Source organism: Carica papaya, chromosome 9 (assembly GCF_054855325.1).
Source record: "Carica papaya isolate Zhongbai chromosome 9, ASM5485532v1, whole genome shotgun sequence".
In the NCBI taxonomy this organism is placed as follows: Eukaryota; Viridiplantae; Streptophyta; class Magnoliopsida; order Brassicales; family Caricaceae; genus Carica; species Carica papaya.
Genome location: NC_142317.1, coordinates 3,369,252 through 3,512,531, shown reverse-complemented (window position 1 = coordinate 3,512,531; position 143,280 = coordinate 3,369,252). Strand labels below are relative to the sequence as shown.

Genomic DNA, 143,280 nt, shown 5'->3' with positions numbered 1-143,280 from the left:
AAAGTCTAATAAATGATAAAACGGTATTTTATGAATTCACAGATATGTATAATTAATTAAGGTTGCTAATAGAGCCCGAATCTGATATATTTTTCGGTCAGTTCCTGTTTGATTTATTTTACAGTCTAAATGCAGTGTAGTATCTGATTTGTTTATTCTGTGGCTTTGTATGCATGATTCACTGTTTAATTTATTATGGTTTAATTATTGTGAACCCGATATTATGTTTGCCTTGTTTGGTGTTCGTTACTGGTTTACGTATTCATGTTTGATTGGGTAATTAAGACTAAGAAAAAATAGGAATGGGATTGAGTTGATAAATGGATAGGTTAGCAGCCTCACTAGACATCCTGGGAGATGGTAGATGGTAGATGGATTGGGTCCATATGGGACCCTACCGGGAACGTTGTCTCTCATACCGGACGGGGTATGGAGACTTTATTATTTTAGCGCCCATACCGGACGGGGTATGGGGACGATCCTAGAATTAAGTTGTGAAAATGAATGGTTCACGTGTGGTAGGAACCCCTATGGATCCCCATAGATACTGGTAGGCTGGTAAAAGAGGAAATTTGTTGCTTGATGATTGAAATATTAAAAGTATGGCATGTGTTATGTTACAGAGTGCGTATGATTTTATAATATTATAATGTTATTGTTTTTATAAGTCGTTTTCATGAATCTCACCGAGATAAGTGGACAGTAAAGGGTTTTATTATTGATAAATGAAATTGTTAGAAATTATGCTCCATTGATCGATTTTGTTTTCTACCAACCTTTACTTCTGTGACAGTGAGATAGTGTGACATCCTTACTAGGATAGTGTAGCTCATTCCTTACTTAACTATTTCAGATCAGGAGGACTTAGTTCCCGAGCCCGTTCTGCAGGAAGACGGCGAGTAGATGCCTAAAGATTTTATAGTTTTCTTTATAGTAGTCATTTCTAGTATTTACTTTAGTTAGCTTATTCTTTCATACATTTAATACGTTTTAGTTATTGTGTAAGAGATATTAATCGTAATATTTTATTTTGCTTCCGCACTTAGAATTTTTATATATATATTTCCTTTTAATTTCCAAGGCCGTTACATCCAATGTCGGTGGGTATGGACGTTAACACAACATTTTCAACTAGTGGAACATATAAATATTAATTATGCAACAAAACTATACTTTAATACACATTCGTTGTGACTGGATAATTATTTGTTTATACATAATTGAGGCATCTAAATTAATTTATAAATCTAAAATAGAAACTAACAAGGTTTTCTTCGTCATTTTCTTTTTATCTTTGACTTCCTCTAACTTGGATGAGGTAAATTGGGGTGAGCTTCACGAGCTCAGTAAGAAATATAATATGTAAAATATGTAAAATATAATAATATTTATGTAAAATATGTAAAATATAATAATATTTATAATCAAGAAAAATGTCAAACAAAACATCTCAATTAAAATACATAACAAAACAAATCATCACACGAAATATATTCTAATCCTCACTCTTTTAACCTAATTCTTATTCTCCTTTTAAATCATACTCACACTTAAAATATCACAATACACTCGGACTGTCACATCTAAAGTTTCTTCGCGCAATGTCATTTATATCGCTGTCGAGGAGAGGCGAAATAGATCCCCCCATCTCATGGATAACACACACATAAAATTTTACATTGGCCACAGCAGTTACATTTGCTAGGTGACTCACTCATAAACACCAATCCACGTTTGGAATAGGTTTCAAATTCTATCCATGTACAGGTTCACCATACCCGCTAAACTTCAGCCACATACGTACCCTCTCCTCTTCAATTCAAACTAAGTGTGTAGGTATTCAGGGTCCTTACACTCTACGTTCTTTCCAAATCTCTCTCATTTCCAATTCATTCATTTCCGACTTAAGATCTTAATTTTTATGCATAATTAAACACAAATACATACATAAAATACACGATATCATCACACACATCATAACCATACATTTCAAACCATTTTCTGAATCATCATGTACCAGATCACACAGTAAGCACATGATATTCAGATTTCTAGTGTAACTGTACGAGATCACACAGCAAGTATAATGGGTCGTACATCTATACTAGCTCACACAGTAAGTACAGTGTAGCCAAATTCTACACATACACATACTACTTATACATTTTACATGCACACATGGTACACATATTAGTACACACACATATTATAATACAGACATGTATCTTCACTACATGTCTCAAACAGAATATATATTTATACTCACACATATACAATTTCTACATATACATACGCACATGTTCATACTTAAACGTGTAAACACAATCAAACACAATATACCATATATATATATATATATATATATATTTATTCATACATTTGTTCTTATCAACTCTATTCTTATCAATTTATATCTCATTCATTATATATATTTATATATATACACACATATGTGTAACAACGTTGATATATATACTCTATAGAAATACACACAAATACAAATTAGATATACTAATTATACTCATATTATATCACACATACATTTAAACATTCACACACAATGCACTATAAATATACATGTTTATATAAACATATAATTTATGTCTCCATACAGAATACACACAATTCTTACCTATAGTGTGATCAAGAAAGTTTTGGAAATCCTTTCTATCTGGATCTATGGTCTTTTCAGAAATTCGAATACTTTTTGGATAGTTTTCTTCGTTTATAATAGAAAACATATAGACTAAATTATGAATAATTTTAAAAACTATATTACGCGAAATTAAGAACGGATTTCACCTTCGCATACGTGGTCTCGATCACTAACGCCACCACACGCCATCACACGCATGTCATCGAAAATGTCAAGCGTTTATGATCAAATCAGCATGCGTTGTCGCATGCAACGCACCAACATATTTGGTCGCCACCCTTTCATTTTTCTTCCTTAATTATTTTTTTTTTCTTCTCTCTTTTTTTTCTTTTTTTTTCTCCCTTTTTTTCCTTTTCTTTTTTTTTCATTTTCTTTTTTTTTCTTTTTTTTTTTATTTTCTTCTTCCTTTTTCCTTCCTTCTTTTTCTTCCTCCTTTCACGTAGCTTCTTCTCTCTTTTTTTTCTTCCTTTATCCTTTTCTTTTATTTTTTTTCCTTTTTTTTTCTTCTCTTCTTCTTCTTTTTCTTTCTTTTATTTTCTTTTTCTTCTCTCTCTCTCTCTCTTCTTTTCCTTCTTCTTCTCTTCTTTTTTTTCCTTTCTTTTTCTCTTTTTCTTCTTCTTTTCCTTTTCTTCTTCCTCTTCTTCCTGCGACGTCTCCCCTTTCGTCGCATCCCACCTTTGCGACTGCCACTCACTCCTCCTCCTCACACAACGAAGGCTCCTCCCCTCACTCTGTCCTCTCGGTCCCAATGTCGTTTGGCCCTCTCTCTTCTCTATCTATTTTTTCTTCTTTCTTCCTTTTTTTCTATTATTTTCTTACATATATATACATATACATATATATATTTGCCGCTTAAGTCTTCCACATCTTTTTTTTCTTTTATAATTAATTATGTATATTATTTCTTTTTATTATTTCTTTTTTTTATTATAATTAATTATTTATTTTATTATTATTAGTATTTTTTTCTTTTCTACGCAGCTAATACCCAGCTAAATATTATAATATTAACTTGTAAGTGGTACCCTGTAACAGTAATAAAATACAGACAGTAGAAACACATCAAACAATAAACTTTCTTTTAGACATATCTAAAGTTCACATGTTATACTGAATAACTCTCATGTATTCATTCGCATAAAAATAGAGTACAATAATGTTAAATATTAACTTTTTTTGAGTCGATTAACATTCATATAAATTATACTCATACAACTGTTTACATTATGAAATAAATAAATTATCTACAAGAGATGTTATTTTGGTGACATGTTGTGTAAATTAATTTATTTTAATATGTATATGCACATACTAATATTAAAATTCAAAATTAAAATCAAATTTAAACTGAATTTGAAAGAAAATTAACCAAAAAATGACCAAAAATATATTTTATAAAAAAAGTGGTGTCAAAAACTGATAATTGACCGGTCAAAGTCAGCATTGACCGTACTGATCAACTATTGACTGTTGATTGTTGACTGTTGACCAATTAACCGTTGACGGGATCGGGTCAACACTCGTTGGGTTCGGGCCAGTTGGCCCAGCCCAAACAGGCTTGGGTTTTGGCCCAGCCATATGGGCCTCTCCCTTTTTCTTCTTTTTTTTTCTTTTATTCTATCCTTGTGGACCAAGCCCACATAACTTGATTTTAAAATATAAAATTAAAAAACCCAACAAGCCCAAAACCCTTTTTTTTTTTCTTTTCTCTCCTTCTTCCTCATGCAGCCTGCAATGACTGCTTTTTTGCTTAATTGCTACAGTAATGATTGGAATTTTCAGCCGTTACGCAACGAAATTCGGTAGTCATTTCAGCTGTCGAACGGTTGCCTAACTGCTAGACTTTCTTCCTCATACAGTGGCGGTTGGCCGCTGCTCTTCCTTTTTGTTTTTCTGCCTCATATATATATATATATATATATATATATATATATATATATACACATATATAATACTTAAGTTCTGGATATATATACTTATATATAATACCTAATTTCTGTATATATATATATAGATATATAGATATATTTCTAAATTTTCTGCATATATATATTTTTCTGATATTGATGTATATATATGTCCCATACTTATATATATACATATATACATACATATTTCTGCATATATATATATATATATTTAACTGAACAAAAATAAAATCCAAATTTTAAAATTCTGAATTTAAAATCTAAAATTATATAACAACAAAAAACCTTTCTTAAAATTGTAATACTAGAAATGACTTTGATATTAATCGTTCGAATAAAAGTTTTTTTCAAATATGTAAATGTATAAAAATTAAACATACATTCTCGTATTGAATTAAAAAGAAATATAAACAGAAACGTACCTGAATTCATCGTAAAAAATTTGTTCGCATTCGGCGATAGTAACTTTCGAATCAACATGCCGCCTTAAAATTAGTTTTTTCTGGAGACAGAATTTTAAAAAAATAAAACGAAAACTTTGTAATTCAGGGACCATAAACTCCTTTTATATCGACAAAATTTTATAATTTCTATTTTGTTCATTGTAAAATAATAATATTACAAAAATAATATCCGCAGATTATAAGTTCATACTTAAACCCGATTCATTAAAATTCAATATTGTTTAATAACATTTGATCACTATTAAACGAATTCATTAAAATAGTAGTCTGATACGCATATTCAAGTCCATATTAAGCCCACACGTTAGAAAAATCCAACGGCTTGATCAAGGAAATTACATCGCCTTATCTCGCAGAGTACTGGGTTGTCGGACTACATTAAAATATATCGTCTTGCATCTCCCAAGCTTAAATATTGTAGAGGTTGATACACTGCAAGTACAAAGAGCATTAACAATAGAAAATGAAAATGGTCCTAAATTTGGGCTCATTGTCGATGTTCTTCGCTCGGACATTTCAGTAAAATAGGTTAGGAGATGTTATAACAAAGTGGCCCATTGTATTGCGAAAGCATTACGAGAATATTCGGATTTTCATGTTTGGGAGATTTTTTTCTGAAATATTGTTGTAATACTTTTTATAATATGAATAAATGAAGTAGTTATTTTAAAAAATAAAACAATAAAGATACCATGGCCCAACATTGTCCATTACCTTAGGCATGGGTGGCAGACCACAGGAGTTAATCATAGATATATATATATTTAAAAAAGGTATAAATAATAACAAACTATTACAATTTTAAACAAGTACACATTATATTTAGCACAAGGATCATAATTTCTAAATTCTTGACTTGTATAATCTAAATATACCACACGAACCAATCAATCTGTAATTTAAATTAGTTCCTCTTATTATGCATACTCAATTTATATGTTATATATTGTGCGTGTGTGTGTGTGTGTGTGTGTCCACGGTTGTAGTGACTAAAAAAAAATTGGAGGAAACAACGCCATTTTAAAGAGCGGAAAAAACGATGTCGTTTTCGAAGAGAAAAAACGATGTCGTTTTCGAAGAGAAAAAACGACGTCGTTTTGAGTAAGCTGGTAGAATATAAATAGAGGTTGGGAAAGGGAAGAAAAGGGGGAGGAGAAGAAAAGGGAAAAAAAAAAAGAGGAAAAGAGAGAAGCAAAGAAGGAAGAGAGCGTGAAGGAGGAAAGAAGAGGGGAAAGAAGGTTCCAAAAAGAGAGAGAGGGGAGTCAGAGCGGGGAGGAGCGAGAAGGGAGAGAGAAGAAGGCCGCGGACAGTGACGGTGATATCGGCATAAGGAAGAAAGATAGAAATGGGAGGTACGGTAAAAATTTCGGTTGCGTAGGTGTTGTGTGAGTTGTAAAATTGTTTGCAAGTTGCGAAGTCCGTATGTGGCGTGACGGAGCTGAGAGGAGGAGGTAGGCGGTGGAGTGTATGATTGAATGGCAAAAACGTTCGCGGAGGAGACCGTGGGAAGGGAGAGGATGGCGACGTTGGGGTATACGGGAAATCTGTGGGAGAGAGTGTAGGTTGTGCGAGGAGAGTGTGAGCACAAAGGGAAGGCCACTGAGAGGAAGAGTGAGTGAGGAATTTGGCATGTGTGGGGGATCCGAGATGACGAGGAGAGTTGTGTGCGTGAGCGGAGGTGCGGACGGAGTCGCCAGCGGAAGGAGAAGTCTTCGGTGAGTGTCCAGTGGGAGGGATGAGTGTAGTGATGGTGATGGTGTGAGTCAGGAGGCTTCGAACAACCCCTGGGGAGGCAGAAGAATAAGGGAAGCGGGGCATGAGGGCTGTGAGAGATAGGAGAGTTCCGGACTGTGTGATGGAGGGAACTATGATATAGGAACCGAGGTGTATGATGAGATTCAGATGAGGGAAGAGGCGTATTATAACAGTAGAGATAGGTAAGTTTGGAGGGGGCGGAGAGTGTAGTTGCTTGAGATTGGGATGGCACAGGAGGGGATTGTAGAGTGTGGTTTAGGATGGGAGAGTATGGACGTGTCAGTAGTTGTGTAGTGTGAGTGTGTGGAGGGGAATAGATTGGCATAACTGCTGTAAATTTAGAGGTTAGCGAGGGAACCTTGCCGATGTATGCGTGCAATGGTATTTGTGTGTGTGTGTGGCCTAATAAGGTCGAAAGGTAGATGAGTGAGTATGGGTCGCCGATGTTGGTGACGTGAGATAATTGTACCTGTGTGTGTGTATAGCCTAATAAGGTCGAGAGGTAGAGGAGTGAGTACGAGTCGCCGATGTTGGTGACGTGAGATAATGGTACTCGTGTGTGTGTGTGTGGCCTAATAAGGTCGAGAGGTAGATGAGTGAGTACGAGTCGCCGATGTTGGTGACGTGAGATAATTGTACTTGTGTGTGTGTGTGTGTGACCTAATAAGGTCGAGAGGTAGAGGAATGAGTATGAGTCGCCAATGTTGGTGATGTGAGATAATGGTACTTGTATGTGTGTGTGGCCTAATAAGATCGAGAGGTAAAAGAGTGAGTATTGATCGCCAATGTTGGTGACGTGAGGTACTGGATTTGTTGTTGTTGTGTGTGCTATTGATAACTAGAATTGTTCTTTTGGGATAGGATATTGATGGCTAGTTGTAGGGAGGTTCTACAGTATGACTTGGATTGTGTAGGAGAAATACATATAAACATTACTGAATTTCTTGTCACTGCATACTATACCTGCAACTTGATTTTTATTGTATTGAATTATGTGAACTCACTTTTTATCATTAACAGATGAAGTAGGGATGGAGCCGGAATCTGAATTGCTGGTTACGGAGCCTAGTCTTTAGCGCCATAGGGCACGAGTTTTCTTTGTGGCGGGTTGTAGTCTGTAAAAGTTTGTCTTAATATGGATACTGATTACTGGAGATGTATGATATGGTTTTGCCATATGATGTATATATAGAATTGTAAGTACATTAGGTTTGAATAATGAACTGTGAACAAGTTTCTTTTATGTGTGATTAAATTGGCATGGGATTATTTTATCTTACACCGTTGGGAAAAAAAAAAAGGGGCATTACAACGGTTATGCATTTGGATTCATATATCTGTATAAAATGGTCTCAATATATATTATCCACCGGGTCTACATAAAAACTAAGTACGTTGAATAAATTAAATCTAAATTGCTTAATTCCGTATTTAAACATATGGTATAATAAATTCTGCCAAATAGTATGTGCTATCCTAATTATCTATATATACATTTATGTATATTCAATTACTTAATTTTAAAATTTGAAAAAATTTATATTTATTATAATGTGTATTGGGTCCCGCACGAGTGCCTGAACTTGACTACATCCAACTTGGGCTATAAAAAAATTGTACATTTATTAATTTTACACTTCTAATGTGGCCCAGTGCAACCTAAAACGGACCGGACCATCAAACTGTGACTGACAATTTTTACACCAAATTTAACACAAATATTTAAATTAAATAACTTTCAAATTTTAATAAATTATAAAATAAAATTTTATTATTAAATATTATAAAAATTAAAAAAATTTATTATATAATATTAAAATCATAAATATTTTGATATATATTGTTCGAAGAAAAATCTTTTAATATATAATGATATATAGTCAAATTATATTTAATTAATTAATAAACATAAACCTGGGCATGGGCTTCTCTTTGCAGTCCAGATACGTAAAGTTGCAAACTTATATTGTATTAAAATTGAAACAAGTAATGCAACATAACCCAATTATATTAGTAAGTAAATTAAAATCATTAATTATTATTATTATTAATTATTTACAAAATTTAATTTTATACATAACTTAGACAATTCCATATTTTTATATGAAGTTAATCGATTCGAACTCTACTCTCAATCTAATATATGTGTATATGTGTATGTATATACAGATATATATATATATATATATGCACTGGGATTCAGGATTTGAAATGGAGACAATTAAGTAGTATAAAAATATGATGGATTCATAATTACCCAACAGAAGACATCGGACGAAGAAGATATATATAATATGAATTAAGAAGAAGATATATATGATATGAATTAAACCTAACCTAACTTAACTTGAAACCCATTAGTGTATATATATATATATATATATATATAATATTTGATTAACATGAAATGACTTGATAAGGAACAACGATTTGATAAGTGCCTGTCCAGATCTAGTCTTAATCTCTACATGAAAATTAATCCCTACTTGTAATTTTAGAATCATGTTTAATCATTTGGCAGTTGAAATTAGAAAATCAAATCCTACAAATTTGAAATTTATACTTGCTTGTGTTTATATCTTTTTACAAATGGGTAATAGTAGTATTTTAAGATTTATAAATGTTATAGTTAAAAAAATTATATATTTTATAAAATATACATATATATATATATATATGTATGTATGTATGTATGTACAGTTATTGGTTGTATAAAATAAATGATGATTAATTAAGCCATGCAAAAACATATATGTATTGTTTTTTTAGGTCATGGGAGATGAAGACTAGGTGGGCAAGTGTGCTATCTAAATGGGTGTCAATATTAGAATATGATTGAACTAATTTTATTTCCACCTACTTGTTTGTCTCTCGCATATTTACTTCTTTGTTTCTAAATGCTTCATCATGATAATCATATATCTATATATATATCTTCCTCTTGGTTTTTTGCTCTTAGTTATATATACATATACATATGGGCTATGTGTGTGTGTATATATATATATATATATGCATGTGAAATGTCCAGTGTATAGTGGCATTGAGTGGACACGTACAGGTTTAATCATATATAATGGACACATGCATTTTCAAAACGACAACAACTATGCTACACCAACTTTACTTCCAAAAGCAAAACGACTATCATTTTTGTGACTCTCAAGAAGATATACATATATATATATATAACACTCGTGATGTGTAGGAGATCAACAAGCTGTACTCTATATATATAAGTGTATATAACTGGATTATAAATTAATTAATGTGCTATCATAAAAATGTGACACTAAATCCTATAGATTCTCAATTTTATTTTAAAAAATTAGTAATATTAGTTTATTAAATGTGTTTGAGAAAAATATATAATTGAGAAGAAATAGGAAGTGATTAGAAAGTTAAACAGTAAAAATTAGCATTAAATAAAAGTAATTAGGCAACATAATTAATACAAATGGATGCACGCCTGCCTATCTATGAAAGTAGTCATAATTGTAAGCCTGAAAAGCTTTGTTTAGTGGGATACGAACCGTGTCATATGCCAAAACTAAAAAATTTATTTTAAATAATTAATTAAAAGGTTTAACTTTCCTAAAACGACGCCGTATTTCTTGTTTTTTTCTTTTTTGAAAGTGAAATTCGTGTTCTTAAGTATATTTTTACTATTAATAATTAAAAGATATTCTAGGGAAGAATGCAAAGAGGGCCAATTGATTATTAATTTTTAATTTCCCAGTTGTTTATTTGTCGTTTTGAGCGTAAAGGAGCTGCGTTTTTATTTTACTATTATTTAAAATTTCTGTGTTGTTAATTTGTCGTTTTGAGTGGTAAGGAGCTGCGTTTTTAATTAAATAAAACAGATGGATTAGAAAACTAATATACTTTTCACGTGCAATGCTAGACATTCTCTTATCTTATATTATAAGGAGACAAATGAGAGCATATCGAACGTGTAAGGCTGGCGAAGAGAAATTTCAATGACAAACAAATGCCAAACTTCATTTTGATTATCGATAAAATATAAAAAAAAATTAAAATATGTTATAAATATGTTATGATTTTAAAAAATTATGACTTGTTTGATTTTATATCTCATTATTATATTACGTGCGTGTATATATAATATATACTTTTCTAAAAATAAAATTCTACTATTTGTATCATTTAGTCATAGAAAAGAACAGTTGATATATATTTTTGTGGTTTCATTTAAATTATTTTTATTTCAATTTTATATTTAAAATTTTCATATTGTACCAAACATAAGTGCGAATAATATATTGACATCCACATAAATATGCATTTTAACGAGAGCAACATGTCTGTTTTAATAAATTTCGATCTTTTTTTTCTTTAGGGCTTGTCATTTGATCATCCCTTACAACATGTTTGTTTTAATAATTTATGTAATTTAGAAAGAAAAAAAAACTATAATTAAGATTAATTATCTTATTTGTTTTTACAATGTAATTAACCATGTAATCTAATTTATAATGTAATGATGATCATAATTTATAACCTCTAAATTGTTGTAATTTCATTACACTATATAACTTGAGTTAACACCCTTATTTCATTGTGCACGTCTTTTGGAAAGGAAAATATTATGGCTCCAAGAACACCCATCAAATAAATATATATTTTTGCATGAATAATATAATATATATATATATATATATATTTAGTAAATGATGGATAAATAAAAATAAAAGTAATACTAAGTACCCCATGCATGTTAAATCTTTTTTAATATTAGATCGTATTTTATTTTTATGGGCAGTTGTAAGTATTTATTTTTAAAATTGTTTTTTGAATATATATATATATATATATATATGGGTGTATAAATGCATGAGAAGGAGGAGTGGGGAGAGAGGAACAGACATGACAAAGCCACGAAGCATTGTCGAGTGAAGGGCAGACCCAGCAACAGGTAGTGGGAGACATTTTTGAAAACGTTAGCCACCAACCTCTCAATAAACACGTCTTTTTTAATTATCTTCATATATATATATATATATATATATTTTAATATAGTTCCTCAAATATATCCACATACATAAAAAAAATGGTATTAACCCATTATGGATTTGCTTCTTCCATACAAGTGCGTGTACATAAACAATATTATATATATGTACACATAATATTCCCCGGGTAAAAAATATTGTTATATATATATATATATATATATATATATGTATGTATATGGGTATGTGTGTGTAAAAATTAATATATATGAACAAAAAAGATTACTTGGGAAATGGAGTTCAAAGTTCATCACCAACCTCTATATATATATATATATATATATATATATATATATATGTATGTATGCATGTAGAGCACTCTGAACTGGGATTTAATTATAAATTTATTTGGAATCCAAACATTAAAAATAATTACTTACAAAAAAAAAAAAAGGCATATAATTAGGGTTTCTTTTTTAGCTTCCCATGCTTTGCATCTGCACTGCATCAGATTACGGAAAAGTTTTCCCCCCCTAATTTATAGCTTTACCACATATCATTATTTATCAGTTATATTGGAATTTGATAATATATTATATACATATATTGTTAAGAAATTATATTATAATTAATAAGTAGGTGAATTTTCACTTAAAAATTACTGTTTATTTATCGTTAATTATATTCGGACTAACTCTATATATATATATATATATGCATAGATATTTAGTTTCTCACTTAATCACAATTTTATATATATATATATATATAATGAGAAAGTGGGAATCATTCACCAAAATATTTATAAAAATTCGTACGTTGCTGACGAACTATATGATTAATTTCCTTAATTTTAGGACAATTACATGTACAAACACATAATTAATATAATTATATATGTTTTACGAATGCCATGTCCGGTGTAACATAACACATCAAAAATCCATGCAACGTTGACAGTTGACAAATAAAATAAAAATAATATATATGTACATATATATATATTCATGTCGTTTGTCCTTTTCCCTTCTCATGCACTCTCTCATACGGCTTAATTTGATAGATTAGATATTTAGCAAATAAATTGACTAATTACTGCTGATCATAATGACACTCCGGAATAATACATGCAATAAGATACAACTTATTGTTATAATATTCCTTTAATTAATCAATACCTAACTCAATATTATATTATTTAAGTATGTATTAATTAATTTCCGTAAGATTTAATTTAATTGGGTCTTTTAACTATTCAACTTGAGCTAATTAATTAAGGGCAGGGCCAATATCTTGTTTGTACAATAGAGATTGGCCGAACCCATATATATGTTTATATAATTGCCGAGGAATTTTATGTTGGGGATTTTAGAAATCATATAATAAAATTAATTAATTATTATAATTGTATAACAAAAATTGAAATATTTATTAACGAGTATATATTATCATCCAAAATATTCTATTTATCATTCATTCGATGACATAACAATTTGTTGCTTTTTTAATTACTCCTACACGCCCGTAATCTCACTCGACCTAATTAATTAAAATGTATTAATCCTCAATTAACGTTAATATAATTGGTTTATTTGATAAACATTTAGAATGTTGGAATCAATTATTCTTTTAAAAAAAAAATGTTGTGAAATTTTAATTTTGTAAAGATAGAGTTGAGTTTAATAAATAAATAAAGATATCCTTTTATTGTATGTATTATATGTATCTACTATGTGTATCTAGAGCTATAGGTATACTTGGGAAAATTATTACTCAAAAGAATGTTTGTACAACAAGGGATTTGTTTATGTTGATTTTAATGTCTTTTTTCGTAAAAAATGTATATATAAACAAATTAATATATGTATATGTATATATATATATAAATATGCCATTCAAGTCGATATTAAGCCGTTGTAATTGGATTTATATAGGGTAGTAGTTTTTTTTTTTTAATAACATTGGGTAGTAGCTATAAATTACAAGAATCTTCTTTCAAAAATTTCATCATTTTGTTCTTGATATATATATATATAGCTCGCCGTACACATACATATACATATCTTTCCTTTCACTATTTAAGCACCACGCTTGATTTGCATATTTTGTAGCTCCATTATTTGAGTTTGTACGTGTATATATAATCTTGAATTACACTATATATATATAATTTCCATTCATCATTAATTTTGATGAGAAAATTAAAGAATATTCCAATTACGTAGGCAACTTTATTTTAAACTCGCACCTAAGGAGAAAAAGTCAATAGATTTGTTCTTTACGTGACTAAAATTAGGGTATAATTGAAATAAAATTATAAGAAATTTTATGATGTTTATTTACAAATTCGTATTTAATTTAATTACGAGACGATATATGTTTTATTAAAAATAATAATAAAGTTGTTTTCATATAAAAGTTCATATGAAATTAAATTGATACTATTAGAATATCAATCAAATTTGAAAAAAAAAATTAAATATAAGTTAAAAATTTTATATGAAATCAACTTTTATCATTTGAAGGATAATTTTTTTATGATCTTCTAATTGAATTATAAATTCTAAACAAATCATAAGTTTTTATTAACCAAAAGTTAAATGTACGAATAAATTTTAAAAAGTATTGCAAATATCGACAATCAAACTTTATACGAATATGTATTATTCTATATCATTTATGGAAAAACTTTCTACAACACGCTTCAGAATCATAATTCATCAATTTTGTTTTATTCGGAAGATAAACTAGAACAGGTCAGTTTCTTATGAATTGAAGAAAAATAACTAAATGAAATGGAACAATTGGAGGAGAGGCATGTTGACTTAAATGAATTTGAGACAGACGAAAAAAGAAAGAAGAAGGAGAAGAAGAAGATGATGATGAAGAAGAGTATGAGGAGAAAGAGACATGAACGGAAGGGACATGGTATATTGCAAGCCTTGTCATCCCAACATTATCCATCTCCTACTACTTTTATACAAAACAACAAATATTAATCTATCTAATCTTTCAATTAATAATGTTAAAAAATTCTCCTTATACTCTAAAAAAATTATAGTTGATAAATAAAATATATTTATTTTATTAATTAATTATACCCGACTGGTCATCGTAGCCATTTTAAAAAAAAATCCCGAATGTAATAGATTATTATAGGTGAATAAGAATGTACAGTCGTTCAGATACTATGTTTAGAACAAAATCGAAAGTATGTAGAATTTATTTATAAATTCAAGTTTAGTTTAATTATCAGATAATAATAATGTAAGTTGTATTGGGTTTGAAAATATAAAAAGAAAAATCTCAAATAAAATCTAATATGCAATTAGGACAATATATATTTTACATATAAGTTTCGATTAAATTTGTAAGTGGTTTTTTATAATTTCATGGATGATTTTACCATATTCTACTTGAATTATGGATTTAAAAATCAATTCTATGAAAAATTTAGTACAAAAAAATATTTTTGAATTCATACAAGTTATAACAATAAAGTAAAAAACTTATATAAAAATTCAAATTTAAAGATAACACACACATATACATATATTGTAGAGAGAGAGAGAGAGAGAGTATGTGAGACTATAAGTAGTATGTATCATAAGAAAGTTATATAATGATAATACCTTTCAATTTTAGAAATAATTAACATGCTTCCAAAATCCTATAAAAACTTACTGTAGAAATTAATTATTGAAAGTGACCGAAAGCAAAAACCAAGATTACACTACATATTTTTTTATGCTGTCATTATGTAATCTTCAACTACAATCATAAGATTTTACCTTCTTCCTAAACTGTCTGGTAAAATCTTTCAAACTGTTGTTTTCACCACTCGTAAGAACCCTAATTTACCCACCAATCAATCATCCTTCTGAAAAAGGTCAAAAGTCATTTCAAAAAATAAAAAAAGTACTTCATTTATCCATCCAATTGAAATTAATTATTTTGTTTTCAAAATTTTTAGCTGCATGGTTTTTGTCTGATGAGTATATATCAAGCAAGTGAAAGTTTTTTTTTGTGCTTTAATAATTTAACTGCCCTGTAGAAATTAAATTAAGTTTTTTAATTTTCTCAAAATTAATGCTAAAAAAAAAAGCCATTAAAATTCAATTTAAAAAAAAAGTAAAAATTAACAATTAATATAATATAATCTCCCCATTAGTTTATTTATTTTTTTAATGAAATCTGTAAATTTTAGTTAATTTTTATTTTAATATTCTAATATTTAAGTTTTTTAAAATTTCTAATTAAATGCAGAAAATAATTAGACAAATTAAACTGTTTTTAGACTATCAACAAAGATTCCCAAACACTTGGTTAAAGGTAATGAAAAGTGATTGTGAGTTTTGTACTATGAGAACTAATTGTACTAACAATGTTCTTGAAAAGAAAGGGTATAATAATTATATAATTCTTTTACATTTAATTCAAAATTAATTTTAAAACTAGTTAAATTCATATATATACATATATATATTCAACTTTACAATAATTAGTTAATATTAAAGAATAATTATCTTTTAAATTTTTAAAATAGAGTCAAATGTTTTTTTTTTTTTAAATACAATATTAATATATCATAAAATTTATGAAATATGTGAAACTAAGTTTAGGATTACATAGTCACTTGATGATATCCACGTGACAATTAGATATAAATTATATTTAAGCTTTTAAATAATTATTGATAATCTTATTTAGGCAATTCAAAATGTTATTAGTTGAAAATATTAGGTTATTTTTTTTTTTCTATAAATTATTTAATTATTTATTACCAGTTAAGTACAAAATTAAATAAAGTTATATTTCAATAGTTATATAGTGCAAATTATTAAAAAAATATTATTTCTTATTTGTATGCAATACGATCACTGTCATTTTTAAATATTGCACTGATAGGGTAAAAGAAACTCTATTATAATAATTTTTTTTTATGATTCGTGCTCTATTAATTTTTTTCGTTTTTATTTTAATTTTATTGATTTGCGTTAAAATGACCCGTTTGAATATAACTTAATGCTACCTATTTATCAATCTATCCAGGATGCTACATTGTAACATAAAAATTTTATATCATCTAATCAGTTTCAAACAAAATCGATATTATTATTAGTATCGTCTATGCGAATGATGAACAATCACGAGACTGAGAGAAACACATGTATTAGTTTAGAGAGACATCCCAGTTGCACGAATGGGAGACTAACCTTATGATGATAAATATTATCAAAATATTAGATTGAGTGTTAACTTCGTAATAACATTACGACAACTAGAAAATTACAAAAATTTTTAGGTAACTTATGACTAAAATTATTTTAACGAATTCTTATGGTATAAATTGATTGATATATTAAAGATAATATAGTATTCTACATAACAACATGAGATGAACCTTGAGAAAAAATTACAAACTTTTTTAAGTAACTTACAAATAAACAATATAGTGATAAAATTCGTAAACACAATAGTATATACTTTCTATAAAAGTTAATTAAACAAAATTTAAAATGTCATTAGATAAAATATCAAGAGATAAAAAAAAAATCGATACTACCGTAAAAAAGAGATATGAAATCAGATAAAACTAATATTGTATATAAAATAAAAACTTTAAAAAAAAAAAATCAAAACAATACTTATCAATAACTATTATATATTTTCGTAAAAGATAGTAAATTTGAAATTTATCTTAATTAAATTAAGAATTTTTATAATTAAGTGAAAGAAATTCTCAATCAATTAAATTACGGTAAGAATTCAATGGATTGAACCAAAAAGACTCATTTATTTTTTATTATTATTTTCTCAATTTCAATATGAAGAGTAATTTCTGAAAATAAAATTATCTAAATATTGGAGTAATTCATTAAAATAAAATCAAAATTTATTTTCTGTTGGCACACTATCAAATCATGATATATAAGTTTGATTGCATCTAATTACACTTTTCATTGTTTTATTTATTTATTTTTTTTTTAAAAAAAAAGAAAGAGAAAAAGTAAGAAGACAAAAGGCAGAGGGTAGCCCCTGCATGCAGTGGCAATATCCTATTCGTACCTGCTGGCAGGCAGCCTTTTATTTCACTTGAAGTGTTAATTCAAAAGACATGGATGGATGGATGCACCAATACCAAATAGTGAAAAAGCCAATTCATGTTAACTGAAAAAACATATACACATATACATATATACATATACATATACATATACATATACATATAAATACATTAACAACAAAAAAAAAAAAAAAAAAAGTAGAAGAAACTTTGGATGTGACTGCTGTCTCCTAATATTCCAAATGGGTCTTCATCATTTCACTCCTTCCCAATCTTCCATTATAATACATCTTAATTTCATTTATCCATTAATTTCAATTGGGGCTTTTTTTTTTTTTTTTGTAGTGGGTAATAAGTCAAAGTTAGGAAAAAAGAAAAAGCTTTAGATTTCATGTAATTGCATCTACTCCACTCCAATCTCTGATAAGATTCCAACTTCTTGTTTGTTTTTCTTCTTTCTTTTTTTTTTTTAATCTTCAAATTCCAAAAGAGGAGACAAGCAAAAAAGAGAGACTCACAACCCCGCATTGATTCAATTATTACTTTATAAAAATGAATCATCCACCATTAAATCCACATACCCTTTTTCTTCTTTCTTTTCTCCCCTCAAGTAGAATAAATTCTCGGGCATACAAAAATTCATGATGGAAGATTTTTTAACTAGAGAAAATATTTTCATATAAATTGACTGCAAACAACATTTTACAATTTTACTAGGCCAAAAAAAAAAACAAAACAAAAAAAAAGAAGAAGATTTAAGGTGGGGGGGGGGGGGAGGAAATCATAAGAAAATATTCATGGTGGGTGGGTCCTTTTTTTCCTCTCAGCTTCTAGCCTTTCCCGTGTCCGAGGCCTTGGATGCAGTAATAGTTAGCTCCCATTTGGTTATCTTGATGTGCCCACAAAGTGAAAAGTTGTACGCCGTCTTATAGTCCCAACAAGATATAGTATACTAGTGTTATCGGCAATGCAATCAGCATTCCAAATATGACTCTGCAATTAGTGTGTTCATCGAGTTATTAGTGAAGGTAAATAACAATATATAAATTATGGGTTAAGCATTTCGGAACAATCGATTATTTAGGAGGGTGAAAGACTCACGCTGTGCTGAGAATATCAGGGTGTACATTGTATTCCTTGGCAAAGACAAAGGGGACAATTCCTTGTGGAAGAGCTGCCTGTGTTTTTTGTCAAATTGGAAAAAAAAAAAATACAAACACAATGAAGAGGCAACAAAGACATGTTAGTAATGGTACAGCTAGTGTTTCTTCAAAATTAATAACACAAATATTAACAACTCCCTTCCCCATTCTTTGGATTTTACATACATATAAACGTCAATCACTGCCTCTGTTTTGTTCTTCTGGTGGGTATCCCCATCCATTTTTTGCTAATCTCCCCAAACAGAAAAGACCCATATTCCCTTGTTTGCAATACGTATTTAAAATTCTTTAGAGGATAAAAAAAAGTTTAAAAACTTTGATGGCTTCATATATTGACTTGTGTGTTAAGATGTCAAAAAGGTATATGTAAATTCACATTTGAAATAGTGTGGAAATTACTTTTTTCCAGCCCAAATTTTTGCTAACTCCATGATAGATTCAATGCATATCCAAAATACCCAAATGGATGATACCACAAATGACAGAAAATAAAACCTATTAATTAAAAAAAAAAAAAAATCTTTTTTTTGGGGGGGGTGGGGGGAAAAAAAAAAAAAAAAAAAAAAAAAAAAGTAATAAAAGTTTTGGAGTTTATATGTTAGTGAAGTTGGATTGGTTGTGTCAGAAGGGAACCGAAGAGAGAGGAAAGGAAAGGGAAATAAACCTGTACAATGGCAACGTGCAAGAGGACGCCTCTAAGACCAACAGCAATAGAAGCAGCTGCCATGACAGCTGGTCCTGTAAGGAATCTCACAGCCATTGCAAAAGCTGCTATGGAATTTCCACATGCTATGATCCTTGGTTGCAAAGCCATGAACAGACCTGTTATCACATCAAAACCACCCATTCTCACTCTTCTTTTTTATATTTTTCAATTAAACTTTTCTTTTTCTTTTTCTTTTTAAATGAGTAGAAATATTTAAAGTGAAACATTGATCATCCTCATCATCATCATCGTCGTCACCACCACCACTCCACTTCATCCCCAATTAACTACCAGAACAGGGGAATTAGGCAAAGAAAAAGATAATAAAAGGGAGGGGGGGGGGGGGGGGGGGGGAAGAGAAAACATCCCCCCCCAACATTTTATCATGGCAGCTACTGTTTTGCTTACTTTGCTTAGCTTCTTTACTTAGCTTTTGTCTGTTAACAGGCATTTTTTAATAATGAAAAGGTGAGAGAAGAGATTCAGCGAGCTGGGAATTTATCATTTATAATTAGTGATAAAGAGAAAAAAGAAAAGAAAAGAAAAGAAAAGAAAAAGGGTATTTTGTAATAGAGCATTTCTAAGCTTTATGAGTAAGAAGGAAGGGGGAAAAATGATTGTATCAACTGACCAAGACTGAACATGGCCATGCCAAGACCTGCATCTGACAGTATGGAAATGGACTGTGCTATAATGGCAGGCATTTGAACATGCCACCTACAAGAAATTTCCAAGCACCCAGTTACCAAACAATCATAAAAAAACAAAACCCAGAAAGAAAATTTACCTATTGAGGAAAATGCATTAAGATTTGTGAAGAATTAAAACACAGCATACCTGAATGAAACTAATGACCAAGTCAGGCCTATTAAGCTTGAGTAAGTGTTTGGATTTCTGATAAGTTTTCTCCAAACCATGATGAGTATAAGCCTTGTCATTACACTTGTTGGTGGCATGGCTTTAGGCTTCCCATCCCCAACTTTGTCTCCTTCATGGTTGTTCGTTTCCCTCTCTCTGTTCCCAAAGCTGAAGTCATCCCTCTCCATATTGTATTCTTGATCATGATTCTCCCTATGACCTTCTACTGAAACAAGACAAATTAATATAATCTATGTTCATCATCAATCCAAAAGAAAAACGAAACATACAAAATGACCCATTAAATTAAAAAAGAAAAAATCAAAATCAAACCAGTACCTTTGCCAGGAGACACAGCTAATCTAACCTCCTTATGGTCGTTTCCAGCATATTCATGGCCGCCAAACACATCGGATACTGGAGAAGCACTAGAGCTCCAAACAAACATGTGAAGATCCCTACCTCCATCTTCTTGCTTCTGCTGCGCCTGTCCATTAGGCTTCTTCGCACTAGCGTTAGCTCCAACACCTTTAGACCCAGTTGGCGAGAACATCCCCGGGTTCGGCGCCGGATAATGAGCCGCACCACCGGACCCGTGGTAATGAAACCTCGGCTTGCCACCGGCTGCACCATCTTCCTCGTAATTAGACGGCCTCGGCGTCGGCCCTCGCGACGCCGATAGTCCATAAACATCGTTGGCGCCGAAGTTAGAGTTGCGCCCACCAGCCATCATCGAGTAAAAATCAGTGTGGTTGAAGCTGGAACCTCTCGGCGTCGGGTTCCTCGACGATTGCAGAGAGTAAATCTCCGCATTGGTTAAGTTTGAGGGACGCGGAGTTGTTGATAACCCTTGAGACCTTCTGGAGAAGATATCTGATCTCGACGCATTGGATTTTCGAACAGTGATATGTAGCTTTCCATCTTCTTTAATCTCAGCTTCCGTCTCCAGCGGCTGCCGTCCGTCAAGCGAGACGATATCGGACTCGACATTGATGGAGACAATGGAGCCGGCAGTGTCCGGAAACTGCTCGGAGATGAGCAATTTGGCACCTCTGTATTCAAACATGAAAAGCATTAAAGTGTACCAGATAATGCACTGAAGAACAACGATTTGAACCATCAAGCTGCCGGAGAACTCGCCGTACATCCCTTTAAGCAGAGGGATGCCCATGACCAAAGTGTTTGGGAGAGTGGAAAGTGAAAAGAGAGTAATGGTCCATTCTAGACAACCCCTTTTGCTGAGCTTAGTCCAGAGAGCAAGAACCACGAGGACAATAACCTTTTGGAGAGTATCAGCAGCTATGAAGCGGAAGTTCATGGTGTAAGGATCATTGCCGGCAATGAAGTGGAAAGAGAGAAGAGGAACGGCAAAGAGAGCGACAAAACGGTTGATACCAGAACACTGGTCAGGAGTGAAGATCTTCCACCACTTAACAGAGCCGTAAGCGAGAATCATGGCCACGTAAAGTGGCACCATTGCCGTCATGACATGGTAGAAATCTGTTCCGGTGATCATCTTCGATGTGGTCCGGGTAATTTACTCAGTCAAAAGTTGAAATAAAGGGAAACCAAGATGAAGAAAAGAAGTGAAGAAGAAGGTGAGAAGAAAGAAAGAGGAAGAAGAAGAGAGATGGTGGTGGTGGTGGTGATGATGAGAAGTGCAGTAAAGGGAATGGAAGAGCATGTGGATATGGGGAAATGAGTAATAAGGAGAATTGAGAGAAGGAATTTCCTTCTTTTTTTAAGAGTGTGGGAGAGAGAGCTTTGAGAGTTGCGAGCAAGCTTGCACTTGCAGTCCCCAAAGCACACAGGATTTGCTTTTTTTTTTCTTTGTTTTTTCCCTTTTGTTTTGCTTTCTGTTTGGACTTGAAGAAAGTCAGGGAGTACTTTCAGTAGCTACTCAGTATTTATTTCTAATTCTTCCCAACTCTCAAAATCTATTTTTTTTTTTTTTTTTTTTTTTTTTTTATAAAATCATTAGCTAAGAAATTGGGGGTATTTATAATTTTAATCATAATTAGGCTCTACCCCTTTCATTAATTAGTAATAAGAAGATTATCTACGAGTTTTGCAGACGTTACTAATTAAAATAGTTAAGATTATAATGGTTTATTTTTGTTTCTAATATTCGGTATATAATATAAATAAATAAGGGTGCTTTAGTAAGTAAGTTGGTGTATGGCACTATCTTGAAGCAAGTAATGGAGGGTGGAAGGCAAAAATGTTTGGAGGTGGGTGTGTCTCCGAGTAGTTTGTTTTGGTTTTGTCACAAATTAGCTCGGCTCGGCTCGGCTCATCTCATATTTATTCTCTTTTCCGTTTGATCTTTCTTCTTGGATTCGCCTTTTAAGAAGCCCTCATGGGTCGCTCCATGGATCATGCTTCTCTGTGCCCTTCCCTCTATCTTTATTCTTTTTTTCTTTTCTTTTCTTTTCTTCCCTTCAATAAAATTCTTTTTCTTTTTCTTCACAATATTTTATATTACTTTCATTTGACAATAATTCATATGATTTTTATTTTATTTTATTTTCATGTTTATTAAAAATAAATTTTAATTCTCTCTCTCCTTTCTTTTTCAAATTTTAAAAATCTCAATTAATAAGTCACCCGATATTATTAAAGATATTTGAAGATAAATTAAATGCGTAGGTCCAAATATTTTAGTAAACAAGATATGATAAATGTACCTCAAACGTGATTCGTCCTATATAATTAAAAAGCTTATAATAAAATTATTTTTTTCTATATTCGTAATTACTATGTATCTATCTTTTCTCTCTTACGCATTCTTTCATTCCATTTCACAAAATATTCTTAAATTTATATTTATATTTATATTTACTCGAGTGTCAAAATAATTTTTTGAATAAAATTTTAAAATTATAAAAAAAATTGTATTGCAAACCACATTATTTTTAGAACTGGGTTAAAATCTATCATCGTCACTAATTTTTATTTAGATTTATACTTTTTTTTTACTATTAAATTTAATACAGTCTTATATATTAATTATTATATTAATAAGAAATTTATTAATCATATAATTGTTATCACAAATTAAAAATATTATTGTTATTATTATCATCATCATTATTATTAATGTCGTCTAACCATAGATAGTGACAATTGGTCTTAAATTATGGTAATTACAGATAATATAGATTTATGATAGAATTTCATAACCTATAAATTTAATTTAATTATGAATTAAAATAACGACACGTAATATTATTTAATTAGTTAGATTTTTTTTAAAAAAATTTGTATTGTGTATTTTTTAGTTTATTAAAAAATAGTTTTTTTTAACTACTATTATTCTTATTAATAAATGTGAAGAAAATATAGATTTAAAAATAATATATGGTTTTTTTATTTTATAAAAATCAATATAGGAAGAAGTGAATGGCTCCACGCGCCTAAATATGGGGCACTAAAATTGGAGCGCGAGTAGGACAAATGTATATAAAATGGGTATCAAACCCTTCACGTCACGTGGAACCTAAATTGTCCACTTACTTTACACCACCATATCTTACTTCGTATTATTTTTTCTTCTATTATATATATATACACACACACACACATAATTAATCATTAATAAACAAAAATGATTTACAATTAGTATTTAAAAATCATAAAAGATTTTATCATTATTGAGTAACAAAATTATTCTAATATTTAATTGGGGTAAATCATATAATACTTTAAAATTTATTAATCTAACATAACTTGCCCTAATTTATATATAGATGATTTTTTGAAAATTTAATCAATACTTGTAATACTAAAACATATATTCAATTTAAAACGATAAAAATATTTAAAATTTAGTACTTTTAAAAAATCACGAAAATTTCATGCATTTTTACTTAACGTGAAGTTATAAAAATTTCGAATATTAATAACTACACAACTTTATTTACTTACGATAGATGGGCGTGGGTACTCAACCTCAAAGTATTATTTGAAATAAAGTATGCCTAAAAAGCCTTCTACAATACTAAGAAATTTATGACTCTTTTAAATTCTCTAAATGTTAGCTTCAATGCACGAAAAAATCTTTAGAACTCTCAGATCCAAGAAAAGCAAAAAATGTTATGGTAGAGAATCATTAGAAAATGTCTCCCAAGAGTTTTGCTTTATAAGAACAATAAGGAATGATTTATCTTTTACTTTTATGGTACTAGAAAAGTTTCTCAAACCTATCTCTTGTTTGAGTACAACTTCACTGTGGCACTCCGGTGCAAAAATCCAAATTGATGATAAGGATAACATAGTCTCAGCGACTAATCCATTGAATGATGGTTAAACATTATCATCTCAAAACACAAACTTCATTATGGGGAAGATGTTGTATGTGAGGAGATTTTTCTCTATGCCTCTAACCTTATAGATCTCGTCCATTTATGGAGGAACTCAAGAATGCACGATCCTCATTTTTAAATTAACATACAAACATGTATTCAATCGTTAAAAGTAAGATTCATTAAATATTTATCTTACTTACTGAAATAAAATTGAAATCATACTCTAAGAATAATTTACTCAGTGCATGTGGAACATTAACCTAATGCAACTATTCGTGATGATAGTGTCGACGTTACAGTAATTTAGCTAATAAAGAAAGAAAGCCTTCAAAACATAGTTATAGAAGGTATCGAACAACAATATACTAATTGCTAAAACATAAGTCTTCTTACTTGCTATTAAATAAGTAAAAAGCATATAGTTTAATAAGATTGTAACTGCGAGTGAGTCTATTGTTACTATTAAGTTTATGAGCTGTAAGACTAGGGTGAAGGAATCATGAATTAAAGTGTTAAGCAAATAAATTAGAAAAACTAGTTTTGACTTATATGCTCAGTGGATTTGAATTTTAAGGGACCAAAATGTGCTAGTCCAGGACTTAGCTCAGTGGGTTACCTATACTATTATTATGGATCGAGTGTATTTGTACTTAGAGAATCTCTTTATGTATTCTTAACTTTATAAAACAATATAATATGAACTTTAAAAAAAAAAACTCAAACTATAATTATATATATGTATAAATGATGAGCTTTATTTTTAAATGAAAATTGATTATTGTTGAATCTCTTACCACCTAGGTTCACTCCTTAACAACAAAACTAATTGTTTGACAACAAAATTAAATTGTTGAAGAGAGCAAACTTCCATAATAATTGTATAATAAACTTAATTTTTCACTAATATGTTTTGAAAACAATAAAATTTTGTTATTGCATGCACCTCTATATAAAAAAAAAATCACTAATTGTTAATTTCAAACGGGGATAAGCCGTAAAAATGAAAGAAAAGTTTTTGAGTAGGTGTTTACGTAAGTTATATCTTATCTCGTAAGTCTTATAAGTATTATTAAAATAATTATTAATTAAAAATATTTTTAAATTTAAAAATTAGAATAAAAAATTTTACATAACACGACCTTAGTTGTTTGTCTCTTCTTTAAGAGAAAGATCGAAGAGAGTTAGTGTAATGCTTAATTTTAATTATTAATTATTATTTTACTATCTATTTAATTTTTAATATATTTCTTTTTAATTTCTGAGTTAATTATTTGTTTCTTTTACAGCTATGAGAAAAAGAATTAATTGTGTGCCAACTATGAACAACTCCAAAAGAGATCAGCCTTTAGACACTCCCGGTAAAGCACTTTTTTGTACATAACTTTTCCAAAAGATATTTGTCTAAAGTTAATTAAAAATAATAATAATACTAATACTAATATTAATTGCAATTAACTGAATCCTTAATTCTTAATTACGGGATTAATAAGCTGTAATTTTTTGGAGTTTAAGTTAATATATTTCAATCTTTACAACCCTTTTTTTTTTAATAGTGCTTTAAGATATTTATGCCACTAAATAATTAAAGAAATTCATTATTCGACCATGTAGATTTATGATAAAATTTAAGAAATTTGTTTAAATTATTATGGGAAGTTGAGTAATAATTAAATCAAGAAATTGGGGTGATAAAAATTTATAAATTTATAAAATTAAATTTTTATCAAATTATTCAATAAAAACATAATATATGTTTACCAATTATATAAAGTAATTTCTTCTTATATACTCCAAATACATAATTATTAAATTGAAAAAAAGGGTAATTTGATGTTAAATGATAATAAGAAAATTCAAAGAAGATTAGTATAGATAATTGAAAATTAAATTTTTATCATATTGTTTAGTTATATATGTATATATATTATTAAATACGTAAATCCTTGAAATGATAAAATTAAAAAATAAATAAATAAATAAGCATGCGTTGAAGTTAATAATGATGATGATGGGGTGGATTTTTTTATATAAATAAAATAAAAAAGAGTGGGGACAGAGAATGACGTGTCAGTCTCACGATTCTCTTGAAATTCATTCACCCCAAACACCATGTATAATTTGCACGCACTGCAATAGAGGTTGTGTTTTCCAAAACTTACCCACTGTAATTAATTACGGTAAATCTTTTTTTTTTTTAATTTACATTCATTTTTATTTACCATTGGTGGTAATTTAGGTAATTATGACTACGCAGAAAGCTGAATCTACCATTCAAACTGAAGTCAATTGGTATTAAAAAATTATTTACGTAGATTATTAACAAAATAATGTTAAAATTACAATTATAATATAGTTATTTGCCAAATCATTTATCTTGAATTTCTTGATCTTCTCAAGTCTTGTTTGAAATTAAAATGCATAAATATGGGAAAAAAAAATAGATCTACAAAATTTCACTACTTTAATATTTATATCATATATTCCAAAGTAGTAAATATTGTGTCGCATGAGTTCGTTTCAGCAAGTATATTATGATGTTAATTCAATAAATATACGTCACAATTTGAATTTTTTATCGTATCAAATGTCAACAAAAACCAAGAAATATTCGATATATGATTACCTTTTAACACTAATTGTATAGATTTGGTGATAAGGTGAGGAAACCATGGAGGGATGCAATTTGTATTATGTATGTATATAACTTAAAACGATTTTTAGGTGATAGAATTTCAGAGAGGATCGTCAGAAATTTCTAAAGGTATTTTAAAGATAAAAAAGATTATTATTGCAGATATGAGGATGATAAATACAACTTTTAGGACTTTATACTCGTAAAGGTGGTAAAATTAAGTTTCTGAATGACATTAGGTTAAAAAGCTTTATGTTTAAAGATATATTTTTAAGCATATATCGTTTAGTAAATTTATATATTATAAAAATTTGTAACTTAGTTACTAAGATAGTAAGAACTAGAGAATGTCAATTTAATTCAAAATATAGGTAAATTATGTCTTGGAGATAAGTTAAACCTCTACATTTTTTAACAGGAGATTTTTAGTCTTTGGTGTGTATCATTTCATCATCAAGAGACTTAAAAAATAAATTATATTCAATGAATATTGTATCTATATGATGTGATACATGGATACATGACAAAGACATGGTGAAGTATTTATATTGATCAGTCATATTATACGAGCTTGAGCAAGACGTCCAATTATTTCGACTTGAACTATTTGAAGAATGTATATCAATTATCAAAATGGCACATTTAGTGTAGTTCACGAAAAGAAAATATGTAATTTTTCCCTCGCTGTTTCATTTATTTTCCCAATATCATGATATTGAAGATGAAAAGAAAAAAAAAATTATGTGAAAGTCAGTTGAATAAATGTTGCAAATTTAATATAGATAGATCTTCATTTGGAAAAACTAGACTTACTAGTATTGGTGAGATACTGAAAACTACAAGGATATAACAAATAAATTTTCTATAAATATTCATGAAGTAGAATCAAATATGTCAAAGATGATAGTTATCAAGGAGGCATTAGAGAGAATGGTTTTAAACTTATCGAAAATGTATATTTAGTAATAACTAAAACTTACTCTTTAATGACTATTTCTTATGTGATAAAAATAAAGTTAATTGACAATGGAATTGATGAAAAATAAAATAAAAAACATGATAACAACTATGTAATAATCAAGTTAAGCCACATAAATAAGAAGAAAAATATGTTGGCTAATTGACTTTAAAATGGAAGTGGATCGAATATAAGGCTTGATGTCTTGGGTGGGATGGTTGTAGTAGTTTTCTTTGTAGGATGGAGACAGAGATGTCAGGAACTAAAGTGTGTTTTTTGATATACTGAACGAGAGCATTAAGATATTGTAAAGAGTATACTGTAAGTTATGACAAATTAAATATAATTAGGGTTGGATGAGGTTATCTTTTGAAAAAAAAAAAGTGCAATTTGATTGCTTTTATTAAGGATTGGAAAATCTTCAATGTAATAAAGAGTTTTAAAGAAGAGTGGAGTCTCATGTGTTGGTTGGTTGCTAGTTTAAGGTATTTTAACAAAAAAAATAACTTAATTAATCATTTAACTATTCAATAGGTATAAGAGATAATTTGATTCTAATGCGATATAGATTTTTATCTAAAAATATATGATGTTAGTTAGAAAGCATTTGTGATATGCACATATACATAAATATACATATGTATATATATATGATTCTCATACTTTATGGTGAAAAGGAGATATGATTTTTTAAATTTATCGTGATTATTTAAATTATCTAATCAAAGAAATTTAGCTGCCATACAATATTTTTGTCACTTAAATACATTATGACTCGCTGTGAGAAAGCTAAATTTAGTTACTGAAATACTATCAACATATTAATAAGTTAATCTATTAGTTTTACTGAATTAAACATTATAAAACAGTCATTACCAATTCATAATATATCAATAAAATAACGAATTATATATGCTAAATTAAGTTTAAACTTGTAACATTTAAATAAAATGTAAAAATTTCAACTATTAGACCAGTATACTGGTAACTATATTCAATATAGAATTACATCTCTTGTAACGACCCCAGAAATTTAAAAAGAAATGCATATAATAATTTGAGTGCGGAAGCGAAATAAAGGTTAAGGTTAACATCTCTTACACGATAACTCAAAAGTACTAACAAACATCACATAACAAATTTTCTGAAAGAAATACGAAAAACGGAAAAAATAAAGGAAACTATAAAGTATCTAGAGTCTACTCGTAACCTTTTTGCGGATCGGGTTCGGGAACCGAGTCCTCCTGATCTGAAATGGTTAAATAAGGGGTCAGCTACACTATCCCAGTAAGGACATCACAATATATTGCCATCACAGAAGTAAAGGTTGGTAGAAAACCAAAAATAACTAATAGAGCACAAATTTTAAACAAATTCATTTATCAATAATAAGACCATTTACCGTCTACTTACTGCAGTGAGATTTATAAAAACAACCTATGAAAATAATAACATTATAAATATCATGATTTCATATATAATCTGCAACATAGCACATATTATACTTTTATATTAAAATCATTAAAACAACAATTACCCTTTTTTATCAGCCTACTAGTATCCATGGGGATTCATAGGGGTGTCCCCGCTACACATGAACCCTTTCCATTAACAATCTTAATTCTAGGACCGTCCCCATACCCCGTTCGGTATGAGCGCCAAGACACTAAACTTCGATACCCCGTCCGGTATGAGGGTGAAGTGGGCCGTCCCCATACCTCGTCCGGTATGAGCGCCAAATGACCAAATCTCCATACCCCGTCCGGTATGAGACAACGTTTACGGTAGGGTTCCCTATGAACCTGGTCCGTCCACTATCTCTCAGGATATCTAGTGAGACTGTCATCTTATTTGTTTATTAGATCACATCACTTTCCTGTTTATCCTTAATCTCCGTTATCAAATTAAATACAATCACATAAACAATGAACATGTACCCGATAATATAATAATATTTTAAATCCCAAAATCACACAGTGGTCAAGTAATACAGTAATACATGCATTTAAAACTCTAAACCAGACACCATCATGCCTTTAAACTGTAAAATAAATCAACAGAGGACAATGTCCGATTTCGGTCTCCATTAGCAAACCGAAATTAATTATTCATATTTATCTAACTTGTACAAAAGATTGTATTATTATTTATTCAAACTTCACATCTATGATAGGAAATAGGGTGAGGGGTTCTTACTTGATTTGACGTCGAAAACTAAATGGTTACTGCACCTATGGGCGGTCCCTGGATTCCCTGAATTTTTTTTCGGGAACTAAAACGCGCTTACGATACCTACAAGTGTCCCAAATAAACCCAAAAATTAGACCCAGAGCCTACTCGGCCAATTTTAAAATTTCAACACGGCGGCTCTGCCATGCTCTGGCGACTGTGATCTACCTCGGGTTGGCTGTTTTCGGTCGTTTTCAGTCGAATTTGCACCGGTTCTTGCGAGAAAACACACTTAGGGCCTTCGGTGGGCAGAAAAACTACAGAAAATCGAAACTCACCAGCGGTGGGGCTCTCCGGTGCGGCGGCTCCTCCGACTCACGTTGCGGTTGGGTATTTTGCTTCGGTTAACCTGTAGAGAAGGATACGGTGATCACAACGGTGAAATAGTCACATCAAATGAGAATCGAAAAGGGCCTCATTGGAGGCATTTATTGAAACACCTCGCGGCGGTGCCGCCGAGCTTCGGCGCCATTTTTCGGTCAATCGACCGGTTCTTTCACTACGATTTGGCCATGAGCGTGTTTAAAATTGAATTTCGTGCAAGAGAAGAATTTTTTACCTCGTTTGGCGATCGAAAATTACTCCGGTACGGTGGCGGAAGCGGCGGTCGGCTCTCTGGCGGCTGGGCTGTCTTCTCCGGTGAGGAGCTCTGGCGGCTAGGGTTAGGGTTTGGGTGCGGATGAGGTTATTTATACTCATTCGCTTTTGATCTGGGTCGTTCATCGCTTTTAATTTGGACCGTTCGATTGCGATTAAATAGGGAGTGAATTTGGGCTGTTCATCGTGATTCAAATCTGGGCCATCTGTGCGTGATGCAATCTGGGTCGTCTGTGCACGCGGGAACGGATCTCAGCCGTTCGATCGCGCGCACGCGGATTTCCCCCCGCGTGGCTTCCCGCGTCAGTGTTTCTGCCACCTGGCGCGTCTTGGTTGGTCGGGGCTGCTGACCGGACAGCTGACGTTGTGTAACTTTTTTAAATTACGTTTTAACCTTCGGTTTCTGATTTTTCTTTTAAAAATACCACAATAATCTAAATTTTCACTCATTTTTTCTAAAATTATTTTCAATTAATCCCTAACCAATTTTTACTCTTATTATTTGTAGCGCCCAGGGAAATTGAAGAAGAAGAGAAAAAAAAAACGTGCGTGCCACGTCAGCAGTCCTGGCCAACCAGGACCTGCCACGTGGCAAAATCACGTCGACCGGGGGCGGGCCACGTTGGCGATCCGCGTGCGCGCGATCGGACGGTCCAGATCAATCGCGCGCACGGACGACCCATATTTAATCGCACGGACGACCCAAATTTAATCAAAAATGGACGGCCCAGATTAAATCAAAATGGACGGCTGAGATCAAAAGGCAAAAGGGTATAAATAAGACCCCCACACCAGACCCCAAACCCTAGCCGCCTGCCCTCGCCGGAGAAGACGAACCAGAAGCCGGCCGCCGCCACCCGCCGCCGCACCGGAGGGATTTCCGACCGCCGATCGAGGTAAATTTCATACTCCCGACTCGTTTTTCCACGCTGATTTCGCCAGTGACCAAATCGGAGCCAAAATCCCGGCCAAACGGCCTGAAAATACGGCCGAAAGCCAGCGGTGCCTCCGCGCCCCTCCTCAGTTTTTGCCTCCGATGAGGCCCTTCCCGACCTCCGTTTAATGCAATTTTTATATCACCGTGATCACCATTCTTTTCTCTACAGGTTGATCGGAGCCGAATCACCAAAACACGAACTTCACCGAAGAGCCACCGCACCCGAGAACACCGCCGCCAGTAAGCTTCGGTTTTCCGTAAATTTTCGGCCCCCCGAGGGCCGTAGGGTTGTTTTATCGCATGAACCAATGCGAGTGTGGCCGAATTCGGCTGGAAACGGCCAACCTGAGGCGAACCGCCGCCGCAAGCGGCGGCGCCGTCGCCGGAGCACGGCGGAGCCGCCGTGCCGTAGTTGCGATATTGGCCGAAAGGGGCCTTAGGCCTAATTTGGGATTTTTTGGAACACGTGCAGGTACCAGTAGTGCGTTTCAGTTCCCCGGAAAAAATTTAGGGAAAATTAGGGACAACCTGCAAGCGCACTGTGAAGCCGTGTTCGGACCTCGAAACGAGGAAGGACCCCTCACCTTATTTCCTATCACGGTTTTAAAGTTCAATAAATGATAAAACGATATTTCATGAATCAACGAATGTGTGAAATTGCTTAAGGTCGCTAATGGAGCCCGAGTCTAGTGTGTTTGTCGGTTAACTGTTAGTTGGCCTGTTTTACAGTTTTAAATGCAGCATGAGGTTCGATGTTTTCATTTTATAGTTTCGTGTGCATATTTTACTGTTTTATTGATTATGGATTGAATGACCGGGATATTGATGCTGTATGTTGTCTGTTTGGCATAAATTATCGTTTTGCTTGTTTGTATGTGATTGATAATGCTGACTGAGGGAAAAGGAGAATGAAAGATTATGTAAATGGAAATTGTATAATGTGTTCAGGCTGACTAGATATCCTGAGAGATGGTGGACGGACCGGGTCCGTAGGGAACCCTACCGGGATTGTGGTCTCCCATACCGGACGGGGTATGGAGATCTTATGTGTTTTGGCGCCCATACCGGACGGGGTATGGGGATGGCTCGTTTTACCCTCATACCGGACGGGGTAATGATGTCTATGGTTTGGCGCCCATACCGGACGGGGTATGGGGACAGCCCTGGAACGTGATTTCAAGTGTTAAGGGTTAACGGGTAGCGGGACCCCTATGGATCCCCATGGATACTAGTGAGCTGGTAAATGAGGAAAATATGTTGTGTAACGATTGAATTACGAAAAGCTTGATAGGTATTATGTTATACAGTTTATATATATGGTTTCATGATGATGATGATGTTATTGCTTTCGTATATTGTTTTATAAATTTCACTGAGGTAAGTGAATGGTAAATGTTTTATTTTTAATAAAAGGATTTGTTGTAAATTATGCTCCATTGATCTTTTTGTGTTTTCTACCCACCTTTACCTCCGTGACGGTGAGATATCGTGATGTCTTTACTGGGCTAGTGTAGCTCATCCCTTATTTAATCATTTCAGATTAAGAGGACATCGTTCCCGAGCCGGTTCCACAGGAGGACGACGAAGGGGACGGCTAAAGACTCCATAGTCATATTCTTAGCTTTTACTTTCAAGTTTCTCCTTTAGCTAGTTTGAACTTTTATATTTTGTGAGCACGTTTTTGGTTTTACTGTAAGGGATGTTATTCAAATTTTGACTTCGCTTCCGCATTTGATATTTTTAAAATACATTTCATTATAAATTTCGGGGGCTGTTACATTATTATTATTATTATTTTCATTAAATCAAATTAAAATTAAATAAATTAAATTAAAATCATATAAATAATAATTATATTTATATATAAATAATAATAATAATAATAATAAAAGAAAGGTCGGGTGTTACATTTCTTTAAAAAAGAAAGTTATTTTTTATGTTGTTAAAAATTATAAACACTTTTCTTGGTAAGTTATTTAATATAATATACGAAGAGTGTAAACAATTGTTCATTAATTTCGAGAATGGAAACCAAATTTACAAGGAAAAAGGCATCTGCAATTATAAAAATGGAAACACAGAGATCATGACAAATTTAATCGAACTAACATGCTACTATGCCTATCTAAACCTACAACATATCTTTTGTGGGGAATCCAAGTCTCATATAATATATATATATATATATATATATATATATGTATTTGAATACTCATATTGGCAAACTCTGTCTTGTATTTTTTATAAAAGACAATCAATTTAGAGTGATGAACAAAACAATTGAAGCTGTACAGATAAGTAACCCACATAATATTTCATTTCATGTAAAAACACCAACAAAAAAACAGTATTATTATAATTATGTATATATTTTTGTTGTTGTTGTAATGGGTAATAATTATTATGGTGATATAAAATCTATACAGTCAAAATTAGTCAACAATATTGATGCCAAATTTTCCTTTTTTACTGTGGAATTGCAACTGCCATGATTAAATTTATCTGTTGATTTAAAAGTCATCATCTTTGACATTTGACAATTGGTCTCCTAGCCAGCATATCACTTTAATTAATTTGAAGAAAAAAAAAAAGAAGAAAGAAGAAAAATTTTGAAGTGCATGCCAATATATATATATATATATATATATATATATACACCCACATATATGTATATATAAGAATTGATTAAATAGATTAATCATATTAATGGGTGTGTATTATAAAGTTTCTAGCATGCTCGTGTGACACATATATATATGTATGTATGTTAACATATTTATGAATGTTAATTCAATTAAATTTTATCATAAATTTTTGTGCTACAGAAATTGTTTATTTTACCAACATTAAGTTATATATAATACACACACATGTATATATATATATATGTGTGTGTGTGTGTGTATTGATTATAGTGATTTTATGAGTAACCCATGTGGGGAATGAAGGGATTTAGATTGAAAAGAAAAAAAAAAGGGTAATTAAGATAAAAAGGTGTGTAAAGTTTGTTTATAGTAAGCAAGAGGAGATGTCATTTTGCATTGGAATTAATGTTTGATATCGAAATTTGAATAACAATTTTATATCCTTTTAATCTTTGATTCAAATCCTCCAAGATTGACTTTTGTTTTGGGAGTTTGATGGAGGAAAGCTCAAGATTAGTTTATATTATCTAAATATTTGTAATTAATCTATATATTACTTGAACATTGTTATTAGTGTTTTGAAATATCTAAACAACACACGTGTCTCTATATATATATATATACACACACACACACACACACACATACACACACACCTACATATATAGCGAAGTGGATTCTAATGGATCTTCAATACTTTGCTTGGAATGCTACCGGTTCAAGGGTCCAAAATCTTGTGTTTACTCATGCACCATGAAGACACAAGCAGTAAGAGCTATTTTTAGCCAATGAAATTATAATTTATATGAAATTATTTATAAAATATTAGAAATATAGTGAAAAATTTAATTTATATATATATATATATATATATTTTTTAATGTAAAGTTATATTAGAAAATAGTGAAAAGAGTTTACAATCAAACCTCAAATTAAGTGGGTCTGGATTCATGCTTTTCTGGTTTCAGTTGGATCAATTGAATTGGCCCATGCTTCTGGTTCTTTCAGGCCTTTTCATGTACTGAATAGCTTTTAAAATAAGTCAAATTCAGCAGAAACTAATAAAACCATACAGTTCAATTTCATAGATAATTTTGTTTTTGAACTAGTATTTTGAGATATGAATCTAACAATCAGGCCAACCTTTCAAATAGCCAATCTGGTTTTAATATCTATAGCAAAAAGTTTTTCTGAGTTCCGAATGTTATATATATATATATATATATAGCAGACAAAAATGAATGAAGAACCACAATTTAACTTAGAATTCACCTTGCTAAATCCTAAGTGATGAGCTGAGAGCACACCATATACATGACTAAGTACAAGGATTAGTTTGAGATACATTCAGATTGGTGAGAACAACCGACCACACGCACCATAAAAGTTTCACAGAGTGAATTTGCTGAGGCGATCTCGGAACGCGATCATTAAACATGGGACAGCCAACTTTATAAACCCTTTGAACCAGGAAGCTCGATCCACTGCAGTTGGATTTCCACCTCGCCAGATTCTACGTTTCTCAATCTGAGGCAAAGATCTTGGGTCACCTTCCCATCGTTCCAAATAATAGAGGTTTCTTCCGACAAACAGTTGGCCCTGCAGGGTTGAACCTTGGTTAATATAGTTCCATTCGGGACATCTACCACATGCATCTTTAAGGCTTCTACATAGGCCGAAATGCTGAACTCTGCGTCACCCATTTTGTCATCCTTGCTAAACGTGTCGTGGTCGTAAACAGTCTGGAATAACACAACCCAGGAGCTCGGTCTCAGTAAAACAAACAAAACGAAAAAGCAAATGAACATGAACATGTTACTAGAGGAACAGAATTTAAAGTCCAATCTCAATGAACCAAAAGAAAACATAAGGCAGGATAGGGAGTATTTTGGGGGAAGATCAAGAAATGAGAACAGACATAAGCATGTTAGTTTGCCAGTATATGAATAGGCTCCAATTACTTTTAAGCAGGAGAATCTTGTCCTGCTTAGCTGTGGCTTGCGACAAGCCTATGCATGATTTATTTTAAGCCAGGAAGCCAATGATTTGGCATACAAATTATCCTATAAACAAAGGGTTTCGTTGTCTATGATAAAGATCTCTTGTAGTTTCTATTTTTCTAAATAGATATAAATCAAACATAAGCGTGTGATAAACACAGAAAACATAGCCTGATATTTATGCAAACCATTATGATAAGAGAGAATATATGCTTTCACTTTTTTGAATGACCGCAAATAATCTTCTTCTATCTATTATACTGAGACAGCAATATTGCACTTACAAGCTTTATTGGAATACTGGGATCTGTAATAGAAAGAGTTAGATCTTCATTCCACTCAGGGTTGACATCCTTTTTTATTACACGAGTCTTCAGCTTCTGCAACAACAAATTTTTCCATACATAATAACAAAGGAAATGAAGGCCGAGTAAAATATTCATTGAGGAAAATCAAGGAACTGCTTAAACTGCTAATTCATCAAAGATCATTAAGAAGAAGGGAAGAAAACGAAATTGGAATTCAGATTTTCAAAGATAAAAAAAAGTGAGTATTAAGGGCGCTAGATAATGTCAATTTAAACTATATATACAGGGAGGAACTGTATCTTAAGAAAAATAAAAAAGGCAATCCGGGTAGTTAATTGGATAAGAACTTCAGATTCCTGAAGAACATTATTAAATAACTAGTTGTTGAATTCATAAGTGTGTGTAATCCACACCATTCTAATCTTTTTTCTTTCTGTTAGATAATAAATTTTAATTCCCAAAGGTTTAAGCCGACAAGAAAGGAAGACGATCTGTTATTTACAGTTAATACATTTGATCATTTATAAGCAGAATATTTAAGCTTCACATTTGGAATTATGGACTCAAATTCAAATAAGAAAAAAATGGTCCAAAAACAAGTTTGAAAATGCAAACTAAATAGAGATTGACGAGCTTGTATGACTTGAACCCCAAGACGAACCTCAAGCTCTGAAACTTGGAAAAAGATATATATTATTGCTAATAAGGAAATGGAATCCACCAGCTACAAGACATACAGATATATGTATATAATGTATGTATGTAGCTGATGAACCGAGAAAACACTGAAGAAAATATTCTTTTTAGGCACCAGATGTTTTGGTATAACTTGAAGCAGATTCATAAATGAATTTGATCCTTTTGATTTGGTCATAATAAGAAGTAAGAGTTAATTCAATACAAACATTTGACGACCAAAGAGATAAATTCCTACAATGAGGAATGAAGATAGTCTGTTAGTATTAGAAATTCCCATGCATCAGTCTCATTTTGATTTTACTTTCATTTCACCCATGAGATTCCAACAGCAGGTATACTTTCATTTCATGCAACGCGTAAAAACCATATGTGTATTCCTAATTAGAGGAAGGCAATGATTTCTTTCAATCTGAACAGAAAATTTTGACCTTCGGAAGAAAACCCATCAAAAAGAAAAAAAAAAAAGAAAAAGTAAGAAGTCTTTTTTATTGCCGATGCCAGCCGTGCAACAACAGAAACAAGTCAAAGATCATCATTTCATCGAACAAAAGCAATTGATCGAACAAATACAGCAAGATTATTAAAAAGAAAAACCGACAAAAACCTCGTAAAAACCAACAGACTTTTCTGTTTTTCACTTCAAAAAAAAATTCGCAAGATCATGATAGAAATTTGTACCTGCTTGCCCATCTTGACGACGACGTAAGGATCGCTGCTACGAACGTCGCGAACGGCGAGGTTAACACCGCGTTTGACACGGATCCTAAGGAGGCCGAGGAGGTTATCCATGAGGGACTTAGTACGACCAGCGGTTGGTGAAGTTGGCGAGTCCGTCATGTTGACCTCCTTCCCCTTCCTCCCCTTTACCAGCCAATAACAAAAGCCTTTCTTCAAATTCTTATCCCTGTGCTTACTCCAAATTACCCCAAAAAAACCCACGTCAACATCCTCCTCGATTTCACTCATTCCAGCAGTAAACGTAATATACATTTGCAACGAAAATTACACAATTGAATTTTACTGTCATTAATCGAAACAAAATTAAGTATACCTGGTTAAAAAGCAAGAGTCCCCTTTCTGTTCTAACGGAGGTTTTTTTTTTCTTGTTTGATTCGTTTTAGGTTTGTTGAAGGGGAGTGGTGGTGGTGGAGAGTCAGACGAGGAAGAAAAGAATTGTACCGGAAGGAGAAAGGAGGGTTTAGACGTTCGTGTGGCGACCGGGTGTTCAGGTTTCTGGTTAGATGAGGGATGATAACTGGACGAGAATCGTTTACGGGGACAAGACGTTGACAAGAATGAATGCGTGGTAACCGTCCGTTCCGTTTGTCTGGACGTGCGGCGTTGTAGACGACTGTTGGTCAACTTGTCGCCCTGTCGTATCCGTGACACGTGGCATCATATTATTTGTCCTAATAGATGACACGTCAGATGACAATCCAATTAATCCTCGTACCAATTATTTTTCCTCGCCGTGAAATATGTTTTTTGTACTGGTGCTTCGTCGTACTTCTGACAGTTTGAATTCAGTTTTATGCCCCGCTTGACAACAGTTTTAGCTGGTGCTTTTCTAAGCTGGAAACTTGTTCTGTTAGCGGAGGATAAAAATTAAAAGTACTTTCTAGAAGATTCAAATTAGATTATGTTGTAGAGAATTTATAATTATTAATTTTTTACCAAATAGACAATAAAAATTTATACATGTAATAATTATAAGAATGTATTATAGATTTCGTTAAAATTGATGAATTTTAAATGAATTGTTGAAACCCATTCTCAAAAAATTCCGAATAATAATTTTGTTATTTATTTGTTTTAAGAAATATTTTTATTTAATTAAGGGTATTACTCAGATATATTTTAAGTTATTTATTCTTACAATTAAGTATGCATTGATGTTAAAGTTTATTTTGGGTTTTAATTTTTTAAGATAGTTAAGTCAAAAAAAGAATAAAAATTTAAATAAGCATAACGTTTGTTTAAAATAAAGTTAATTTCATGCGGTTATATTTTGTGGTTACTTTAATATTTTTAAGTGAAATTGAAGATAGATATATAATTTATTTATTTATGTGTTAAATTATATAAAATTTAAATAAATGTTATACATATATATATTGACTAAACTTTAACAATTAAACTAAATGAAAATGAATTTAGTTGGAAACCTAAATAAATTTGACAATGTAATTTATTTATTTTAAACATGTTGTCAATTTTATATTAAAAATATAATTTATTTTTTTAAAAAATATAATAGTACGCCAGTTCTTCTTATTGTCTTTTTGCATGAAGCCCAGCCCACAAACCCGGAAAAATCAAGTTTGGAAGTTACAGAACGAATCAAATTTCTGAAAAGTGAAAAAAATTTCCCCCACACTTAAAACTCCCGCGCTTCGCAAGAAATGCAACCAGAAGCAGGTGCAGAACCATGGGAAGCTCTTGACCTAGACGACTCTGAACTCCCATCTCTCCTCCGACCTTGTAAACGCAAAACTTCACTACCTTCTTCCTCAAATCTCAACAATTCCTACAGTACAAGTACTCCGTTGCTCGAGCCTTACACTCTCAGATCCTCTTCACTTCCCCCCCGTCTGCCTCTTCCTACGCTCATCCCTGGCCCCGCAGGAGCTGTTCAGGCTGCCATGCGAAGGAAAACAAGCCACGAGGCTGATTCTCTCGGTGACCCGATTTCGACCCAGGAGTATATTAGGAGGGCAGTTGAGGAGCCCGGCGGCGATGACGATGATTTCTCTTGCAATCCCTGGCTTCTCGCCGTCGATTTTGTTCGAAGTGCAGGTTCTCTTAGGTTTTCCGGATTTGGATTGTTGGATCTTCTTTTTTATCACTTGATTTTTTTTGAACGCTTGCAGGTTCTGAATGGTTTGGGTTTGTTCTCTTTTGGTTATAGGTTTAGTGGGTGATGATGGGGTAGCGATTGGGACGCCCTTGAGTGTTATCAGGAATTGGGGTAAAATGAACAAGATTGACCAGGTATAGTTACTAAAATGCTATTGATTTAATTATAACGAGAAGGGCTGGTGGAGAAATTTTGACTCTGTTTGGCTCTTGGAAAATTGGAATTTCAGAAAATTGAGTTTCTACGGTTTGCTTGCTGATATAATCTTTCATGGTTAATGGACTCTAGGTTGTGGCCATTGTCAAAACCTGTACCCCTAATGGTCTTGGCGATTTCATGGTAACCCTGAAGGTAAAATTACTAACATTCAAAGATGGCTGTCAGTGAAGTCTGAACTTTCTCTTGTCTGTATTTGGGTTCAATATTCTCCATTCATGATTGCAAATGTGTTTTGATATAAGGATCCAACGGGAACCATAGATGGTAGCATCCATCACAGAGTGTTTACCGAGAGTGAATTTGGAAGGGACGTATGTGTTGGTGCAGTGTTGATTCTACAAAAGGTTTGTGGGGAACATTTTCACTCTATGAATTGGCACAGATTATTGTTTTGTCATAAATCTTTGAGCAGCCTCGGGGGAATGATTGATCGATCGATTTAATCATCGTATTTTCAGGTTGCAGTTTTTGCTCCTTCGCGCACAGCACGGTATCTCAATATGACACTCAACACCATAGTCAAGGTATTGGCATTTTTTATTTTGTTTATAAATTAGAATTGCCATATCAAAATTTTTTGTTGCTTCTTTCTTTCTGAAGCATTTGAAAAAAGGATTTTGATATTTTGGGACCTTTCGTTTATGGACTTTGAATCTGCTAAGTGATTTTCTCTGCATGTAGGAAAGTCTTGATATTATAAAAGAAATCAGAAAATAGTTCACTAAATTGTTCTGAAAAAGAAAACGCGGATTGAATTGAATTATGGCTAAATCATATGAGGGGAACTTGTAATGTACTTTATATTTGTTGGATTATTGCTTATTTTACTTTTAAAGAATTTGCAATTATCTATATTTCAGGTCATCTCAAAGGATAGTGGAACTCTGCTAAAACAGAATAATCCTACATCTCCTGTTGTTGGTGGGTGACAATGTAGAATTTCGTCTGTCTACATTAAGATTTCTGTTTCCTATGTGGCCATTAGATTATTTCACCAGTTCTATTATAACTTGATCACTGTTCTGGCCACTAATCTCCTTCTACTGTAACAGAAAATCAGAAACAGGCAATGATGCGAGAGAAAGCACCGGGAGGTACTCAAGGAATCATGGATAACCTCAGACAAAATGCCCAGGTGAGATGGAGGACTCAAACTCATGTGGATAAAGAAGTAAAAGGGGGAGATTCAGCATTCAGAATCAGCTGCCAGAGTGATGAGAGTAGAAGAAACCAAAGTGAAAAACAGAGCAATCATTTGGTGAGGCAAAATGCTGGTGAGGTAATGAGAGGCAGAGAAACCAGAACCAGTACTACTAATGAGGATCAACATGTCTTAGTTTGTGAGCAAGCCTTCCCACTTATTCAGAGTAACAGAGGCACTCAGTTGGACAGTATTCGGAGCAGTAATCCTGCAACAAATTTTTTCGGAAACCCTGACAAAGAAAATGAGAATATCTTTGGCGAAGATAATGAGAATATTAACATTGTTATGAAGCAAAAGAAGCAGCCGGTAATATCAAAAGGTTCACTCCCAAAGTGGACTGACGACCAGCTGAATGAACTGCTGGAATTTGTTTGAGGTGGTGATGGTGTCTGGAATGATATTCGGCTTTTTTGTTGCACTAGGGAGTTGCAGCATGTAAATGGATTCTTCTTTTGAAGGCAAATTACAGTAACATCAAGAGTTTGGGAAAAACTACTGCTTCCATTATTTATTTTGTGAAAGAGTTTGCCAAATTACAGTAACTTATGGGATACTTTTGTTTTTTCCTCCTCTTGAAATAGTTTCTTTTAACAACTAAATTAACATATTTGGAAGAATTGAGAGAGTTGAGAATTGTTAAAAAGGGGGATAACATGATTTGAGATTCATAGCAAAAAAAAAAAAAAAAAACTTAAAAAGCAATCATTTTGATTTTCAATATAAACAAGTTAGAAGTTGAACGGTTTTAATTTTTGAGCCAAACAAAAATTAATTTCAAAACCAGATTTAAATAAAGAACAGTTCCTCTGAAAACCAGCACCAAATAATGGTTGAAATAAAAATCAGATCTGCCTAAAAATGCCTGTATTAAGATCAGAATAGCAAACTGATGATCAGCCAGAACCTGATATAGTGAATTGATCCCACATCTCTTTCTTCTTATATCATTTAATTTGACTGAGACCATTAGTAAAAGCTCATCTCACTGAACAAAAATGGGATTTTGCTAGAAGGAAACAATGTCAGGCTTTACTCATACAAAACTGAGCTCTCCATAAATTAAAACCTGAATGCAAAACATAGTAAGAAACAAAATTTGGCTATACTTACAAATTCTGACAACAATAATTATCTACCTGCCGATGAACATGACTAAGCCACAAGACCCCCATGTACTCTCAAAGTGCCAAATAATTATCTTCTGTAGGACTACTAAAATGAATGGCAGTCATCTTCCAGCAATTAGGAGCTTAAACAGGTACAGCAAATGGCAATGTCTTGCAGGATAATCAACAATGCAGCATTGACCCCTATTGCGGCCATCCTTCACTTATCTACTGAAATACCTTTCTGAGTCTCTCAGCAGAAAGAGATGCTCTTTTGTTGGTTGGCTCTAGCACCAGTGCATATCTAAAATCTGCAAAAAGCAAAGAACAATTATTCCACCTAACCTCCATAGAAAACCTACCAACCTCCAGGTGAATACTTCTTGACGTTATACACACACACACACACACACACACATATATAATTATATTCCCGCTTTAAATATTGGTATTATTATTCCCATTTGAAGTGCAATAAATGTCTTACCGATATTACTAAAAGGAATTTAGGATAACATTTGATAATTAAAATATTTTCTATTTTTCATCTCTTATAACATACAAGGTAATATAAATATAACCTATGCTACACATGTATGAGTGTATATATATAGACACATTCAGGAACACATGTATGCATGTATTATGTATATATAGAACTTCAAGTATAATATCTTCTCCGTTAACAGTAAGTATGCCTACAAGCACATTACAAATACAAGAGAAAAAAGGCTGACTGTTAATTGGAAAGCAACAATTAACCTTCAATTGCCTCCTTATAGTAGCCAAGCATCTCTCTGGCAGTGCCTCTGCGTAAATATGACTTCACATTCTGAAGAAATAAAACAAAGAACGTGATGTTAGTCAAATTACACAGCAAGATAAAGTTCTACTATCGATATATGGTCCCAATAACTCAATTGATGTCATACAGACACGGAGTAATTATCCTTTGAATTTCTAGATATTTTAATTCCATTGAGTAAATAACATTATGTAACCATGAAAAAACAAAGGTCTGGAGTTGGGAAACTTATTGAGAGTCAACATTAAAGATGCAGTTTCTTCTTTTTGTGTAAAATATGGTTTGACTTACAACAAGTAAATGGTATTGAATGAGTTAGTGATACAGCACCAGAAACACTAACAAGATACAAAAATTATCTATTGGTGATTAATTTACCTTCTTATCAAGGTTAATGGCTTTAGTACAATCTGCCTCCGCTTGAAGAAAACTGCAAAGAAAGAAGAATATATCAAGCAGGTCCAAGAAACTTATAAATAAGGTGTTAACTCAAGAATGTTATCTAACTTACCTTCCCAGTTCAAGATATGCTGCAGCCCTGTTACTGTAATATGTCGCATTATTTCCATTTAGTTTTATAGCTTCGGAATAGAAACCTATAGCCTTTTGCCACTGTTTCTCTTTGAATGCTTGGTTGCCCTGGTGCACAAATTAAAGAAAAAATGAAGAAATATTTCAGTCAGAAAAGAAAACTAACAAAACATCCCCAAAAGGAAAGGCTTGACTAAGACAGCATGAACTGACAGATTGAACAAAAGACGACATGCACAAATGCATTAAAAGCATTATAAAACATTTCAAGGCAGAAAAACTTTTTTAATAAGAAAGAAGAAAGAAATATTTAACAGCATTAATGCCTCTACACTTCTATCTTAAGGCTTACAAATAGATGCTGCAATCATTCTAATAATCAACCTTTTCCTTGGCAATCTCAGCAGACTGTTCCTGGCTGACAGTCCTATTTGATGATACTTTGCCTTTGGCAAGAAGATCAGCTTGCTCTTGTAAAGATGGGTACATAGTCTGCACAGTATCGAGCAAAAAGCGATCACCCCCTTGTCTGACTATGAAAGAAACTGAAATTGGACACTTATCATGATATCCAAGCGGTACTGTGACCTGAAACATTAAAAAACTTTCTTTAAAGATGATGTTAAAGCCAAATATAAGATTAAATGAAGAAGCATAATTGATGGTTATTGTAATAAGAAGTTTGAACAGTAATCATCTAAAAACATCCTACTTTCTATAAGGAGGCTGAGAGAGAGAGTTCTCACCTGACAGCAACCAGATATGCTAGCAATACTCAACAAACTATATGTACTGTTCTGATAGTCTTCTGACATGATCTCCTTGCTACCAAGTTTGGGAGGAAGATAAGCAGTTGTAGGAATCACCAAAATTCCATCATCCTAAACAAAATATGGAATTAAGAGTTTACAGATCAAGGTCATATAAATTTTCAACCAAAAAAAAGCATTACTCACAAGGCAGGAAGAAGGTGCTGCCCATGCATTATATGACGAGAACCATTACCTTCAAAAGAGAATTAAGAGCTAACCGCATGTCGTTCCTTATTGCCTTGCAATTTTCAATCTCGGTATCTGTCAACTCAATTTTCTCTTGTATTTCTGTGGAAATAGCAGGATCAAGTGCTGGCTTTACTGAATTAATCCATTCCCCATGATTAAGTTGAAACTCATGCCTGTGTCCAAAAGTTAGAGAGATGGATAAAAAACTCAGAATCTCAACAGTTAAAGAGAAGAACAAAGCATAAAAAGCTCTTAGATAGAGCATGTACTAATAAGTGAATATAACAATTATAACTATTCTCTTCCATTGGGTTGACCAAAAAAATAAGCATAAGGCTTCCAGTTTATCATGTTTATTTTATAACGTATAATTAGTGCATCCAAAGACCTCTAGATAAGATGAAAGGGATTATAACTACGGCGTGTTCCACCAGAAACAAATACTACTTATTACTCATCTAAATAAAACATCACCTCTTCTTCCCAGGGCAGGAACATGATACTGCATAGCTTGGACAGGATAAAAATCACAAATACAACAAATAACTTTTATAGATTTTTTAATAAATGCTAAGCAATTCTCAATTGCAATTACATATAACCAAAGAACTATAGAGCAATTTTCACATCAAAATAGAAGTTTTTGAAGACCTATAAATAAGATGAACGGGATTAAAGCTACAGTGAGTTCTGAACATGGAAACAAAATCTTTGTTATCACTCATCTACAAGATCCCCTCTTCTTCCCAGAGCACTATATTTAATGCATAGTACTAGTGACTCCTTCCTGCATGCATCTTAGTCTTCAAAGCTTTCCTTCATACATTGCTCCTCACCCCAAAAAAATCTACACTCTTTCTTCTACTTTTTCTCTCTCCCTGATGCTTACCATTTTCCTTAGCCCCCTCAATTACGTTCATGTATATCCAGTGTATAGATTATGATTATAATCTTTCGGCCGTCACATATGATTTAGAAGAAAGCTCACCTTCGAATAAACTGCATAACATTCGCAAGCAATCTCATAGACGAAGTTCTGATTTCACCATTTGCTTTCTTTCCTTGGAATTCTTTCAAACTTGGAACTTTAGAATTAAAATAGCTTTCCAGACTTTCATGCTTCAGCACTTGTCCTAAAAGATCATAATAAAGAAGGAAAATTAGGAATGTTTCTCCATTCAGAGGAATAAATAAAAAAAAAAAGGAGGATCTCTTTGAGATTTTCGAACAAAGATGAATTAATAAAGGACATACTTCCAAAAAGTTTCTCGGTTGATTTAATAACCACCTCAACAACCCTGTCTCTAGGAATCCTCGATAGTTGAAAACAATCATCAGCTATGAAAATTTGCCTTGGATTGCGTTGGGGTGCAAAAGGAAGTTGCAGTAGTATATGGCCAACACGTCGTAGAATATTTGGATCCTTAGCACACCATCCTACCAAAGAAATACACTGGTCAATACAATACATCATTTACAATTATTACTTTAACTGACTACCACAGTGGTGCATGAAGAAAAGAAGAGTAATAAAGCAGAAGGCAAACACAAAATAAGAATTAAAAAATGGTTGATTGATAGATATAAACATGTTCAACAATATCTGAGAGTCCATAGGTAGCTTCCCACTGCTTACCTCAACAAGATAACTTTTTAAGCATTTAAGGCAAGTATATTACACGTGCAACCAAGAAATGTTACTTATTTGAAGTCTGGTAGACTGTGCTATATTGACATACAAAGTTTGTTTTCAACTTCATTTCAAATCTTGATTAGTAGAAATGTTACTTATTTTTATCGAAATAGCCACAGGAGAGCAATGTATTTATTATGGGGCCGCAAACAAGCATGAACATCATCATGTCAAAAGTCCACATCCTCTACTGACAGCACAAACTCCACCAATAAAGCAACTTCATCCACTACAATTTTCATGCTAATGATTTTTGGGACTAATAACAAGGATTAGAGAATATCCTTTTTTAAAAAAGAAGTGGCATCAAGGGAAATCAGAAAGCAGAAGCACTTGGAATGAATATATCTTCTAAAACTGTATTCGAGGCATGCATTATTAATTTCTTTATAGACAAAAAGTATAGCACGCAGTTTCCCATTACCAACAGCGTCAAGACTTGTTGAAAGAGGTATAATTCCTGCATGAGAAACAGCTCCATATGAAGATCGGAACCCTATGGTGCCACAATATGCAGAAGGCACTCTAACACCACCAACAGTATCAACACCTGCAACAAATACACTGTCAAATGCATTTTCCCAAATTTTTACAACTAACATGAAAAAGAAGGCTCTTTTTAGTGACACCATTAAAAATGTCAATCTCTATGCAAGACTAACAATAACAAGTCACATATAAAACTAGGAGACAAACTGACAAATAGAGAACAGGAATCCCACCCAAGGAGAAGTCAACAAGATTAGCAGCAACTGCCACAGCAGCTCCACTAGAAGATCCACCAGAAATGCGTGCATGCGCTGCAGGATTGGTTGGTGCACCATAATGTTTGTTTTCACCATTTATGCTGGAGACAAAAGATGCAAGAGAAAACTGAAATCATGAAAATTCTGCAAAGGATAGATGCAACGATACAAAGAAAAACACAATTGAAAATAAGTTTTTATCCCTTCGTCACCATACCATGACATAAACAAAATATAGTATATCTTATTCATAATAATAGTAGTACAGATAAATATCTTCAGTCAATGATATAAAATCACTAGTCTGCAAGTCAAAAGGAAGCAGCAAGAAACCTATAAGCCAGTTCATCCACAACGGTTTTCCCAACACAAGTGGCACCTCCTTCAACGAGAGTCAAAACCACCGGGCATGTCCGTGAAGCTACTTCATGTGTCCTAGCCCAGTCTGGTTGGCCAAACCCAGTCACATATCCTTCGATGTCAAATCTGACAGTCATAACAGAAAAATACTTAATCCAGATAGAGAAGTTTCAGTAGACTTGCAATAAATAATAGCAGAAAATTTTCCATCAGAATTTTCCCTTTTTTTCCTTTCCTGGTAACCAGAAAGTATAGTAGCTCAACTGAGGTGGAAGGATTCGGTGTTCCACTATATTTTGAATGTCTTATTATGCTTAAGGTAAAATATTTGTACAAGGTAAACTTTGAATCAGTAGAAAGTAGACAAATTTAGGAACTCACTGATAACATCTGAATGTTTTCAACACAACACCAAATCAAATACATGCTAGGAATGTTTTGAATTGTTCAGCGCAAAAAAAAAGGGAAAAGAAGTCCAATCATTGAATTGAGACGATAAAAAAGCAAAAGAGTAGGAGGAAAAAAATCATAAACATAAACATACAATAAACTCAATACAAGTAACCCTGGAAAATGATTTCAGGCACATTCTAATCAATGATTGCTGGAAATTTTGGACCTCCGAAGTATATAACGTTATTAATAAAAAGAATCAGTTGTCAACTGGAAATTTTGGGGAAAATGTTAAAAATGATTAGCATGTCACGAAGTACTGATACTAAAAAATACAGAAACCTCCATTCAACTGAATCCGGCATGGTTTCACTTCAAACAATTTTCCTTTTGAGATTAAAATAATTCGACTCAATTGTTCACTTCCTAACCTCTCTCTACCAAGCACCTGTACTTTCTTCTAAAAGGAACGGATTATGAAGAAATTCTTTCAGGCCATGATATATAGCTTCATCCAAAAAAATTTACAACAGTACGCCAAACAAATTTAGAAATGACAGCTTACAGGTCAGAGACAGCGAAGGTTAATCCAGTAAGAGGATGCGGAGCCTTGGGAGGAGCAGGCTGAGGAGGAGGAAGCAGCTGTAACTTCTCGATAAAGGCGCCGAAGTCTTCTCTGATAGCCTTCTTGAGCTTCTTAGTCATGATAATGATTCCGGCGAGGCCGAGGCCCAGAAGCACCCAGAGATTAGCGGAATGAGAAGCCATGTAGGATTTTCTCTGCTGCTGATAGAATCAGCAACACAGAAAGAGAGGCGTGTTTAACGGTAATAGAGGTTCAGAGGAGAAGAAGAAAGGGTAAAAATATATATAAGAGATGGGCGTGGCGAACGAGGTGGATGGATGAAGGAAGGTTTTTCAGACCCTAAATGAAGAGAAGCTGCGGAATGAGGAGTTGTGGTTATCAAGATTCACAAGCCACGCTCGGCTCGACTTCTTCACTACACGACTCTTCTCTCTCTCTCTCTCTCTCTCTCAAAATATCACCCTAGTAATTCTACCAGCATTTGAGCTCATTAATTGCTTCTTGGTTTTGGCAGCTAAGATAAAAAGGTTAAAATTTTACTATTATTTACAGACAAATCAACATATATTACAAATTATTTTTAAAAATTATATTTTATTTTTTAAAATTTATTATATGAGATGTTTCTGTGCATTATTTTATAAATAAGTATAGAGTTTATAATATTAAAGCTTTATATATTTATCAACTACTAATATAAAAGATTAATACAACAAAAAAGATAGGCGCAATTTTTTTTTTTTATTTTTACTAATAAGTTTTTAAAGTGATATCATAATTTCTGTAATATTAAGCTTAAATACCAAGGATTCAATAACTTTTTCTGGTGTAAATCACAATTTTTTTAAAAATTTAAAGTTAAATTATTAATTGTAACACCTACAAATTTTTTGTGATGATTAATAATTAATAAATATAATTTTTATTATTTTATTTTATTTTATTTAAAGTAAAAAACGAAATAAAATTGAAGGAGAATTTAATTGAAAATAATTTTGAAAAAAAAGAGTGAAAATTTGAGTTTTGGAAGTAAAAATCGAAAAATATGGACCAAAATGTAATTTTAGAATGTTTCGCCATATCAGACGCCAGTCAGCAGTCTAGACCAATAAGGACGCACCAAGTGGTAGAGGCGCTAATGCGGGAGGTCACGCGGAGGGGCCACGCAGATGATCTGCGTGCCTGCAATCAAACGACTAAGATCTGTTCTCGCGCACACGGACGACCTAGATGCACTCCCTCCAAAACGTAATCGAACGGCCAAATTCAAACGTGATCGGATGGTCCAGAGTGAATCACGACGGACAGTCTAGATTGGATCGTGATGAACAGTCCAGATTCACTCTCTATTTAATCACGATCGAACGGTTCATATCAAATACGATAGACGATCCATATCAAAAGCGGATGGATATAAATAACCCTCATTCGCACCAAACTCTAACCCTAGCTGCCAGAACCCCTTGCCGGAGAAGACGATCCAACCACCGGGGAGACGACCGTCGCCACTCGCCGCTGCACCGGAACCCTTTCCGACCGCTAAAAAAGGTAAAAACTTCTCATTTTGCACGAAATTCAATTTTAAGCTCACCAATGGCCAAATCAGTGTGAAAAAACCGACCAATTGGCCGAAAAAGACCAGCGAAGTCCGGCGGCACCGCCGTAGAGAATTTCACAAAATGCCTCCGATGAAGTCCTTCCTGATTCCTGTTTTACATAATTTTTCACAGTTGTAATCACTGTTTTATTCTCTACAGGTTGACCGAAGCGAAACACCCAACCTCAATGTGAGTCGAAGGAGCCGCCGCACCAGAGAGCCCCACTGCTAGTGAATTTTGATTTTTCATATTTTTTCAGTCAACTGAGACTCTTTAACATGTTTGCTCGTAGGAATCGATACAAAATCGGCTGAATTCGGCCAAAAATGACTGAAAACGACTTACTCGAGGCGGACAGCCGCCGGAGCACGGCAGAGCTGCCGTGCTGAATTTTTAAAATTGGCCGAGTGGGCCATGGGACTGATTTTGGGTTTATTTCGAATATTTATAGGTACTATAAATGCGTTTCAGTTCTCGAAAAAAAAAAATAAGGGAACCCAAGGACCGCCCATAGGCGCAGTAAACCGTTTAACTTTTTGGTATTAAATCGTGTAAGGATCTCTCACCCTATTCTCTATAATAGAACTGAAGTTTAAATAAATAATAATGTGGTTTTTTGTACGATTTTAGTAAACATGCATAATTAATTACGGGTTGCTAATGGAGCCGGAACTGAAAATTATCTACTACTGTTGTTGATTGTTTTTATAGTTTACCTGCATGATGGTATCTTATTTGTTTATTTTATAACTTTGAATACATGTATGGTTTATTTTACGTATTTACTGTTGAATCGGGAAAAATAAAGTTTAAACGGTAAAGAAATTATGGGATTAAATGATTATATGAAAAGGCAGCCTTACTGGATATCTTGGGAGATGGTGGACAGCTCGGATACATAGAGAACCCTACCGTGAACGTTGTCTCATACCAGACGGGGTATGGAGACTTGATAATTTGGCTCTCATACCGGACGAAATATTGAGGTTTGGTAAATTGGCGCTCATACCGGACGGAGTATGAGGACGGCCCATGATTGAGAATGATAAATGAAAGGGTTCACTGGTAGTGAGGACATCCCTATGAATCCCCATGGATACCAACAGGCTGGTGAAAAGGGTGGTAGTTGTTGTTTGGTTTATTGATAATAGATATGGATTTATAACATGTAATATGATAACTGATTATGCATGAGATATTGGTCTGTATGATATTATTGTTCTTACAGGTGGTTTTCATAAATTCCATGATGGTAAGTGAACGAGAAATTATTTTATGATTGAGAAATAAATTTGCTAAATTTAATGCTCCATTAGTGGTTTTCGATTTTATACCAATCTTTATTTCTGTGCCGGTAATATAGTGTGATATCCTTATTAGACTAATGTAACTCATCCTTTATTTAACCATTTCAAATCAAGATGACCAGATTCCAGAGCCCGATCCGCAAGAAGATTGCAAGTATATGCTAGATATTTTTTATTTTCCATTTGTTTCCTTATTTCTCATGTTTCTTTCAAATAATTAATTCTGTAATATTGTTCAGTACTTTTAAATTATTGTGTAAGAAATATAAAGTTTAACCTTTTATTTCGTTTCCGCACTTAAGTTATTATATATTTCATTTTGGATTTTTGGGGTCGTTACAGTTGGTATCAGAGCCACGTTCCTCGAACCCATTCCTTACACAATAATCCTTAAGGAACATCAAAACAATGAATTATCACTCAATCATTCCTTGTAAAATGCAGGTACAGAGAGATAAGAGAGGAAGACCCCCACTAAACCGAGCTGCCCAAGATGGTTCGCTTAGGAAAGATGTTGACCGGATATTTGAGATGCTGGAGAGACTCATTGCTGCCCAGCAGAGCCGAGAGGAGACGGGGGAGCTACCTGACCCTCCCTTGCTGCCACAGGTTGAGCCACCCTTGCAGCGAGAGGATCCCGAGCCACCCCAGTACGACCCTGCTCCTCCACAGTACCACCCAACACCACCACCGTATGATCTGGTACCCTAGCCACAGTACCACCTGACGCTGCCACAATATAATCCGATGCCCCCACCATATCAGCAAATACCACCGCAGGACCCCCAGTCTATCCTCAGCATGGCCCAGTCCCTCTTCTACAGGAGCCAGTTCCTCCCTTGATTGACCTAGGCTATATAGAGAGGTACAAGAGACTAAACTCATCTACTTTTGGTGGGGGACCCTTTTTTGAAGATGTCGAGTACTAGTTAGTAGAGACAGAGAAGGCTTTCAAGACCTTGGGAGTGACTCCCGAATAGAAAGTTACCATTGCTACCTACATGCTAGTGGGAGAAGCAGATCGCTGGTGGGAGCTCAAACAGACCACCTTGCTTGTTTCAGTTACTTGAGAATAGTTCTTAGCAGCCTTTCATGCAGAGTACTTTCCAGAGCATCTCCAACATCTGAAGGAGATGGAGTTTGTATAGTTGGTCCAGGGGAACATGACTGTGTCAGAATATGCTCGCAAGTTCCTAAAGTTGGGGCGATACTCCCCTGAGACGTTGTTGGATGAAGGTAGGAAGGTTAGAAAGTTCGAGCGGGGCCTTCACACAGAGATCAGATAACATTTGTTTATACTGGAGCTTAAGACTTATTCGACCATTTTGGCTAAGGTACAGCTAGTGGAGAGGAGCTTTCGTACCCTCTCTCAGGTAGTAGGGAACCTTAGACCCTCAGCTCCACCGCACAGACTAGCACCTACTCCACTTGTTCAACAGAACAAGAGGCCCAGGTTGATGATCCAGGCTCCCCCTCAGGCTCCAGTGGAAGGATGTGATAAGATCTGTCAGCATTGTGGCAGGAATCATGGGAATCGACCCTGCTACCGCCTCAACAACACCTGTCGCATATGTGGTAGTGCCCAACATTATCCGAGGGAGTGCCCAAAGAACTAAAATCAAGGCAGACCTCCTATTCATGGCAGAGTTTACAATCTCACCCAACAGGATACAAAAGCCACCCGGACGTGGTGCAGGGTATGTACACTATTTGTAACTATCTTGCTTATATTTTGATTGATACTGGTGCATCGCATTCATTTGTTTCACCTGTTTTTGTATCAAAATTTAATGTATTACCTGATAAACTTGATTCTATATTGTTTGTGTCTACTGCTGGGAGTATGACACTATTAGGAGAAGTTGTCTACAGGGCTTGTGTCGTAAATATAGCAGATAAAAAATTGAGTGTAAACCTAATAGAATTAGACATGGAGAATTTTGAAATAATTTTAGGAATGAATTGGTTAGCGGCGTATTACACCACCGTAGATTGTTTAGCAAGAATGTTGTATTCAATCCTCCTAATGATGAACCATTTACAAATTAATAAAATCATTTAGCATTTATTCCTTTATGGCAAATTTTCTTATTCATCGAGTACTTTAACCCTATTGTTTTCTCTAACTAGGAAAACCCAAGAAAAAGAATTGTATTCAAGAGATTTTAGTAGTCCGAGACTTTTTAGATGTATTTTCGGATGAACTACCCAGACTGCCAGTGGACAAGGAAGTCGAATTCACCATAGATCTCCAGCCAAGCACCCAGCCTATTTCGGTTGCTCCTTACTGCATGAGCCGTGTTGAGATGGAGAAACTGAGGAAACAAATCATTCAATTGCAGGACAGTACTTTTATCCGACATAGTGTGTCTCCTTGGGGTGCCGGAGTCACATTTGCTAGAAAGGGAGATGTGACGTTGAAGTTATGTATTGATTACAGAGGGTTAAACAGAGTCACAATCAAGAACAAGTATCCCATTTTTAGGATTGATGACTTCTTCGATTAGTTGCAGGGTGCTCAGGTTTTCTCCAAAATAGACATGCGTTCAAGTTACTGTCAGGTGAAAATCAGGACAGAAGACATCTCCAAGACAGCCTTTCGAAGCAGGTAAGGATACTATGAGTTCCTGAACATGCCATTTGGACTAACCAACGCCTCAACCATCTTCATAGACTTGATGAATAGGGTCTTCAGACAATTCTTAGATCAGTTTATTATTGTGTTCATCGACCTGGTTTATTTAAAAAGCAGAGAGGAACATGCTCACTATCTAGCTCAGATTTTGCAAATTTTTCAGATAAAAGAAGCTGTATACAAAGTTGAGTAAGTGTGGATTTTGGCTTGAGCAGACCACCTTTTTGAGACACATCATATCAAAGGATAGAGTGTCAGTAAACCCTGAAAAGGTTGAAACAATGCTCAACTGGGAAAAATTGACATAAGTTAAGGAGATCCGTAACTTTTTGGGGATGGCGGGTTATTACCGCAGGTTTGTGGAAGAGGTTTCTAGTCTAGCTGCTCCCCTGACTCAGCTCATAAAGAAAAATATCAAGTTTGAGTGGAATGAGGACTGTGAAAGAAGTTTTTCAGAGCTAAAGAAGCGGCTGACTACTGCACCTGTGTTGGCATTACCGAGTGGATCGGGGGGATATACAGTTTACAGTGATGCCTCCTTCCTAGGCCTCGGTTGTGTTTTAATGCAGTATGAGAAGGTCATAGCCTATGGGTCCAGATAGTTGAAGAGTCATGAGAAAAATTATCCCACCCATGACTTAGAGTTTGCCGCAATCATACACGCTCTGAAGACTTGACGCCATTATTTATATGGAGAGACCTTTCAGATCTATACCGATCACAAGAGTTTGAAACATATATTCACTCAAAAGGATCTCAACATGCGTTAGAAAAGGTGGATAGAACTTCTTAAGTACTGTGATTGCGACATCTTATATCACCCGGTAAGGGCAACGTGGTAGCTGATGCACTCAACAGAAAAAGTGCAGGTACATTAGCCCATTTGATGGTTTCATAATGCAGACAGATTGGAGCCACACAATAGGTATGACTTCAGGACTTGAGGAGAGTCACATGTTTGGGTCACCTGACCGTTTAGCCTGAGTTAATCCAGAGAATAAAGGAAGCTCAGTCTGCCGATTCCACCCTAGTAGCCCTCAAGAAAGATGTAGAATAGGGAGTTAGCTTAGAATTTTGAATCTCCGCCGATGGGTTGCTCAGATTCTAGGAAAGGGTTTGTGTTTCAGGTAACAGTGAGTTAAAGAGGAACATTATGACAGAGGTCCATAACTCAAAGTTTGCCATGCATCTTGGAAGCACTAAAATGTACCAAAGTATGCGATCCCGATTTTGGTGAAACGGGATGAAAAGAGATATAACTGACTTTTTGTCTAAGTGTTTGGTATGTCAGCAGGTCAAGGCAGTGCATCAACGCTAAGACGGGCTACTTCAGTCATTACCGATCCTGGAATGGAAGTGTGAACATATCACCATGGATTTCGTGATAGGATTACCTAAGACACGCTCAAGATATGATGCCATCTAAGTAATTGTTGACCGACTTACCAAATCTTTTCACTTCTTAGCCATTAGGATGACTAATCCATTGGACAAGTTAGCAAGAATGTATATCCAGAAAATAGTCAGATTACATAGAGTGCTAGTGACAGTAGTGTCCGATAGGGACCCCAGGTTCACTTCTCGATTTTGGAATAGTTTTCAGTAAGCCATGAGAATGAAGCTGTCCCTTAGTACTACATTCCACTCTTAGACCGATGGACAGTCAGATAGAACAATCAGTACATTTGAAGATATACTTTGAGCTCGTATCTTTGACTCCGGGGGCCATTGGGATGACCATCTACCCCTGATAGAGTTCGCCTACAACAACAACTATCAAACGAGTATTGGTATGACTCCGTATGAGGTGTTATATGGGCGCCCATACAGATCGCTGATTTGTAGGGAAGAAGTAGGCGATAGAAAACTGTTCAGCCCAGATCTGGTAGAGAAGACTATATCCAAAATAGTTAAGATCAAGAAGAACATTCAGACGGCTCAGAGCAGACAGAAGAGTTATGCGGACACCTGGAGGAGAAATTTGAAATTTGAGAAAGGCGATCGGGTGTTCCTTAAGGTCACTCATTTCAAGGGAATTAATAGGTTCGGCAGGAGGAAAAAACTGAACCCCTGATTTATCGGACCATTTAAAGTTTTAGACAGAATTGATACCGCCGCCTACAAACTAGCACTTCCTCAAGAATTTTCCAAGGTCCACAATGTATTTTATGTGTTCATACTACACAAGTACAACCTGGACCCCTCTAATGTCTTAGCCCATGAGCCTCTTCCACTTAAGGAGGATCTATCATACAAGAAAGTACCGGTTAGCATTGTGGATCGAAAAAACAGATTACTCCGCAACCGAAAAATTTCCTTTATAAAAGTCATATGGCAGAACCACACACCGAGGAAGGCTACGTGGGAGATAGAATTAGACTTTAGAGTCCAAAATCCCCAGCTTTTCGATTAAGAGTAAAAGACAAATTTGAGGGACCAAATTTCTTTTAAGGGGGAGAGAGTTGTAACACCCACAAATTTTTTGTGGTGATTAAATAATTAATAAATATAAATTTCATTAATTTATTTTATTTTAATGTATTTTGTTTTATTTAATTTAAAGTAAAAAAATGAAATAAAATTGAAGAGGATTTAATTGAAAATAATTTTGGAAAAAAGATGTGAAAATTTTGGTTTTGAGAGTATTTTTGAAAGAAAAATAAGAAAATAGGGGCCAAAATGAAATTTTAAAAAGTTTTGCCACGTCAAACGGGTCAACAGCTTGGACCAACCAGGACGCGCCAAGTGGCAGAGGCGCTGACGCGGGAGGCCACGTGGTGGGACCACGTGGGCGATTCGCGTGTCCACGATCGAACGGCTGAGGTTCGTTCCTACGTGCACGGATGGCCTGGATGCGCTCCCTTCCAAACGCAATCGAACGACTAGATTCAAACGCGATCGGACGACCCAGGGTGAATCGCGATGGATGACCCAGATTGAATTGCGATGAACGACCCAAATTCACTCGCTATTTAATTGCGATCGGACGGTCCAAATCAAACACAATAGACGGCTCAGATCAAAAGTAGATGAATATAAATAATCCCCATCCACACCAAACCCTAACCCAAGAGAACCCCTCGTCGGAGAAGACGACCCAGCCGCCGGGGAGCCGACCGCCGCCACCGCTGCTGCACTGGAACCCTTTCCGACCGCAAAAAAGGTAAAAACTTTCCCTTTTACACGAAATTTAATTTTAAGCTTACCCATGGCCAAATCGGAGTGAAAAGACCAGCCAATTGGCTGGAAAACACTGGCGAAGCTCGGTGGCGCTGCCGCAAAAAATTTCACAAAACGCCTCTAATGAGGCCCTTTCCGATTTTCGTTTCGCGTAATTTTTTCACTGCTGTGATCATCGTTTTCTTCTCTATAGGTTGACCAAAGTGAAACACCCAACCTAATGTGAGCCAGAGGAGCCGCCGCACCGGAGAGCCCTACTGCCGGTGAATTTCGATTTTTTATATTTTTTCGGCCAACCGAGACCCTTTAACGTGTTTGCTTGCAGGAATCAATGCAAAATCGGTTTACTCAAGGCGGACCGCCGATGCAGGTGGTGGCGCCGTCGCCGAAGCACGATGGAGCCGCCGTGCTGGATTTTTGAAATTGGCTGAGTGGGCCCTGAGATTGATTTTAGGTTTATTTAGAATATTTATAGGTATTATAAGCACGTTTTAGTTCCCAGAGAAAAAAATTCAGGGAACCTAGGGACCGCCCGTAGGCACAGTAAACCGTTTAGCTTTTCAGCGTTAAATCGTGTAAGGATCCCTCACCCTATTCTCTATCATAAAACTGAAGTTTAAATAAATAATAATGTGGTTTTTTTGTGCGATTTTAGTAAACATGCATAATTAATTACATGTTACTAATGGAGGCAGAACTGGAAATTATCTAGTGCTGTTGTTGATTGTTTTTACAGTTTACTTGCATGATGGTATCTTATTTATTTATTTTATGACTTTGAACGCATGTATGATTTATTTTACGTGTTTACTGTTGAATTAAAAAAAATAAAGTTTAAACGGTAAAGAAATTATGAGATTAAATGATTAGATGAACAGACAGCCTTACTGGATATCATGAGAGATGATGGACGGACCGAGTACATAGGTAACCCTACCGTGAATGTTGTCTCATACCGGACGGGTATGGAGACTTGATAATTTGGCTATCATACCGGACGGGGTATGAGGATGGCACATGATTTAGAATGATAAATGAAAGGGTTCACGTGTAGTGGGGACATCCCTATGAACCCCCCTGGATACCAGCAGGCTGGTGAAAAGGATGATAGTTGTTATTTGGTTTATCAATAACAGATATAGATTTATAACATGTACTATGATGGTTAATTATGCATGAGATATTGTCTGTATAATATTATTGTTCTTACAGGTAGTTTTCATAAATTCCACGATGGTAAGTGAACGAGAAATGATTTTATGATTGAAAAATGAAAATGTTGGTAGTTATTGTTTGGTTTATTAATAATAGATATAGATTTATACCATATACTATGATGGCTGATTATGCATGAGATATTGATTTGTATAATATTATTGTTCTTACAAGTAGTTTTCATAAATTCCACGATAGTAAATGAACAAGAAATGATTTTATGATTGAGAAATGAATTTGCTAAATTTAATACTCTATTAGTGGTTTTCAATTTTATACCAATCTTTACTTCTGTGCCGGTGATATAGTGTGATATCCTTACTGGGTTAGTGTAGCTCATCTTTTATTAAATCATTTGAGATCAAGAGGATCAGGTTACAGAACCCGATTCGCAAGAAGATTGCGTGTAAATGCTAGATATTTTCTATTTTTTATTTGATTACTTATTTCTCGTATTTCTTTCAAAGAATTAATTCTGTAATGATGTTCAGTACTTTTAAGTTATTGTGTAAGGAATGTAAACTTTAACCTTTTATTTGTAAGAAATGTAAATTTTAACATTTTATTTCGCTTCCGCACTTAAGTTATTATATATTTTCTTTTGAATTTTCGGGATCGTTACATTAATAGTTAATTAATTGAGTCATTATAAAATCAAAGCACTAATTTAGATATTGAATGATTTTAATTTTGAGAAATGCATGAATTGATTAAAAATGAAATTTGAATCTATGCTATACGAAGAAAGTTTTGCATTTTTTGTTAGAACAGATATTACTTTCAAAAGAAAAAAAAAAAAGCATAAAAGTATAATTTTCGATATCTAACAAATTAGAATAGAAGTGATTACAATGGTGGTGACAAATAATAATTTTTTGTAACCCCCAACAATGTATCAATAGAAAGTTGGAAAGTGCATTACTTTTGATTGTTTCTTAATTAAGTAAATAATATTATCATTTTTTTAAGATTTGGAATGTAAATTCCAATAAAACTGTGTAAAGAACAAATATATATATTTATATATATATATATATATATATATATATATCCTCTTCACCTTTATGCTTCTTTTTTCCCATGACTACAGAAATGTAAGGCAATCACAAAGTACAAGGACATATGATCTCTCACATAACTATAGCGTATATGAATTACAACTGAAAAGCGAGCATATATATGCTGCTTTAACTATGCAGACTATGCTTAGCAACTCTAACCACAGTGACAATATTGGTTTAATAAATAATAAAAATTGAGGTTGGCAGATTTCTGCACAAAATTGCTTATTGTCAAAATTTTCTGTGTTTTACTCCTGCTGAAGATAAATTAATGTCGGGAAAGGATCGTGCAAACTCAAAACAATATAGATAGAATAGTTTGGAATGTCACACTAGGCCTTGATCCTTGATGACTCTCCCACTGCACTCTCCATTCTCGAGTACCATTCTCCGATTCGAGTGTGCTCCACCATATCTCTACCAGACCTCAAGTAGCGGATGGGTCTCAACACTCCGAAGACTGCAAGGTCCGCTAAATTAGGCTTGCATCCCCCTAATGGAACAATCGGACAAAGTAGATGAATAATTAGTCAGAAAGCAACAAAATACAAAAGATGCATAGATCAATATGCTTCATAACATGTTCAAATTTATTTAAAGAAGGCAGAGGTGTAGGCTTTTAGCTTCATCCTCCAATACTAAATTGATGCCAAAAACAAGCTATACTGTTGCCATTGTGTTCAGTGCATGCCATGACTTAAGGGTTCCTTACCAAGAAACTCCCGACCATTTAGAGCATCAACCCATGTCTCTGCAGCTTCATACAGGGCAGCACGCTCATCAGTAATGTTATATTTCTTCTTCAGTTTCTTCGATACGAAATACATAGCAGCTGCTCCAGCATATTTTACTGTTATTTTCTCGGTGAAGCCAAAGTTACCTGCAATTACAGTAGGATACCAGATATATCAAGATTGTCAGCAGATATTTGATGCTGAGATTAATTACACAGCCAGATGGCGAATTGTTACAACAAAACAATGGACCTGGACTTCTGGGCCTCAAGCCATAAAAAAAACACACATACACACACATTATGCCGTAAAATAAGTCAGGGAAATCCAAATTCACCAGAGCCCCTGAGATTTTTTTTTTATTTTGACAGGAAAAGACAAAAATAGATAAAGGGCAACAAAGAGGTGCAGTCTTGCAGAAAATATAGAAAATTATGAAGAGAAGAGATAAAATAGATCAACAATATGCACATCATCAGCCAAAGTGCGATCCCTATACAAAAGACAAAAGTTTCTGGACCAGTGGTCCCCGATGAATGCAAAAGGGGAAGAAGAATCGCCAAAAGCTCTTGGTTTCTTACCAATTGACACAAAAGATAGGGAAGGGAATGAGGGCATAATTTTCTTTTGATGCTGGGAGGTAAAGATATCATTCCAAGCCCAAAAGTTCATCTTGGTCTGAGATACTGACCGCCTAAAACAGATTAAGGAGAGCAAGAGCTGATCCCCGAAGCTTGTTTACTTATGGGCACCAAAGAAGGAGATCATTTGGGTTTCACACACATTGAAGCACCAAACACAGATTCATCATGATTCTGCTCTTCTTTATAGATTGTTCAATGGTTAATACCCGTTATACTTTTTACTTTAAAAAAAAATTCGGTCCAACTTGCTTCCCAAGAGAAAGAGCAATCCTGGGAGCGCCCATATTTTTCACATGTGCTTCCAGGAAACTTTTCCAGCACAATATTGGCAAGTAAATGACACTGTAACAAGATATGCTTAACCAGTCTGTCAGGCCGATCAAGATGAATTTGAGTGGATTCCGATGTAAAATGGAGATCCACCCACTCATCAATCTTCCAGTCATTCAGGTTAGGAAGGAAGGTAAAATTCGAATGAATTACACTTGCGTACACCTGCGATATCTAATTTTTTCCTTTTCTAGTAGATGTTATGGATATACCTTGGCTTTAAAAGGGATTTTTTATCTTTCCTCTTTAAAGTTGGAAAAGAGAAAACCTTTTCAATTTAGTAATGGTCGTTTACTAATGATCCATGGTCTTCTGCTACCAATATCAGGACTACTTCCATCTTTTCAATTTTTTAAAATTAGTAACAAATTTATATCCTACCCTACCCTATTCAACTACCAAACCCAACCTCAGTCTGCAACTATGTAACTACTCAACTTTTTTTTTTTAAATATACTTAACTTGTTTTTTGGATAAACCCTAACACTCATTCAATATAGACTATATGATGAAAGATTACAGTTGAGGTGTTGGGCGAAAAAAATTTGTTATATAGTGCCCATTTAGCCAGATTATGACTGGCCAATTAGACATTCTAGAGATCCATTTCACTTTATAAAAATCTAATTTTTACTGAAGCCACTCACTTTGTATAATTTAAGGTTGAAGGTACTTTTCATGGTTAAAGGAAGCCTTTTCTATTCTTCTCCTTCTTGTCTTTCTTTTTTTTTTTTAATAGATAAGTTTAAGAAAGTTCACAAGTAGCTGTTTAAATACTTCTCTTCCAAAAGTGTGAAGGAGATGGAGATCAAATAACAGTTCCGACCTATTAAAAATAGAAACACAAATCAAACATCCAAGACCTAATCAAACATTGCAAAGGAAGAAGAATAAAAAAGCATATTTCAGGTTTGTCATCTAGTTTTTAGTATAAACACTATATGCCCAACAAGGAATGGTGATAAACAAATTCGTACAGGAACTTACCATTGCTGGTTATATAGTCGAAGGACTCAAGAGCCTCAGAAGTATTGCGATAAATGTTTGGCGATAAAACATGCACCAGGTGATTGTCAACCCACCTAATCCATTCAAATGATTAATTCATCAAATGGTTAGTAGCAGTCTGAGTCACAGCTCATAAGAGAATGAAACTGACCAAGAGCCAGAAAACATCAATTAAGAACAAATAGGAGTCAAATTCAAATTTATATCAGTTACAACCCACAGGCACAAACCCGTTATATATATGCATGAATTCTATATATTTTATATTCCAAAAATTCAAAAAATTTAGTCCAAGACCTATGCAAATAACTCCTTCCTCTTCAACCTTGTTTTCTTGAAAGTAAAATATATGGTATATAAATATAAAATGCACCAAGGATGCAACCCATATACACAGCTTTACAATCTGTCAATATGTCAATCAAATGCCCAAAATCCTCAAAAGAAAAAAAAGATAACACTTAATTAAACAACCTTAGGTCTGAAACCAAGTATCCAAGATTCTATCCAAAAAAGAATCTATACCCTCAAAAGCCTTCCTGTTTCTCTCCTTCCAAATAACCCATAAACCACCTAAAGGCATAAGGCCTAAAGTAGCCATAGGTCAAATAATAGAGATCCATTATCCAAGCAGAAGATCTGACTTAGATCTGAACAACTAAACAGCCTCAATCAAAATCTTATGCAATTTCCAGCAAAACAATAAGTTTCACCCAAGTATTAACTAGAAATAAAGTGCTTTCACAACAGAGAAAATATTCCTTTTCTTTAAAGAAGCACATGTAGAAATTCTTAACTAAGTCATGAAATTTTTAAAGTATGCCGAGGTAAAGTGTTAAATAAATTTATCAAAGCAAAGTTGAGAAAATTGAACATACACAATACCTGCGCCACTTTCTCTCTTCATTTTCATCTAAGGCAGAGTCAACTGACTTCTCAGGAAAGATCTTCTGGTTCAACTTATCAATTATATCTGGATACATATCAAACACAGGCTTAATAGAAATGTTCAAGAACTTGATAATACCCAGCGATTAAAAATTTTGCAACTCATGTGCACAATCAAGCTAGACATATAAAACAATCTACAAATAATTTTGATAATGATAACCTGATGAGTCAACAAGCTGTTCCCCATCTACCATCAGTATTGGCACCTTCTTATAATCAGACCACTTTATCTCTTTCTTGCTGAGTGGGTTGACTTCCACAACTTTATATGGTATATCATAGTAGTCCAAGAATGCTGAAATGGAACAGTATAACTGAACTATAAGCTCATAAAACATACAACAAAACAAAGAGTCAAGAAGTACACAGCATTGAAAGAGCCCCAACACGAATCCATTTTTTGAGAGGAAGACACTAAACAACAATCATACTTCCATAAAATAAGAAGCAAGATATAAGATATATTAAAAAAAAAGCAAGATATAAGAGACAAAAAATGTTTACTCCAATTTATTTTCAGTCCTCAAAAGGTAAAACAAGGTCAGACACTTATTTCTCAAAAATTGAAGTTCACTAACTCAATAAACAACAAGTACTGCTTCTGCTACTTGTTCCTGTCCATGTTATCTCAGAGACAGACATTATGTACAAAAGGGGGGGTGGCTGTTGTAAGGTGTTCAACTCATACAAGAGGCTGCGAGAAATTAAAATAAACACTGAAATATTCTCCACAGATTGTACTCAACGGTAAAAACTTCCACATTTCAATTGGATCTCAAAACCGAGCAGAACAATTAATTGAGTCTTTGGCTTCTGCAGAGGCAGCCACACCATACTCAGAACTTTTATATTATTATCTTTTTTGACTTTCAGCCATGGAGCAGGGAATAGGGCTATCTTCTGAACTATTTTTAAATTGTTTCAGTTCTACTTGATATTCATACGGATCTGAATTTTCATCAATTTGGAGTAGATGTTTCATCCTCTTAGGTTAAGGTAAGTATGAATTTCTAAATAACTTCCACAAAAATATTTCCTTTATCCGAACAAAACCTAGTATTCAACCAATCGATATTTCAGATTTCACCTTTTGCAATTAGGGAAAAGACCTCGTATGTTGATGCTTCCTTCTGCGGATCCCCAACTAAAATTCTAGATAAGATAAGTAATCATAAATGAATCAAACATAATCCTACTGAATCAAAGAAAGCTTCCAAATGCCGCTCATAATATAATCAAACCACTGCTCAGCCATGATCCATTAACAAAAAGCATTAGATAATTGAACAACAAAACACGTAATTTCCTAGATAATTGAACAGCAAGACATTATTGTATGCAAGCAATCACGTATTAAATAATGAATCCACGGCACTGTATCAACCAGTAGATCAAAACAAGATGCACGAGCAAAAGAGCAGTTGTAACGAAAGGAACACCTTTAACTTTATTGCAAAAAGGACAAGCTTCATACTGATAAAGAACAACATCTTTCGGAACAAGTTCCCCCGCCGGCGGCTCCTTAGCGTAAACGGCTTGGGAGAAGGAAGCTGCCACGACAACCGAAGCTAGAGCACCAGTTACGCCGAGAGAGACGGCTCTAGCCGAGCCATTTGAAAAGGAATTAAGAAACGGAGATAACCAGCGCCGGCGGTTGCAGAAACTGATCCTACTGCTGCTGCAGAAAAACGCAGCCTGGAGTATGCGGTTGTGGACAGTAGTGGCGCCACCGTCATGCGCGGCGGCGATGGTTCTCGGAATGATAGATGATGCGAGAGTTGATGCTCTTCTCATGGTTATGGTGATGAAAGAACGTAAAAGCAAGAGAGAGAGAGGTGCTTTAGATCTCCGTGAGAGTGGGTACTGTTGAAAAGTTTTCGAGTCTTCCACAGAGGGGTTTACGTGGGTTTGGGATCTTTCAGAAATGGGGTTTTAGCTTGAAGAAGGGGGAAGTATTGCGTCACGTCGCGTTGATGGAAGATCTGTGAATGCTCAATGGTTTTTTTTTTTTTTTAAATTTATAATTATATTAATATATATCGAAATAAGTATAACTGTCAGGGTTGGGTTGGGCTAGGCCGGTGCGACCCGTTCCCGACTATCCATTTAGAGCTAAAACCCTCAATAATTCCCTTCACAGTCTTCTCCCTCAGTCTCGACCTATCTCCATTGCTTCTGCTTCTCGGTAATGGCTGGATAACGATTCTCTTTTATCTTCACGTAAAAACCCTCTAGAAAAATGTCGGCTTCAAAATTCTTACTCTTCGGCACCTCCTACTTCCGTTCCTTCCGTTCCCACAAATCCCCATCTCTGGCCCCTTCCCTTATCTTCACCAAACACTTTCCTTCCGTTTCCCTCAGTTTCCATCGCTACTACTCGTCTGCCGCCACTGATGCAATTGCAGAAATTGATACAGAAGGACCAAGTTCTTCTACTTACCATCCATGGCCCGAGTGGATTACTTTCGTGGACCGTTTGAAGGCCAAGGGTTACTTCGTTGAACTTCCCGCAAAAAACGAGTCAGAGGGTACAACGGACGCTGGAACTGCTGGTCCGGAAACATTATATAAGGACATTTCTTTATTGAAGGATGCTTGTCTCAGCTTCGCTCGCGATCGATACGATGTTTTCAAGTATGTCTGCTATTGCATTTTATTTTCGGAAATGCTGCTTAACTGACGAGAAACTGTAGGAAAGAAAGGAGATAAAGTCGAGTATTATGTTCACTTTCTGCTTAGTTGAGCTAAGAAGTGCTTAAGGTTTTGCTTTTATTAATTTTTTTTTCTTCTTTCTTTTCCTTTTCTATTCGATCTTCTTAGAACTCAATCGATATGTTCATGTATGATGTTCCGCTATGCATCCCTGCTGTCGTTGATGGGTGGAGAATGTTAAGAGGAGAATTGTCGAACTTTATATATAAGATTTTGCTCATACGTTTGAACACTAAGGCCCTGTTCTTGCATGAAAGTATGCTTAAACCTTGAAAACTAAAATAAGGTTAAACTTTGAACATGAAGATAAGTTTTGGATGATGATGGTGAAACTAACTGCTTTCATTTTTTTTTTTCTAAATTTTATTCTTATTTTCAATAACAGAACACGATTTTGTGTATAAGTATCTAAAAATTTGGAAAATAGATACAAACCTAGTGGTTTCTTGGCTTGACGTTTTTGTTTGCAATAAATCTTCTCTTCTTTAGAATATTTGCAATAAATATTAGTGACATTTACTTTAAGTTGAGAATTGCACTAAACATTTTATTTCAAAATGGACTTTTTTGGCGAGGCATCCTACCTCTTCTGGTTAAGGTAGGACAAACAGGTTTAACTTGTCGAACTAGGAATTTAGGGCTAAAAAACCTAAGCATCACATTTAGTGTTTCTTAGAATTATATCTAAAAAGTCTTAAGAATCACATATAAGGATTTGATTGCATCATGCAATCAGGAAACTAAGAAACTCGCAAAATATTATTGAATAACTAAATCTTCCAATAAATAAAATTACAAGCTATCGATCATAATCTCTAAGCAACATTTCTTAAATAAAATTGAAATGAGAAATAGTAAACAAGTAGAATTATGAATACTAATCTAATAAGAATAAAAAACTAATACTAATAATATTATGAATGCTAATCCTAATACAAATCGTGTAATAACTTTACGTTTAATGTAATTACAAATTAAAATTTATTTAGGAAACCTAGTGTTAACCCATTCTACATCAAAGTGCCAGAATGATCCAAACTTCCCAGGAAAGTTAATGCCTTTTTTGTTAAATAAAGGAACTATTAATGCTTTAAAGCCTATTTTGGGAGAATAGGATACTAGAGATGCATGGCGTTTCTTAGAAATCTTAATGTTAAGCTTGTGCATTCATCGGGGAAAAGGAGGTAGGTTTAGTCATATCTCCTAGGACTTACAAGAGGAAAAATAAAGAAGGTGGAAAATGAATTGCATTTGTTACTTCCTTTTACTGTGGTGAGCCAAAGGGCAATAGGGGTAGGTCATTTTTGTAATGAGTTCTTAGCGGCAATGGTGGTAGGCTCAGGAATGGGTTGAAGAGGGTGAAAGTTCTGTGGAACAAATCAGTCGTGCCCATGAATTTGAGTATAAAAACCAAGATATCGTGCCTATAGTGTTAAGCATCACACTTAAAGGATTAATTGCATCATATTGCGAAAAAATTGAGAAACTTTCGAAGTGTGTTGGATAAATGAATGATGTTCTCAAGGAGATTACAAAATTATTAATAAAGCGTCAAGTAAGTTTTTTCCAACTAGGATTAGAATATGAAAAACAAAAATGAATAAGATTAGAACTAATATTCCTAATAAGATAGAAAATGCTAATCCTATAAGATTAGAGATAATACTACTAATACAAATAAGAAAATTAAATACTAATATGAATAAAATTATAAAGTTATTTAGAACTAGAATAATAGACTTCTAAATATTATAGTCATTTTGTATTTAATAGAATCATAATTTCTAATTTATTTAAAAAATCTAGAGTTAATCTATTTGGCATCATTCTCTTTGATTGGAGATAACTCATCCATGAGTTTTTAGTGGTGAATGATGTAAAATATTGATCTTCAAGCTTCCATATAAAGCTAATGCTGGAGAAGCAGTTGTTTGAATTACTGCTTTGTTGACTTGGTTCTAATTGAAGCAATGATTAAGAAATGAACACAACAATCTGTCATAACACTAATGATTAATTCTTCTTATTCTTCATGTGAGTGAAACATTTATAAACTTCGCCACTGAAAGGTAAAACTCTGGTCACAAATTATGATTCTGTTGATTGTTTGTTAAAAAAAATGTGTCAAAAGAAGCTCATAATGTTGATATTGCTGCTAACCTCTGATGAAGTTCTCAGAAGTGGGTTTTCCATGTTCTGAACTTTCACGCATTATATGTGGAAGATTAAGATGTATTTAATGGTTATTAAATTTGAATGTGCTCTTTCTAATTTAGTGCAGATCATTGTCCACAGAGGATATTCGAGCAGTTGTGGAGGATGGATGCCCTAATCTTTCTCGCAAAGCTGTTAACTCAGCCAAAAGACTAAGAGCACATGTCCAACTAGATGAAGGAGATGTATGTATTCTTTTGTGTAACATTCATGTAGTGGTTCATGTTTATGACGAGAGTATAGGTGAAAAAATCTATACTATAAGAAAATCTATCTGTAGTATGTCTGGAAAGTATGCATCCCTTCCATCTAAAGGATGTTACTAGACAAGAGTTCCTTTTTTTTTCTTTTGAAATAAAAGAGTTCCTTTCTATTTAAGCAAAATTTCTGATAATAGTTTATTATTTGAAACACAAAACTTTTGTTTTATAAAGCATTTACTGTTGCATCAGTTCTCTTTCTGTTGACTTTATTTGATATTAGCATATTATGAACATCAATAGATTATTAAATGTAGAAGTTATTTATTATTCCCTTTTTTTAAACTTCAAATTAGATCATAATCTATTTGTGTTTATTTCAAGTTATATAATAATTAAATAAGCAATAATCATGTGAATTATTGATCCCTTGCTGTGCACATATTATTAGCCAATATATGAAAAAGAATCAATAATGACAATATTTATCTGTGTTAACCCACAAAAACCAGGACCATCTGATTAAATTTTTTTGATTCAGGTCTGTAGTGCTTGCAATCTACGTGGTTCATGTGATAGAGCCTATGTGATACTGAAGGGTTCTGAAGCATCTCCTCGTACCGTGGACATAGTGCGAATATTGTTATCTTATGCCATAGATCCACTTCTTATTTCAGGAGCAGAGAAACCTCCTGGAAGGGAGCTTGTTGATGGATCTGTAAGGAAACTGCTTTCTCAATTGATTGAATTGGGTGAGACAGTCCCAGATCCAGCACTTCCAAGGACACCTGCAAAAGCTCCTTCTCAAAAGCAACGAGCTGTGTCTTACAATGATGATGAGCTGTCTCAGAATATCGTAAAGAAGAGAGGAGATTGGATGTGTCCCAAGTAAGTTGTTATTGGACTTTTTTACCTGAAAAAGATCTTGTTGAACTTAGTTTTTTCCTATCTTAAATGTTTGAGTGAAGAAGAAAAAATGATTGTTTTATTGCAAAGAGTAAAACATTAATGATCTGAATCAATAGAAAACTTTTACTTCATGCATTAAACTTTTAGTAATATGGTCCTTGAGGTTTTGGCTCAACCTTTGACGGGCAAAATAAGGAAGTATACTGAAAGTATGTGCCTCTATCTAATGTTGGAAGAATCAAAAGAGCTGAGGATTCTGTTGCTAGGAAATTTGTGTTCAGATTTTAGCAATGAGACTAGAAAACTCAGTTCATGGACGATAATTCATGAGTGTTTCAACTAATGTTAAGTGTTTCAACTAATGTTACGTTGGATTCTTGATTATCCTACACCCAAATATTATAAAAGCACAAATTATTTGTTCCATAATACCATGCAGATGGAAAAGAATGACTTGTAGATTTGTGGAAGTTGGAAAATTGTTCTTGGTTGTGTGATTCTGTCAATATTTGCTGCATTGCATTTGTGGTTTGTGCCTGTGGGATATTGCTTTTGATGTCTGATTGAGAAAATGGTCAGTATGGTTTCATGAAAAGGATAAATTTTCCCTTAGAAAAATGTTACTTACTGAAAATTTCTAATTATGCTGTTCAATTACTTCTTTCTTACCATTCTCTTTGTCTGTAGCTTATTCTGCAAACTCTTCATGTGTGTTTTTCTTCATCCTATGAGTTTAACGTTCTTCCTTTTTTTTTAATTTTTAGATGCAACTTTATGAACTTCTTGCGAAATGTACAATGCCTAAAATGTAAGGAAGATAGACCAAAAAGAGAGGGTCAAGATGAAATCGAAATGAGGGACGGAGATTGGACTTGCTCCAAGTAAGTTCAGAATCAATTGGGAGCTCTATTCTATCTTGTGTACTTTTATTGATCGGACGTGTTTGTTTTCTTCACTCTTATTCTTTTTTTTTTCCTCTTTTTTCTAGATGCAACTTTATGAACTTCTCCAGAAATTTACAATGCCTGAAATGCAAGGAAGTTAGACCAAAAAGAGTTGCTCCAGATGCTACTGGAATGAGGAATGGTGATTGGACTTGTTCTGAGTAAGTTCAGAATCAGCTAGCAGCTCTATTCTATATTGGTCAACCTTCTCTCTTTTTCTGTATGACAATTTCTGCTATGGAGAAATTAACTTGTGCAATGGGTATATGGTAGTATTCCTTTTATTGTTAGTGGGAAAAAATAAATTGACCAATAAAATTCTTAAGCCGGATCTATGGATATATAACTGATAGTGAAAAGGGACACTTCAGTATATATCTGTTTTACAAGACAATTTTTCACTACCATGCGTGCAAAAAAAGTCTCTTTAGAACCATTTTTTAAGTAGTACCTATATTATACTTTTATTTAGTAATTTGTTTATTTTTCTACATTTAATATGGTGAATTGCTTTGCTCGAAGGATTTAAAAACCCTCTTGTGAGGGATCTACCTACGCTGGAATTCAATTTTTTTGGGGCTAAATACACTGGAGTGATGAGAGAACTGCATTTGATAACAATTGGTCTTACTTTTCAAGTCTCAGTCCCACTCTTTGTAAGTAAGTTATATGTGGGAGATAGAATCAAAGTGTATTAATATGGTGAATTGCTTTGCTCAAAGGATTTAAAAACCCTCTTGTGAGAGATCTACCTATGCTGGAATTCAATTTTTTTGGGGTTAAATACACTGGAGTGATGAGAGAACTGCATTTGATAACAATTGATCTTACTTTTCAAGTCTCAGTCCCACTGTTTGTAAGTAAGTTATACGTGGGAGATAGAATCAAAGTGTATTACCAAAGGTCATATGTTAATTGTTTTGAGAGAAGAAATTAATTAATTAAGAAGGTACTAAGGGGGTGCTGCCCAAGGACAAAATATAGATATTTACAATTCTTTAAATGTATCCTATAAGGTCATATGTTAAATTTAATTACATTCTAAGACATTATGCAGTTTCTCTAGGCCTTAAATTTGATGGAAAATATTATTAGTTTACATATATATTTATTCCCAACAGCTGTTTAAATTTTTATTTTGAAATTTTTTTCATCTGTTAGTGTTGACTTGTTGGTCATCATCCTCCTTCACGTACTATCTTTCTCCCATGTGCGGAACAATGACTGAATGATTGACATACTTGCTTCTCTCACCTTATGCATTGTTTTGACATCTGATTCTACACAAATGCAACTTTTCAGGTGTCGTCACATGGTTACTTTAGTTATGTTTTCATGTGGGTGATGGTATCATACCTAACAGATGACTCATGTATCCTCTCTTATTTGCTCATCTACTTAGTCAACTTCTTATTAATTGAATTCATTGGGGTGAAAAGGTTTTCGAGTTTGAATTTACTACATTTGCTGCTGCTTTACTGATTAGTTTTTCTCTCATTTATATTGCAGGTGCAGTTTTTTGAATTTTGCTAGAAATACGCGATGTTTGAAGTGCAAAGCAGATGGACCAAAGAGGATTGATTTGGATAATATTGAAATGAAGAGAGGAGATTGGAACTGCCCTGAGTGAGTTTTTATGCTGCTAAATAGTCAGTATTTGTTGACAGGAGGTTTCACTATCTTAGCAAGACAAATGCAATAATCTAGCGTGCATTTGTGCTGTAATAGTTCAACTGTTGTCTCTATACGAATTTGATCTGTCTTTGTCCTTTTGGTTTTCTTTTTAGGTGTAATTTCCTGAATTTTGCTAGCAAGAAGAAGTGCCTCCGCTGCCAAGTGCCACGACCTAATTCACATCCTGGAGAGTGGGATTGCCCCTCGTATGTTTTTTTTTCTCTCTTTCACCTTCATGCGTGCACACACTTCCAGATTTACTGCCCATACTACCACAAATTCATACACTACTCACACATTTGTGGTATTGAGATTATGTCGAAGTTCCACAGGCAAAATGATGTTTATGAATTTTGGCAGATGCGACTTCTTGAACTATAGCAGGAACAAGGTTTGCTTGAAATGCAGATGTGAGCGTCCTAAAGAATTTGGAGGAGGTGTCTTAAGTTGATTCTTTTGTGAACCTAGACACGCTGCATGTGATTATGAGAAGCATCTTGCATGATATAATTTTCAGTCATATGACTAAAGTATTCAGTTTAGAAGTCTACGATTTTCTAAAGAATGTACAAGTAACTTGTAAATTTCATAATTGTTCACAATTAAGTTGGTAATGTTCTCGGAAACCATTTTAGCCTTATTGTTACCGTTTTGTTTCTCTTATTTTCTGGCCCTACACATCTGGCAAGGCAAAATTTTGTGCAAAATGTCACCCACACAGCGCAGAGTATGCATGTCTGATGCGGCAAGACCCATCCTAACTTTTTGGTTTATGATGGAATAATCAATGCATATCTAACGATTCAATTTGTTTTGTTTCCTTCTTAATTTGCAACTGACTTTTAGTTTGAATTGTTATATTTATTTTGATATATATATATATGTGTGTGTGTGTGTTCATCAGTCTAATATTTAGATTAAACGGGATCAGATTGAGCATTGAACAAGAGAAGACTTTGGATTGAAAACCTGACCATTTTTATTTCAGTCAAATAGGTTCTAATCCGAAATAGATTGAGTTGCCATTTTTTTAATTAAAAAAATTAAAACAACAAATTTTTTTTAATCATTCAATCTGAACTAGAATGACTATATTTTTCTGATCTTTTTGCATTTGGATTGTGAACTGAATTGAATAATTATGGACTGAACATTCTGTTTTCATCTGATTTTCTAGACTTCAATAAAAAAAAAAGAATACCGTCAGATCCAACTGCCAGAATCCATGTTTATGTGTATAATCAAGAGTCAAGATGGGGTAAGAGCTGGTTCTAGCGTCGTCGTTTTCAATTTGTGAGTGAGGTGTCTCTTTCCCGGCAGCTTAACAAAAACAATCTTCTACTTTCCTTTTTGATTCTCTTTCTGTTATTTCTCAGGTTCGTGCTTCTTAATTTGAAACACATCTTCGGTGGAAGAAGCTTTTTTGCTGGTTATCCCTATGTTGATGACTAGGTGAAACAAAAAATCTCTTAGCTTTGATTAGAGTTATTTGGATTCGTATTATGAAAGACCCAACGTTGATCAGTACGAGCTGTCTTGAGTCCTGGGGAGTGGAGAACTTGCCAAATACCAACATAATAATTAACCATAAAAGCACACCACTAGGGGAAAAAAGAGAGACAAATTATACTCATTGTTGCGGATAAAAATGCTGCTCCGTGTTGTAAATTATTTGCAAAGCTTTTACAGAATCAGTACTTGTAGTCACAAAGGAAAATGAGATTGTACACAAGACAATTGTCCTCTGTATAAGTGAAAACTTAAATGACTGTTGCAAATCCCTATGTCAACTAAATCAAGACAATATGGAGTGCGGCAAAGTGTTCCTAATTCCTAAATTTCCCTCCTTGATTTTCTCTTCTCGCTTGAGTTCTGTATGGTACATTCTAAGTTCTTTCTGGCAAAACTAATGGGGAACCGGATACCTGTACATCATATTGCAACAAAGTTTTATGTCTATGAGGTGATGTGACTGAACTTCCAGAAAGCTAGGTAAATCAGTTTCTGGCTGCCTCCAGTATCAACCACCTTAGTTGGGTGCAAATCCAACATGCTCATCTGGTTGGTGATGACGCACCTCAGCATCACCAGCAGGAGCAACAGCATTTCTGCGTTGCCGCTCCCGAAGGTACAGAACAGTGAGAAGACAGACAACAAGAGTCAGTATTGTTGCGTTTCCTTCCTCTAGCAGCACATCCTCCACCCACGCTTCGAGTCTGGGATATACTTCCGGCAAGGAATCAATGACATGCACCTGATAAATAAACAAGTCATAGATCAGATGCACCATAGAGAAGAATCTCTACCATCTCCTCTCTCACCATTAGAAAATTCAGAAAGAAAGTTACTGATTTAATGAGACTCTATTCCTAGGGGGTTGAAACAATGGTTAAAACAAAATCTCAAACATCAGGAGGTCTTAATAGTGCTAACCCCTAGGACAACCAAATCCCAGCAAAAAGCTTGCCTCGCGCAAGAGCAGGTATTTTGCAGCAGTAATATGTTCTAGATATTATACAGGGAAAAAAGGTTAGATCTAATCAACAGGCTTACCAGGAAAGTATCAGCATAATTTTTTCGTATCCACAAGCTTGTGAGGGCCAATGCGACAGGCAACTTTGCAGCAGGATCATTTTCCAGTGCTTGATCATAATAACGCTTGGCAAGGTGAAGATCAAATGGAAGTCCATGGCCATGTTCATGCATATAACCGAGGTTGAACATGGCTTGGGCATTGGATTGGGATTTGGCATGCATATACGCCTCTGCAGCACGTATGTAATCCCTCTCGGTACCCTGGGAAAGGAAAGAAGTAACTCTGATTAGTAATACATCCACTATCCAATCAGGAAGCACAGCTCAGAATCACTAACAAATCCTATTATGCCACCATGAGTAAGACATATGTTAGCATGGGTGTCTCGGAAACATACCCGGCCATAGTAATAGGCATCCCCAATAAGCAAAGCAGCATGTTCATTACCCTGCTCAGAAGCTTGCCACCATAAAGAATGTGCCCGCTGATGCCTTTCAGCATCTGTGCAGAAATTAGACTCTCCCATGCACATGCTACGTTCCCCATATTTATCAAGGATCCATGCAGCATTGCTTTGTGCTACCTCATAGCCCAGCTCTGCCATCCTTGAGTACGAGAGGAAAGCTTTACCCACATCCCCTTTTAAATATGACTCCAGTGCCCACCGAGACAAGGAACTCCATGGTCCCCGTTCTGCAACTAACTTATATAATGCAGTAGCCTATAAATAAGAAAAACAAAATCGTGAATCATTATTTGGTTTTTACGCTCCCTAGGACAGTTCGTAACAGCTCTCCACAAAGTTTTGTGCAAGGCACCAAGGGGGTGACAGATCTCTGAAGGGCAAAATAACTAAGAGGTAAATATGATCAACCCTAAAAGAGTTCATTTCATAACAGGGCTCTAGAATGCATCTTAACTCAGTTTAATTCTCAAATGAATATAACTTGAAATAATCGTTTGGGAGAGGGGATCAAATTCAAATAAGGAAATTAAGCATAAAAAAGAATGCAACTGATGACTCTGGTCAGTCCAGCTGGCCTAAACTTAAAAGTGAAGCATCTGACAGGTCCTTTCAGATTCATGAGTTTTTGCTTGCAATGCTGCTATCGCATTCTTTTGACAACTGTCACTTTAGTGATTTAACAAACTTCAAGAGATACAGGTCCATAGACAGTAAAAGCCAAGAATGATGAGATGGTCTAAGTCTGCAAACAAAAAAGAATAGTGAATGCTAACTGAATTTACCATAGGAAGATTCTTCTTGAGCCCAACTCCAGTATGGAACATCTTCGCCAACTGATAAAATGCCTTAGGTTGGCCTGCATTAGCAGCCACAATAAAAAATTTGCAGGCAAGTTTTACATCTCTTTTTACTCCAATCCCTTTGAGATACATTACTCCTAGGTTATAGTGCCCGCCAGGCTCTTCATTGTCTGCAGCCTTCTCAAAGTACTCTTTTGCCTGAACATAAAAGAATAAGATTCAGGGATCATTCTCACTAAATAAAATAAATGCAGAGGTTCACCATCATTTCATTTGCTGCTCATGATGACACATGAATCAATTTGAAGGAGAAAGTATAGCAAACAAGTTGGACAAGAAGACAACTGATATCAAGCAGAAGAAAACATTTCAAAGAGTACTGGCAAATAGTTGAACAAAGTGAAGGAGAAAGATAAATTTTCAACTGAAATAAAGTCAAGCTTTAAGCAACTTTACAGAGTATTACTGAGAAGTCAACCCAATGCAAAGATTATTGTTGATGTGAAAACAGCGGATATAGATTTTATTCTACAGAGGTCAGAAGACTAAGATATAATACATCCACAAAAATTGAAAAACTTTGTGCCCTATCTATTGATTCCTAGAAGATAATAGAAATGGAAGAAGCAGAACAAAATCCATAACAATACATTTCTGTAAGCTATAGACAAGAGAGTACAGGTTATGCTAGTAGATAATCGAGGCAAGTGACGGAAAATCATATCCAGTAGATAATCGAGGCAGGTTATGCTACAAGATTCAGTATGCGTGAAGGTATAATTAATGAATAAATTGGAAAATCATATCCAATTATGAACTTACTTTTGTGTAGTTTTTTTTCTCCACTCCATAGCCTTTGACATACAAGTAACCCATCCCATTGTAAGCTGAATAGAGCTGTTGCTTAGAAGCAAGTGTAAGCCATTCAAGAGCCTTAGTATAATTTCTCTCAACACCAGCTCCTCTTGCGTATATCTCACCAAGAAGTTCCATTGACCTGGGCTCCCCCTTTTCGACTGCCCTTAAGAACCAGGTCAATGCCTTGGTATGATCACGTTTTAATCCTCTCAATCCGAAGTAGTAAAATAGCCCAATTTTGTACATTGCTCCAGCATTTCCTCTCAGTGCCTGATATTCTAATATTTGGAAGTCCTCATCCTCTTCCCCACGGGATTTCCTCAATGCTTCTTTATTCTCTTCAGCTCCACTGTGGATCCTCACCGGTTCAATAACAGGTGAATCCTTCGAAATCAGAAAACTATTTACAGCTACTTCAGCTAACTCAGCATATAATTTAACAGCTTTATCATGCATCTGGAACCAAAAATGAAACGGTTGAATGTTAATGTAGTTCTAAGACAAACATATTGGAGATTCAAAAGTTCTGTTAGTCGTATCCAAAGATAGGGTTTCTTACAACTCTTTCTGAAGACATTAAACTTCAACATAGTCAAGATCCATGGTTCCAAGATCTTATTTTACAACATATATTACTAAAAACAAAAATAATTTCAATAGACGATCAATATATGACCGAAAATATTATCAAACAGTTGACATGTTAACTAATAAATGTTTATCCGGAGGGAAAAACACTAAAATTTGTTTAATTGAAATAGCTTTGATACTTAAAATGACAAAAACAGAATAATCAAACCAAGCTAAGTAGCACAGGTAACAATTGATTAAGCATAAAGGTCACTTGGTTTTAGAAAGTACAACATACACTTTCCATGGAATTCCAGTAATGATCAGATTTAAAGACCAGTAAGAAAGAAACTTACGTCTTGCCGCGAGTACGTATATGCAAGAGCCATCTTGGACTGCATATTCCCTCCCTCAGCAGCAAAGTAATGGTACAAAAACGCCTTCGCTTTGTCCCTCTCCCGCATCAGCCCCGACCCATACAGAAGCCCCATCACAGACTGCGAGTGCGGGTCTCCCGACGTAGCCACAGCTTCGATCTCCGATGCGGCCTCCACCATCATCCTAACCTCGCCATTACTTGCCGCATTCAACATCCTAGAAACGCCAGAGAGGTACGATCCCGCCTCGTGCTCCGACTCCGAACTAGACGAGTCCGGTTCCAAGATCGGACGCCATGAGCCGGGGTCGAGCTCCTCCTCAGTCTTCGTATCAGATTCTCCAAACTCGTCCCACTCGGAGTCGGTGGGAACGGCGTTGGCGCCTGCTTCGTCCTCGGATGGGGCGGCGGCATCCTTTAGGTCATCCTGCGAGAGGACGAGCACGAAGGGCCGTGCATGGATAGAGAGAGGATAGAGAGATAAAATAAGGAGAAAGATTACCAACTGCTTGTGCTTTAACCGTCGCATTCCTAAAGTTTGTTCGATGATAATCCTGATCTTGTCAATCCTACGAAGAAGATGATGATGAAAAAGAAGAACAGTGCAGAAGCAGAGAGGGAAAAGTGAAATGCCCGAACTGATCTCCCTCGTAATTTTAATGGAAGAAGATAGAAGCTTGGAGTCTGAAGGGGTAATTTGGGAATTGCATTTTATAGTTCCGTCGCCACGTCAATTGCCACTATTGGGCCAATCTTTTTCTGCCACGTCAGAACGGACATTTCTACTAAGGTCAATATAGATCAAATCTGATTTTTTTTTTCATCATATATAATAACGAGCTCAAGCAGAAGGAAACAGCTTATTGAAATAAAAATTAGGAAGACGACGATTCGGTACTGCAGCAGCTTCTGCTGGTTTTTGGTGTAGCAATGTCAATAGTAGATCTCAAGCTTTCCCGATCGAACCGTATATATAGTCCGTCTGTATGTATATATATTCCATTTATACACTTTTTTGTCCCGAGTTTGTGATGAGGATGATGATGATGATGCTGGAATTTCAGGAACCTCTTGATGGCAAAATTGTGGTAAAGTCTCCTTTTTCGATTTCTCACTATGGAGTTCGTATAACTGTCAACGGATCCGTCAACTTGCAGGTTTGAATCACCTCCTCCCTTTGCTCCTCGATAATATGAAAGAAAGCAATACACAGCAACGAGGCGGTGTCTAGCTTTGCCACTCCCCCGCGCTCCCTTTTGATATCTTCATCGTGACTGTCTTCGCTTACATGCTTTCTCTGCTTAAGGTTCGCGGAGGATCGGCGGGAGTTATCGAGGCCTTCTATGGGGTTGTTAAGCCCATTCCTATCGTGTAAGTTACTTCGTGATTGCTTTCTTTGGTTTTAATATATGATGAAAGATTTGCGATCAACTATAATGTTCTGCTCAATAATTCGAGAAAGTCCATACTGTAGCTGGGGGTTTCCTCGATGTTTTATCTGCCAATTCAGCTCTTTTTGCTCTGCTTTTCTGTATGCTACCGGTGAATAAATAGAAGGTGGTTCAACCTAAACTTTGAGATGTAGAAAGGGAACATGTTTCTGAATAGAAATGTATTGTGGACCTTTATCAGTCTCCTAATCACTGGCCTTCATAAGTAGATGCCTCATCTTTCTGATTGGTTTCGCTAATGAGCTTCTAGGTAACAGACTGTAATGGCTTGTGAGTGATGTTTGGTAGGCTTCTGTACCGCTGGATAGGGATCACAAAAAGTTCACTTGTGATATGCTCAGAACTTATAATTTTTAATATGAAAACAAAAACTATTATTAATAATATCATCCATATACAGAAGACTTAATACAAGAGAAAAAACTCTACGGGTCCAGAAATCTCAATAATTGCTGCGGGTGTACTAATCTAAAAGCATAGGCGTATACAACTGCAATCTCAGAGCACTATTTACTGAAGAAACAAACCTACAGCAGTCACAGGGTGGGATGCAAGAAGTCTGGCCTTGATCTAGAGTTGAATATTTGATGTTTTTGGACCTGTAATAGCTGTCCAAGAACAAATACGTGTGCTGTGACATGTTTTCTAGCATTAAGAATGTGCACAAGAATATTTTGTTTTGAAAAGAAAAGATTATCAAGAGAATTCTAGTGCATTAAGGTTACTGACGAAAACTATATAGCAACCAGGGCATGACCTCTTAGTTTTGTTAAAAGTTTGAATATTACTGAATCAATATCACAGGATGTATATTTTCTTCTGGCTGAAGTTTAGTTTATTCTGGAGCAGTGACTTGAAATAAATCAGGACATAATTCGCCACTATTTTTCTTGAGTGTTAAAGAAGTTGAGAACTGATGGTCGATTTTTATTCTCCGATTTATCTTCAGTTGGAGGTAAGTTGTCAGGCTTTCTAATATTTATAACAACTGTTACAAATCTGGGGCATCAAGGAGAGCTGCCCATGGTAACTTGGAGATAGGAATAAGTCATTCTACTGGCCAAGAGATTGTCTATGTGGCAGGAGACGCGAGACTTATGGCGGTCATAGTAACATCAAGCTTGGGCTAGTGGCCTTGACAAGCCTTGGACAAGCACCAGTTATACAGTATTAGCGGTATTAGTGCACACTAGGGTTTTTTTCTTGGTGTTGTAGGGCCTGCTGAATCTATTAAAGGTCATATACTCTCAAAAATCTGTTCTGACTTCAATTTAACTTTCTGGGTTGATAATCCTTGTTATCAATGTAGATCAGAATGAAGACTCGCTGATTATGAGATGCCTTCTTCATGTTTTTGCTATTCTTTTTTTGGGATAACAAAAGAAACTTTATCAGGGAAGAGATCGAAAGAATTAGAAAAATAGAGAATAAGATAAACCTGCTCGATAATCTATAAAAATAAAAAGGTCAATGTTACTGCACAAGAGTATGACATCATTATTTTTGTAATAGTTAATGTGCATTTCCACTATCTATTAGGTTAGATTGTAGTACTTCTGAGGTTGCTATATGTATGGCTTAGTTTCCTGATTGTCGGGGAACAATTTTTCCTTCCCCCGCAGCAGCAACGTTCTTAATTTGATTTGCTTGTAGTTCTCTTAGCTTTTCTTCATTAAATATCTGTAATAGAATTAATTTTCAGTTGTTCAATATCTCCTCCTCATGCTTGGTTGCTGAAATTTTTGTATAATTACTTCTATTTGTCCTTTTCTCATCTTGGAAACAGGAATAAGAGCATTGAAGTTAGACCTTCTGGGAAGATTGCTCGAGGAACGACAGAGGTACAGTATCAACCGAGAATATTTTGAGGCTAATTATTTCAAACCTTGAAGCTCTATTTTGGAGAATGGTGCCAAATTCATGAAATGTTTAACATTTAAAATTTGCTAATATATTTTCTACCTTCACCTGTGGGAATTGTCTTCCGTCTTCGTGTCATATTAGCTTTAACCATGACAATTCTGCAGTTTTGCTCTTGGATAACGTTGAATTGGTTATGTGATTAAATCTTGTGCAAGTATGCGGATGTTGTTTTCCTTATTTAAGCTTTGTCTTATTCTTCAATCTGATAATTTTCACATCATATTTACGTTTAACTCTAAATCTTCTATTTGATTTGTCAACTAAAGTTGCTTATTTTCTTCTAGTTTACTACTAATTTTGCTTTATTTTGACAGATACCATTTTCTATAGTCCTGAGACAGCCACAGGAAGATAACTCAGAAAGATTTTATGAGACCTTCCATGGAGCAAATATTACTATCCAGGTATTTTCGAGTGAAGAAAGTCAAACTCTCAAATTTTGCTTTTCTTGCCTCTGGGGATTATCATTGCATCACTTATTGTCCCTTATGTCCTGGTGTCCTTTTGATAGCTTTTTATGAGTTTTGGTATTTGTCTGATCCTTGATGATTAATTTAAATCTTTGATATAGTATTTCTTAACTGTAGAAGTAATGAGAGGATACATACACAAATCATTATCTTCAACAGTGGAGTTCATAATTGAAAGTGATAAAGGTATGCTAATTTTCCATTTAGTGTATTTTATGTGCAATTTAATTAATTGTGCCTGGTTTCCGCTCTTATTTTGGTTTCAGCTGATCTACTTGAACGACCAGTTTCTCCAGAGATGGTAATCTTCTACATTACCCAGGATACTCAGAGACATCCATTACTTCCAGAGCTAAAATCAGGTTTACCTGTGTTGCCATCTTCCATCCTCTCTTCCTAGTATTTCTTTAGCTTGAATGAAGATTTTTTACTCTCAATGGTGTTTTCAGATTTTTAAAGAAACTTGTACAAATCAATGTACTTATGGTGGTTTCGGATTGCTGAAACCATGCAAGATTGCATTTAAATTTTTTTTACTTATGCCTTCTCTTACATGTTACAGTGCTGAATATACTAATATAATTGTCCTATAACTGAGGATACATTGCACTGAATAGGTGGCTTCCGAGTAACAGGAAAAATGTCCACTCAATGTTCTTTGCTGGACCCAATCAATGGGGAGCTAACTGTGGAATCATCTGCTGTTCCCATTCGTTCAATTGACATTCATTTGCTTCGTGTGGAGTCAATTCTTGTAGGAGAGAAGATTGTCTCAGAAACCTCTTTGGTTCAGACTACACAGGCATGCAACATTTCACATCTTCCTAGAGTATTTTTCATTACACACTAATCCGCTGCTTCACTTTTTTCCTTGTCCTTTACCAGATTGCAGATGGAGATATCTGTTATAACATGGCTCTTCCCATCTATGTTATACTTCCTCGCCTTTTGACTTCTCCAACTGTTTTTGCTGGGTGAGTTGCATCTAGACAATGACGCCTCTCCCCCAACCCTACACACATACCTTTCTTTGTGTCCCATCATGTATGATTCTGCACAACTGTACTGTTGGGGTGCAAATTTTAAGAAATTTTACGCATTATTATCCCGTAACTGATCTAGTTTGACATCAAAGATACAATGCAAGTGAGGTACCTTTTTTTGACTTCTATTGGAGGGGTGTCAATTCATTATTTCCTGAAATCTTGAAGTAGCCTTCTAATTCTGTTCCTGAGAATTCTTAAGGGTAATGAATCTAGTTTCCACGAGAGAGGACTTTGAAGGCATTATATAAAAAAAGCATCACCTTACACTGGAGCTTTGTTCACTCGAAAATTCTACCCATGGTCTTTATGTCGAGGAAGAACTAAATATCCTAATTTTAACTGATCCTGCTATGTTAAGAGTCTAAGGCAGATGTTTTGGTATGGACGTCTGAAATTTTTTTTTTTAATACAGCTATCCCTTTGAACCTCTAAGCTAAACATATTTCCTAAGCATCACTCTTATGCCAGCCGGTTATTGAAACTTGGTCTTTGTCATTAATTAAGAATATATGATTATGGTCATTAGGTCAGAATTTATTCAAGTCCTGTAGGCTGTAGCTGTTTGTCCAATCTTGTTGTATGTTTTTATTTACTACCCATTGGAAAGTTTTGCATATTGGCTAATGTTCTCTTTTCACTTTCTCCTGTGTTTCATTTGGACTTTGTTAATGTTAACATGAATTTTCCCTCTTGATTTCTTGGTGCAGACCATTTTCAATTGAGTTCAAAGTTCTGATAGCCATTACTTTTCAGTCGGACCTATCCAAATTGCACACAAAATCCGATCCAACAACGCCAAGACTCTGGGTAAGCATGGTTTTAGCTATTCTTCACAGTCCATGACAACAAAATTTTCTGTGCCTAAAACAATGCTGTACCAATTTCAGCTGGCAATGGAAAGCCTACCACTTGAACTTATCCGCGCAAGGTGAGGTGATGTTTTTAAAAGTTTTTGCATATGATCCTGATGAGAGCAAAAAGGGTCTTCTAATAATGGGCTTTATACTTGTGCTATCAAACGCTCTGCATGTGTATTTTTAAAAGCGTTCTAGAAGATGTGAATGTAATCATCAAATAGGAAGCACAAAGTTCCTGTTTGGTCTTTAATACGAAAGTTTAATGAACAGAAGCCCAAATATAAAAAAACTTGTACTAGACACCACAGGAGACTGTAACAAGCTGAGAAAAGCTGCCCCTTATCTTACCATGCTCTCTGCGTCTCATCTGGAGATCGGTGGCTGAATAGAAGCCTTTACTATCATGGTTTACCTTTCTTTTCAATTTTTTATTTAAGCTTGGGATTTCATTGGATGTATGTCAGAGGTATAATCCTGATTTAATTTTCTTGCAGTTCAATCTCTATAATTTTTTTAATGATAATTCAATACTCTTCAGTTTAATTTTGTTGGTATAGTTGAATTGGAGTTTCTTAACATATTTACAAAGGAAATCGAGGTGAAACAAATTAGAGTTGAAAAGAAGTGAAATTTATGCAAAGAAGGAAGAAAATTAAATTTTCAGTAGAAAAATCACAAGAACTAAACAACATAAAAAGTTGTAACTTGCCCAGTAAAAAGGTCAAGATGATTGTTCTTTCAATAGAAGATTGGTCAAAACAATCAAGGCTGTTCTGTTGAGATTTTTTCTTTTTTGGATCAAGGTTCTTTTTTAGAATTGAGACGGGCAAAAATTGCATGGCAATTATTAGTATTGACTATTTGTCCATCGTGATATCAAAGATTGATATACATGAGCATCAAAACAGATATACAAGGATTTCCTTTCTCTCATAACCTTTCACATGAAGATCCAGGAGAGCATTTGTAATATCCATTCTCATTCTTGGTGAATTTTGAATGTATAAATGCGACCCAACATTCTACCTAATGTTGCATTGGCTTGTTGTTTTAACTAATTTGACCATTTACCATCTTCAATCTCATAGACAATTTCCACAGTTTAATACAGAGGGCCCCTCATGAAAAAAAAAAAAAAAAAGTTATTTATGTGGGGCTGAAGATATCTGCAAAAATGCATTTAATGTCAAAATAGCATTCGCCAAATATTAAATGCCCGGAGCGTCTCATCTGAAATCAAATCCTACCCCTAAAATGATAAATACTTAAACCAAAACTGATTCCTGTATAAATTATTAGATCATTGCCCATTGTCCAGGCACTCACTGGCAGTGAGGCAAACCAAAGGCTACCTTTATTCTTGTATAAATAATTCTCCTATCGCTTACTCCGCTGAAAACTCAAACAACATAGTGTGTTTGTACTTCTCACCAGGTTGAACAATGATTGATGGAAAGTTTGGTTCATTGACAGCATTAGGGAATCCTTGTGACTCCAAGCATAGTCCTGCATGTTTTCCGTAAACAGCACCTCCTTTTCCAACAATTCCATCAACATAGTTAGCAGTGTAAAACTGCATCCCTGGGGCATCTGTCCACAGGTTAAGAACTCTTGAGCTTGATGGGTCTTTAGCTCTTGCAGCATGCTTCAGCCCTGATTTCTCTTCCCCACAATCCAGCACATAGTTGTTATCATACCCCATTCCTACCTCATGAATTGATGCACCAATCCTCTTCTCGGCTGTGAAATCGTATGGAGTACCCTTAACTGGCATGATCTCGCCGGTAGGGAGTGTAGTCTGATCAACAGGAGTAATTTTTGATCCCCATATCTGTATTGAATGGTCAAGTATGTTCCCCGAGTTATGGCCAGCCAAGTTCCAGTACGTGTGCTGAGCTAAGCTGATTGGAGTCGGCTTGTTCTCAGGCACTGCTTCCATGTCAAGTCTCATTGTGGTGCTTGAAGTGAGTGTGTAAGTTGCCGTTACAGTAACAGCCCCTGGGTAACCTATTGATGGAAGAAATGGAAACAGAAGAGGAAAAATAAGAGCCTGCTAGGGAGAAGGAAAGAGAGGGAGAAAAAGAGAAACAATTATTAGAGGGTCTGCTAACTCATAAATATGATTGGTGCACTTTAAAGTAAACTTTTTTTTTAACAGAAAATTGTAACAAACCAATCACATTTAGAGGGTCTGCTAACTCATCTGTACTCTTAGAACATCAAATAATTACTTGATACAACAGAGAAAGAAAGAGTACCTTCTTCCCCATCATGACTGTAGTATTTGAATGTAATGGAAGGGTTTTTATCTTTCTTGTAGTTCACAACCTCCCATATCACCTTATCAAAACCCTTTTGACCACCTAACGCAAAGAAATTATCCAAAAGTTAGATGGAACTAAAGTTGAATAGAAGAAATCCTTCCTTGAATTCTTAACAAAGAGTCGTTCATGTATTCAAGTGTGATCTGATTGACAAAGTGGTAAATTTATTCAGTACAACCGACTCCAACAACCATGATAGATATATTGATCGCTAGAGTATTAATGAAATGCAAAACTCGTTGCGCATGGTAATGTTCCTACTGGTCATAAACAAACTAAAAGGGGTATGAAGTCGGGTTCTCTAAATTCAGGCTCCACAGCTTGACCTGCTGTCAGGCAAAACCAATGTCTCAAAGAAAAAAAATTATGGGGGCTTGTTTTTCTTTTCTTTTTATTTTTTATTACCAGCAGCCTTCATAACAAAACTAAACCATTTAGGAGATTTCTGGAAAAATGTAAATGCTCTAAAACCTGACTGCACTCTGTCACCTGGAAAGCAGCATGATGTCTGATGGGAGCAAATTATCTAAAACGAGATTCTCAAATCTGAATGTTTTCAACAGGATATTTTTGTCCCACTTTAAAATATTTATTACTCCTGACTATTTTAAATCTACAGGCCTTTGCATGATTGATGCTCAAAAGTACAGTTAAGAAAATAAGAAGGAAGTAACAACTTGAGCAGAAAAATCCCACATGAAAATCAAGGTCATAAACCAAAATAACGAGAGTGAAAAACCACTTCAGTTTAACAGTCTACTAAGGTAAAAGAAGATACTAAAGAGTCTAATATATAAAATCATGAAATCTCTGAGAAATTATAAATGATCTATTTAGGCTCAAGAATTTTCAATGACATACCATGGAGACTGTGTGGGGGTCTGTTGAGGGGCAAACTATACTCAACACCATTGAGAGTGAACTTTCCCTCTTTGATTCTGTTTGCAACTCGACCCACGATGCAGCCAAAATATGGTGCAGCACCTTTCTGATTACATATGCATCGATAACAAGGAAAAGAGTTTCAATATTTGGCAGAAAAGGGAGAATACAAAAAAACTTGACCTCCCAAAATAAACCCTTCTTAACAATGGAGGCGGAATACAACGGCGTGTCAATTGCCAGTACATGCAGGGAATTCATATTGATCAATTCGCAAGCAAAATTATGAGAATTAAAATCCTCGGACAAAAAACCCAGATTTATCTAAACAAATAAAACGGGCTTATTTTATTTCTTTAACAAGAATTCAATCCATGAAAAAACCATTACACGCTCTTGAACCAGGCCACAAATAGTGAATAAAAAGCAAACTTTTATCGAGAAAATTTACAGAACTTACCGTGTATGGCTCGACGGAATCGAATCCAAGAACAACATCAGCCAATTTCCCTTCACAAACCAACAACAACATGGCCACAACTTAAGCTAACAGAATTTGAAATTTGACAAAAGAAGAAAAGAAAATACTGCGATCATCACATGATCGATCAAAGAAGAACAGACCATTCTTGTCAGGTACTGAAAGGGAGGTAATGGTCGCACCGAAGTTGGTGATCTTGACCTGCATGGTGCCATTATTGAGTTCATAGAGTTCAGGTTTCTGCGTCTGATCTGCCATTGTTGGATGTATCGTATCTAGAGATCTAGACAGGAAAGAGTCTTGTGGAGTTTTATCGAGAAGCGAAACCGATTTTAGTATTAAATTCAGAGCCCGAGCCCGACCATCTATGCTGTTCTGTCGCACTGACGTCATCACGCTTTTGTACTTATCCGGGAATTTTGGATAAATCGCATTTTTGGAAAATATTATTTTATTTTATAAAGATTTGTTCGCTCTTTTATTTATTTTATTCTCCTTAAAAAGTAGAGTTTTAATAAAATTCAATTTCAACTTTTCACGCACGATTTAAAAAGCCGTTAATCTTCATGCTCTCTCAATTGGCTTCAAAGTTTAGTTTTAGTGTCGTTTTCATTTATTTATTTAAAATTTTATTTATTTATTTAAAATTTAAAATTTTGTATCATTTGGATCGTACAATTAACTTAGAGTTTATGATCACACATATACCGAATTGCTGTGGTTTAATTTGATTTAGCTTTTAATTTTATTAGTTAATAACTAAAAATATAGAATTAATTAAATTAAACTATTTCTATGATACTAAATTGGATTTTTGATTTTTAAAGACACTCAATACAAAATATATCTTTATTATAAAATTAAATTATTAAAAAAATATTATGTTCACTAATACAAAAAAACTTACAAACGTGACCCAATAGGTTAGAGATTGCTTGGCACATAATTTGATTACAATTGATAATTTAATTACAAAAGATATCAGAGAATTAGTTCTTTAAGAGAATCTTGAATATTTTTTTGAGGGTAGAATTTGAGTGATTTTTAGATGATATAATTTTTATATTATATTTTATTTTTTTTTTTATATTGAATGACTTTTTTTATCTAGTAAAAATGTTTTATTTGATTTTTTATTGTAAACAGTTTATAAAAAGTTCAATTATAAATAACTTATAAAAGGTAGTCTAACCTTGAGAAGACTTATATCCAACGCAAGATCACAAATCATGCAAACAAGAGAAGCAAAGACAAAAGTTAGTTTTTAAAGAGAAAGAAAACAAGAGAGGCAAGGCCGCAATTGAAGTTTTGTGGGTGAGAAAATGAGTGTTCTTTAACAGATCTTGCATCCGGTTGATAAAGGGGGAAAAAAAATCTACAAAGATCGGAAGAAGAACATTGGAGAATTGAAAAAAGAAGGAAAAAAACACACGAGTGTTACAGAGATTTGAAAAATCCTAATAGAGTTCTTTTTCATTTTCTTTTATTCTCGATACTTCTCACAACAGAAAAAAAAAATTTATTATGTAAAGATTTTTTTTTCTCTATATTTTATTCTCAATATTTCTCGTAACAAAAAGAAAAGCTTATATCATGTAAAGATTTTTTTTTCTCTTTTCAGTTTGGCATAAGTTATCACGCTTTTCCTGCTGAGCCAAACAGATGCATCTTCTCCGCAACCACAGCTTTCATAGCATCTTTTGCAGCTGCCATAACATGAACCAGGTCAGTCTTGGGGCTACTCAGTGCATCCATGTAAGCCTTCCGCACCTCAGTATTGACATTGAACTTCCTCACACCTTCCTCTATACATCCCTATCCAAAGCAGTAAAGTTTGGTTCAAGCTTTTATTTAGTGCAATTTGATGTATAAATGCATAAAATAACTTCAAGATCTGTGAACATACCTGGATAAGTTCCGGAGGCAAACCAGAGGCTCCATGAAGCACCAGAAAAACACCATTCTTTGAACTCAAATCATGCAAATCCTAAACATGGAGGAGAGTTAGAATCTACAGATGAATAGCAAGCACCGCATGAAGAATGATAAACTTTCAGCATAAGTTTCAAAGGGACATGTAAACACTGCCAATGTCAATAACTTATCTTTCCTTTGTCTGACATGTGCTATTGATATGATACGTGAATGTCAATAACTTATCTTTCTTTAACTTAGAAGTATCTCCTCTGCTCAGTTATCTTGAAATATTAATAAATCGATTTTTAAACGGATGTTCAGTTCAAACCAAAACCTTGTAACATGAAAGTAGTAACATATTGTCTCCAGTGTAAATAAGGAAATATGTTGTGCAGTTGACCTTAAGCAAATCGAGTCTGAGATTTGGTCCTGTTGCAGGATATTTTCCATGGACATTTCCAATACACACGGCCAAAGCATCAATACCAGTCTCATCAATAAATTCTTGTGCCTGAAAGTTCACGAGGCCAATGGTGAAACATTGGAAATATAAGATATAGGAGCAAAGCTCTTTAACAAATTGAAGGCATGAAACCTGGTTAACATCAGTCAGCTTTGCTTCAAAATCTTCAACAGTCAAGTCATCCTCTGTTCCTGACAATCTCCCTAGTTCAGCCTCAACTAGCATACCTTTTGAATGGGCCAATAATGATATGCCCTTTGTATATGAGATGTTATCCTTGAAAGGGAGATTCGAACCATCCACCATTACTGAATCAAATCCCTGAAACAGTCAGATCCAACATGAAATCACATGTAAATTAAATAAAGAAAATAACTGAATAATGATAGTAATACTTTGAACACACAACATGATAAGCCAACTCACCAACTCAAGAGCCTCCATCAGCTCCTGCCTTGAAGTTCCATGATCAAAGTGAACAGTGATGGGAACCTGCCATATAATTGTCTAATTTTACTTCTCATGCCTAAACGTAAGATGCAGAACTATAGTAACTACATCAGTAAAATACATTTAAATAATCATCTAACGAACTCTATATAGTTACAAACAGGAACTGTATCCAATTTATGTACTTGATGTCCAGTGTAACATATTTTTATTTTCTTTCCCTATTCTAGCTTTGTTATTTCTCAAACAATCACAACAGCTTGTCAGTTTGCCAACAGGCTACAGTATCTTATTTATATCAACCAATAGAGACCAACCCGTCAAACCTCAACACGGTTTTCACTTAGAGATCAAAACTTCTGGTATTCTTTTTTCTTTTTGTTCTTCTCTATCCTTATGCTCTCTAATATTTCACATAAATATGAACTACCACTTACCCTGGCCTGCTCGGCAGCAGAAACACAACATGCAACCAATGGAATGCCTCCTTGCTTTAAGGCACCAGGATGAATCTGAAAAAAGAAGAGATTAGATATGGCACTTTATATCTTATAAATTAAATGAATCAACCTTCTGAACCAGAAACATAATCATTGTTTGGGGAAGCTACTTTTAAGGATAGTGCTTGAGATTCACTGTCATAGGAAAAGGAAATATAAGAACAAAAATACCAAGATCCATTAGGTGCTATGCATATAAACAAATAGGCCCGAAAGTAGGAGGATTAATTTGTTTGGTTGCTTGAAGGGCCAATTTGCCTGGGATTAGCTAATTTTGCAATCAGAACCATGTCTATCACAAAGGGTACGCAGTTTATATTGAATTCTTGAGTTTGGTTGGTTCTGTTTGGCCAACAAAAACTAAAACTAGATAGTGTTTCATAAATTCCCAACTATCATCAGTACTCAGTTGGACAGCCAAGCTTTGAAATTTTAGATATTTAGCTAAATGACAACTAAAGTAGGTGGGATATCTTTTCAGAATTTGGGTTGTAGTCAAATTCAAACAGAGGTTTCCTTTGCTTGTCAATACCAGATACCTTCTTTTGGCTCCTTCTAACAGTTCATATTAGATTATTTTCCTTTATTAACTTATTTTAGTAGTGTCAGAAAAAATTCCATAAGGAACCAGACTTGTGCACAAGCCCAATATATATTTTGTTGCTGGATTATGTATACTACTAAACTAAATACTGAATTTAGAACATGGATAAATTTTATATTTAACTTGCTATTGAACTGACCTGTAAAATGGCAGGACTATTTTCTTCCTCTGCAGCAGCAACAACTGCCTCTACTCCTTCCATATTGTAAACATTGAATGCTCCAATGGCATATCCACCATTTTTAGCATTCTTTATACAGAGTAATAATGTCAATCTCTACTGGAAGAAATTAGTCAAAGTAAAAACTAAAGAGATGATGCTTACAAGGAGGAGCTCTTTTGTCGATAAAAGTCTGGCAGGGCAAGCCCAGGATCTGGCAACTTCTGCCAGTGCTTTACTGTCACCAACATTACCTGTAAAGGAGAATTATATAGATTACCAGATATCTGCATCTCTAGGCATTCAATAAATTCAAATGGCCACACAAAAGAAATTGTAAAATAAACAAATAGAACTCAGATTTACCAGGGAAAACAATGTAAGGAACTCCAGGATGCCTACTTTCAGGACCTAGCTGCCACAGGGGAACACCTGGAAGGGCTTGTCCGACTACTTTGGCACTTTTTGCTTCCAGTGCCTTCGTGGCAATATCTGATGATGTGATTCCACCCTAAAAGAATCAAGTATTTGTAGCAAATATTATTGTTCTTTTCACATCATGGCAGTTAAACACAGTTTTTTTATGTTAATATCCAACTTGAGAAAATAGAATCCTACATGAGCCCTAAATACAATGAATGTGAGTTTTTCTATTTTGACTAAGGGATTTTGCAAAATTTTAAAGAAAATATGCCCAGGGGCCAATATGTATGACCAGGAAATAGTCATCAAAAGCCTCCTCTAAGGAGAAGAAAAGAAACTGCAAAAAAAAGTAAGAAATTCTTAGAATAAGAAACAAGTCTCAATCTTCCTGCCACAGCTGCCAAACACTTAAAAATAACTGTTACAGTAAACAGAATCATGTGTTTTAAACAAGCATGGATACAAATTCATTTTCTCAGCTTGAAAAGAAACCAGTCGAACCCAATAAATCTTCTTCTTCTTTACCTCTGCATATTCTGAACCCTATAAATGCTACACAAACTGAAATTTGTTCACGTACATCACATAATATATTTTTATGTCCAGTCACATACATCAAATCATGATCATTGAAGTGCAACTTTCACATGTGGGTGCTACCCCTTTAATGCCTCATAAATAGCGTACTTCTTTATCAGTAAAAATTGAACTTTTTAGCTATGCACTTATCCACTGTAATTGTGATGCTGATGTTGATTCGTGATGGAAAACGATTTGTAATATGATAAAGCCATCGTAGATGATTGTAAGGAGACTGACAACAGTTGTCTGAGATCTAACCATTATGGAGAGATTGGCAGTGATAAATAGAGCAGATTTGTTGTGAGCCACATGGCTCCTAGAAATGACATGGCTGCTAGAACAAAATTATTTTTGTTTTATCATCTAGTTATCTAGTTTTATCTAATAATAGAAGTAGTTACAGGGATAAGTGTAAATGTAGTTCTAGGATATGTAGGATAAAGTGTGCTGTTAGTTTCTTAGTTTCTAGGATATGGTGGAAGTTATAGGTGGTTTTTGGGTGGTGGTAGTTACTTCCAACTAAGGAAGTTATTTATTAGAAGTAATACTTTATTTATTCCAACTAAGGAAGTTAAATATTTTTCTTGTATGAAAACAGAATTGTAATATAAATAAAGTACACATAAAATTTTGTTAAAAAAAAGCTTCTTGAGCACTTTAAACTCTAGGTGATTGTTTAGATTTTCCCTTAACAAGCCCATACGACTAACAAAATTCCATAACAATATCCTAAAAAAGGGACTACAATAGGGTCAGAAGGGTAACAAACAGGCATCAAAATTAGAGGGAAAAGAAAGCTAATATTGAGCTCTCCTTTGCCATACCTTAGTCCAGCTGAATTAATGAAAATATACTGCAGGATTTACAACATCCTTAACTAGAAAGGATCTGGAGTGTATATATACGTTCGTCTATACAGAATAAAAGAATCGACAGTAAACTTATGTTTGCAAAGGGAAAGAAGAGGAAGAAGATGAATTTAAGCCACTAGTTCAATTTTTACCAAGGAACAGATGACCATTTGAACTGAGTAAAATACCTTTGCAAGAATGTAACGTGGTCTTGTAGTTATCCTCCTGACTACTTCCACCAATGCAGAGCTCACTTTAAAATTGATTTCCAGACTCTCAGAAGGAGCTGTCAAAAGGACCAAAAAAGCATCACCACAAAAGAGAGTGAAAAAGTCATAACAAAGAATACAATGAGGAAAAACTTTTGGGTCATAACATTTGCAGGATAGAAGATTTTAGGAATGTCACTGATCTTCTAACTGGCTTGTAATTCTTTTGTACATGAGTAGTACATCCTTGGTATCTTTGTTAATATTTATATTTTACACTTTTATTTTAAAAAACGAGGAAAAAAAAAGAGACACAGTTGGTTACAGTTAACTATTTGCAGAAGAAGCAGTCACATATGAATTAAAATTAATTAGCTTTGGTATGCTTATTCAGAAAAACAATCAGCAGTTATTACTGCCAATATTGCTTCTAAAGCCTGTTAGTGTTGTTTCATAATCCAAGCATAGCTGAACAGCCTGCTAGGGAATTCTCCTAGAAATAAAAGTTATATGCTTAAGGTAGTTATATGAATCACAAATAGATATCATAATTTGCATAAGAAAGATAAATAAAAGATAAATAACAACTTTTTCCAATGATGAGCTCCCGACTACTCATTATTAGAGTGTCTTTAGAAGCATGAAGGAAAATATCTGCCATTTCAGCTGCTCTTTTGATTTCCTCCTCCCTCTTCTCTGATGACTTCATGGCAACTTCATCAACAGAAACCTATTGATAACAGAAAAACAAAATTTAGATTCCTAAGCCAACAAGAAAGGATTTTGCATCTCATTTCAAAATCTCTCAGATTCTTTAGTGAAAAAAAACAAAAGCACCATTATACACAGGTACTATAATCTTTTAGGTTACCTCAATAACTCGTAAAACTTGTCCACATTGTGACCTGAGCTCTTCAACCTAGATTGGGAAAGAAAACACGTGAACAAGATAAAAATCTTGAAAATACATTGAAAATACAGAAAGAACTGAAAATTGGAATGAACCAATTCAACCTGTTTTGTTGTCTTAGGAACATATGATCCCACAATTATCAATCCACCCTTCCTTTCTTTGCTAAGTCCTAAATCTTTTGGTAAAATTGGAGCTTTAGGAACAATCCCTATCCGTGCAGAGACAAAACTAGCAGCAGTGCGGCACAAGAAAGATTTTCCCTTTAATTCTGCCTGTTAGTTATAGTTAATTGATATATAAAAGCCTTTCAGGCATTCGCAGCAAAAGATGCCGAAGGGTACAAAGGAACTGTTAAGAATGGCATAACAACTTGCCTGGATCATCCCAACTGCAAACACAGCTATGTCTCTTTCACTAGCTGCATTAACTATACATGTGGACCCCTGCTTCAGCCAATCAATAAGAAGAATAGTGAAACACTATGTCTAACCAAATTTCTTTCCTTAACTAACCTATATAGTGATCTTTTAGCATTTTCAAGAACATCTGTTTTTGTGTAATATTTCTAAAAGCTCGTAATATAAATACTTGAACTTCATTAATTCTATTGAAAAAAATGATTGACAGTTTGAATATATCTCATTTACATCATTTTCTTTTTAAAGCAACTCAAATTTAAGAAAACATTCCATCGTTCCAAAATTCTTATCAAGAAAGAAGGGAAAAGAAAACGAAATAAGGTATTATTCCTTCAAACTATGGAAATTGATGAGAAATAGTTCAAGCCTTTTCAAATTTTTGTGAGATTTTGTTACAAATGCTGAACCAGGCTTTTATAGGAAATAATGACACATCATAAGAATCATTCAAACAAATCCCGGCTGCAAGTAAGTCATGATGTAATGTGAAACAGTAAGTTGAAACATATGTGCACTAAGCATGCATCAACACATGCAAATACTACCTTCACCACGCTACAAAGATGCTCGCAAACAGCATTAGGTCCACCTTTCCTCAAGAGTTGGAGAGAAATTGATGTAACATTACTGGCAGGGATACGACCTGCTGTCTTCTCTTCTACCCACTAAAATTAAATAGGGTTGCACACCAAAATCAGGAAAAAAAAAGAATCAGGGAAACCAGATGCAGTTCAGATGGAAATTTTAGACCTTGCGTAGGTTTGAGGATTTATAGCCAAAGGCAGCATCTTTAGCAAACTCAGTCTCTCCAGCAGGAACAAGCCTATAGACCGCATAAATGGTGTTAACTACCGAGCTGTTCCTTTTTTCTCTCTTAAAAAAGAAGTGTGTTTTCACAGGTCAAAAAAGGAAACCAAGAAGCATGAAGTGAACCGAAAAGAAGAAGCTAGTACCATTCAGAATCTGCAACATAGTGAATGTCATCAATGGTGTAGCGGCCTCCTTGAAGGAAAAAGGGACAAATGATCCAGGCATCCAGCTCTCCCAGAACTGAAACAGCCGCATCGGCTTCCTACAAAGTTCAGATAGCTTCTAGTCATGATGTAATTAGAAGCATAAATCACAATAGCAATAAAAGAGCTTTATGCAACTACTTAAGACCATGCATCCTTGCCTCCGGAAAATGACCACGTAACGTTGAATCACCTCTCAAAACCACAGAGTAGTTAATATTCTCAACTAATGTAGCTGCAGTCTGGAGGTTACTGCAAATATTCTTGATCAATGTACTCGCCTGTCCAAATATCATAAGAAAACAGTACATAAACATTTGCTACCACCGAGTTAATGAAAAATTAATAAAATTAATTACCACTCATTTTTAGGGATTTGAGTCAAATTCACAATTGAAGAAAGCTCTTTACCTTCTCAGAATTGAGAGATCTGGAGTTAGTCAAAATGAAGAAGCACATGGGTCTTTTTCTGAACTGCTCAACTAGGGACTCAATGCTCCTGCAAAGCATGAATGGTGAAAAATAAGAACTTGTGAAAAAATATTTATTAAAATATTTGATTGTAGGATGGCATGGAAAACTATAATCTTAGATGACAAAACCACATTAGCTTTAGAAATACCGTTCATAGACGATTGGATGCATCTAAGTTCAACCAATAACATATTTTCATATTTATGTTGCCAATTCAGCAAGTAAACAAATAAAGGCTCACCATTCTGTCAATACTTCTATGTCATAAACTGTCTGGGTTCCAGTTGGGTCATCATCAAGAACAACCAATGTCTTTGAGTTGCTTTGATTAAGTCTATGTATGTCAGCAATAGGATCCGCAGGCCACTCAGGTGGAAGAGATTGCAAAACAAGTTCTTTCTTAAGAGTTGGAAGCTTTCCTTCAACTTTAACACCAGTAAGTGTTTCATAGACCTAGAATTTCAAAAGCTTACCATTAAACCAAAACCAAATTCCAAACAAAATTATTTACTTATACTGAATTGAATTGGAGAATTCATATAGTATTTCTCCAAAAAGGAGAATTCTTTATGTACCCCATATTAATTGGTGATTATTTTTGAAAAAAAAGAAAATGTGGAGTTCTTTTGTTTATTAAAAGACTAGTTCCTTTGATAGTTACTTTTTTTATAAAAAAAGAACTATTATTAGAGAGGACAGTGATACAAACAAAGTTAAGAGTATAAGTATTTTCTAACAGTCCAAGCAAAACAGGCAAGCAAGATTATTAAATTTCACCAGAAAAAAAGCATGATTATCAAATTTCACCCAGAAAAGCATGAGTCAAATAAGAACCTCAATGTTCATGTTCACTAAGTTCAAGATCAAATATCAGGAGCTACTCTACAGATTACAAAATGCTTTTGAAGGCTTTGACATGATTAATCTTATGCATGCATCGTATGGTGAGAAACTTCCATTGGTGTTTAACATGGAAGTCTATCTGGGAAAAGATATCAAATAGAGATATTTAAAGCACTGTTATGGAGGGACCATCTTTGTTAGGTGTTGGGTTTCATGGCTAGAATATAATGCTAGATCATTATCCAGCATGTGACACCAACATGTTTTATTTGGGATAGAATGATTTGCTTTGCCTCTCTGTGGGTGAAGGCAAATAGTTTTTTGCAAGAGATGCTTTTGTCAATTAACTAAAGAAATTGGAAGGCAAACTTATATTGGTGCTTGCCCCTTTTCCTTATTTGCATTTAGTTTTCTTTTATCTGGTAGGATGATGCCTCATTCTCCCTTTCATTATCTCTCTGTTAATAATGTCATCTTTTTCTATTAAAAGAAACAGATATTGGAAGCGAACTAAGCAAACAGATCTGGTATACCACCCTTATTTGAAGTCCTATATATTTGTGATTGACAAGTGAGCCCTTCAAAGGCAAATCTTATTTACAATTTCGACTTTTTGGCCAAGAAGATGGAGTAAAGAGGAAAACATATACTATTTGTTTATGATTTGTTTCTTTTCTCCAGGCTTTCGGGGGAGTATCTACTTAATCTAAGGTGCATTTTCATGTGATGCGAAGATCTCTCTAGCCTTACCATTAATTTGGACTTTGGACAATTCGAAATTGGTGGTCTTTGGAGATTGTGTTTTGGTGGAGGAATGTGCTGGGTTTATTGGTTGCAAAAGCAGCAAGTTGCCTTTGAAATACCTGGTTCTACCTTTGGGAGCTAAACTTTCAAAGATAGCTCTATTTGGGACCCTATTTTTGGGAAGATGGAGAGGACATTGGCAGGCTAGAAGGGAAGATGTCTTTCTGAGGGAGGAAAGCTCACTCCCATTGAGAGTTTCTTCCTAATATCCCTTCGAAGGTGGCAAGACAATTGGACCTCTCCTATGTCCGTTCCTTTGGGTGATTTGGTGGATCATTGGCATTCTCACTTGGTTTCCTGAGAATCTATCATACTGCATTTGAGTTTAACATTGTCAAGTGCTTTGGAAAGCGTCTGTTCTGTCAAAAGTAAAGATGTTTACTTAGACAATCATGCATCGAAGGCTCAATAGAGATGCTACAAATCTGCCATCCTTGCCACGTTTTATCTCTAGATATTTGTGTCATGTGCTTTAGAGGAGGAGTCTTATTCCCATTTATTCTTCCATTATGAGGTAGCTTGGAAGATTTGGACAATACTGTTCAGCTTGTTTGTTTGGATGCAATTCGGTCACTCTTTAGAGCTTCTTAGGGGTCCATATAAAAGGTGATGGGTTAAAAAATGAAGCAAAATCATTGTAACAAAGGGCCATTTTCTCCAGTTTATGGACACCATCTCACAAGGAACTGAAGAATCTTCCATGAGAGACATATATCCTTCCATGAGCTATGAGAGAGAAAAACTTTTCTGGCAACCTTATGGGTCAAGGCACATGGATACTTTTCTGAGATAGTTATTTCCGATTTCCACTGGAATTGGGAGGGTATCATCTTCATTCATTAACAGCTCATATGAGACTCAAGGATTCCCTCTAATGAGTCTTTATTAATCTCATTTATCATAGGTAGAAAAGAAAAAACAGTAAGAATATAAGCTCTTCCAAAGACTTTTCTCTTCAACGACCTATAACAAGATGCCAATCTAGACCATAACATCCTCTGCGTTTGGATGGAATAAAGGGTTTCGTATATGGGATGCCCCTCCCTTTGTGTCGGGTTAATGATATTTACGCAAACAGCACTTCCGAATAGCATATCCTAGGCAAAAAGCAGGTAAGAGTAAACCTTCCCTTTTCTTATTCTATCATGGTACTACGTTCAAAGTCATGATATCAAAAGATATTTTAAAGTTATAGTGATTTTCTTCCATGGAAATTGCTCTATTACCATGTTGAATTACTTAGTTAAATAATTATCATGTGAAATAAAAAAAAATGATGTAGAATAAGATACGAGGTTTCCAGCAGAAAATCAAACAGAAAAGATGCTTGGTAGTCATATTTGGAGCATGGATTTTCTTTTTTTTCTTTTTTTTTTGAGATAAAATGGAGCATGGATTTTCAATATTGAGACTTGTCAGAGCCCTACTCTAACATCCATAAGCTATTTTGCTCTTATCTTGAAGAAAAACAGAGGCATAAAGGGTGCATACCTTAACCACACCAGCATCATCCTGCCTACCCCAGCCAGCAGCAGAGCCTGTTCAATAGTAAGTTTATGAGTATTAATTATGTATCTCAAAAAGAGAACAACCTCAACAAATTTACATGACAAATGATAAAACAATTTTCTTCCTGAATCACAGGTCAAGTTCCTTAAATATGGAGACTCTTACTCAACATAAGCTGAGCCGATCATGAGATAAGTGCAATTTAATTACCAAACAAGGTCTAGATCTGAAATGCAATTAAACACATGAGCAAATAGAAAAATGAGGGTATGCCACAGCATGGAACAGCACCACCTGTCCCCAAAACAATAACAAATTTGGCATGTTCTTTGTTTTTTTTATTTTAGATCAAGAAAGAAATATAATTATGATGAATTTTAACATCATTCCCTTCTTTCATCCTCTTCCTTTGTTGTTTAATGTTCTTTTCTTGAGGGCTTGGCCAAGAGTTTTTAATTTATGTTCCTCAGAAGATATTTTTAACAAAAGTTTCTGAAGTCTAAAAACCAATTAAAGTTTAACTTGCAGTGTTGTAGGATTACAATTTATGGTCAAGGAAGAAAGAGATTCTTCATTTTTTTTCTTGAGAAGTCCAGCTTTAACAATTAATCCTAGTTGAAAATAAACGAAATCCGTGCAATAAGTTTCCTCAGGTGACAGAATCGAATATAAGGAAGATGCAAATAACAATTACTATTGTACATAAGTAGATCAAGTTGCACACCTGACAGGAACAATTGGTGTGCAACAGTTGAAATATGAAGTGGAAGTTTATGGGATAAGCATTCACGAGTAACAATACCCTGCAGTGAAAAATAAATTAGGATAACAAATAAAATTGTTTTTGAATGGTGGAACATAGCATTGAGTAGAAATCTATCTGACCAGATCCTTCACAAAGATATCGAGTGCAGAGTATGGTGTGTAATCATTATCCAACATGTGTGGAACACGATTCTCAAACATCCTGATAAAGGAATAAAATTTACACAGAACTCACAAACTTGTAAAAGTGATGGTTCTTCTTGTTATGAGGAAGTTAAACATCAATGTAAAACATCTAATATTATAACACAGGCCATGAAATTATGCAAGCACTTATTAAAAGGGTGAATTTATGCAAATACTTATTTTCGGAATTGGGAACGAAATAAGGTATCAATTTCAGTATGAAGATCATTATTATCTCAAACAAAAAATAACACAATCCCAATTCTTATCAGGAATTGTGAGGAAAATAGTGATTTATCATGATCTAGATTAGTTGGTACTGCGAAAGAGAATTTGATAATCTAGGAGGTGGATTGCATCGGGAGGGGTTGGGTTTTAGGCTTGGCAGCTTACTGCCAAAAAAATCCCACTCTTGTTGTTAAATGGTTGGGACATTCTTTTTTTTAAGGAACCTTTCTTTGTAAAGGATAGAGTGATCAAGAGCAAGTATGATTTTCTATAGAAGAAACTATGATGCCAAAACTCAGACTAAGGAGATTCACAGAAGCTTCTGCAAATTCATTTCTTAGGTATTTGATTCTTTAAATCCTTTGCTTATTTTGAGTGCCTAATATAATTCATGTTCTCTTCTTTTTTTTTTTTGAAAGAACTATTGGCTAGGTGAGTCTACTCTTTCCAATTGTTTTCCTTCCCTTTATATGTTTTCACCACCCCTCACTCCCCTATTGTTTTGATTATTATGTAGCAAGTGGCCATATGGAACCTTAACAATAGAGAGACCATGAATTTATTATCTTTCCTTTAATTAGATTCCTTACACTTCCATTCAAACTTGACCATCGATTTTGGTTTGTAAGTTGGGTATACGTGATATATTTGCACCAACTTGAGAGAGGATGTTGACTATAATATTTTATTATTCAATTAATTGAGATGATATTAATAGAATTCTACTAAAATAGTAATCTTACGTAATTAGAATTTATTAGAATAGTAATTTCCCTATCTGTATGTTAAAAATTCTATAAATACCCCAAGTATAACAAAATAAAGAATGTGAAAAAATAAACTTTATATTTTTTCTCCAAAATCAATAGTTGGGACTAATCTTTTTATTACAAACTCCTGCTATAGTGGCTAATAAACCGTTTGCAATTGCTATTTGTACTAAATTAGTAGAGAGATTTTTTTATATGATTAGTGACTCACAAATCTATAATCCATAAATGTATAAAGGGTCTATTTGAGACATACAAACCATGTGAAATAGGGAACTTAACGCAAAGTACTAATAGACCGGTACTTGTAGGATTTTCTAGAGATTCGAGGTGAGTTCTCCATCTTTTAATTTTCTCTTTAAACTCTCTGTATTATGGAGCCCTTTTGTCCACTTGTTGATTGGTGAAATTGGCTTGTCCCTAGATTTTATGTGGGAAGTAATTTCTTCCCTTCAGAATTGATGTCGGATATAGCTTTAAGGTTCTTGCTTTCTTTTTTTTTTTTTTTTGGCAATGACGACCAGTTTAGGGTTTGTGGAAAAAATCGGAATATTTTTCCTATATCTCTAATACTATGTAGAAAAATAGCATTATATGTTTATTATTGAATAATGAGGTCATATATATACATATTCTGGAATAGAAGAAAAGGAAACCTACAATTAATTAAACAAAGGTATTTTACTAATTTTACCATTTATCCTAATTACACGTAATACAACTTTCCAACAGTTTATAAAACTGTAATATTTTTATATGTTTTCATACTACATAAGCTGTGTACGAAATATCAGTAAGATTAAGGAATTTGATCGTATCTTTTGGTTTTATTTTCTTAGGACAAGATGGCATCTGGTATAATGGTATAGCACTCAATTTTCTATTGGTTTCTGTTGTGTTACATTGTTGATTGGTCAAATGGCAGTGACAAGCTACCAACTTGAGTCATCTCTTATTGGTCCAAAGGTGGTGGCAAAATCCTTGTGGCCTACTTGTCTCTTTTTCTCCTTGGTCCTAGAGTGATGGCAACTCTTTATTGGTCTAATTAGTTGGCAAGATTGCTATTGGTTCTTTTTGCCACCCAATTTTACAAGACATTTGATACAAATGCAACTTATAATGTTGTTGAAATAGAATTTGAAGAAGTTATATCTTGAATTCTGGATTCTAAATCATTCTTTTATCCTTTTATCTTCCTTTCTCCCTCTCCCTTTTCCATCTCCTTTCTTTTTTCTCTCTTTCCCTCCCAGTCTCTTGAAAGTTGATACGTTGTAACTCATTTTGTATTGAAGTAGAATTTGAAGAATTAATCTCCAAAATTCTGGTTTCTAAACCATTCTTCTACCCTTTCTTTTCCTTCATCTTTTACCTCTCTTTTTCCCCTCATCTTTCCCTTTTCTCCAGTTCCCTCCTGACCTCTTCTGTTTCAATGTTAACATTTTATTAACATAGTACTGCCTATTGCAGTATTTGTTATTGACATTAAAATTATGAAAAGTATTTCCTGTGTTAACCTGGCATTCACCTTTCTAACATATCTAGGCCAAGGCCCTCAGTGTGCACTGCATATCAAAGAACCAAGATGCCCATGAAAAGATAACAACAAATAGGAAGACGAAATTAATTCAGATAACAATTTTTATAAACTAGAAGTGATTGATCATAACACACGTACCAGGATGTTCCTCCACTGTTAGTAATAAAATCAAACAAAGTCCTAGTATTAAGACCCAATCGAGCTCCAAATGCCATTGCCTCAGCTGCCGATGCTATGTGAACTCCAGCAAGCAATTGATTAACCATTTTTACACCACTATAAAGCATAAAAAGAATACAAATTTGAAAATATGTTTTAACAATAAAACGTTTCATGAAAATGAATTATTTGTATTAGTATACTATGATTTGTATCAATAGACCCATGGGTCCTACAAAGAACAAACATAATGCATGATAACAAACATAATTCACTCAGACGTACCTTCCAGCTCCACAGCCTCCTTTAATAACATAGAGCTTCTCACTTAATGCTGTTCACAGTGACAGTACAATATGCAAAATTAGTCACAAAGTAGTTTCCTTCAGAACTCCTGCACACCATGAAAGAAATTAGATGTGCATCACCTGATAGAACTGAGCCAGCAGACTTTAGTGCATCCTCTGTGCCTGAAGCCATTATCTGATAAAAATATGTGATTTCAGTACAGTTCGTTATTTTCTAAAACAATATATAATATTCTCCTATTAAAATTCAGGTCCTATTTCCATACTGTAAGTTCTCCCATGGAAGCTTTTTTGACACCACCAGACACAGGAGAATCCACCAGTTTGAGATTTTTGCCTTCAAATATCACATTTGCCCATAAATTAAACAAAATTAACATTTAATGGGAAAAACATAATCAAGAAAATGTTAATTATCCAAAAAAAGGAGTGATCATAGAAGCCCCTTCAACTAGTTGTTTTCCTTTTTCTGCACTCTAAATGGCAATGTAGTATCATCTCTATGGAGAATCCTATGCAGTAGGATCCATATTAAATATGCTAAGAAAAATAAGTTGAATACCAAGATGAGGATTTTTTTTCCAATTCAATAGATGCAGCTCAAAAAAATAATGTTATAATATATAAGTGAAATCATTAGACGGAGAGAAAGTTTTATTGCACAAATAAAAAGGTCGATTTAGTAACAACCAAGAAGAAAACAAGCATAAATCATTTAAACTCAAATGTCAAGGTGCAAATAAGATAAGGAATAGTTCAAGAGTTAGGGTATAGCTCGAATATGGGAAGTACATATATGTAATATAATTTGCCCACTTATCTTTTTCTTTTTCTTCTTAAACCTGGTTTTCATTAAGAGGAAAATCAAACAAAGTGTTAGAAAAACATCCAAGGCAATTGAAAATCTGGTGGTTCATGGGTGCTGCATAAGTTACATGGGATTTGCTGCTATATCATAATCTTCCCATTAATTTAGCTTCTAAGCTTCTCTGTCGTTACCCTTTTTTAGCAAGCTGTTTTAAGCAAGATAAATTACAAGGAGAGCTGGGACTGACGGCAAATTAGGAGATAGATGATACACAAGACTTCATGTTTACATGAAAACTATATTTCTTCTCTTTCTTTTTGCAGAAACTTCAACAGATTACACATCATGAATACATACTTTGTAAGCGCCGATCAAGTTGGCTCACGAAACCAGGAGAGACTGTGGACGCAAGCACAATGCAGGCTCCTGACGGAAGGGCTGTAGAAAAACAAAGGAAAAGAAGTGAGTTTGGATAAAAAAGTTAGATAATCTAAATAAAATTATACCTGAAACTGCCCCTGAATTCCCAAACAGAACATCCTCAACTTGAACTTCATTCGTGACCATAATTACAAGAACATCAGCATCTAGAGAAGACAATGCATTAGAATCACCTGTCCTTGAAATAAATCGACTAGAACAAGTTAACCAGACTACTTCTATCATGATATAAAGTTGACAATTTCTTAATAAGAAAATGAAGTTTTCTACAGTTTAGCATTTATTGAGTTCAAATATGTAAATTGTGTACATGGCAATTAAGAAATACAATTCATTAAACTGTTTTAGCATTCCCTCTAGAAGCCCATATACAAATGCAAAGCTTCCCCTCATGGTTAGTGTTTTTCTTATAAAAACTGCAAACAAAAGGTGTAAGAAGTTGATGTGGTTTAACTCTTAGCTGTTTGCATCTGGTCAAATTAATTCGTACTGAATCATATTATCGACACTTAAGCAAGTAAGGAATGCACACTGTAGGATGGCCAGCTAAGGGACAGCCTGTTTTCAAATCCTAAATCAAGGTTACTATCCATTGAGAATAGATTTTATATTAGTTAACTAAACAATAAGATGTTATGAATGATAAAGTATTTAACAAAAATTCCTTCCACAAATTGTGGGGAGAAAATTTCATATTAAGACATAAGGTGGATCTGCAACTATCAGATCCAAGTAACAAGCCTTAGCTAGTTTTAAGCCAACCTGCGACTATCAGATCCAAGTAACAAGCTTTGGCTAGTTCAAGCAAACATGCAATGTTTAGCCACAGCATGGGACGGCTCTCATCTCACTAGTTGTTGAGAGGGTCAAGAGATTGATTTTACAAGTAAAATCTCATCATTTCCTAAATATTTATTGTAGAACTTTTACTGGCTTTTTTACCTAGAAAGAGTTAATGGAAAATCTGTAGAATATATTCAAGGAACATAAAATTACCTTTAGCTACCTCTGCTGGTGAGCTTCCGATCAAGCCACCAGCATTTAAAAATCGAGTTAATGTTGGCATGTAGGCCTGCCATTCAGAAAAAGCTTAAAACACATTAGATTTTCCTTTCAAGAGAGAAAAAAAAGCTTAAAACACAATAGATTTTCCTTTCAAGAAAATTCAATCTTATAATATAATATTAGATATAACTTTGAGATATTGCAGAACACGTTAACTCTTTCCATTTAAAGGTAGTTTCATGCCTTAGCGCTGGAGCAATAAGTATCCATAATTTACACAAACTTCCCAGAAGATACCAACCCACATGTTCATGAATACATCTAAATATATAAACTTGAAACTACAATAATGGTTCCAACAACAAATCATACAAACACAAAGAAAACACACATCACATATAATAAGAAGAAAGCCACAATAATCTTTTGTTAGAAAAGCATGATGAGACAATTAGTATGGGAGAGAGTTTTCCCTCTCTCTCTCTTCATACACAAAGAGATGAAGACACACAAAAACAAATAAAACAATGTTATCAGGCCATCTTGAGAAGTCATCAAGTTCAGCTGCTAAAATCATGATTGAATAATAAACTATTAAGACCAAAATTTTTGTACCCTGCTAATTGAAGTTTGAAGCCATATGGCGCATGCTTCATAAACAGAACTTATGACACAAAATTAAATCTATAAGATCGCCTTCTTGACAAATTAAAAGACTAACATCTAAGAACTTATGCTTAAGCTGAGATGGCCACCAATCTCTAAGAAGATGAAAAATCAAAAGGATTTTAAAGGAAAACCAATCATAAGCTGATGCAATTACCTGATTCATCTATTCTTGTTCATGACCCAGTCAAATTTTAAAACAGAAAGTCCATTCAGTTTAAACCTGGGTAAACAGTATCTTGAAAAAAAAAAGGTTCCTTTGACTTCTTGATGCAGAAAAACGGGTTTATTTTTGTAATTACAATATTTATGTACTAAGGGTACTAAACTTATTTAGGCACTATTAGAGTAGGTTCATTGTTAGTATTTATTTCTTTTTTAGCTAAAAGAATTTTGTAATCATCTTTATATTTAAGAACTCCAATCATTTAGGCTACATTGACAATATATACATGGAAGTTTTATCATTATTAAACAGATGGTTTATGGAAAAAGCTATTGATAAAACTATGAAACATAACATGTCAAACAATCCTGCGATTATGATTTTTGTCAATCCCTGTAATTTTGATTTTAGTATCTTTTATTTTCTTTAATTTCCTATCTCTCTAAACCCCGATCAGCTGTGCTACATCACTTGTTATCTAAACTGCCAAAACAAACTTCATCAAACAGATGAAGTTTCAGGATGTACTCAATGAAATAGAACAAACCAGGAACTTTAGAGTAAACGAGGCAAAAACAAACCAAATGAATCTTATTATATGCATATATATGTATGTGAATCATTCGAACAGCAGATTAATTTTCGGAAGTAGGGAATTACGTCAAACCCAAGTACGCAAAAATTTGATCTGAGCAGTTGAGTTGCCATCCCAAATCCCATTGCCCCTAGACCAATAAAACCAACCCGGTTCACAGTTTTTGACTGGGCTGTAATTTCTTTTGCTAATTCCTCCGGTCTGTAGGCCTTTTCATTGGCTGCATTTGTTATATTCACACCAAGTATTTCTTCCCAAACCTGCTTGACAAGAGCGCAGCATATATATAGTAAAATGGAGAAATATTTTTACAATGAAAAGCATTTTTTCTTGTATGATCTTCTTGACCTGTGAAGATACATGTTGAAGCATATGCCTTTTATAACATGGTTTAAAGCTCTAAATACAAATCATTACAAAAGCACTATAGACAAACCTTAACCAAAGGGGTAGCTTGATCATCTCCATGGACATGCAAAGAACCTGAAGAAGGAAATATAGTATATGTTGAAAAAAAACCAACTTGCATCTAATGTCTGAACTGTGATACGGGTGGCTCATGATTCAAAATGTTTTTTTATCAGTACCAAGCATGAGTTGTTGATGGGCAACTGCCAACATTGGAACTGGAAATATAAGAGACTTGGCCATGTCCAAAGTAATGCCCTTGAATTTCAAAGATAAGTAACTCTTATCAGGTGTCAATGAACATGAGGAGCAAATAAAACTACAAAATAATCATAGTGATTATATTGTGTCTCACCAAATTCTGAACAAAAGCATTCAAGAAATTATGTTTTGCATCACTGCGCAGCAATAGTGGAACATGATTCTTGAAAACCCTGCAACGGTGGAAGGCACCAAAACCCCACCCCAAAAAAAGTCAATAAAAAAAAGTGAGAGAGAGAGAGAGAGAGATAAATCAAAAAGTATCATGCAGCCAGTAGGAGAACCCCTCAATCTTCTCTTAATATTAATCTCCCTAAAAAACTATGGAATATCAGATTGGGAATTCCACTGATAAATAGATTTGATTTTATTTGATTGTATTTGTTGTAATTAGTTTTCTATTTTTTCTCTTGTAACCATCATACATACTGTTGATTTTGGAGTAAGAATATAAATTTTATTTCTCATTTTTTAAATTATTACACTTTAGGTGTTTATACAATTTTTAACCTATTAATAAAAAAATTACTATTCTACTAAAATTTTAATTACATGATATTATTATTCTAGAGGAACTTTAATTATATCATAATAAAATAATTAAATAATAAAATATAATAGTCAACACTCCCCCAAGTTGATGCAAGGATATCCATACCCAACTTACAAACCAAGTTCTGAATAGTCATTTTACAGTTTAACAGTGCTAAATGATGCTCAAAAAGGGCTGCAAACTGGAACCAGATTTGTCAGATAGCAGCTCAGTTCGGCTCGACTCAAAACGGTTCAAACTCGGCTAAAAAATTATTCGACTCAGCTCAAAACGGCTCGGTTCGTCTTAAAAATGGCTCAAACCAGCTCGAGCTCGGCTCAAACTCGGCTTAAAATGACTCGAAGTTAGGCCAAAAATAGCTCCAATACCATGTTAATTTTGGAGAAGAAATATAAATTTTATTTATTACATATTTATAGAATTCTTAACCTACTAATGAAAAAAATCACTATTCTACTATAATTCTAATTACATGATATTACTATTTTAATGGAACTCTAATTACATCATAATAAACTAATTAAATAATAAAATATGGTAGTCAATACATATACATGTATATGCTCATTCTCAATAAACATTCTCTCTAAGCTCTATATAGTATCAGAGCCCTAGGCTCTTTTATGGATTTTTCTCGACATTTGTTATCGTTTATGTTTTTATTTTTCTATTAAGAAAAAAAAAACCAACATAGTTCACAATCTCGTTTCCCTAAAGCCATTCCAGCAATCATTCATCATAGCGCATGCTAACTCTATCAACATGCAATAATGCATGCCAAAATTGGTCCTAGCACATTATCTCCTCTACTCTCATCATTTTTTTTTATTCTTCGTCACTGCACAACTGATGCGGCCTTTATTGTTGGCTCCCTCACTCAACTCGAATTCTTTGTCTACAACCTTAATCACTCAGGTTCTTGTCAAACCTCTCTGTTGCCAAATCTTTACAGAAGGAGACTTGACACAACATTCTAGAGAAAAAGATGGCAAAAACAACAAAGATGACGCCTTTTAACGTCACTGGCCAGATCAAGAAGTTCTCATTGATCAATTGTTAGGAGAGCTCCAAAATATTTAGATATAAATATTTTAAGTGTAATGACCCGAAGTTTTCCAAATTTACCAATAATGGTTTGGTCTTGATCATTTGGATGTAAATGTGTATAAAGACTTGGTTTTAGACAACAGAAGAGAGAAAAGGAAAAATTAGGTCAACGAAAATTCCTTAGAGAAGAAATTTTCCCTCAAAGAGAACTCAATTTTCCCGGCCAAGAAACATGTTTCGAGGCTACAACGACATCTTAGGAAATTGGAAAGCACATTTGGGAAGTGAGAAAAATATTCAAATTGAAACTCGGAAGAGAAATGGAAAATTAGGGTTAAGTGGGAGAAAATTGGATGAGGGAGAAAAATGACCTTTTGGGGGCAAAATGTTTTTCGGTAGAATTTGAAACTGAAATTTTAGGGAATGTTAGCTAACATGTGAGAAGTCTTCATTGAAGGAAAAATTGGAAAGAAAAACGAAAACCCGCGAGTTGAGAGAAGTTTTCTCCCGAGGAACCCTAAAATGACCTTTCAGACTAAAATTTAATCCCAGGGGAAAATTGATGGAATTTGAGACTGAAATTTTGAGGAGAACAAATTAACATATGAGCGAAGAGAGATGTCAAAAGAGAAAAAAATTTTGTAGAAGAAAATTTGGGAAAAAACAAGGGAAAACTGAGAGATAGAGGAGTAAGCTTGCAGTTTGGGCTAATGGGTTTTGAGTGGGCCCTAGATGGGCCTAAAGAGGTCCAGTTGAGCCTATACTAGAATGATTAGCAGCTAAAGGGAGGAACATGTGAACCAAGAGTCGGCCAAAAACTCTCTCTAATCAAGCATGAAGTGGCCCCTTGAAGTGAAGAAATGGAAGGAGGCTTGTGGTTTTGAGTGTTTAGGCTTGTGTGGGCTTAAGGTGGACCCAATGGACTCCAATTGGGCCTATATTTGATCCATTAAGCAACTGAAAGCTGGAGGAAGATGTGAAGCAAGAGGAGGTGGAAGAACTATCTAGAACAAGCACGAGGTGGCATGAAGAGACAAGGATGAAGCTTGAGGTGGCATGAGGTGGTGTGGTGGCAAGCTCATGGCTTGCCACATATCTCCTTCTTGCCGCCATAATTGGCTCCCCTTCACCTATGAATAGGGATGGGGGGGAAGGGGGGAGAAGCATAGATAGCAGAGAGAGAGGAGAAGAAGAGAGAGAGAGAGAGAATAGAAAGTGAGAGAACCTAAGAGGTGAAAAAGAGAAAAGTGAGTGAAGACCAAGAGTTTTGTGAGGAAAATTGTGAGGGAATTGTGGGGGAAACTCTGGTGGAATTGTGCAAGAAAGGAAGAAGAAAGAAAGAGCAAGAGAAAAATGAAGGAATGAGGAAGCAAGCTCATAGCCTAAGAAAGGCCACACCCGAGGAAACTAGGTAAGCTTTTCCTTTGGTTTTGAATTCAGTTTTAGTTCAAATTTTGTTATTAGTTTGTTAGTAATATTACGGATATTTTCTAGTCAAGAAAGTGATCAAAATCATCCCAGAACTCTACCAGATTTTCGAGAGAAAAAATCTAAGAATTAAATCGGGACTTTGTCGGAATTAAAGTAATGTGTTCAACAAGGTATGCAACTTCAAGTTTTCTTCCTTATGCATAAATTTCTATATAGTTGGTGATATTTTGAGTTCAAATTAGTGATAAATCTACGAAGAGATGCTGTTGAAATCTCCATAGGAAATTGAAGAAATTATAAGGAGAGACTTTGTCCGAGTAAAAAGAGAACCTCAGGAATTTATAAGGGAAGACTCTACCTGAATCAGTGACTAAGCTAATAGACAAGAGGAAAGGTTTGAATAAGTTGTGTAAGACCTAAGGTAAGCAGTTATTGTGGCAAAGTGGCGTTATTATATTTTCTTAAGTATTTATATGTATTACTGTGATAATTAAATATGTGTTTTGCCAAAATTCAGTTTTGATTTCAGTACCTTGTGATTATCTAGCTTTAATTTATTTGATTTCCGTATCTTCCGTTCTAATTAAGTGTAATGTGTTTATGAAAAATGAATTCCGATTTGTGTGTTCATCACTCGTTAAGAAGGTGAGTCGTTCCGTTTCCACTTGAGAACATATTATGCTAATAATCTGCGTGATTTGTATGCCCTACCATTTCGAGGGAAATCTTTGTACCTATTCATAGCTGTTTCCGTGTTTCGAGTGTGTGGGGAATCTGTATTATGTTATTCTATGTCGATACATAGTGTAACTGGATGGTTACCGATCGACCTTCTATAACGGTGATGTGGCTCATTGTCCAATGCAATCTATGTCTCTAATATTATGTGTTTCTAATTGTGTGATTATGATTTTGATTCTAATATTGACTTTGCGATTCTGTTTGCGAACTTTATATGATATATGTTTTCGATGTGGGCGAAATACATATATATATCGTATGTATTAAGCTATGATACCCTTATAACTACTTACTAGGATTGTAGATCTCACTCCTCCTATCACCTTTCAGATACTAAAGTGATCGCTGCAGAGTAGTATTGATACGGAGGAAGGTTTTTGAAGTTAGGCTTTAGACATCAAGGTTGCTATTTTATTATGTTTTGTACTGAAAAAGAAAAAGATAAATTTTAGAGTTTCGAATTGTATGTATCTATTATATATATTTAAGGGACGTAACGTTTATGTACTATTTTGTATAAATGAGGTTATGTTAATTTAAGTTAAGTATGTGCTCCAATCATGTCATATAAGAGAAGGGGTTGTAATTCGCGACTTGTAGTGGTCCAAATTTAGTCGAGCCTATTTGACGAGAAAAAGGAAAAACTCAATCATCTCCTAGGAACAAGAAGGAAAGAGATCCAAAATTCAATATAGGATGAGCATATTCAATAATCATGTTATGGAGTTTGATGAATCTTGATATCAACAACACTTAGATGTCTTCATGACTAAGAAGATTTGAATTGTGCTATTCGATAGACATGGTTGAAACTTGTGATGCAACATAAGTGTAGATATTAAAGTTGACAATTAGAATGCTGAAACAAGGTATTAAAACTGTTACTGAGTACACAAATCTATTGTAGAACCTGTGGCGAGAACTTGACCAGTATCAACACTTGCATGTCTTGATCAAGTCAAAGCCTATATTCTTGGCAAGAAAAAGGTACCATATTTAGATGAGGCTATTTCTTTAACTCGAGCTGAGGAGAGCAGCTCAGTGGTATCTTTGAAGTCCAAGTCCGTCACAGTACTCATACAAGAAACTAAAAGAGAGTCGCTAGATAGGTGGCGGTTCTGTCTTCAAGTGTCTCAAGGGATATGCTCATAATTTGGAACACCATAATCGTCAACTAGGGCTATTTCGTAGGTCAAAGAGTTGAACCAGAGGACCCATCATCAGCAGGTGACCTGACCTGCAACAACTCTGTCGTCCACTATTTTTGAAGATGCAGATGGCAACACCATGCAAGGCCACAGAATGGGCCGGAGAAAGAAGGGGCTGGAACCATAGGACACAAAAAGGGAGAAATCTCACTTAAAATCTCTTGCTGTAGTACCTAAAACATGGCTGAACGATAGGGCAGAAAATTTTTTTTCTGAAACAAAAAAGTATAACATATATATTAAATCATCGGTACCTAAGGGGTGCCACCTATTTATAAAACTATTTACAAATCAGTTAATATATCTATACCATTCTCAAAATTCTCCGACCTATAAATATTGTGTCCCAAAATTAAAGAACTAAAACAATGTAATTATCTATCTTTAATTTTAGTCATCAATCTTTCTATCCTCTTAAAAACTCTATTATTCCTCTCTTTCCACACCACCCAAAATAGAGTCAAGGAAATAAGATTTACAAAGTTTTTCCTTTTACAAATCCCTTCCCAAGCCCAAATCTCTTCCCTCACCAATCTTGCAATAATCCAGCTTATCCCCGACAAGCCATAGACCATTGTCCAAAGGTTATATACCACCGGACAACATAAGAGAATATTGTTACAAGACTCTCCAGCATTCTTACAATAATAACAGCCATTCGCCATGGTTCTACCCCCTTCTCATCAGTTTGTCAATAGTCAAAATACATTTTCTTTCCGCCTCCCATGCAAAAAAAGCAATTCTTGAAGGATCTTTAACCATCCAAATATGCTTAGCTGGAAACCGGTCCATCCCCACCTCCCCATTTCTAGCCAAACTATTATAATAAGATTAGCAATAAACTCCTCATTCTTCTTCAGTTTCCAAACCAGTTGATCCCTATTTTCATTCAAGTTCGCTGTGGACAAGTAACTGTAACAATGCCTCATATTGTTCAATCTTCCAATCGTTGAGGTTTCTGTTCACGTTCATTATCCACTCCTTACTTCCATTCCCATCTCTCTAAGCCTCCTCAACTATCATATTTTTGAATTGTACAATGGAGAAAATATGAAGGAATTGATTTTTGAAACTTCCCCCACCTCCCAAAAACCCAATCAACCAACCAGAACATAATTTTATTCTCCCTACCCACCTGGCAAAAAGGAAAGAGACGAGGCCTTGAGCCGGATCCAAAGGTCAAACTGGAGCATCTGACCTGGAACAAAGGAAAGTTGTGCTTGGCCGATTCTAGGGAAGGAGATGTTGAGCGGGAAGAAGGAGATATGGGAGGGACATCAAATAAGGATGTGGACTCTACTTCTTTCATATCTTAGACGATACGAACAGTTACAAAGAAGAGGTCTTTGAAGAAATAAAGGCAGACACTGTGAGGGGAGAGGGGACCATGTGGGAGATATATGGGAGGATTTAGATAAGCTGCTTGACACACCTGTTTCGTGCGCCTCAAGGGATATCCGTACTGTTTGGGATTGAGTGAGAGGATCCCCCTATTGTACAGATTTCTATTCTTCTATCTTATGAGGGTATTGGAAGGACCAAGGAGCATAAGGTATTATGAAGAAGGCAACTTTCACTGATTTGTGGGTCATTTTGGTTGGGATGGAATGCAAGAATTTTTTAGCACCATTTTCAACTGCATTACATGGTTTGGAAAGGGATAAGGTTTTTTTCCTTCCCTTTGAGCTAAAGTCCTAAAGGTTTTATCTACTTTCATAAGGATTGGATCCCTATTTTGTCAAAGCTTTTCTCTTTATTTTTTGTATTTCTTCTTTCTATGTTTTTGGTTGAAGAATTCCTTATCCTCTCTTCTTTTGCTATACTTTTTGTTTTCAATAAAAGTATATTATTAAAAAGAAGTCTCCCCTTTTGAACCCCAAAATGTCATCAAGTAAGAAATAATAAGAATGAGAAAAAAAAAATTCTAATAAGACTCACCATGAATTTCCAGCAGCATGGGAAATGATATCATAGAGTATCCATGGGTGAATCCCAGCACTAGTACCAAGAGATATAGCCTCTACAGAAGCAACAAGATGAATCCCCTCAAGCAGCTCATTGACCAACTTGACTTTGCTGCGAGAAAATAGTTAGAACTAGATGACTGTCATCTAACCGGTAAAAGAGGCAGACTTGAGATCTGTTAAATTTTGACCATATAGGTTCTGAGCTGTTGTCAATATTTCTTTACTTGTAAACATGATAACAAGCAGAATATCGAGGAACAAGAAATAATATTGTACTACAGATAATTCTATCTATTAACCATCAAAACAGTATTTCTTTATTACTGAATTGGAGTGTATATAAATATTCAGTGGACAAACCAGCATAAATTACCATGATATTGAAAAAATGACTTTTTTGTGAGCCTTTCAGAAACAAAATAACACCATGTCAAGAAATAGCCATTTTGGGAGAAGCTTTGATAAGATATATACCTTCCAGCACCAACTTCACCTTCACATATATAAAGCTTTTCACACATTGCTGGGATGAAAAAATATTGATTCAGAGACATAAATATATATTTATGATGTGTAAAAAAGACACCCTTATAAAACTATTTAGATTTAAAAAATATATTTACCGGAGAGGAATGGTCGTGCTCTTGCTATGGAATCTGACCTACCTGAGGAAGTAATCTTTAACAGTTAAAAGTGAAGTATTAGCACTCTCATCAACAGAAACCGCTTGGTAAAAAGGAAGATCAGAGCTCTACAACAATAACTAGAAAGAAGGAAAAAGAAAATGATTGCACTTAAGATGTACGTTTACCATCAGTTTTCCATTGAAAATATCAGACATTCCCCTTGAGACATATGCATCCACCACATAAGTTACTTCACCATTCTCTGCAGGAACAAGGACCAAAGATTAACACATAACCAAATGTTCAAGATGGAAAACAATCATCAGAATCCAAATGTATTATGGTACCATTTTAAAACTATCAATTTGTAAATAATATTCTGAAAATGAAAGAAACATTATTTATGAATAGAAATCAGCTCTACCAAAAAAATTCAGACATTTTAGTCAAGATAAAAAAAATGCTTACATATGTTAATATGACAGATTCTCTTTGCCAAGAAACAAAAGGAAAACTTAGCTCTTATATATGCTGTAAAGCTCACTGGAGGACTTGGAGAAGCAACAGAAATGTGCTTCTCTCAACTCTTGATTATAGAAAAACAAAACCATCAATTTTGTTCAATGCAATAATTCTAGATCAAAGCACTGAATCCATCACAAATCACCATTTTAAATAACTAAAACAACAATGCACTCGGAAAAAACATTATATAGGAACCAGCTTACAGACAAAAAAATATTTAAATGTTGATGCATTGGGTACTCAAGCAAAAAGGGGGAGAGAAAATAAGAATAAGAAAGATTCCCACACATTCTAGAATTCCTTCTGCGGACTATTTGAAAGCCTGGCATACTTGAAGTAAAATTGGGATATGCACAATGCCTCCTGTCTTGGTAGGTAGATATCTATTAAAGCATGTCAATCTCATTATGCAATGATAATTCTTTTCGTTGGGCTATCCATTTTTCTTAAAATTTTAGGAACAGGTCATCCAAAATTATGTAAGAAGTTAATTAAGGGAAACATGTTCAACAAGCAGTTGGAAAATTGATTCTGGAAAAAGAAGGTTGTGGCCACTAACTGTAACCTGGAAACATAATGTTTAAATGTCTAACAGGTTATTAAGGAAAATGACCCAGAACACAAAAGATGGTATTTTAAGAAAGCTTCTAAGATCTTGTTTAGTACAAAAGTACTATTAGTAAGAGGAAAGTAATCTTTTGATAAAAAGGAAATACTATTAGGAAATGTAAAAGAAGCATATATTAGACAGGATAAGAAATCCTCTGATGAGAAATAAAGAAGAAAGGAAGAATAAACAAAAACATGAAAAATCAACGCAGAACCACATTGTAGTCCCTTTGCAATCAGTCAAAGAGATATTGCTAAAATATCCATGAGCCTTGGCCCACAGAAAAGCCAAAAGGTCATTCTTGAAGAGCCTAGCCTTTATCTCCGATGACAACAATTATAACCAAGCAAAAAGAACTCCTCCCTAAAGCACCTTGACCTCTTCTCTCCAATTCCCCTAATAAGAGGGGAAACGATAAAAACTCAAGAGCTGGAAAAGAGAACCACATAAAGCCAAGTATCAAATAAGATTAAAGTCTTGAGACCAAACCACAATGCAAGAAAGGGGCACAATGAGACTCTGCCTTCCAAAAACAAATGATACACAAGTTTGAAGAGACAGCATGATTGGGTCTATTCACAAGTTGAAGAGACAGCATGATTGGGTCTATACACAAGTTTGAAGAGATAGCATGACTGGGTCTACATGCTCGAAGCAGGCAATTTGTTTTGACTTTTTTCTGTAACAACAGTTCAGACAAAAATCTTTACTTTGGAATGAGCAGTCACCTACAAAAATACACTACTGAAAGCCCCATATTAGGACTGTCTATAAGACAAGCAGAGAAGGATATACTGGTGTAAAATTCAAAGACTCCAAATTCCAAAATTTAAAGAAACAATAAAAGCCAGAAAAGGGAAAGTTTTACAAAAAAGGATAGACAATGAATCCTCCTGCAGCATCCTCAAAAAGGAAAATAAGCAAACTCAATAAAAGATAGTCTTCCAATACCTTCATAAAATCGGTAATAAAGACTCCAAAAAGGACGGTGGCTATCCTTGGAACAAAGACAGGAATTGTGTGGAATTAATTTGAAGATCTAGACTAATAATAATAAGAGAAATACAAATCCTATTAGAAGATTATAAAAATTGAGCTTATATGGAATCCCACGTAGAACTGAAACAATATGTTCCAAATTCTACTAATAAAATGTCTGTAAACTTCAATATGTCTAGTTCTGCCATGTTGTATTAAATTTGGAAAATGTTTATAGTCAATTTATTGTCACAATATAGGCACACCAGACTATCCCACTTTATTTTCAGATCTTCTAAAATTCTCTTTAGCAAAATTGTTAACATACCCCTTGAACTAGTGCTAGGAATGCTAATTTTGCACTAGACCCTCTAACTACATTTTGTTTCTTACTCTTTCACAAAACCAAGTTAGTCCAAGGAAGGTATAGTAACCCGTGGTAAATCTTCTGTCACCACTGACCCTGCGTAGTCTACATCCCTATAAGTTTCTAGGAGTAATTTGTCATTCTTTCTAAACGTGGACCTTTCCCAAGTGACCTTTTTAATGCAGCACTTTATAGGTTGTTTGTATAGGTACTTTTTTAGAGTTGTGCATGAACTGACTTATAACACTTCCTACATATATAATGTTGGATCTTGTGTATAATAGGTATATTAGTTTCCCAAGTGACCCCTTCAGCTCACACCATCTCCTTTGGCCTATTCTAATTTCTGTTGAGCCAGATTTTCGGTGTTTTAGTGAAACAACCCCTCATCCTTGCGTTTTGCTTAAACCCAAAACGCTATTGATCTCCATCGTTTAATTTCCCCATTATCATACAATAGCAACTCTATTATTTGGAAAAAGAAAAAATATAAATATACTAGTCCCTCAACCAGTTTATCATACATCTCCTTATCTACTAGTGCATCTTTTTTTGTCATTCACACTATTTTTATCTCTAAAAAAAAGATTGGGATCTCTAATATAGCTGACTTACATACTAATTTGTTCACATTTCTTAACAGGTCATGAATGTATTTCTACTAGGAGATGAAAAGTCCTAATTTTGAGTAGGCAATTTCAATTTCCAGAAAGTACTTCAATTTACCTAACTCCTTCATTTTGAATTCTCCAACCATGCATTATTTAAGCATCAATCCTTTTTTTTCATCACTTTATGTTACAATAATGTTATTGACATGTATTATGAGGACTGTAACTCCCCTGTCTCAAGATTCTTGACAAATAGAGTTTGATCTCCCTGAGCTTACTTGTATCCCAAGCCTATCATTACCATTACAAATCTACCAAACCATACTCTACGTGAGTGCTTGAATTCATAAAGTGTCTTTTTTAATTTACAAACTTTATATAGTCTGTCAGGACATTAAGGGTAAAAAAAAGAGAAATAATAATAAAACAGGTAAATTAATCTTTTACAAGTATCAATTAGGGTTTGAGTTAGAGTTAATGTTTTAAATTTACTTCATAACAACTGCCGTTAAATTGATCCCACTCATGATAGTGGCTGCTTTAATTGCTTATAACCTATAAAATGCTCAATTTTTATGTTATAATTAATCAAGAAAAATAATATAATTATTTCTCATATTTCCCTCTCTGTTTTTCTTCTATTTCTCTCTTCTTTCTTTTTTTTTCTCAAAATCAGACAACTATGTCAAAAACTTCTAACAAAGTGGTATTAGAGCCGAAGAATCCAGAAGCGATCACCATAAAGGAGATCGACCTGAAACTCATCGCATTCATAGAAGAATCACGGCGGCAGTTCAGCATGATCTTGGATCTGCTCTGTGGCAAATCCACCGACTGAACCTAAGAAAGCTTGGCATGCCTGGCGGAGGCACTCCAGAAGATGCGAGGCCAACAGCTCAAGAGGACGCACCTGACGGTCAGTCGACCCCTCTTCCATGTGATGAAGAAGAAGAAAATATTCGGGGTTCAAATAAAAAAATAAACCTTAAAACCGGTTCAGTTATTGAATCGAACAAAACAACACATACCGAACCAGGTGCGTTAACTTATCTGATTCGAACCGGTCTAGCCAACATTTTGAAAGGGGGAGCCACCGAACCGATTCACTGGCTCCCCCTCTCTTTCCTTCTCAAGCAACAGCAGCCGAGAATGAACACCCTAGAGGTCTCTCCCTCATTCACCTTAGCCAACTAGCCGAAAAGAGCTACCTCCTGGAAGCTTTTCTCGAGTTCTGCTTTAATCTTAGTGATGTCAAGATGGGAACCTGCAGGTCTTTCATTCTCCAGATGGGTTCTGATTTGGAAAAGGTGTAGCAGAAGAAGGAGAAGCGAAAGAAGAAGAGGTAGAAGAAGAATGCGTTACTGCAGCAGCACGATTACAACACCCAGTAGTGGCTGCGTTGGTGGTGTGGAGGGGTCAATTCGTGAAAATTTTATTTTCATGGGTTGGAAGCAGTAGAAAGCTGCTTTAAAATATATATATCTATGTACCTATATATAATAAAAAAAAATGATTTTATGGAGTAGAAGTAAAAGAAACTGCTTTAAAAAAAAAAAAGATATATACATATATAATAATTAACATATATATATATATAAACTGCTTTAAAATATATATATATACATATGAAAAAGAAAAAAAATCTGCTTTAAAAAACATTGGATGGTTTGGTGTTTGATGATCCCTACCTTATTGACCGCAACTTTTGTATTTATTATTGAGTTCATTGCTGCTCCTCCAATAGATATTGATGGTATTCGTAAACCGATTTCTGGATCTCTACTTTATGGAAATAATATTATTTCTAGTGTCATTATTCCTACTTCTGCAGCTATAGGTTTGCACTTTTACCCGATTTGGGAAGCGGCATCCGTTGATGAATGGTTATACAATGGCGATCCTTATGAACTAATTGTTCTACACTTCTTACTTGGTGTAGCTTGTTACATGGATCGTGAGTGAAAACTTAGTTTCCGTCTGGGTATGCGTCCGTGGATTGCTGTTGCATATTCAGCTCCTGTTGCAGCTGCTACCGCTGTTTTCTTGATCTACCCAATCGGTCAAGGAAGTTTTTTTGATGGTATGCCTCTAGGAATCTCTGATACTTTCAACTTCATGATTGTATTCCAGGCTGAGCACAACATTCTTATGCACCCATTTCACATGTTAGGCGTAACTGGTGTTGAAGGAGAAAGTATTGTCAGGATATTAAAAGTAAAAAAAGAGAAAAATAATAAAATGAATAAATTAATCTTTTACAAGTATCAATTATGATTAGGATTAGAATTAATATTTTAAATTTACTTCACAGCAGCCGCCGCCGCGTTGATTTCGGCCATGATAGTGGCTGTTTAATTACTTATACCCTATAAAAAGTTCAATATTTATGTTATAATTAATCAAAGAAAAGAATAAAATTATTTTTCAAATTTCTCTCTCTGTTTCTCTTATATTTCTCGCTTCTCTCTCTCTTTCTTCCTCAAGATCAGATAGTCATGTCAAAGGCTTCTAACATGGTCCTACCCCTCTATCAAATCCTAGTAGGATTTCCATATAGATTTTTTCTTGCACTCCATCTAAGAATGCATTTTTTACAATGAATTATTGCAATCATCAATCAAATTGAGCAACTAAAGATTGTAAGATCTACACCGTGTTCATTCTAGCTACCAGTGTGAATGTCTCTTAAATCTATCCCATGAATTTGGGTATAGCATTTTGCCACTTGTCTTGTTTTACATCTCTTAATTGTTTCTGTTGTCTCATATTTTATTATGAACCTACTTGCAACCAAGATGCTTCTTCCCTTTGGACAAGTCCATCATTTCTCATGACTAGTTTTTCTTTAACATCTATATTTCAATATTCATGACATTTTCTCATTTTTCATAGAATAATGCTTTAGAGATGGTATTAAAGGTAAACTCGATATTCAAACTTGCAAAAAAATTATTGTGAGATTGTGAATATTTATCAAATGATACAAACTTTGAGATAGGATAAAGAAGAAACTTAATGCATGTATGGTTCTCTTATGAATTGTAATAAGTATATCATTATCAGAATGTGTAAGGTTTTCAAGTCTTACCTCAATCTCATAATTCTTTTCAGATTCTTAAACCTACTTTGGCTCAGAATTCATATTCTTCCTTCTTGTATACACCTGAGTGGATCTGAGGTCAGGTATAGTTTCGTGAGTGACTGGATTATCTGGTGGTTTTTGTGGGTTTTCTTATGGTAGTAGTTGAGTATGTGATAAGGGCAGTAGGGTAAAGAGCTTGGTATCTGTAGAAAATATAATAATTAGAAGAATAAATTATGATTAAAAATGGTTATTTACAACTGTTATGTGCTGTAAATGGAAGGAATCACCAACAAATTTGTTACAACAAATTTGTCCTTAAAAACAGAATTTTGTTAGGTTTCTCTCCAGAATTTGTTAGGTTGTTAGGGTAGCAGACTTGTATATATATATGTGTGGAAATCATTCATCGAAAGAATGAAGGATATTTTCTCTCAATTTTCTTCATGGTATCAGAGCCATACCTAATCCAAAAAAAAAAACTGATATCAAACCCTGCTGAGCCGTAATCAAAAATGGCCTCGGGTGAGCTTCCATCCTCTCCACCAGAAGTTTCTTCTGGTTCTTATCATCACACAGCAACAAATAAAGCTGTGAGTGAACTACCATCATCCTGTCTCATAGGACATAAACTCGATGGCAGCAACTTCCTTCAATGGTCGTCATCTGTCCGTCTCTTCATCCGCGGAAGGGAGCGTTATGGGCACCTCACTGGCGAGCTCATACCTCCTCCAGCGTCCGATGCAAATGCACAAACCTGGGAGATCGAAGACAGTATGGTCATGTCCTGTCTCATTACCTCAATGACTCCTAAAATCGGAGAGAATTTCCTTCTCTACAAAACTGCTCATGAAATCTGGAAGGCAGCACAAGAACTCTACTCCAGCAAGTAAAATACATCTGCAATATTCAAAATCGAGTCAACTCTTCATGACCTTCGACAAAGAGAACTCAGTGTCACCCAGTATTACAGTATTCTTAGTCGAAATTGGCAGCAGATGGACGCCTTCGAAGAGCGTCACTGGAACTGCCCCGAGAACGCAAAAAACTTCAAAGTCTTTGTGGAAGAAAAGCGAGTCTTTAAATTCCTGCTAGGGCTAAACAAAAATCTCGACGCGATTCGGGGACGTGTTCTGAGCACTAAACCCTTACCGAGTTTTCGAGAAGTTTTTTCTGAGGTTCGATGCGAGGAGAGTCGTCGGAAGATCATGATGGGAGAGAATGACCAACCTCACCAGACTGAAAATTCTTCAGCTCTCACAACCCGAGCGATTGACAGTCGAACGAAGAAGACAAGGCCCTGGTGCGACCACTGTCGGAAGCTAGGGCATACTCGGGAACGTTGCTGGAAGCTTCATAGCAAGCCAAGTGACTGGAAACCACCTTCGGGTGAGTGAAAAATGTCGAAAGCAGAGACCTTCAACAAGTTTCGAAGAAATCACGTGACGGCTGAGGAAGTAATTTTTGATGAGATGGGAAAAGACCCATTTACCCCTGAACAGTTGGAAGCCCTCCAACAAATCTTGTCCAAGAAATCTCACCCGGTCAGTGCCTCTGTGGCACACAAAGGTAATATTTATGGTTTATCTGCTCTTTTAGAAAAATGACAGGTGTGGATGGTAGACTCTGAAGCATCTGATCATATGAGTGGCGATTTCTCAATGTTCCAAAATTACAGAAGATGTGAAGAAAATATTTCAATCAGAATTACAGATGGTTCTCTCTCAAAAGTGATAGGAATGGACTCTGTCAATTTGTCTCCAAATTTGACTCTCTGTTCAGTTCTCCATGTTCCGAATTTAGATTGTAATTTGTTGTCTATCAGCAACTTATGTGAAGATTTGAAATGTGCTGCGAAATTTGTTTTTAATGTGTAATTTTCATGATTTGGACTCGGGGAGGACGATTGGCAGTGCTAGGATGAGCTCGAGATTATATTTGCTTCAAGTCAACACTTCTAAAAGACAAGCTCACAATGCAGTATGTAAAAACTCTGTTCCTATTTCCAAAAATAATGATCATGATATTATGTTGTGGCACTATAGAATAGGACATCCAAACTTAATGTACTTAAAAAGGATGTTTCCACTACTATTTAAAGGAAAAGATTCAGTTTCATTACAGTGTGAAGTTTGCCAATTTTCTAAACATACTCGAAGTTCATTCCATAGTCTACCATATAAACCATCTAAACCATTTGCATTAATTCACAGTGATGTTTGGGGCCCTTCCAGGGTTTTCAACGTTTTCGAAGCTAGGTGGTTTGTATTTTTTATTGATGACCATACAAGAATTACTTGGGTATTTCTCATAAAGGAAAAATCTGAAGTGGGATCCCTATTTAAAAAATTTCATACAATGATTCGAGCCCAATTTCATGCTACCATCCAAGTATTGAAATCCGACAATACTTGTGAATATTTTAAAAATACTCTTGAAAAATACTTTACTGAACATGGCATTATTCATATCAAACCTCCTGCGTTCATACTCCACAGCAAAACGGCATAGCCGAAAGAAAAAACAGACATATTCTTGAGGTTGCTAGATCTCTCATGTTCACTACACATGTACCAAAATATCTTTGGGGAGAGGCTATCCTTACAGCTACCTATTTGATTAATCGGATGCCCTCCCGTATTCTACAGTTTCAATCATCATACACTATTCTCTCAAAAATCTTTCCTGATTCTCACATCTTAAATACTTTGCCACTTAAAGTATTGGGTGCTTAGTATATGTCCACATTCATAAACATTTTCGTGAAAAATTAGACCCAAGAGCAATAAAGCGTATTTTTGTTGCGTACTCAGCAAATCAAAAATGATACAAATGTCTAGCTCCGAAAACCCGCCGATTTTATAATACCATGGACGTCACCTTTTTTGAGGATCAACCATTTTATCCCACCACTGTTATTCAGGGGGAGACATTCACTCAGGAATATCAGTTGTGGGATGTGTGTATACCACCTCTCTACCCACAAAATCCATCACCAGACAAACCTTCCTTGGAGATTGAACCCGAAACCTCACAAAAGAAATTAGAAACAAAACCTGTTATAGAAAGCACATTACCTGCAAGGAGTGAGTTACGTGTCTATACAAGAAGAAACAAAGGAAAAGCACCCGAATCATCCAAGCGCTACCATGAATTCCCCACTGATCAAGGTAACATAATCTCCGTACTAACTCTTGATTCTGTTGATTCTGATATTCCTATTGCTTTAAGGAATGGCACTCGAACATGCACCAAACATCCTATACAGGACTATGTTTCATTGGACAAATTATCCTCGGAACATCATGCTTTTGTGAGCAGGATAGACAGCAGTTCACCTGAACCCAGAACAATACATGAGACCTTGGAAATTCCATAATGGAAGTTAGCTGTCCTACATGAGATCAGGGCACATGAAAAGAATGAGACATGGAAACTAACTGATCTTCCTCCAGGAAAGCGTCAAGTAGGATGCAAATGGGTTTTTACTACCAAATATAATTCAGATGGGAGTGTGAACAGGCTTAAGGCCCGCCTGGTAGCCAAAGGCTATACACAATCATATGGTATAGATTATCAGGAGACCTTTGCACCAGTTGTCAAGCACAATACTATTCGAGTACTCCTCTCACTTGCATCTAACCTTGACTGACCACTGTATCAATTAGATGTAAAGAATGCATTCCTTAATGGTGATTTGGAAGAAGTGTATATGAATATACCACCAGAGTTCGAATTAACTGACAACTCTCAGAAAGTGTATAAATTGAAGAAATCACTTTATCGCCTAAAATAATCTCTAAGAGCATGGTTTGACAGATTCACAAGAGCTGTAAAACATAAAGAATATGAACAATGTCAATCCGACCATACATTACTCGTCAAACATTGCATATCAGGTAAAAAGGCTATTTTGATTGTATATGTTGATGATATCATTCTTACAGGAGATCACCTTGAGGAGATTCAAAAATTTAAAGAATTCTTATCCAAAAAATTTGAAATAAAAGATCTTGAAGCACTAAAGTACTTTTTCGGTATGGAAGTAGCTAGATCAAAAAAGGAGATCTCAGTTTCTCGACGAAAGTACATTTTAAATCTCCTAAAAGAGACTGTGATGCTAGGAAGCAAGCCTGCTGATACTCCTATGGACTCAGTCATCAAACTTGAATTCAAAATCAGTAATAAAATGGTTGAAAAAGGGAGATACCAAAGATTTATTGGGAAACTTATTTACTTGACTCACACAAAACCAGACATCAGTTTTGTAGTAAGTACAGTAAGTCAGTTCATGCATCAGCCAACAGAAGATCACATGAGTGCTGTGTATCGGATTCTGAGGTATCTCAAAAAAACTCCAGGACAAGGTTTATTCTTTCAAAAAACAGACAAAAGGGGTGTTGAAATTTACACAGATGCGGATTGAGCAGGTTCTACAAACGACAAGAGATCTACATCAGGATATTGTACCTATGTTTGGGGTAACCTGATTACCTGGAAAAGTAAGAAACAGTCTGTTGTGTCTCGCAGCAGTACAGAATCTGAATTTAGAGCGCTTGCTCATGATATTTGTGAAGGTGTATGGTTGAAGAGAATACTTGAAAAATTAAAAGTTCTCAACAATATGCCTATGAAATTATAGTGCGACAACCAATCAACAATTAGTATGACCAAAAATCCAGTACATCACGATAAAACTAAACATGTGGAGATTGATCGTCATTTCATTAGAGAAAAATTAGAAGATGGGACTATACTCTGATGCATATTTCAACCAATCAACAGATCACAGATATTCTAACTAAAGCTCTTCCTAAGAGAACCTTTGATGACACAATATCCAATCTAGATTTACTCAACATATACGTAAACTAGATTGAGGGGGAGTGTAGAAAATATAATAATTAGAAAAATAAATTAGGATTAAAAATGGTTATTTATAACTGTTATGTGCTGTAAATAGAGGAACCATTTATCCTCCATTTACAGCTGTTATGTGCTGTAAATGGAGAGAATCACCAACAAATTTGTTACAACAAATTTGTCCTTAGAAACAGAATTTTATTAGGTTTCTCTCCAGAATTTGTTAGGTTATTAGGGTAGTAGAGTTGTATATATATGTGTGGAAATCATTCATCAAAAGAATGAAGGATATTTTCTCTCAATTTTCTTCAGTATCCTTATCTTTCAATATAAACTTCTATTAAAGATAAGATTAAGAAAAATATAAATCTTGTTTAACAAAGATGATACCATTAGACATATAAAATTTTTGCATAGCCGGATAATAACACTTATACCCCTTTTAAGAATAGAAGTATCCAACAAACACATATTTTAAGGCTTTGAGATCAAAGTGAGGTTGGCACGGCTTTCCCAATCATTTGCATGTCGTGAGTGCTTCCAAACCGCTGGTTTGCCATGGATTTTCCAGCAATTTTCTCTTACATGGCCAGGTTTGCGACAATGGTCACACCAAGGTCTCCCATTTCTTTTTCGGTTGTCATTGTTGCTATTGTATTGATGGCCACGAGCAGCAAGAGCAGACCCTTCCAGTGTTGTGGTTGAGGTTTGGGATCCCATCATCAATTTATTCCTACTTTCCTCACATCGAACTTCAGAGAATACTTCTCGAGGGCTTGGAAGAGGCTTGATTCCCATCACTCTTCCTCTAACTTTGTCTAGATCTTTGTTGAGGCCAAGTAAAAATTTGAATGTACATTTTTGCTCAACAATTCTTCGGTATGACGTTGTGTCTTCAAAGCACTTCCAATTGTAAACTTCAAACATGCCGAGTTGTTGTCAGAGACAGGCGAGTTTGTTGAAATATTGGGTCATCGTGAGAGCTCCTTGGCGTAAGTCGTGCAAATTAGCTTCAATCTCGAATAGCTCTACAGTATTTTCAGTACTTGAATAGGTCTCTCTTACAGCATCTCATATTTACTTACGGGAGAGTCTAAAAGATCTTGCAAATAATTTTTTTGGATCTCTTGATTAGATAGGATAAGATCTTGCACCAAAAGATGGTATTGATAACTTAAATGAGAAGCCAAGACCTATTTCAAGGTTTGAGTTCTAACTCGTCTTTGTCTAGATTGTATTAATCAAGATGTTTCTTCATTTGCTTCAAGATACTCTCTCTCTCCGTCTAAACTCTCTCTGATATCCTTCTACCTACTCTCCATCTCCCTCTTTTCTCACTTCTTTTCTCTTCTAATTTGTTCAAAAGACGAATATCCTTCTTTGTCATTTTCCCTAATCCAGGGGTCGGCCAGATTAGGGATCGGCCACTCTTGCCGAACTAAACCCCCCGACTCGTAATGTCATCAGATCATATCAAATGTTTTGTTCTTATCAACCAGAAATCGTTTGATGTTGTCTACAAAGTTAAAAAGCTTGATATTTTAAGAATTTGTGAGAATGGGAGAGGCACTTGTAGCTAAATCTCCTTGAACAAAAAGGAAGTTAAATGGTTAGTGGATGCCCTTAGCGATTTTTATTAGCTTCCAGGGGGAGCGACGTGGTGTAAGAAACTATTGGGTGAGAACTGTCACCTCTACATTGCTCTATGCCAAAATAGAAGGGTGGTGTCTTACTTTTGTCTGAGATGAACAGGAATCTGTCAAGCGTATTTTCATATCGGAGAATTTTCAAGTTGGAGGGTAGTCGCGCATGATAAAATCTATTTTTGAACTTGTGGAGGTGCTGTTGGTGAACCCATTTGAAAAAGCTAAATTTATTCGAGCAATATTCATTCATGTCGATTGCAATGTTATGGGCGACCTCTCCTCAAGTTCATTGTTCTTCAACTGCCCACGGTACAACTATGGCGTCCGTATCAGTTTGAGACAGTTGGAGAGAAGTCTCTCACAAAGGCGCTGAAAACGGGCTGTATGTCCCCAATCCAAGTGGAGAAAAAGAGACCTGACCCGGTCGGTTCAAATTTCAAAATTCAAAATGGAGATCACTTTCTTGTACCAAGCGGGGAAAACCTCGGATCCATTCCACCTAAGCCCACTCAGAAAAAGCCTAAGTTCACTCTAGTAGAGAAGGGTAAATGGGTTGATCATGTTGGGACTAGTAAGGAAGCCTGGAAGATCCTTGGAGCTAAAATGCAAAGCCCAAAGTTTAAAACAAGAAGCCCAAAATTTAAATGGAAACCTAGAGGAGTCTGTCCGATCCAAGACAAGTCTAAAATCATTGAGTTGAGTTCTGCGCCTTCAAAGTCGGGGTCTTGCTCCATCACCTTCAGAGCCGTGCCCTAAGCAAGGTGCAATTAAAGGCATAGTCGTACTTTGCTCTGGAAATAGGTATGTTGATACAACCTCTCACTATGAAAAATCTCTTGATATGGAGTTTTTAGACAAAGCTACTATGCTGTTCTCTGAGCCCAACCAAGTCATCATGTTGGTGTCTCACTCCATCGAGACCGAACACCAGTCTACCAATGAGAAGTCTGTTTCTCTTCCCTCGTCGGTCTCTAAAGAAATGGTTCTGGTTAATTAGCCTCCGAATGTGCCTGTTGAGTGGAGTGAGGCTCAGGTCTACTAAGATTGGGTGCTTCAGAACATAAAATGAATTAGCCAAATGTTTAGCGTTACTTATGAAGGCTTCAAAAATAGAGTTATATCATTATTTGCTGAGTTGGAAAAAAGAAATGGGAAAATAAAAGCGGCAAGTCCATAATTGAAAAGGGGAGAGAAAAAACAGCAAGATGCGAGGATAAGGGAACTGAGACGGCTTCAATGTTCAATCAACTATGATAGCAAGGAAAGAAATGCAGCAGAAGATACATTAGCAGATACATCAATGTCTAAATGATAGAGAAAACCATCTTTTGGAGCATAAGAGGTCTCAATGATCCGAGCAAAAGAAACATTGTTAAAAGTTGTCTGTCTAGATGGATAACAACAATTGTGTGCTTCCAAAAAACCAAAATTCAAGAGATTAATGAGAACATCATAAAGAGTCTGTGGAAGTCGAGTTCAATTGGGTGGTTCGCAAGTCCAGCTAGGGTTAATGCTAGAAGCATTCTGGTTATGTGGAATAAAGACTTTATGGATTGTAAGGATCAGCTCTCGGGTGAAGCAACTATCTCTTGTCTTTTTACTAGCTTGTAAAAGTGTGTTGACCAGTTCTTCACAGGTGTTTATTGCAGAAGTAACAATGTTGAAAGAGCAATGTTTTGTGGTGAAATTTCTGATTGTTTGCATAAATGGGGCAATAGGGGGGTGATTGGTGGAGACTTCAACACCTCTTAGAAGATGGGAGAGAAGCGGCAACAATTACTCTGTCTCCGAAGCCCAAGACTTCCAAACATTTATTAATAATCATGACTTGATAGTTCTTCCTCTGAAAGGTGGAAACTAAACATGGAGCAATAACAAAGACACTCCCTCCTACCCAAGTATTGATAGATTTCTAGTCAATCAAGATCATCTCCTGAACACACCGGGTCTCACTCAAAAAGTACTCATTAGACCTCTCTCTAATCACTTTCCTATTTGCTTTGATCCTGGGGATACTAATGGGGTCCTTCACCTTTTAAAATTGACAACAAATGATTCAAATCTGAAAGTTTCAAATCCATAGTTGAATCTGTACGGAAAAACACTGTTTGTAAAGGGACACCTAGTTACTGCCTTGCCTTCAAACTCAAAATTCTGAAAGAGAAAATAAAAATATGGGCAAGAGATGTGGAAAAAGCTTAGGAAAATAACAACGAACTTATGAACAAGCTAGATATTTTGAAAAAGGCAGAATATGTTTCGGGTCTGTCTCTTACTGAGAGAGAGAGAGAAAACAATCTTAAAATGGAATTAGCCAACAAACTCAATGTAGAAGCCATCTCTTGGAAACAAAAGGCCAAGCAGAAGTGGCTCAAAGATAATGACAAAAATACCAAACATTTTCATTGTTTTGCCAACTACCATAGAAGTGTTAATTATGTAGAACTCATTATTGGAGATACATTAATTGAAGGCAACACAAAAATGAGAGATGAGACATGCACTTATTTCCATAATATATTCACTAAAGAGTGCTCCTGGAGACCGAAACTGAGTAATCTCAGTTTTAACAATTTAGATAATGTTGTTGCCTCACAACTGAAAACATAATTTACAAAATCCGATATTTACGATTGCCTCAAAAACTGTGATTGTGATAAAAGGTGAGGCCCTGATGGTTTCAATATGAAATTTTTTTAAGTGTTTTGGAGTGTTGTTAAGGATGATATCTTGGTATTTTTCAAAAAATTTCATCAGAATCCTTTGTTTGTCAAATCAATTAATCCACCTTTATGGTTTTGATTCCAAAAAAGAAAAATGCATCCAACATTAAGGATTTTTGCCCTATTAGTTTGGTTGGTTGTATCTACAAGCTTCTCTCCAAAGTGTTGGCAAATAGATTGCCTAAAATCATCGGCTCGATCATTAAGGAAAATTAGCAAGCTTTTGTTTATGGGCGTCAAAATATTGATGTTATCCTTATGGCAAATGAAGTAGTTGATTATGTTGTTAAAAATAAAAAAAGAGGCATCTTATGTAAATTAGACATGAAGAAAGTTTTTGACCTTTTATCTCTTGGGATTTTATTAATCATATGCTTGAGAATCTTGGATTTGGATTCAAATGGAGATGTTAGATCAAGAAATGTATTACTACCACATGTTTTGTTGTGATGATCAATGGTGACCCGTCTAAATTCTTTAAGGCTTACAGGGGATTAAGGAAAGGTGATCCCCTCTTTCCCTAATTATTTATTATTGCCATGAAAGCACTCAACAAACTTGTATTGCAAGCTAGAGTCTCAGGACTATTGAGAGGTATTTTTTGGGAAAAAATGGTCATCAACTTAAATTTTCTCACTTATTCTTTGTGAATGACACTCTCTTCTTCTGTCATCCTGATGTCAAGAATATTCTTCATCTTGGATGCATTTTACTTTGCTTCCAAGCGATATCTAATCTCAAAATCAACATGGAAAAATCTGAATTGATTATGCTTGGGGAGAATTCAGATGGTCTTCTTACTAAAGCACTTTCCTGCAAACCTGCCCAACTTCCCTTAAAATATTTGGGTGTACATCTCGGTGCCAGACATAAAGATAGCAGGAGTTGGGAGCTGGTCATCGATATGTTCCAACATAAACTGGTGTATTGGAAAAGTAAATATTTGTCCAAAGGTGGGAGACTAACTCTAATCAAAAGCACCCTCTCCAATCTTCCTATCTACTATCTTTTGGCGCTCACTATACCTAAAAATGTTGCTAAACAACTTGAAGTCATTCAATGTTTTTTTTTTTAGGGAGATGATGATTCGTATATAAAGATTCACCTGGTTAACTAGGATCAGCTGACGAAAGCAAAGAAAGATGGCAGGTTAGGCATTAAATCCATTATTGGCTTCAACAAAGCCTTACATGGCAAGTGGATTTGGAGGTTTTAGAATAAAAATGGTTTAGTTGTAATGTATATGACTTTGCTGGTATGGAGAAAAGCACATTTGATCTCAGCCTATGGAAGAGTATCTGGAAATCTAGTAAACTGATTCTGAAAAATTCCAAATGGATAGTTGGAAATGTGACAAAATCTTATTTTTGCAAGATATTTGGTGCAGTCAAATGAGTCTGCAAAACCAATTTCTTCACATTTATGCTATTGCTAGAAATAAAGATATCCTCTTCAAAAATGTTTATGGAGTCAGTTCTTCTCTGTTTTGGAATGTGGCTGTCACTAGGAATTTGAAAGATTAGGACGTAGAAGAATATGAAAACCTTCTCCGACTTCTAGCTACTGTCCAAATGGGTACTGAAACTGATAAGTTAAACTGGAATTTATGCAAGAATGGCTCTTTTTTTGTTAAATCTCCCTACGAAAATTTGATGGACAGCAATCACTCTATCTCTGTTTTTCCTTACAAAATCATCTGGAATATTTCCGTTCATCCCAGAATTTCTGCCTTTGCTTGGGAAACTACTATGGATTCTATTCTCACATTAGACAACCTTATGAAGAGAGATTTTGTGTTAGCAAACTGGAGGGCATTGTGCAAGCAAAATATAGAGTCTTGCAACCATCTTCTCCTTTTGTGCCTAACTTCTTATGAACTATGGACAATGATTTACAAGCTGCTTGGTGTCTCCTGGGTTATGGCTGGATCTGTCAAAGGCAAGTTGTTAGCTTGGGAAGACCTCAAAACATATAATGGGTGGCATACGGTTATTCCTTTAATTATAATTTGGATTATATGGAAAGAAAGAAATTGTAGAATTTTTAAGGACAAAGAAACAAATTTTGCCAATATTAAAGATAGGTGTTTGGCTCCATCATTCTTGGTCATAACCCTAACTCTTTTGATGATTTAGATTTCATTGTAAATATACTTACCGATCTGTAAATACTTAACTTTTGTACATGGGCTCGCCCCTTCGACGTTCTTTTTAATACTATTACTCACTTTTATCTCAAAAAATATTTTCTTTGCAGTCTCATAAAAGATAAAATTTTCTCCTATGTCATTATTCATCGAATTAATGAGCCAAGACATCACCATGTGATTTTCTGTCTTCCAGCTTCTGAATTTGGGATCATCCTTCTATGGAATCGTGACTTCACATGTGAGCTAGTCATCCTTGCCTCTTCTGCAAATATATATCATCACTTATTGTGACCATTGAAGATAGTTGCGCCCATTGAGTTTTGGCTAGTAATAAGAAGGGAAGTGGTTTTTGTTTCTCCATGATTGCCTCCTGTTTGCGATGGTTCTGGGTTGAAAATCACTTTGGATGAAGAGCCTTCTCTTTCTAAAGCCCTATCATATTTTGTTATGCGAGAATTAGGTTTTCAGAGTCTGCTCTAATACCATGAAGATTTTTGGAGAGAATACTTTTTATTCTCATAATAATTTGTGATACATATATAGGGAATGGCTGCTAATTTAGAAACCATAAAACTAGGCCCAACACTAACTAACGGAGAAAAATCCTCCACTAAATATAAAAAGAAAAATAAAAGGGAAGATCTGGTATATATATTACCAGAATCTCTTTTTTACATCATACCATATATAGAAAATTAAAATCCCTATAATCTCTAACTAATTATGGGCGAGAATTCCACAGTCTCTTTAGATTTTTCTTATTTCCATAACAAAAACTAACTAAAATTTGTAAATAAATCTAAAATTTCTTAATTTAAAGCTTTGTTACCATGTGAAAAATGGTTGAATATATATTTTATTGAATATCGCAATCTTATATATATATAAGTTTTCAAAATTAAAAAGAACAAATCATTAATTATATAGAATATATTTTACCTCAATGTCTTCTACTTAATTATGTACTCTCTTTAACAAAATAGAAACGTAAAATAAATTCACTAAAAATTATCAATTCCAAGCTTGTATAAGTTATTTATTAACTAAATAACTTAAATCATAAAAGTATTATTTCCTAATTGGCAAAATAAAAGAAAAAAAATCTTTTGAAAAAGGTATTATAATTAGCCTTCTTACTTAGGCTTTGAGAGTTCTGCATCACAAAACCTACAACCCAATGAAAATAGCCCATCTCCATAATATTATTTGATCTTGCTCTTGCTAGACCACCCAGAGAAAGAAATTAAGAGTTCAAAGGGAAGAGAGACAAACCAAACTACCAACTAAGTTCAGAAAAATGTCAAAAAGCTTAGGCAAGAGGCTCCGAGCAAAATCAAACTAGAAACTCCCAAAGAAATTATATGAAGGACAAAGATAGACCAAAAGAATCATCATTCAATAATTTTTTTATAACAGAAAATATAAAAAATCATATGTTTATAAGCTACATACAAATATATAGGCTACCTACTAAACGCTTCTCTAGCTTCTGGATGTATGAAGGTAATATAGATGACCGAAGTATTATTATTGTATCCTTATGCAAGCCTGCAAATCATAGTTAAGTCATCACCTTATAAATAAATAAATAATTGACAAAAAGCATATTCATTATCATGTGAAGAAGCTCAAAAAACCTCGTATAGCACTCTCATCACCAAAAATTATATCATTGATTTGATCTGCATGAGAAATTAAGATAACCAAGGCTGCAACATCTGCAAGTGGAAAGATGCAAGAGAGCATTAGACAGCCAATCCTGTATTTCGTTTTAAACAAGCTAATAGTGGACCAAAATCATCTTATATAAAAGTTAGCAAGGCTTGACACAAAAGAAACACCAAACATAAAATCATTGTGTACAAAGAATCGTTGTGCATAAAATTATACTTCTTTACTCTCATTTAAGCTTTTAGGATAATCGATTGCCTTAATTATTTCACATGGTATTAGAATAAGAGACATGAGTTTTAAACCATTAGAATCCAGTCCCCTATTGTTATTTACACATTTATTTTCAACAATTGGCATTTGTGCAAAGCCTGTTAGTTTTACATTTGGCTTTCAGCCGTTTGTATCCGCGTACTAAACTTGAAATGCCACTTGCAAAGAGAATGCATGTGGAGGATATGAATATAAATTGGTCATTGGAATATAAATTGGCCTACATTCTATTACTTTAATCTTTTAGAAGAACCAGCTAACAATTTAATTATTTCATAATGTCCTCACAAAATTTACTCTAGGTAATGTACACTTACATTTCAGTCGCATGGTATCTCATCACTATAAATTGTTGATGCATATCTTAATACCAGAAAATCTTAATTATGTTCGGTCTTGGAAGACAGTTATTTTTTTTTCTCTCTCTCTCACCTTTTCTTCCTTTCAACACGAGACTCTAGTAACTGCGAAGGGGGGGGGGGGGGGAGGGGTCAGGGTGGCAAACCAACAAAGCCTTCTTCCAAATCAAGGAAGTTTTTGGTGGTGGAAAGAAAATAGTCCAACATTGCCTTTGAGAAAGAATTGTGTGGTACTTTGAGGATTACAAAAAATGGTTTTTGAAATTGTTTTTCAATGTATCTATCTGATACAAATAGATAGCTTCTCGATGCTCACTACTAATTTTTCTGGTTGAGACGACAGAAGACGTGGAGAAGAAAACTCCGTAAGAGGATTTGGATTTGTTGCTCACATATGGAAGGAACAAATGAATGAGATCATTTGAGCTGTTCAAGTAGAACAAAGATGGAAAGAGGATGATGCTTCTTATGGAGGGAACTGAAGTAGATGGCTGGTGGAGGGTGTTCCATGTAAATGTATGGCTTCAACACGTCAAAGGGAAAGGAGGAGATACTCATGAAATCAGAATGCTCGAAGAAGGCTAAGGTAAAAGAAAATTCGACCATAAAGGAGGGAGAAGGAAAAAGAGTAGGTTTTCCTCTCAGGTTGATGCCCAGTGTGCAATAAAGGATTATTGGTGACTATATTGGATTGTGGTAAAAACCGAACCGTCAGTTTAAACCTTTAAGGACAGATAGCTGTTGGCCAACTAATTTTACCCAACTCTAATGTCTAAGCCCACAATAAATAAGCCCGTGTTTTCTTGCCATGAGAAAGGTAAATGGATTAGAAAATTTAAGTGCATTTCCACCAAGAGACCAAATTTGCAAGCTGCCAAAAGTGTCAATACTTTGGATATAAATTCTGGAAAGAAGTCTCTCCTCTGTCACCATCTTCTTCTTCGTGTCCAATGAGCCTTCTCTTTATTACAAAGCAAGGGAGTCAATTGTGTTGGGGGAATCAATTGAGGAGGACAAATTGACTCTGTTCAGTTAGAGCTAGCCTCGAAAATATACCTTCCCTTGCTATCAGACCCTGTTTCTTTTTTGGACTCGAAGTAATGCATGTAGATTATTGGGTTTTGGTTTTTATTGAACCTACTACTCTGATTTTGGTGGAAATGCAGTCAGGAAAACATTCTAGTACTCGTAATTGGATAGTTGGTGGGATTAAGCCAATGGTCTCTCAACGACTTCCATGGTTTTGGAATCCCAATGAGTTGTAATAGCGATAATAGAATTAGCAAACTCCTTAGTGGTTAATTTGAAGGTCTTGAGAGGTAAGTCCTCATGCTTCTTTCTAGGTTGGAACAGAGGATTTAATTAGCGGGAGTACTAAAAGGCATGGGCGAACTCTAGAAGAAAGAGGAAAGTAGGAAGAAAAACTAGAGAATTGAAAAGGTTGGAGTGCTCTATTAATTATGAAAGAAGAGTCAAGAAGGATGCTGATACCAAAGAGCAAGGAGATATTATTGCCATCAGTGATAATGATTAGCAAGGTGATTTCCTAGAATGTGGAGAGGTACCAATGATACAAGTAAGAGGGCAAAGATTACAAGGATTTTGAAAAAAAATAGCAGGGGAACCAGTCTGTTTGTAGGAAACAAAACCAGAAGTTACGAGTGTGGGGAGCGAAATATGTGAAATGGTTTAACCTTCCAACTACTACTTTTACGAGTGGTATTCTCATCGTGCAGTTGTCTCCTTGATTTATTCTCATCAATACTAGATTACCTTATTTTTGCGAGTCTAACCAATTTCGTTTGGCAAATATAACCATTTGTGCATTTGACATGTTATACCAATTAAAGTATTTTTAGGTTGAGTTAAATCAATTAAGGAAGAAATTGGGATCTCTTCTTCCATCAGAAAGCTTCAGTTACCTTATTGGTAATATCTCCAGCATTATCTTCAACAAATTTCCTATTAGGAGCAGTGGCATGTGCAACTTGCAAATTTTCAATTGGCAAACTGCCTGTGCAATGTGCAAGTGTCCCAGTTCTCCTGAGATTGCATCAATCGCGTTTTGCAATGCTTCGAGTTTAGTATTAGTAGCTAACTCGTATTCATCTTGCTTAACATTTAATTTAATGTTAGTTAAGATTATTTAGATTTCTCATCAGACCAATCCATTTGAGGTGACCGATCAAGGGGGCCAATCTTGCCAAACTAGGAGCTCAGGGAAGTCAAATAGATAGAGCAAGCCCTACTCATGGCTAATACGCATATGGCTCACTCACCAGCTTCCAATCACCAAATGGCAACGAGCTTCTACCAGTCGAGTACACTGGACGTAGGGGTTATAGATCGAGTGGCGCTATTTGGATGGTAGGGTTGTGAATTCAGTTGAAGGATTCTTTTAATTTTGGTACCAACTAATGTACAACAAATTGGGTTAATTTGCCTACTTAGGGAATTTGAGAATAAAAAACTAATATCACACCTTAAGGTTCTTAGATATTACACCTAAGATTTAATTGAATCACACAATTAAGAACTAAGAATTCTCAAAGCATGTTATTGAATAATCGAATGATGATCTCAAGGAGAACATGAAGGTATTTATAGAGTGTTAAGTAAGTTTTTCTTAAATAGGATTAAACTAAGAAATTCTAAAATTAATAAAATTAGAAATACTACTACTAATAAGATAGGAAATACTAATACTAATAAAATTAGAAATATTGCTACTAAAAAAAAAAATAGGAAACATGATATAAACCTGGAAAACATAAAAATAACCTAAATAATATAATTCTTAAATAGTAAATTTACTATTATGCCTATGCGCCCTCATGGTATGCCCATAATGAGTTTCAACAAGTATTGCTTGCTAAATGGCAATATAGGTTCCTCAGCTCCTCTAATACTCTCTGGAGAAAGTAGTTTGTTGCAAAATTCAGCTAAGACGAGGAAGAAAAACAAGGTGCTTTGGCTATAGACCATGGATGTACATTAATAGGGGGAAGGATGCTTTTATGAATGGCATTAAAATTAGTGTAAAGAATGGCTGCAGAATCAGGTTCTGGTTCGACCAATGCATGGACAGACCATTGAAAGATGTCTTCCATTAAAGTTCCTCCATTGCATGGCATAAAGAAGCTAGGATCAGCAATTGTATAGAGGAGACTGGTGATTGTTCTTCTTTGAATATCGTTCTTATCTGAAACTTCAATGATCGAGAGATCAGAGATTGGATTAGCCTAATGACATGGCTTGATGGAGCAAAATAAGCAGCCTCCAGTTGATGACATACATGTCTGTGAATTTGATAAAAGGGTAAGTTTTCCGTGAAATCCTACTACCTATATACTTTCTCAAACTAGATCTTGGACTGTTTCTTGTTCAAACAGGTGTGAAGACTAAAGATTCCCTTCTTATTGCTTTCTTTACACGGGAAGCTGTGTGGAGGAGGATCCTAACCATAGACAACCTCACTAGAAGAAGTTTTGCTGTGGTTCAGTGCTGCTTTTTATGCTTGAATGGGTGGAACCCTCGAGCCATCTTCTCCTTTTTTGTCGTGAGAGAAGAAGACTCTGGGAGTCGGTTCACAGTCTTCTTAACCTCTAATTATAGACTCATTAGGATATCAAGAAAGAAATTTGGGCTGCAGTGGTATTAAGGCGATGAAGTTCATAAAGGAGATCATTTTGCTTATTCCTTTGACCATTTACTTAGTTATCTGGAAGGAAATAAACAAAAGAGATTTTGAGGCTGCTTCTTCTTCTGTTGAGACTAGGACCATAGTCTAGGATCTTTAATGGTGTTGGTTTTGTAGACTTCTTGTGTTCCTTCTCTCCAGAGCATTCTAAATATTCTTTTTTGTACTTGGGTTGCATCCTCTTGATGCATCTTCTTCATGTTTGATTTTATTTTTTTCTCAAAAATAAATTGTCAACAAAAACATGGACAAACGAGTCTCAATTCTTTTTTATTGGATAAAGGAACTCTATAGAATACAAAGAGAATGTACAATGGAGAAGAGGATAAAGTATCCTTCATCCCTAGAGAAACAAAAAAGACAAAAAGTAATATGAAAAACCTGAGGACAAATCAGATATCCAATCCTTATGCAAAGTAGATAAACCATCCCTTAAAAATTAACTAATAAAAAAATGAGGGCTTGGCCCAGGATGAAGCAAAGAGAACAATCCCGTTGAAAACGTCTGGTTGGAAGAAAATGATGCTCGAAAATAACATTAACTAACTATTGCAAGGAATAACTAAATGAGTGAAAACATTATGTTACCCTTTGCTGCCTCCAAAGGAGTAGCACATCCATTTCCCCCTAGCTTCAAAAACTCATCTACCAATTCAGTGCTTATCTGCAGGTGAAAGAATTCAGGGAAAAAATTAATTTGAGAATTTCAAAGGTATAACTTTTGGGTCCACAAAATAATTTTTACATTGTTAAACTAAGCAATAGGCATGCTGCCAGAAAATTCACTGCTGGGAGTAACGATAAAGGGAGAAACAATTACAAAACTGTGCTACCTTGAGTCCTGACAGGCATAAAATCCCCTCTTGGTGCCTTGCAATTAATATAGCGTCACACCCATCACCCAAAAGAAAATTATTCGCAGATGGTCAATGCCATTTTTTTCTATTTTTTACTTTCTCATAAGAGAAAAAATATCATTAGAGAGAAAGCTAGTAGAAATCGAATGAAAGGATAAGGTCCCCTCCAACAAAACATAAACAGTAAAAGAAACAAGAAAAAGGCATCGAAACAAAATTGCAGCCCGATCATGCTGCAAACGGATAGAGACACTTCCAGGGAAATAAATGTGAACCTTAGCCAAAAGAGAAGCAAAAAAACAAACACAATTATATTTTAAAGAACATGTGAAGGCTGCAACTGTTAACTTGAGATTCTGGCAAGGATGGCTTAGTGCACCAACAACAGACCCATAACCAAGAAAAAGAACTGGGAAAAGCAAACAAACAAAAAGAGCCCCCTTTATGCAACACCTTATGCTCCTTAATCCTCCAAAAACAATGCAAAGATGAAGATTAGAGCTACCATGGTTAGTGTGACAAACCTAAAATTGTCAAAATGTGGATATGTCATCTTTTAAAATGTGGGGAGTGATTGTTTTTATTTCCTTCATTTTGTCTTTGAGGGCTGTACTATAGTACTAAATCTCAACAATGGCATAAACATATTTCAGTTAGACAACACTGCCCTTCCTGCAATTTTAGCTCATGTAAGCAATACAACCATTTTCTGTAAATTCTTATTATAGTTTCTTTGCTCCTTCAAATATCTGCCCAATTCTCCTTCCAAATAGAAAAACTATTTGTTCTTTTCTTTTTTCTTTTTCATTTCATTTTTTGGGGTTGTTTCCTTCTAATGCATAGTTACACAACAACAGTAAATACTCTTGTAACACCACCCATCCCGTGCCAGTACAACTCCAACTATTACAAAAGTAATAATAATGATAACCGTAATTAAACAAGACAAGAGGGAAGGAGCTGATCCTGTCTGATCTTTGGGACATAAAAATATTTCTGACCCAGTCAAATTTTGGCTTCATAACAATAGGTTGGAGGGCGAACCAACGGACTAGCTTTGACTTTGGAGCTTTGAGATTCAAAGACAACAACATCTAAGTGCCTAATGTGTCTACTTAGTGATGATTTCTCTAACTGCTGGGGTAAGTTCCACCTTGATCAGAATAGGATAATTAAACCATAAAGGATGAAAAACATTTTTATTGAAGATAATTATATAGAAAACTAATTAAATTGTAAAGAACATGGATGATTGCTGTTTCTTCTTACTTCTTTTTCTATCCAAAAAAAAGTTCCAGTTTCTTCTTTCATATGCTTAGCTTTTTGGATATATATTAGTAACATGACAACGCTTAGCCAAAAAAAAAACAAAAAGCAAAGAGTAAGAGAAAAGAGTTCCAAGTATTACAAAGAATCGGACAATAAGAGGAAAGAATATTTCATGATATTCTTCTACAAGTGAATCATAGTTTCCCAAACGGACGAAATTTTTTCCCGGAAAAGTTATTCTCCCGAGAAATTTCCAATCCCCTATTCCATTTTCTATCCTTGATGATCCTGCGTTTTCTAAGCAACCGAACAGGTATACTACCTATCACATATAGTCAACAACAGCAAAAAAAACATGACAGAAATGTCACCTCGAAGGCCTGGACTCTATAGCCAGAGCGTAAAAGCGAAGCCGCCAAGTCCAAGCTCAACTCGTCCAACCCCACGAAACCAACAACAGAATCACTCCGAGTTGCCATTACAGAGATTGCAAACCTCGTTTTCCGCCTGCAATTCTTATAATAAGCTCCCAAGTAAGCTAGTAAGCCTGTCTGTGTCGTAACCACGTTTATACACAGCGATGTCTATAGTCTCTGTTATACTGGAATGGAGAACTTCCTTTTGATTTAAAATAAAAATTAAAAAAAAATAATAATATAATTAAATAATTATAAAAGGTAAAAATAATCGGATCGGATCTGTTTTTTTTTCAGATTTAGAAAAAATAAATGAATAAAAACTGTTTTTCAACAAACTGCACGTGCAAATACCAAATATGCACGTGATTTAAAATAGTCTGTTATGCCACATGCTGACTCAGAATTCATTTTCATGTAAAAATATTTCATAAATTTTAATAATCACTTTAAAATTCAATTAAATTATTAATATTTAAATATTCTATGAAAATTAAATTTTCGTATAAATAAACTTAGTCTTGAAATAAAATTAGGGAAAAATAAAAAAAAAATTGTGGGGTAAGAGGATATGAGTGACGCGCCAGAGTTGATTTTAAGAGCTACAGGTCAGACTTGTTGACTTAAAAAAAATTGAGTACTCGTACGGGAACGTGTTATTTGTGATAGAATCATTCAAATGGTTGTGAGCTGGGATTCCATCAGATAAGCAAGCAATCACGCTATTATTGGTTATCAGGATAATGCTATTGTGTGTGTATGTATATATATATATATATAAACATTACCCAATACTATCACATGTTAATTTTTTGAAATAAAATTAATATAATAATGTATATTTTAATGTAGACTTTTATTTTTAATTAAGCACAAAGAATCTGGTTATATAATTTAATTAATTAATTACTGTTACTCATACATCATAATTTAAATATATATAATAATTATTTATAAATTTTTTATTACAATAATAGATAAAATATAATTGAAGTAAAAAAATAAATGAATTCCAACTAATAACTCGTCTAAATTTAAATAAAATCTGATTTAAAACCGTAACGAATTTAACAAATCGAAGTGAATTTGATAAGTCCGTGATTCTTATGACATCTCTAACTTTGGTAGATTTTAATTAGCATGTATAGGGTTTTGTTAAATATCTTATTGCAATATAGTCGCATATGTTTAACATATATTTGTTAAAATTATAGTTTAGTTTAAATTTAAAGCTAATTAAAAACATATTTAACTTTAAAGTTACAAATAAAAAATAACTAATTAAATAGATTGCTCACTTATCGGCTTTGTTCGAGTGATCAAGTGAAATGTCCTGAGATATATAGCGAATATGTGTAAAAAAAACTATACTATTAATAGGCATAAGGAATGTATGTATAAATTTCATAATTGTCGTCCTTTATTGTCTTGC

General features: G+C 34.6%; 10 protein-coding genes across 18 annotated transcripts; 3 read left to right on the top strand and 7 right to left on the bottom strand.

Moving 5' to 3' along the window:
* Positions 1-18,370: 18,370 nt before the first annotated feature.
* On the bottom strand, positions 18,371-22,445 carry PIN1 (Auxin efflux carrier family protein). 2 transcript variants are annotated; one of them, XM_088211034.1, is made up of 6 exons: positions 20,910-22,445; positions 20,550-20,793; positions 20,344-20,429; positions 19,671-19,828; positions 18,945-19,021; positions 18,371-18,836 (listed from the first exon to the last, which is right to left on the bottom strand). In XM_088211034.1, the coding sequence occupies exons 1-6, from the start codon at positions 22,084-22,086 to the stop codon at positions 18,770-18,772; spliced, it is 1,809 nt and encodes a 602-aa protein (XP_088067160.1). In that variant the 5' UTR covers positions 22,087-22,445; the 3' UTR covers positions 18,371-18,769. The 2 variants fall into 2 exon arrangements, with proteins under 2 accessions (XP_088067160.1, XP_088067159.1); XM_088211033.1 differs by having other exon boundaries at positions 20,550-20,796; positions 20,910-22,444.
* Positions 22,446-36,113: 13,668 nt separating this feature from the next.
* LOC110823554 (protein C2-DOMAIN ABA-RELATED 4) lies at positions 36,114-39,122 on the bottom strand. Of its 2 annotated transcripts, none has more exons than XM_022053953.2 (4): positions 38,934-39,122; positions 38,561-38,791; positions 37,160-37,255; positions 36,114-36,617 (listed from the first exon to the last, which is right to left on the bottom strand). In XM_022053953.2, exons 2-4 carry the CDS (start codon positions 38,717-38,719, stop codon positions 36,327-36,329), a joined length of 546 nt encoding a protein of 181 aa, XP_021909645.1. In that variant the 5' UTR covers positions 38,720-38,791; positions 38,934-39,122; the 3' UTR covers positions 36,114-36,326. The 2 variants fall into 2 exon arrangements, with proteins under 2 accessions (XP_021909645.1, XP_021909644.1); XM_022053952.2 differs by having other exon boundaries at positions 38,561-38,786.
* Positions 39,123-40,228: 1,106 nt separating this feature from the next.
* LOC110823379 (nuclear localized protein) lies at positions 40,229-42,728 on the top strand. The gene is made up of 7 exons (XM_088211176.1): positions 40,229-40,678; positions 40,791-40,873; positions 41,028-41,090; positions 41,201-41,302; positions 41,417-41,482; positions 41,819-41,879; positions 42,011-42,728. The coding sequence occupies exons 1-7, from the start codon at positions 40,285-40,287 to the stop codon at positions 42,535-42,537; spliced, it is 1,296 nt and encodes a 431-aa protein (XP_088067302.1). The 5' UTR covers positions 40,229-40,284; the 3' UTR covers positions 42,538-42,728.
* Positions 42,729-43,072: 344 nt separating this feature from the next.
* Positions 43,073-49,829, bottom strand: TOC64-III (translocon at the outer membrane of chloroplasts 64-III). The gene is made up of 13 exons (XM_022053654.2): positions 49,363-49,829; positions 48,378-48,530; positions 48,021-48,145; positions 47,723-47,848; positions 46,860-47,042; positions 46,594-46,738; positions 45,610-45,778; positions 45,351-45,485; positions 44,989-45,192; positions 44,585-44,712; positions 44,452-44,503; positions 44,031-44,100; positions 43,073-43,579 (listed from the first exon to the last, which is right to left on the bottom strand). Exons 1-13 carry the CDS (start codon positions 49,563-49,565, stop codon positions 43,497-43,499), a joined length of 1,776 nt encoding a protein of 591 aa, XP_021909346.1. The 5' UTR covers positions 49,566-49,829; the 3' UTR covers positions 43,073-43,496.
* Positions 49,830-60,429: 10,600 nt separating this feature from the next.
* LOC110823093 (uncharacterized) lies at positions 60,430-66,015 on the bottom strand. 2 transcript variants are annotated; one of them, XM_022053393.2, is made up of 7 exons: positions 65,521-66,015; positions 65,134-65,198; positions 64,207-64,341; positions 63,981-64,068; positions 63,075-63,169; positions 61,092-61,259; positions 60,430-60,872 (listed from the first exon to the last, which is right to left on the bottom strand). In XM_022053393.2, exons 1-7 carry the CDS (start codon positions 65,838-65,840, stop codon positions 60,712-60,714), a joined length of 1,032 nt encoding a protein of 343 aa, XP_021909085.2. In that variant the 5' UTR covers positions 65,841-66,015; the 3' UTR covers positions 60,430-60,711. The 2 variants fall into 2 exon arrangements, with proteins under 2 accessions (XP_021909085.2, XP_021909086.2); XM_022053394.2 differs by lacking the exon at positions 65,134-65,198 and having other exon boundaries at positions 65,486-66,006.
* A 129-nt stretch (positions 66,016-66,144) lies between these two features.
* On the top strand, positions 66,145-73,519 carry LOC110823265 (zinc finger (Ran-binding) family protein). 2 transcript variants are annotated; one of them, XM_022053629.2, is made up of 8 exons: positions 66,145-66,680; positions 69,040-69,157; positions 69,714-70,060; positions 70,846-70,962; positions 71,070-71,186; positions 72,535-72,651; positions 72,813-72,905; positions 73,060-73,519. In XM_022053629.2, exons 1-8 carry the CDS (start codon positions 66,286-66,288, stop codon positions 73,148-73,150), a joined length of 1,395 nt encoding a protein of 464 aa, XP_021909321.1. In that variant the 5' UTR covers positions 66,145-66,285; the 3' UTR covers positions 73,151-73,519. The 2 variants fall into 2 exon arrangements, with proteins under 2 accessions (XP_021909321.1, XP_088067633.1); XM_088211507.1 differs by having other exon boundaries at positions 66,492-66,680; positions 69,054-69,157.
* A 786-nt stretch (positions 73,520-74,305) lies between these two features.
* On the bottom strand, positions 74,306-78,965 carry EBS5 (HCP-like superfamily protein). Its single transcript, XM_022053628.2, has 6 exons — positions 78,286-78,965; positions 77,324-77,815; positions 76,484-76,699; positions 75,633-75,956; positions 75,253-75,495; positions 74,306-74,953 (listed from the first exon to the last, which is right to left on the bottom strand). Exons 1-6 carry the CDS (start codon positions 78,832-78,834, stop codon positions 74,729-74,731), a joined length of 2,049 nt encoding a protein of 682 aa, XP_021909320.1. The 5' UTR covers positions 78,835-78,965; the 3' UTR covers positions 74,306-74,728.
* Positions 78,966-79,131: 166 nt separating this feature from the next.
* On the top strand, positions 79,132-84,575 carry LOC110823267 (Vacuolar protein sorting-associated protein 26). 3 transcript variants are annotated; one of them, XM_022053632.2, is made up of 11 exons: positions 79,132-79,289; positions 79,370-79,462; positions 79,612-79,676; positions 81,543-81,597; positions 81,994-82,083; positions 82,251-82,335; positions 82,416-82,511; positions 82,785-82,951; positions 83,035-83,123; positions 83,903-84,002; positions 84,083-84,575. In XM_022053632.2, the coding sequence occupies exons 1-11, from the start codon at positions 79,236-79,238 to the stop codon at positions 84,125-84,127; spliced, it is 939 nt and encodes a 312-aa protein (XP_021909324.1). In that variant the 5' UTR covers positions 79,132-79,235; the 3' UTR covers positions 84,128-84,575. The 3 variants fall into 3 exon arrangements, with proteins under 3 accessions (XP_021909324.1, XP_021909323.1, XP_021909325.1); XM_022053631.2 differs by having other exon boundaries at positions 79,133-79,289; positions 82,767-82,951; XM_022053633.2 differs by having other exon boundaries at positions 79,157-79,289; positions 79,370-79,393; positions 79,463-79,676; positions 82,767-82,951.
* A 640-nt stretch (positions 84,576-85,215) lies between these two features.
* LOC110823266 (Galactose mutarotase-like superfamily protein) lies at positions 85,216-88,106 on the bottom strand. The gene is made up of 5 exons (XM_022053630.2): positions 87,883-88,106; positions 87,719-87,768; positions 87,238-87,364; positions 86,311-86,415; positions 85,216-86,059 (listed from the first exon to the last, which is right to left on the bottom strand). Exons 1-5 carry the CDS (start codon positions 87,995-87,997, stop codon positions 85,437-85,439), a joined length of 1,020 nt encoding a protein of 339 aa, XP_021909322.1. The 5' UTR covers positions 87,998-88,106; the 3' UTR covers positions 85,216-85,436.
* Positions 88,107-89,185: 1,079 nt separating this feature from the next.
* On the bottom strand, positions 89,186-142,045 carry LOC110823263 (ketose-bisphosphate aldolase class-II family protein). Of its 3 annotated transcripts, XM_088211625.1 has the most exons (42): positions 141,804-142,045; positions 139,895-139,970; positions 134,941-135,021; positions 134,771-134,851; positions 115,935-116,011; positions 115,747-115,801; positions 115,598-115,646; positions 115,095-115,232; positions 108,271-108,349; positions 108,095-108,173; positions 107,944-107,990; positions 107,573-107,767; positions 106,072-106,147; positions 105,141-105,221; positions 104,992-105,072; positions 104,093-104,163; positions 103,947-104,001; positions 103,804-103,852; positions 103,498-103,635; positions 100,759-100,840; positions 100,598-100,676; positions 99,856-99,902; positions 96,959-97,170; positions 96,655-96,742; positions 96,405-96,524; positions 96,184-96,302; positions 95,981-96,053; positions 95,776-95,895; positions 95,182-95,254; positions 94,913-95,079; positions 94,770-94,817; positions 94,487-94,628; positions 93,878-93,975; positions 92,200-92,344; positions 91,999-92,087; positions 91,813-91,923; positions 91,007-91,081; positions 90,546-90,611; positions 90,252-90,440; positions 90,057-90,167; positions 89,646-89,726; positions 89,186-89,554 (listed from the first exon to the last, which is right to left on the bottom strand). In XM_088211625.1, exons 1-42 carry the CDS (start codon positions 141,909-141,911, stop codon positions 89,375-89,377), a joined length of 4,131 nt encoding a protein of 1,376 aa, XP_088067751.1. In that variant the 5' UTR covers positions 141,912-142,045; the 3' UTR covers positions 89,186-89,374. The 3 variants fall into 3 exon arrangements, with proteins under 3 accessions (XP_088067751.1, XP_088067752.1, XP_088067753.1); XM_088211626.1 differs by lacking the exons at positions 134,771-134,851; positions 134,941-135,021; positions 139,895-139,970; positions 141,804-142,045 and adding an exon at positions 133,475-133,798; XM_088211627.1 differs by lacking the exons at positions 134,771-134,851; positions 134,941-135,021; positions 139,895-139,970; positions 141,804-142,045 and having other exon boundaries at positions 115,747-115,788.
* Positions 142,046-143,280: the final 1,235 nt, after the last annotated feature.

Excerpts from the sequence above, each read along its gene's own strand:
- PIN1 (XM_088211033.1), bottom strand. The coding sequence starts at position 22,086 with ATGATCACCGGAACAGATTTCTACCATGTCATGACGGCAATGGTGCCA. Across the intron at positions 20,797-20,909 it reads AGCTGTGTCTCCTGGCAAAG|TAGAAGGTCATAGGGAGAAT; the intron begins GTACTGGTTTGA and ends GTCTTGTTTCAG. Across the intron at positions 19,829-20,343 it reads CATGGCCATGTTCAGTCTTG|GTCTGTTCATGGCTTTGCAA; the intron begins GTCAGTTGATAC and ends ATGTGATAACAG.
- LOC110823554 (XM_022053953.2), bottom strand. The coding sequence starts at position 38,719 with ATGACGGACTCGCCAACTTCACCAACCGCTGGTCGTACTAAGTCCCTC. Across the intron at positions 37,256-38,560 it reads TCGTCAAGATGGGCAAGCAG|AAGCTGAAGACTCGTGTAAT; the intron begins GTACAAATTTCT and ends TTGTTGTTGCAG. Across the intron at positions 36,618-37,159 it reads CCAGTATTCCAATAAAGCTT|ACTGTTTACGACCACGACAC; the intron begins GTAAGTGCAATA and ends GTGTTATTCCAG.
- LOC110823379 (XM_088211176.1), top strand. The coding sequence starts at position 40,285 with ATGCAACCAGAAGCAGGTGCAGAACCATGGGAAGCTCTTGACCTAGAC. Across the intron at positions 40,874-41,027 it reads AAATGAACAAGATTGACCAG|GTTGTGGCCATTGTCAAAAC; the intron begins GTATAGTTACTA and ends AATGGACTCTAG. Across the intron at positions 41,091-41,200 it reads ATTTCATGGTAACCCTGAAG|GATCCAACGGGAACCATAGA; the intron begins GTAAAATTACTA and ends TTTTGATATAAG.
- TOC64-III (XM_022053654.2), bottom strand. The coding sequence starts at position 49,565 with ATGGCTTCTCATTCCGCTAATCTCTGGGTGCTTCTGGGCCTCGGCCTC. Across the intron at positions 48,146-48,377 it reads GTGGATGAACTGGCTTATAG|CATAAATGGTGAAAACAAAC; the intron begins GTTTCTTGCTGC and ends TTTTGTCTCCAG. Across the intron at positions 44,101-44,451 it reads CCATTAACCTTGATAAGAAG|AATGTGAAGTCATATTTACG; the intron begins GTAAATTAATCA and ends TTATTTCTTCAG.
- LOC110823093 (XM_022053393.2), bottom strand. The coding sequence starts at position 65,840 with ATGAGAAGAGCATCAACTCTCGCATCATCTATCATTCCGAGAACCATC. Across the intron at positions 64,342-65,133 it reads CTTTTCCCTAATTGCAAAAG|CATTCTTGGACTACTATGAT; the intron begins GTGAAATCTGAA and ends GTTCCATTTCAG. Across the intron at positions 63,170-63,980 it reads GAAGAGAGAAAGTGGCGCAG|GTGGGTTGACAATCACCTGG; the intron begins GTATTGTGTATG and ends TGAATGGATTAG.
- LOC110823265 (XM_022053629.2), top strand. The coding sequence starts at position 66,286 with ATGTCGGCTTCAAAATTCTTACTCTTCGGCACCTCCTACTTCCGTTCC. Across the intron at positions 71,187-72,534 it reads GGTGATTGGACTTGTTCTGA|GTGCAGTTTTTTGAATTTTG; the intron begins GTAAGTTCAGAA and ends TTTATATTGCAG. Across the intron at positions 72,652-72,812 it reads GGAGATTGGAACTGCCCTGA|GTGTAATTTCCTGAATTTTG; the intron begins GTGAGTTTTTAT and ends TTTTCTTTTTAG.
- EBS5 (XM_022053628.2), bottom strand. The coding sequence starts at position 78,834 with ATGCGACGGTTAAAGCACAAGCAGTTGGTAATCTTTCTCCTTATTTTA. Across the intron at positions 76,700-77,323 it reads AGAAAAAAAACTACACAAAA|GCAAAAGAGTACTTTGAGAA; the intron begins GTAAGTTCATAA and ends TTTTATGTTCAG. Across the intron at positions 74,954-75,252 it reads ATTATGCTGATACTTTCCTG|GTGCATGTCATTGATTCCTT; the intron begins GTAAGCCTGTTG and ends TTTATTTATCAG.
- LOC110823267 (XM_022053631.2), top strand. The coding sequence starts at position 79,236 with ATGTCAATAGTAGATCTCAAGCTTTCCCGATCGAACCGTATATATAGT. Across the intron at positions 79,290-79,369 it reads ACCGTATATATAGTCCGTCT|GAACCTCTTGATGGCAAAAT; the intron begins GTATGTATATAT and ends CTGGAATTTCAG. Across the intron at positions 79,463-79,611 it reads ACGGATCCGTCAACTTGCAG|GTTCGCGGAGGATCGGCGGG; the intron begins GTTTGAATCACC and ends TCTCTGCTTAAG.
- LOC110823266 (XM_022053630.2), bottom strand. The coding sequence starts at position 87,997 with ATGGCAGATCAGACGCAGAAACCTGAACTCTATGAACTCAATAATGGC. Across the intron at positions 87,365-87,718 it reads ATTCCGTCGAGCCATACACG|AAAGGTGCTGCACCATATTT; the intron begins GTAAGTTCTGTA and ends ATATGTAATCAG. Across the intron at positions 86,060-86,310 it reads CAGTCATGATGGGGAAGAAG|GTTACCCAGGGGCTGTTACT; the intron begins GTACTCTTTCTT and ends TTCCATCAATAG.
- LOC110823263 (XM_088211625.1), bottom strand. The coding sequence starts at position 141,911 with ATGGCAACTCGGAGTGATTCTGTTGTTGGTTTCGTGGGGTTGGACGAG. Across the intron at positions 106,148-107,572 it reads TTTGCGTACTTGGGTTTGAC|GCCTACATGCCAACATTAAC; the intron begins GTAATTCCCTAC and ends TCTGAATGGCAG. Across the intron at positions 89,727-90,056 it reads TCAGACTCGATTTGCTTAAG|GATTTGCATGATTTGAGTTC; the intron begins GTCAACTGCACA and ends CTCCATGTTTAG.